General features: G+C 35.2%; 12 protein-coding genes, 1 non-coding gene and 1 pseudogene across 15 annotated transcripts; 8 read left to right on the top strand and 6 right to left on the bottom strand.

The window, feature by feature from the left end:
- The first annotated feature begins 1,748 nt into the window (after nucleotides 1-1,748).
- Nucleotides 1,749-4,554, top strand: LOC107631870 (uncharacterized). 2 transcript variants are annotated; one of them, XM_088508848.1, is made up of 8 exons: nucleotides 1,749-1,837; nucleotides 1,933-2,233; nucleotides 2,787-2,858; nucleotides 3,073-3,140; nucleotides 3,296-3,452; nucleotides 3,763-3,843; nucleotides 3,964-4,053; nucleotides 4,230-4,554. In XM_088508848.1, the coding sequence occupies exons 2-8, from the start codon at nucleotides 1,946-1,948 to the stop codon at nucleotides 4,347-4,349; spliced, it is 876 nt and encodes a 291-aa protein (XP_088364974.1). In that variant the 5' UTR covers nucleotides 1,749-1,837; nucleotides 1,933-1,945; the 3' UTR covers nucleotides 4,350-4,554. The 2 variants fall into 2 exon arrangements, with proteins under 2 accessions (XP_088364974.1, XP_088364973.1); XM_088508847.1 differs by having other exon boundaries at nucleotides 1,806-2,233; nucleotides 4,204-4,554.
- Nucleotides 4,555-22,340: 17,786 nt separating this feature from the next.
- Nucleotides 22,341-23,417, bottom strand: LOC148572615 (protein FAR-RED ELONGATED HYPOCOTYL 3-like). The gene is made up of 2 exons (XM_088506541.1): nucleotides 22,545-23,417; nucleotides 22,341-22,457 (listed from the first exon to the last, which is right to left on the bottom strand). The coding sequence occupies exons 1-2, from the start codon at nucleotides 23,415-23,417 to the stop codon at nucleotides 22,341-22,343; spliced, it is 990 nt and encodes a 329-aa protein (XP_088362667.1).
- Nucleotides 23,418-29,588: 6,171 nt separating this feature from the next.
- TRNAS-AGA (transfer RNA serine (anticodon AGA)) lies at nucleotides 29,589-29,670 on the bottom strand. The gene has a single exon. It is a non-coding gene; the product is annotated as a tRNA-Ser (tRNA).
- A 9,112-nt stretch (nucleotides 29,671-38,782) lies between these two features.
- On the top strand, nucleotides 38,783-40,795 carry LOC107631872 (zinc-finger homeodomain protein 9-like). Its single transcript, XM_016335443.3, has one exon. The coding sequence runs from the start codon at nucleotides 39,605-39,607 to the stop codon at nucleotides 40,727-40,729; it is 1,125 nt and encodes a 374-aa protein (XP_016190929.1). The 5' UTR covers nucleotides 38,783-39,604; the 3' UTR covers nucleotides 40,730-40,795.
- A 9,063-nt stretch (nucleotides 40,796-49,858) lies between these two features.
- LOC107633953 (uncharacterized) lies at nucleotides 49,859-52,264 on the top strand (annotated as a pseudogene).
- An 11,657-nt stretch (nucleotides 52,265-63,921) lies between these two features.
- On the top strand, nucleotides 63,922-67,568 carry LOC107631873 (zinc finger FYVE domain protein, putative (DUF1666)). The gene is made up of 5 exons (XM_016335444.3): nucleotides 63,922-64,379; nucleotides 64,477-65,510; nucleotides 65,945-66,358; nucleotides 66,794-67,029; nucleotides 67,140-67,568. The coding sequence occupies exons 1-5, from the start codon at nucleotides 64,192-64,194 to the stop codon at nucleotides 67,398-67,400; spliced, it is 2,133 nt and encodes a 710-aa protein (XP_016190930.1). The 5' UTR covers nucleotides 63,922-64,191; the 3' UTR covers nucleotides 67,401-67,568.
- An 8,049-nt stretch (nucleotides 67,569-75,617) lies between these two features.
- LOC107633954 (pectinesterase-like) lies at nucleotides 75,618-79,184 on the top strand. The gene is made up of 3 exons (XM_016337542.3): nucleotides 75,618-76,337; nucleotides 76,955-77,231; nucleotides 78,343-79,184. Exons 1-3 carry the CDS (start codon nucleotides 75,618-75,620, stop codon nucleotides 79,032-79,034), a joined length of 1,689 nt encoding a protein of 562 aa, XP_016193028.3. The 3' UTR covers nucleotides 79,035-79,184.
- A 3,976-nt stretch (nucleotides 79,185-83,160) lies between these two features.
- LOC148572614 (uncharacterized) lies at nucleotides 83,161-83,868 on the bottom strand. The gene has a single exon (XM_088507653.1). It carries the CDS (start codon nucleotides 83,866-83,868, stop codon nucleotides 83,161-83,163), a length of 708 nt encoding a protein of 235 aa, XP_088363779.1.
- Nucleotides 83,869-95,699: 11,831 nt separating this feature from the next.
- On the bottom strand, nucleotides 95,700-97,496 carry LOC107634779 (uncharacterized). Its single transcript, XM_016338202.3, has 3 exons — nucleotides 97,253-97,496; nucleotides 96,889-97,178; nucleotides 95,700-96,807 (listed from the first exon to the last, which is right to left on the bottom strand). The coding sequence occupies exons 1-3, from the start codon at nucleotides 97,419-97,421 to the stop codon at nucleotides 96,049-96,051; spliced, it is 1,218 nt and encodes a 405-aa protein (XP_016193688.1). The 5' UTR covers nucleotides 97,422-97,496; the 3' UTR covers nucleotides 95,700-96,048.
- A 4,305-nt stretch (nucleotides 97,497-101,801) lies between these two features.
- On the bottom strand, nucleotides 101,802-105,695 carry LOC107631874 (CAAX amino terminal protease family protein). 2 transcript variants are annotated; one of them, XR_015906943.1, is made up of 10 exons: nucleotides 105,372-105,682; nucleotides 105,179-105,286; nucleotides 105,021-105,103; nucleotides 104,641-104,774; nucleotides 103,498-103,547; nucleotides 103,278-103,370; nucleotides 103,065-103,117; nucleotides 102,624-102,715; nucleotides 102,309-102,415; nucleotides 101,802-102,154 (listed from the first exon to the last, which is right to left on the bottom strand). XR_015906943.1 is itself a non-coding variant. In XM_016335445.3 (9 exons), the coding sequence occupies exons 1-9, from the start codon at nucleotides 105,614-105,616 to the stop codon at nucleotides 102,113-102,115; spliced, it is 954 nt and encodes a 317-aa protein (XP_016190931.2). In that variant the 5' UTR covers nucleotides 105,617-105,695; the 3' UTR covers nucleotides 101,802-102,112. The 2 variants fall into 2 exon arrangements, 1 of the variants encoding a protein (XP_016190931.2); XM_016335445.3 differs by lacking the exon at nucleotides 103,065-103,117 and having other exon boundaries at nucleotides 105,372-105,695.
- Nucleotides 105,696-110,214: 4,519 nt separating this feature from the next.
- On the top strand, nucleotides 110,215-114,927 carry LOC107631875 (putative methyltransferase PMT2). The gene is made up of 7 exons (XM_016335447.3): nucleotides 110,215-110,905; nucleotides 111,683-112,334; nucleotides 112,442-112,652; nucleotides 112,817-113,111; nucleotides 113,412-113,783; nucleotides 113,919-113,996; nucleotides 114,237-114,927. Exons 2-7 carry the CDS (start codon nucleotides 111,690-111,692, stop codon nucleotides 114,466-114,468), a joined length of 1,833 nt encoding a protein of 610 aa, XP_016190933.1. The 5' UTR covers nucleotides 110,215-110,905; nucleotides 111,683-111,689; the 3' UTR covers nucleotides 114,469-114,927.
- A 2,170-nt stretch (nucleotides 114,928-117,097) lies between these two features.
- Nucleotides 117,098-118,990, top strand: LOC107634780 (protein PHYTOCHROME KINASE SUBSTRATE 1-like). Its single transcript, XM_016338203.3, has one exon. It carries the CDS (start codon nucleotides 117,392-117,394, stop codon nucleotides 118,841-118,843), a length of 1,452 nt encoding a protein of 483 aa, XP_016193689.1. The 5' UTR covers nucleotides 117,098-117,391; the 3' UTR covers nucleotides 118,844-118,990.
- A 6,976-nt stretch (nucleotides 118,991-125,966) lies between these two features.
- On the bottom strand, nucleotides 125,967-129,788 carry LOC107631876 (ARM repeat superfamily protein). Its single transcript, XM_016335448.3, has 9 exons — nucleotides 129,558-129,788; nucleotides 129,337-129,459; nucleotides 129,017-129,214; nucleotides 128,519-128,597; nucleotides 128,079-128,224; nucleotides 127,546-127,659; nucleotides 127,039-127,170; nucleotides 126,435-126,548; nucleotides 125,967-126,313 (listed from the first exon to the last, which is right to left on the bottom strand). The coding sequence occupies exons 1-9, from the start codon at nucleotides 129,609-129,611 to the stop codon at nucleotides 126,266-126,268; spliced, it is 1,008 nt and encodes a 335-aa protein (XP_016190934.1). The 5' UTR covers nucleotides 129,612-129,788; the 3' UTR covers nucleotides 125,967-126,265.
- A 10,772-nt stretch (nucleotides 129,789-140,560) lies between these two features.
- Nucleotides 140,561-141,939, top strand: LOC110269837 (uncharacterized). Its single transcript, XM_021117616.2, has 2 exons — nucleotides 140,561-141,013; nucleotides 141,144-141,939. The coding sequence occupies exons 1-2, from the start codon at nucleotides 140,585-140,587 to the stop codon at nucleotides 141,750-141,752; spliced, it is 1,038 nt and encodes a 345-aa protein (XP_020973275.1). The 5' UTR covers nucleotides 140,561-140,584; the 3' UTR covers nucleotides 141,753-141,939.
- The last annotated feature ends 2,240 nt before the right edge of the window (nucleotides 141,940-144,179 follow it).

The raw sequence follows: 144,179 nt of genomic DNA, 5'->3' as shown, positions 1-144,179 counted from the left end.
GCACGAGTATCCCTTTCCATACGTGAGTCTTGCAAATTATCATGCACAAGATCGCACCATACTTCTCCATAATTGGAATTGATTTGGCATTAATTCCAAATTCAAAAGATAAATTTTGATTTTTTACTGGGATTTGACTACCTTACACCGTTTTCTCGTTGTTATCTACAGGAAAAAGTGACGGCAAATTTTTCTCCTTCACCGTGCTTTCCTTCCCAATGCCATTGTTGTTCTCTTTCACACATTCTCTTGTGACATGCCCAAAGCAACTACATTTTTCACAAATTAAATTCAAGTGCTCATATTCTATGTCATACATATGACCATTAACTTGAATTTTTTTTATAACTGGAAGTCCCAAGTTAATTTGCACACATACTCTTGCATACTTTTCTCTCTCTGCATATTTGGTGGCTAAGTCGATGGGATCGGTTTGCCAACAGCTGACGCAATCATTTTCATGGCTCTCTCTTGATAATAGTTAATGTTTAAACCTGTGATTCTTATCCAAACCATGGTAGACCCAAAAGTGTTTTCACAAGGTCTGAATGAAGAACTCCAAGGTTTAACCGCAACATAGCTTCCAGTAATCATCCACGGTCCTCCAAGGAGAACTTTCTCTCTATCCTCCAAGAGATCAAATTTGACTAAGAAATAGCCAAAACCAACATCTAGTACCTCATATTCTCCTTTAGTTCTCCAGACGCCTTTAAGCATGTGTGTGATCGCTGTATAGCTAAAATTTTTTCCAAAGAACTTTGATCACGATGACATCTTTGTAGGGCTCTGCCAATATCTCTTTTGCTTCCTCAGTGAACGTCACACTTGGTATCTCCGAATCACCTTGCTTACCAACTACGGTAGCCATCTTATTCCCATCAAGAGAATCAGCAACCTCCAAAGCTCTCCTTGCTGAGGCACCAACAACTTTATCTCTGAACGATATCCGCTGACTTTGAGTCTTGTTACCATCTCCTTTAATCCCCTCCTTTTCACCTGATGCATGCCCTCCCTCTGCTCTCCCCCTTATTGCTTCCGCCGACATGGCCGGCTGCCTCGCTATGTGCCACCCTCAAAGACTCTCCCCCGCTCTCCCCACTCTCCATTTCAAGTTTATTTAAATTCGTTTATTTAAATAAATATTTATAATTAAAATTTATATTATATATATAATAATTTATTAACTAATAAATTAATATTTAATTTATTGAATTAAGATATTGTAAAAAATATATTGAATTTATTTATATTGTAGTTATTTTTTTTAATGATAAAATCTCTAGGTCAATCTTTATTTATGATTCACCAAATTAATGCACGTTTATACATTGACTTCATAAATTGCAATTAAAATTAGTGTTGGCACATTTTTTTTCTATAACAAATCTTGAGTTTTTAATATGCAATTACTCGTGGGTTGGAAGAAAGAAAGAGAAGCATTAAAAGGATATTTCATAGCAAAATATTAGAAAATATCTAAGAATTTCTGGAATGGGACTATGGGATTGTATCGGAAGTAGTTGGAGGTGACAGGTGTCGTGGACTAAGAAAAATAGAAGAAATAGAAGTAGTCAAGTAGAATCCAAAGGCGTGGGGCCCACCCGAAACCCGAAAGCAGGGGGAACGGGTCCTTCACGCGGCAACACAGTGGAAGCGAAATGACGAGGATACCCCTATTGGAAGGCATTTGGCCCTCCTCGCTATATACACGCCAAAATCCCCTTTCTTTCTCTCGTTTCATTAATTGCAGGTCTGTCTCAGCTCCTTTTTCGCCGCTGAGTCTCAGATTCCCTTGTTATCTCTCAGGATTCACCAAACCGATCCCCTTCCCTTCTTAGTTCCTTCCTTATCCCTTCTTTTTTAAACTTTTTTTTTTATATTTTTTTCATTTTTTAAAACTCAAAATTTAGTTTATTATTATTTGTTATTCAGTCTTTTGGGAGAAATGAGCGATCATCTGGTGCTGTACGTTGACCGGCTGGTGCGTCCCGTTGTGCCAGTCGAGCCTCTAGCTCAGCACCCGGCTCAGCCATCTCCCGAACCCGAACCGCCGCTAGATGAACCTCCGGCCGCCACGGCGGGGCCCTCCCATTCTGCTCCGAGAGCCGAGGACGAGGATGAGGACGAGGATGAGGAGGCGCCGCTGTTGCAGATGGCGGAGTGCCGCATTTGTCAGGAGGAAGACACCGTCAACAATCTCGAGTCGCCATGTGCTTGCAGCGGTAGTCTCAAGGTACATTCTTCTTTTCTTTTTTCCTCTCAATTTTATTTTAATGATTGAGGTTTAGGATGATTAAAGAATGAGGTAATTTTTTCTCCCAAAAAATGTTTGTGTTCTAATTTTCTTAATTGATAATGTATTTGACCTTATGGTAGCTCAATTTTTTGTGCACACTAAAATTGCAAGCAGCTCTTTGTTGATTATAAATGCCTATGGTGTTGTTGCTGCATCAATTTTGACGTAAATTTATGGGTTTGGGCTTTTTCTTTCCCTTTTTAAATTTTTGATGGGGAAAATGCTGCATTTCTAATGTTTCTGTTTATCCCCAAAGATGTGGACGTGCAATACTATGTGAATATTCACCAAGCTATTAGTTGGTGAAATGTTTATGATTATTTTGGGTAGATGTTTTTGTGAAAAACTATTTGTCCATCTAGCCAATTAAATGTTGATGCTGTGTGTTGAAGAATAATAATGGATGGACATCGTTGTTCATGGGTCATTGGTTTTTAGATCCTTTCTGTGTTTCTAATTCATGAATTTCTTGGAATTTTTTTTTTCTCAGTATGCTCACAGAAAGTGCGTCCAGCATTGGTGCGATGAGAAAGGAGACATTATTTGTGAGATATGTCACAAGGTATGCATCTTAGTTGTTAATGCAAGATATCCGCATGCTGTGGTAGGGGGCTTTCGCCGCTGTGTGTTGCCGGGATTTGGGGGAAAAGGGTGGAAATCTTCAGTGTGCTAACTAAACATGCTCATCATATTCATCATTGGTGTGAGGATTTATTGGATCAAAGCAAATTGAAAACTAAACTTGCTCTTTTTCCTTTTGTGTATGTCATTCCCAGCCCTATGAACCTGGTTATACTGCCCCACCACCTCGTGCACATCCTGAAGAAACTACCATTGATATAGGGTAAGCTGAAAGTTTGTATGTTTAGAATAGTCTTCATTTTATTGTGTTAGTTTTTATGTGTAAGCCTTTTATTTCAAACTCGAAATAGATATTCCCTATTTGTTTGAAATTGTTGTCCAACTACTGATTAATGACCCATGACCATTTTTTTTCAGGGGAGGTTGGACAATTTCTGGCACACCTTTGGACTTGCGGGATCCTCGTCTCTTGGCAATTGCTGAGGCGGAACGCCAATTCTTGGAAGCAGAGTATGATGGATATGCTGCTTCTAATGCCAGTGGTGCTGCATTTTGCCGTTCAGCTGCTCTTATTGTAAGGCACTAACCTTGAAGACACTTTTAAAAAGTTATTTGTGGAACTTGGTCAGAAACATATATAGTCTTCAGGCCATGCTAAAGGAGTATCAAGTTTGTAGGGTATTTGATGTTTCATATTAATTTGGAATTTTAAGTTATTTGTTTGTGTTATGATTTTTAGGGTGCTTAAACCCTGGTGCATGCATGGCGATGCATTTGTCCACCATTTACATTAAGCATATATTGACTTCATTAATATGCTTAGGCTAGTGTTGTTAGCGCTACTTGAGCATGATCTTAAGTCCAGTTCATTCTATTTGTTGCAGTTGATGGCTCTTCTACTCTTGAGGCATGCACTTTCAGTCACAGATGAAGATGCCGATGATGATCCATCCACTTTCTTCTCTGTAAGTGACTTGAGTTCCTTCTGGGCCTTTGGCTAAGTTGTAAGTAGATCATATAGTATCGATTGCTTGGCCTTCAAATGTACCGCCAAAAAAAACTAATTAAGTTGCCTTTTCTCACAGCTTTTCTTGCTTCGAGCTGCTGGGTTTCTTTTGCCTTGCTACATCATGGCTTGGGCAATCAGTATTTTGCAACGTCGGCGACAAAGACAAGTAAGTTTCAGTTTTGCTTTCCAAAAAATCTAGCTTTGATAATGAGTTTGGTATCGATGTATCCGGTTATGGCAAATGAGACAAGACTTAGTTGTTCTTGCTTTTAACTTAGTATCGACTTAATACGAGTTTGCTCAATTTTGTTCATAGTTATTTCGCGTGTTATGGTGAAACAGGAGGCTGCAGCACTGGCAGCAACTCAAGTCGCGTTCGTTTTTCAATCCGGGCAGCGTAGGGGTCTGCAGTTCGCCATTGCACCAGGACCTGCAGTGAGTACACACCAGGAACAAGTGTAGTTTGTTTGTATGCTAGTGTATGTGTACGAAATGGCGATGCGCCATGTAAAAAGATGGCTTTGTTGAAATGCCACATATAGTACTCTTGATTTTTCTCCGCCCTAATGTTAATGTACCTACCTGCATACATTCACTTTGCAAATTGCAACTTTGAGATGGTAGTTAATTTTTTTTGAATTCGAAACAGATTTATTTATTGATCTAACCTCAGCCTATTTTTAGCCCTCTGCAAAATAGATACAAGAAACTTGGGTAATCATCCCTTTAAAGATTAACCATTTTTATTGGGTGTGGTTCTCGTGCAGCTAAATTGTAAATTTATTTTAAAATAAGTTTTGAGAATTTAAAGCTCAAACTAACTATTTATAATCCTCTTCCGTGTAAAACATATCTTTGGCCGTATAGTACATGAGTTTTTAGCGATATATTTAAGACTACTGGAAAAGAAATATATTTAAGCATTTCACTTCGAGGTGGTAATAACAATAAATTTGACTTAGTAAATAGTAACTCTGGCGACGGCACATGCTAAATGGTTATATTATACCAACTAAATTATTCCTAATCATTTTATTTGCGTTATTTTTCTAATTGATTTATTTACATCAATCATTGATTATTTTATTAAAAGTTCCAAACAAATTATTTATTAATCATTGGTAGTTGTTAAAACATTATTGTGCCAAACAACTACTAATATATTATTTACTTTTTTCGGGTATGCTTGTGTCAAATTATTTAAACATACTAAGTTTTAAAAACATGATCTATGCCAAATAATTATTAGAAATATAATAGTATAATAAAACAAGTCAACGCATTCAGTTTTATTTACCCATAACTCAAAGTAGGCTCAATTCCAACTAACGAAAGATCCACCTTTGCATTCCTTGTCTGTAATGGGGCTTGTCAGCCTTGTCTAGAGTAGAATTTAGTTTTGTTTTTCTTATTCCGTTTTTGGTTTTAAGGATGAAATAGAATTTGGAATTGAGTTTTTTTTGTTGAGAAAATAGTAACTAGATGAGATGTTAACATGTGGGAGGTCCATAGACATACTTTAGGTCAAAGTTACATCTATAATTTAATTATGTATGTAATATCTATATACATATTTATTGATCTAATATTACTCAATTATTTTAAAAGTAATTAAGAAATGTAAATAAAATAAATTTTAGCTACTTTGAGCTCATTTTTTATTATATCTCAAAACTATTTTATACTATAATAGTATTGATATTGAAAGGATAGACATTAGGATTTAGAGATTTTATTGAGGTAACTGTAAATATAGGTTTGATTTGATGGATATAAATAGAACTGTGATTGCGAATCAGATTATGGTGACTCTATTAAAGTGTGTAACTGAAGGAGAAGAATTATTGATCAGGGACAAGAATTAAGAGAATCCAAGAGATAAAGAGAGACTTTCATTAATATTTCTTTTATAATTTATAATACTTCCATTTACAATATTTCTAATTATATCTATATCTAATTTTATTTATATATTAGCTCATGTGTAATGCGTTTAGGGCCATTCTTAACACTTGATAAGTCTGTAGCCTCATGAGGAAGCCCAGCCATGAAGCCTACCATAATTTACGTGCATCGTGACGTACAGAAATCATTTTCTTAATATTCCTATTTCCTACTCCAACATTGTAAACTTTTTCTTTATTGTCGTGAACATTATAACGAGCCCGCTACACACACAAGCAAAAAGGCCTTACAAGTTATCCAAGCTCCCAATCCACAAACAATCCACACGCGCAGAGAAGAGTATTGAATGGGGCGTAACATTCACGCGCTCCATTCAAACGGTACGCTTCGCGTAAACCGCACCCTTAATGGCAGACTCTTCCACTTCTTCCACTTCTCAAAGCCATTCAGAGAAAAAGCAAACGTTCCATTTTCGAGCATCATTCGATACTGAAAATATACAACTCGTCGCTAATATTCGAAAATTCCATCAACACAACATAAAACTCTCGATCAAGAATCTCCAGAGAAAACAAAGCTATCATACTCAAGGTACGTTACATTACCATTCCTGTATATTTTCCACATTTCGAAATTGAAGAACTAGGTTTTACTGTTCTTCTACGTTGTTTTACGTTTTACTGTTCTTCTTGCTCTACGTCTCATTTTACAGTTTATGATGTTCTACTTGTTCTAGGTTTTACTGTTATTCTTGGTTCTATGTTACACTATTCTTCTTAGTTCTTCTAGGGGTTACTGTTCTTGTTGTTCTAGTTCTTCTGGTAACTGATTTTTGGGGGTATATTCCGTAGTTTGGTGAGTGTATATGAGGTAATTTGTTGGGTGTATATGGCACAAATTGTTGGGTGTATATTTCTGAACTGATATACTGTAATAGTCAGCAGTTGCAACTGTTCTTATATTTGCTTGTCCATGGGTGTATATTGCTTGACCTTGTATATTGATGCATGTTTGAGTGATATCTGACTGATATATATGGGTGTATCTGAATCATATCTATGGGTGTATCTTACTGATATCTATGGGTGTATCTGACTACTGATAACTTTGGGTGTATTTTTCATTTCAGAAAAAATGGCAGCGAGAAACCAACCTGGAAGAAATGTAAGAACAAATATATGTCTTAGATGAAATCAGTTTTATATAATAGAAACATATCTGACTATAGTTTTATTTTTGTTTACAGCAAACAAAAGACCTTAAGTGTGCAACACATTTGTTAAATGATAAATTCAGAAACATGAGTGAGGAGAAGAAAACGATTGTGAGGGATTTGGGATTCGGTGGCTTGATGCACATCCCACCACTAAGGGTGCATCACCAAGTGTTAAGGGAGCTGGCTAACAACTTCAAATTAGGGGAGAACAGACTGAAAACCGGATACGGTTCTTTTAAAATAACACCAAAAAAATAGGTGATGCGCTTGGCATCAACGCAACAGGTAACTCGCTAAAAATTATAGGTGTATATTAACTGACGCTTGGGTGTATTTTAGTTGATGCTTGGGTGTATTTGAACTGATATTCATACTTTGTTGTTTTTCTTTTTGTAGCAGATCTATTTCCTCAGAAAGTCAATTATAAGAAACTTTCTGAGGACGACAAAGAAATTTTTAGAAGATTCCAGGGTAAGACCCTCAAAAGTCTTACAGATGAGATGATGGATATTGGCGTTGGTAACGAAGAGGATCGCCTAATGTTCAAGAGGATTTTCATCCTCTATATACAGATGGCGTTCCTTTTACCAACGACAATAAACAAAATCTCGCCTGTGCACTTGGTGCCAATTTTTGAGATGGACACTGTTCATACCCTGGCCCAACACTAAGGCCCAGGTCTAAACGAAAAGACCCAGTCCAAAGGATTGAGCCTCACCCCACACCGATCTTCCCCTAAAGAAGTCGGTTCTCACTATGACTTGCTCTAAAGAAGTCAGGGACGAAGATTAGCTGGCAGATAAACACTCACTCAAATGAGTAACTGCCCCTAAGATCTCCCAACCCACTTCCAGGAGCCATATCCCAACTTTCCTAAGATAAAAGGACGGTTATCCACCTTAAAAGGTAGAACTACTTCAACGGTGGTTATTGGATCACCACTATAAATACATTGACACTCCTCAGGTATCTCTAAGCCCCAATACTCTCTAGACCTACTTATGCCCTTGCTGACTTAGGCATCGGAGTGTCTTTGCAGGTATCACCCCCTTCACTCGTATTCACAAGTCAGACGGAGGCCCTGAAGACGCGAATCCGCCCGAAGGCTTCCCTCCATAGACGATTGGGCCAACCCAGCGAGTCCAACCCAATAATCTCCGGTTACCCATCGTAACATTGGCGCAATTGCCGGGGACCCGAGAGATCAACCAGTTATGACGGACAAATCACCGGAAGATGGTCATACGGCGTCTGATTCCGAGTAGAAAAACCTGGACACCGGAAACAACGACGCGAACCCAACTCCTCACCCAGAGGCCGGCGATCAACATCGAGAAGGCACCTCTGGGTTTAAAAATCCAAAGGTAAACTCTTCGGATGGACGAAGTCAGGAAAGGAAGGGCCACCCCACGCAACCGAGCTAATAGGGCTGGTCCATGGCCACCAAGGTCGTTTGGAACAGTTGGAACAGGAGTTAGAACGACAACGAGAGGAGGAGCGAAATCTCAGGGAAGAGATAGAGCGACGAAAAGAGTTAGAGGAAAAACTCTTAAAACTAGAATCTTCTCTAAGAAGTCGGAACTCCCGTGGCGGTCGAGAAGAGTTGTCCCTGGGAGGAGAAGATCCGTTTAGTGAGGACATCATGAGGGCAAAAGTTCCAAGAAACTTCAAAAGCCCTGATATGAACCTCTATGACGGAACCACAGGTCCGAAGCATCACTTAAGCACTTTCAAAAGTCGGATGTATCTGGCTGATGCTTCTGATGCAACTCGCTGCAAAGCCTTTCCGACTACCTTGTCAAAAGCGGCGATGAAGTGGTTCGACAGCCTCCCGCTGAGGTCAGTCACCAGCTTTGAAGACCTCTCGAGAAAATTCTTGATGAGGTTCTCCATCCAAAAGGATAAAGTAAAACATGCGCCGAGCCTCCTGGGAATAAAGCAGGAGGTCGGAGAACCTTTGCGGGACTATATGGAAAGGTTCAATAAGGCATGTTTAGAGATCCAGGACCTGCCCACTGAAGCTGTCATCATGGGGTTAGTGAATGGACTTAGAGAAGGTCCCTTCTCACAGTCCATATCAAAAAGGCACCCCACCTCCCTGAGCGATGTACAGGAAAGAGCAGAAAAGTACATCAACATGGAGGAAAATGCCAGACTACGAGAGCCGAGTTGGCGACCTGGGCATTCCCACTCTGCAAAAGAGAAGGAAAGAGAGCCCAAGAAGAAAGAAGAACTCGGTCTCGACAGGCCAAGGAAATATCACTCTTATACTCCTCTAAAGGTTTCCATGGTGGATGTATACAGAGAGATCTGCAACACTGAAAGGCTGCCACCTCCCAAGCCCATTAAAAATAAAAAGGGAGGAAGTCGCGGCGATTACTGTGAGTACCATAAGATCTATGGTCATTCAAAAAATGATTGCTATGACCTTAAAAATGTGATAGAAAAGCTGGCCAGAGAAGGTCGGCTTGATAGATATCTCATGGAAAGGTCGGACAATCACGGGAAGAGAAAGCGAGAAGACGGGGACAGGAGAGACCCACCACCACAAACTCCCGAGAGACATCTACATATGATCTCGGGAGGATTCGCGGGTGGAGGACTCACCAAGTCCTCTCGCAAGAGACACCTCAAGCGGGTTTACCAGGTCGGGAGTGAATCACCCGACCTCTCCACAATCTTATTCACAAAGGAGGATGGGCAAGGAATAATCCCTGGACATGATGATCCAGTGGTGATAACCCGGATCCTAGCCAACGCCCACCTCCACAGAACTCCAGTAGACCAAGGGAGTTCGGCAGATATCCTTTTCAAGCCCGCGTTCGACAAGCTAGGGCTGGATGAAAAGGAGTTAAGAGCCTACCCCGACACCTTATATGGATTAGGCGACACGCCGATAAAACCACTAGGATTTCTACCCCTCCACACGACCTTCGGAAAGGGGGAAATGTCCAAAACTCTGAGCATAGATTTTATAGTCCTCAACGTGGGGTCAGCATATAATGCCTTGATTGGCAGAGCTACCCTAAATCGACTCGGAGCGGTAGTGTCTACCCTTCACCTTTGCATGAAATTCCCGATATTTGCGGGGATAGCAACGGTGCGGGAGATCAGAAGCTAGCAAGAAAATGCTACAATGAAAGCCTGAACCTGAGAGGGAAAGGCAAGGAAGTCCACACCATAGAGCTCGATGGCACGAGAACCAAAGAAGAGCTGCGCCCCCAACCAGGAGGAAAAACTGAAGAAATACAGGTCGGTGAAGAGGAAGGAAAAAATACCAACATAGGAGCCAACCTGGAAGAAAGCTTAAAACAAAAGTTGACAAAGCTCCTAAAAGAAAATTCTGACCTCTTCGTCTGGAAAGCTTCCGACATGCCAGGGATAGACCCCGAGCTCATGTCCCACAGGCTCTCTGTACACCCAGGGTCTCGACCTGTACAGCAGCGAAGGCGTAAGCTCGGCCCAGAACGAGCTCAAGCGGTGGAAGAGCAGGTACAAGCACTCCTAGAGGCCGGCTTTATCAGAGAAGTCAAGTATCCAACATGGCTAGCAAATGTGGTGCTAGTAAAGAAACAAAACGGCAAATGGAGGATGTGCGTCGACTACACCGACCTGAATAAGGCATGTCCCAAGGACCCATATCCGCTCTCAAGCATTGATACTCTAGTGGACTCCAGCTCAGGGTATCAATACTTATCATTTATGGATGCCTACTCGGGATACAACCAGATCCCGATGTACAAGCCAGACCAGGAAAAGACATCGTTCATCACACCTAGAGCAAATTATTGCTACGTGGTCATGCCTTTTGGATTAAAAAACGCAGGGGCCACGTACCAAAGGCTTATGAACAAGGTGTTCGCTCCCCACCTCGGGCACTTAATGGAGGTCTACGTAGACGACATGCTAGTAAAAACCCGGGAAGAGGCCGACCTTTTTACGGACCTCACGCAAGTTTTCAACACCATAAGGGCGCATGGGATGAGACTAAATCCCGCAAAATACACCTTCGTGGTGGAGGCTGGAAAATTCCTAGGATTTATGCTAACCCAAAGAGGGATCGAGGCAAATCCTGACAAGTGCAAAGCTATCCTAGAAATGAAAAGCCCGACTTGCTTGAGAGAAGCCCAACAATTAAATGACCGACTTGCAGCCCTTTCCAGGTTCTTGGTAGGGTCAGCATTAAGGTCCCTTCCACTGTTCTCTCTGCTGAGAAAATGATGCCAGTTCGAGTGGACTCCAGAATGTGAAGAAGTATTCCAAGAGTTCAAAAAGTTCTTGAGCCAACCTCCAATCCTCACCCGACCTCTAGTGGGGGAAGAGCGTGTCCTATATTTGTCTGTAGCTGACAAAGCTGTCGCATCGGCCCTAATACGAGAGGATGAGGTTGGACAGCATCCAGTATATTTCACCAGCAAAGTTCTACAAGGTTCCAAACTAAGGTACCGCAAGCTAGAGAAGTTTGCGTACTCCTTAGTGATAGCCTCGCGGAGGCTAAGGCCCTACTTCCAAGCCCACACAATAAGAGTCCGGATGAACCAACCCATGAAGCAAATCCTCCAAAAGGCGGATGTTGCAGGGGGAATGGTTCAGTGGGCGATAGAGCTCTTCGAGTTCGACTTGAAGTACGAAACTCGGACAGTGGTAAAAGCCCAATGCCTCACCGACTTTATAGCGGAATATGCAGGAGATCAAGAGGAGAAGCCGACTACATAGGAACTATACGTAGATGGATCCTCAAACAAAACAGGGAGCGGTGTAGGCATAATACTAGCCAATGATGGGGGAACCCAGATAGAAGTTTTCCTCAAATTTGAATTTCTAACTTCCAACAATCAGGCAGAATATGAAGCCCTGATTACAGGATTAAAGCTAGCAGAAGAGGTCGGTGCAACCCAGGTACTGATATTTAGCGATTTCCAAGTAGTGACCTCCCAAATAAATGGAGAGTATCAGGCTAAAGACCCGAATATAAAAAGATACTTGGAAAAAAATCTGGAGCATCTCGAGCGCTTTACAGAAATCGAGATCAGACACATAACTCGAGACCTAAATAGCAGAGCAGACGCCCTCTCCAAGTTAGCCAGTACCAAACCAGGAGGGAATAATAGAAGCTTGATCCAGAAAATTCTCCAAGAACCCTCTGTGATGAAAACAGAGGAGAAGCAGGAAGTCCTTAAAGTAACCGAGTTAAACCTCAGATGGATGAACCCCTTGGTCGAATACCTAAAATTCGACATCCTCCCCAAAGAGGAAAAAGAGGCCAAGAAAATCCGGAGGGAAGCACAATACTACACTTTGGTGAAAAATACCCTCTATAAAAGAGGAATATCAACACCATTGCTAAAGTGCGTACCGACCTCAAGGACAACTGAAGTACTAGAAGAGGTTCATAATGGGATCTACGGAAACCACCTCGGAGCCAGGTCGCTAGCAAGAAAAGTAATCTGAGCTGGGTTCTATTGGCCGACTTTGCAGAAGATGCCACAGAATTTGTGAAAAGATGCCAACCATGCCAGATACACGCAAATTTTCACGTGGCTCCCCCCGAGGAGCTAATCAGTATAACTTCTCCATGGCCCTTTGCAAAATGGGGGATGGACCTGTTAGGACTTTTTCCCCAGGCCCCAGGACAAGTTAATTACTTAATTGTGGGAATAGACTACTTCACAAAGTGGATAGAAGCAGAACCATTGGCCACCATCACTGCCCAGAGAAGTCGGAGGTTCTACTAGAAAAATATCATCACAAGGTATGGGATACCTCATTCCATTACCACAGATAATGGAACCCAGTTCACCGACTCCACCTTCAGAAGCCTAGTAGCCAGTATGAAAATAAAACACCAGTTCACCTCGGTGGAGCATCCACAAGCAAATGGACAAGCGGAGGCAGCTAACAAAATCATACTGGCGGGGCTAAAGAAAAGACTACAAGATGCAAAAGGAGCTTGGGCTGATGAGCTCTCGCAAGTGCTATGGGCCTACCGGACGACGCCACAATCCACCACAGGAGAAACACCCTTCCGACTTGTCTATGGCGTAGAAGCCATTATACCAGTAGAAATCAATGAACAAAGCCCAAGGGTGATCCTCCATAATGAGGTCGGAAATGTACAGGGGCACAAAGAGGAGCTTGAATTGCTCTCCGAAGTCTGAGAGCAAGCCCAGATAAGAGAAGCAGCATTGAAACAAAGGATAACTACCAGGTACAACAAAAAAGTCATTCGAAGGAGTTTCACCCCAAACGATTTGATCTTGATCAGAAATGACATTGGAGTCAATAAATCGGGGGAAGGAAAGCTCGCTACTAATTGGAAAGAACCATACAAAGTTAGCGAGGTCTTAGGAAAATGGTATTATAAGGTGACCGACCTAAACGGCACCGAGTTAGCAAGGTCGTGGCATGCTTGTAACATGAAAAGGTACTATAGTTAAATGCGAACTCTACTCCCTGATGTACTCTTTTCCCAACTTCACGATTTTTTCCCAAAAATCAAAGGGTTTTTTCTGAAGAAGGGTTTTTAATGAGGCATCACAGTAGAGGCTAAGGGAGAATGGACTATCAAAAACCCTTAGTAGCAGCGAAAGTACCTCCCCAAATAAATAAAGATCTTTTACAATATCTCTTATAAATTCCTTCTCGTTTGTTTTTCTTTCTACGAAACGTGCCGACTTAAGCTCGACAAAGCGTGAAAATCCCATGAACCGACATAGATGGTCGTCAGGATAAAACGACAAGGTACAAGTCGGTGTAAAGAGGTTATAAAAGTTGATCGTGAAAAACTCGGAAACATTCCGACTCATAAGTCGAAATGAAAACCCGAGAAGCAAAGAAAACGCATCGCAAAAATAACCTAAGTCATAGGAACTCAATGAATAAAAAAAATTGAGTATAAGAAATACCAAAAAGAGATCGAAAAACCTAAAAACTGTCCTAAGTCCTTAAAGTTAAAAGGCTAAAAAAAAAGGACAAATAGCCAAGAAAAAGGTTTTCAAAAAGATCAAGGGGATTTTTCAAAAACCAAAATCAGAAAAGCATGCACACAATAAGACAAAGAAAGGTAACTTAAACCCTTATCCAAAAAAGGGGGTCTTTTTTGTCAACCTAAACCCTTATCCAAAAAAGGGTATTTCTACAAATATTTTGTTTACGGCCTTAAAAAGCCAAGAAATCAGCAGACCACCACAACATAAAAAGAGTTTAAAAAAAGAGGGGACCCACAAGCCGGGCCCCATATAGCCACAAATATTTTTAAAGAGTATCACCACCAGAGCCGAAGGGAGTAGTCGGATCACCACCAGAGTCAGGGAGAGTAGTCGGAGCGCCATCAGGTCCAGGGAGAGAAGTATCCATAGGAGCCGGAGAGGAGGTTCTGTGAGCCTTTGAGGAACTCGGAGCATCCTTGGAACGAGGAGGGGACTCCATTACCCTCTGCCCCCGAGTCTTCAAATCTGACTCGGTGACATATTGGGGAGAGGGAGGAGAGACTATAGCCCCGTCAATGACGACCTTGTCCGGATCCAAAGGTGAGAGATCCAGGTCGGGAGCAAGGACTCCGACCTGTTCCTTAAAGATCTTCCATGCTTCCTCGGCCCCGTCAGCAATAGAGTCCTCCAACTCGGTATAGTCACTCCGAGCCTTTAGCAAATCTTTCTTCACCACCACGAGGTCCTCAAACAAGCTCGCATAACTCTCCTACGCCTTCAGCCTCAGGCCCTCCTCCATGTTGCACCGAGCTTGCAACTTCCACTCACTCTCCTGAAGGCCATCCCTTTCCTCCTTTAATTTGGCGACCTCCTCCTTCAACGCCCTCTCATGCTCCTGATACATGAGAAGCCTCCCCTCCAACTCTTCGACCCTCAAGGTTGAACCCAGAGAGCTAAGAGGAGTCTTCTCAAACATATCAAGGAACTTTGTGCATACCCCCGCCGCCTTGATACTCTCCTGAGCCAGAATAGTGAGGTGGTTCCGAATAGAAACATCATCCATACCTATGCGGGTATGGGGATAGATGTATTTTCGAACAAATTGAGGTGCATCCACCTTTGCCTCACCTTCAAAAGAAGAGCTAGACTCCAAGGTCTTGTGCTTCTTCTTTTCTGGCTCAGGGGAGGATCGGGGAGGAGGGGACGGCTGAGAGGAGGTTGAAGAAGAAATGACAATAGGTCGGTTCGGGGTCTCCAAATTGTGAGGAAGGGGGGAGGAGAAGGAAGAGGAGCGTTAGTTACCCTGGTGCCGCTAACCCTGGCACGGGACCTTGCCTTGACCTCCTGGACTCTCTGGTAAGACTCCCTGGAATTCTTCTTCGCCATCTCTGTAAAAAAACAAATCAGTAGCCAAAGAGTAAAAAAAACAAGTCGGTAAAAACAAGTCGGAAACAAAGTGAATAAATAAAAGCTACCTAGTTGTGTCTGGACAAAGGTCGGCGACCCCTGGAGAAATTTTTTGGTATCCAGATATGGGGTCCTCCCCCACACTTCTCGAAGGAACCCCACAATGGCAGCATCCACCTCATCTAGATCATCCAAATCATATTTCTCACAGAGGGAGGCCTCCAGCCAGTACAGAGGAAAGAGAGGAAAAGAACTATCGTCTAAGAAGAAGGGGTGGTGACCCTCTACAGCTTGAACTTTGAAAAAATAATTTTTGAAGTCATGGAAGGATTCATCAAAAAGGGTGAAGATTCTCCGACCTTGTATATCTCGGAAAGACACCCATTGTTGCTTATTATTTTGCCCACTGAAGGGCTTGGTCATGTGAAAGAGGAAAAATAAAATCCTCAGGGACATCGGAAAGTCTAAAGCATGGCTAATAAACTGGTAGATTTTCAGAAAACCCCAGGAGTTGGGGTGAAGCTGGGTAGGAGCAACTCGGCAGTGGCGTAGAACGGCAACCTCAAAATCAGAAAAGGAGAGAAAAATGCCCAGGCGGGTGATCATACTCCCATACATATAAAAGAAATGAGGGGCTACTTCAGAAGTCCTCCCGAAACAAACCCGGTCTTCCGGACCCGGGACCACCAATTCATACTTCGGCTCATCCTCATCAGAGGTACAAAGTCTATGATGAGTGCAGAGGTTGGTGATAAAATCGGTGTCAACCATAGGTTCCTCCCCTAGGACCGTGACGTCAACCCACTGGGCAAGAATTTCTACAGAAGACATTGTTTCCTAAAGGTTGACAAAAACCTACAAAGGGAAAAGAAAAAGATCAAGAACAGGGTCCCTAAGGGGGCATGGAATCAAACAGAAGCCTACAAAGTCAACTCCTCTCTCTAAAAAAGTAAAATCATGCAAACAGAAGCATTTCATAAAAGAGAAGAGGAGAAAAGACTAACCTTTGTCTGGAAGTAAGGTAGAGGAAGATGAAAGCCTTCAAACAAAGAATGCCCCACGAACAGATGAGAAGATTTGAAAAACGTAGAAACGAAACAACGAAAGAGAGGAAAAGTATTTATAGACACGTTAGGGGCATAATGGTAAAAACAGAAAGTGGTCATTAATGGGTGCACCGTTACCAAGGTAATTAATACCTACGCAAACCTCTAACGGACGCGACGTTTGATTAGACGTAACTGTGAAAACCAAAAGTCACGAAAGCCACGTCGGTTCCGAACAATCACCTCGGTTCCCTCACAAGTCGGCTACGACCCCGAGTAGAATACTCGAACCCAAGTCTCAAAAGAAATTGGGCTCGAGTAGGGGCACTGTTCATACCCTGGCCCAACACTAAGGCCCAGGTCCAAACGAAAAGACCCAGTCCAAAGGATTGAGCCTCACCCCACACCGATCTTCCCCTAAAGAAGTCGGTTCTCACTATGACTTGCTCTAAAGAAGTCGGGGACGAAGATTAGCTGGCAGATAAACACTCACTCAAATGAGTAACTGCCCCTAAGATCTCTCAACCTACTTCCAAGAGTCATATCCCAACTTCCCTAAGATAAATGGACAGTTATCCACCTTAAAAGGTGGAACTACTTCAACGGTGGTTATTGGCTCACCACTATAAATACACTGACACTCCTCAGGTATCTCTAAGTCCCAATACTCTCTAGACCTGCTTACGCCCTTGCTGACTTAGGCATCGGAGTGTCTTTGCAGGTACCACCCCCCTTCACTCGTATTCACAAGTCGGACAGAGGCCCTGAAGACGCGAATCCGCCCGAAGGCTTCCCTCCACAAACGATTGGGCCAACCCAACGAGTCCAGCCCAATAGTCTCCGGTTACCCATCGTAACAGACACCATAACAGAGAGAAACTTGGGAGGGCATGTTTTGAGTTTTATCGTCAAGGGCATAACCGACTACAAGGAGAAAAAGAAAAAGGCAATTGATGGCTGCCTCTTTGCCCTGATGATAATTTATTTTCATCTTTCTAAAAATAAAGGCAAGAAGAGGGCTGAAAGACCGCCAAAACCCTGGATTTCCAACTGGAGTAAGGAGCAGTTGGACGAAAGAATGACGGCAAAAAGAGAGGAAAATATGGTAAGTGAACATAATATGTTGGGTGTATTTTATTTACCTGAATGCTGCTAACTAAAATTTCTAATATTTCAGGGGATTGTAAAGATGGCGCAAACAAGAGAGAAAATGAAAAAAAAAAATAAAAAAGAAAAAAAACAAGAAATCAAAAAAATAAAAAAGGAAGGCAAGTTCAACATCGTCTTCGAAGCAAGAAACAACTGATAGTGACAGTTCTACCTCTGAGTCTGAGACTCAAGAAGACTCAGAGGATTCACCAAGAAAACAACCCAGCAAAAAGGGAAAAAAGTAAGTACCATACTTGGGTGTATTTTCTTTATCGAGTTTGGTGTATTTTGTGGAACCATTTGGGTGTATTTTGTTTATGAAGTTGGGTGTATGTTGTATATTAAGTTGGGTGTATTTCATTTATTGTGTTGGGTGTATATTGTCCATTCAGTTGGTTGTATCATGTGCATTCATTTGGGTGTATTTTATATCTTTAGTATGTTCTAAATAATAATTGTTTGCCTTCCAGAATGGACTACAAAAAAGGAAGAAGAGTCAAGAGGATGAGGATTCTGATTCAGAATCTGAATCAACTGATGAGTAATGTTCTGAAATTATTACTCCTTTCTCTTGGCTTAATTATCAAGATTTCGTGTATTAACTGAAGTGTCTCTTATTAACTTATAGAAGCGAAGAATCATCACCGGTGAAGAAGCAAAAAAAAAGAAAAAGACACAAAGAACACCAAAAAAGTAAGCACTTCTTTGGATAATATTCTGTGATAAAATTAATTTTTTATTTCTGATTCATACTTGTTTTTTCCACCCAGAACACAATCCAAAAAGAAAAAGGTTGTTGTTGAGCATTCATCTCCTGAAGAAGATCAATCCTATGATGGGTACAGTACTTCGTAAGCTATATTACCGTCTATCATCATAATTATTTTTGTTAACATCTTCTTTTATGAATGTAGTGACAGATATGAAATAGAAAGTGAAGATCTAGATGAATTGTTAAGGAAAAACAATGAAAAATCTACTGCAGAGGGGTATGTCTTCTTGGGGTGTATATTTCAGATTTTAGTGTGTTTTCTTTGCTAATAATTGTTTCTTGTTTCGCAGGGAGAAGGAAGCTGACCTGCGATCGACAGAAGGTCGCTATGTCTCCTCTGAAACATAAGAAGCATTATTTAATAAAATCTTGTTATCATGATTTACCTGTATCATATTTTGTCTGAATAACGTGAAATCTGTTTAGAATACCGGACGTGAACTTAGGAAGTGATGATCCTTTCTCTCAAGGACACACAGAACAAAGTAGTGTAAACAGGCCGGCAGAGAGCATGTAATTTATCTTTCAACTAACCGTTACTTTTGTTCTTTTATTACCTTCTACTTCTAATTCTGTATATATTTTTTTTTAGAAAAAAAAGCCCTTTATTCTTTTATTTGAGAAAAAAAAAAGGCAAGAAAAAAAAGCAAAAACTGCAAGTATGTAAGTTCTCAAAAAACAAAGCCTGTCTTCCTTTTGAATTGTTCGGGTGTATTTTTTGACTCTCTTTGGGTGTATTTTAGGTTGAGTCTGGTTCAAGAGTCAGCCAGTGAGCCGGCTGATTCGAATATAATGGTTGTGAGGGAAGAGACACCGTCAGAAGCGCTTGCAATGTGAGTTTTTCAAGAATATTTCAACCTTATAACCTTATTATTTTCAAAGGCGTTGTTAACCTTTCATTTTTCTTCTTGTTTAGAGTTCCGATTCAAGTTTTCGTGCCAGTGTCACAAACAATCACCGTGCTGGAATTTGAAGAAACACCTGAGACAGATTTTGAACCAACCCCTCTGCTACAAATTGAAGGAACTACAAAAACGTAAGAAATAGTATTGGGTGATTATTTGTTTAGAGTTTGGGTGTATATTGAGTTACAGTTTGGGTGTATATTTGCTTACAGTTTGGGTGTATATTGTTCCTGAATAGTTTTTTTTACGCCATGATTAATTTTGTGTAACTGTGCAGCACTCCTGAACTCCCCCAACAACTTGAAGAAAGCACAGCCACACTTCCCCCAGCTCCATCTAAAATGTAAGTTCATCAGAGTAAAATCAATGTATGGGTGTATATTAGGTTACAGTTTGGGTGTATATTTGCTTACAGTTTGGGTGTATATTGTTCCTGAATAGTTTTTTTTATGTCATGATTAATTTTCTGTGCCGTGCAGCACTCCTGAACCCCCCCCCCCCAAAAAAAACTTGAAGAAAGCACACCCACGCTTCCCCCAACTCCATCTAAAAGGTAAGTTCATCAGACTAAAATCAATCTTTGCTTATCATCTGTATATTCTTACTCTTATAATACGTTATACATGATCACGCAATTATCCAGCCGAAGAAGACGCTGCTGCGCTGATGATGATGGCACGGACAGCATCGTATGTTCCTAAAATAGATCAAATGCCATCATTCAGCCTGAGCTTCATTGATTCAAGCCAAGAAGAAGCAGCAACGCAGGAGGGAGCATCAACGCAAGAGGCAGACAGGGCAAAAACTCCAGAAACTGCAAATTTGCTAGAAAAATTAGAGGATTTGGTACAAAAAATAGCAAGTAGTGCAGCGAAAGAAGAAAGTAAAAGTCCACAAATTCAAAAGGAGACTGGCGGAGAAAGTTCTGGGAAGTTTGAAACTCCTGCGGGAATAAATCAGAATACGGGTGATATGAAAGAGAAGTGCTACATCTGGGCGACGCGAGTGAAGACATACGCAGATGGCAGTACTAACGAGTTTGACAACCTGTGCACTCTGATTGCCCAAGACAAATACATTTTGAATAGAATGCACCTTGCATCGCTCCAGGCAGGAAGTTATATAGAATCTGAGGTAATATTAGAATAACATTAATATTTTAACACCAAAATTAACTGCAATGTTTATTAATGTAAATTGATTTCGGCATATATTTCTAGATTGTATCTGCCATATGCCTCATCCTCAACCAGAAAAATGATAAAAGGTTTCAAGAACAAGTATACTGTCTCCCCCTGATATTGTGGTAAGTGTTACTTCTACGATTTTTGGGTGTATTTTCTGTATTCCTTAGGGTGTATATTCTCTGATCAACGGGTCTGTTTTTGTATTCATTTGGGTGTATTTTTTACGTTCAATTGGGTGTAAGTTGTGTAGTCATTTGGATTTATTTAAAGTATTCACTTGGGTGTATTTTCAGTATTTCATTTGTTGTTTCACAATTGTTGCAGAGCATGGCCGTTTCGAAGCACCCAAACGGGGAATTCATATCACCTAAAACCAATAAAAAATTCAAGGTGGAAGACTACCCAATGTTTATTCCCTTCATAGATGGAAAAAAATTAGCTTCGCATCGATATGTGAGTTTTCATTTGTAAAATTTGTTAGTACCGTTCTTTACTTATATGCCAAATAAAATAACACACTGTTGAAATGTGACAATCCTTCAGATTTTTGCACTTGTTTGCTACTCAGGCCATTGGTGGTTATGGGTGATTTATACAACAAAGGGGAGATTTTATATACTTGACCCGCTACACAAGAAAGCTCCAAGTGATGAGAGAAAGCAGCTTAATAAATTCACTGTAAGTTGGCTCTGTGTTCTTTGTTTTAATAGATAGGTGTATTTCAATTCAATATAAGGTGTATGTATGTTTTGCTTTGGGTGTAAATATGTTCTCTTTTGGGTGTATTTCATTCGGGTGTATTACTGATTTGTTTTGTTTTTTAAGGGATATGTAATTTTAAGAATTAGAGCATATACCGACGGGGCACCTCTGAAGAAAAAGGAGAATGAGTTGGAAATTAAAGCAACATACGTTAAAATCTCAGGCCAAAAATCAAGGTATAAATTTGTGACTCTGAACATTAAACTTTCCTAAATGAGATTTGTAATTTATTTTCTTCGTTTTCAGCTATGACTGTGCTATTTACGTTATGAAGTGGCTTGAGTTAATTGAGCCCGAAAACATTAAAAGGGCGAAGTATGAATGGGATAATTGGCCACAGGTAACTGTCTTTAAAACTATATAACTCTGTATTACTTTACTGGAATTAATATTGTTGTTTAAACAGAATATACTTTTTAATTGTAGGAGGAGGTGGACCACTATAGAGTAGAATATGCTTCGCGGATACTATTCAGTGAAATGAATAAAGAGAGAGATCAAGCAATTAGAGTGAGTAATGCAATAAGACTGTCCAAGCCATCCTCAGTATTATTGAGTCCATTTTGTCAAATAAATTCTACTAATATAGAAACTGAGTAATCTAACTGCTAGCTAGTTTGTAAATTGAACAAATGCTCTAAAAATTTTCCATTTATAAACAACTTCTATTCAATAAATTTTTTTTCCATAGTTAAACTGTCTGTGCTGTTAAACTGTCTGTGCTGTATTCAAAAGCTCTGTATTACAGGTGGTAAAATATGAAGGAAAACAGCAAGGCAGATCTAAACACAAATTATAAACTTTTACATCGAACAGAAGTTTAATATACACCCAAGATTGCTTAAATATACACCCAAACTGTCTGTGCTGTATTCAAAATATATGAATTACAGGTAGTATAATATGAAGAAAAACATCAAATCAAATATACACCCATAACCTGCGATTTTTTACACCCAAAGAAAGTCGAATATACATCCTGAGATCTACCCCCCTGATGCTTTGAGCCTAAAACCCTGAACCCTAAACACTTAAAACCTAAACCCTTACCCCTAACCTGTAAACCCTAAAAACCTAAACCCTAAATATATGTATCTATATGTAGAATGTGAATCACAAGAAAATTCAGAAAAATACACCCAAAAGAACAGTGCTTTTAAACCCATATTCTGTAACTATACACCCAAAGAGTTATCCCCTGCTTCTGGTACCCTGAACTGATAATTCATAACATGTCTTTGATATTGGCTGGAATTTGAATTCACCACTGATGCAGCATCAAACAAGTTTATCTGAATATAAGAAACTCACATATTAGCTAAACTATTAACGAGAAAAATAAACTCAATCACCACAAATTTAAAGAACATTACTTTTACCTCGCTTAAAACTTTCGTTTTCTTCTTCTTTGTGGCATTTGCAATCTGTTTGTCCAACTTTGAACCTAGCCTATTTTTTGGACGTCCTCTTATTCGAATCCTTGGCGGGCTTTGAAGCTCGTTAACGGATTCCAAGTTGGCATCTTCGTGGGATAAAGAAGATGTCCGCTTCCTTTTGGCTTTTAATGATTCCATCTCAGCCATGACGTTATCGTACGCACGGTGCAGAATTGCAGTCAGCTCCTCCGATTCGGATGCAAATTTGCAAATGTTTTGCGAACGAAAAATCAATTGGTCAAACCTCTTGCTTCTTGGCTCCAACAGTGGCTCGTCGTGGCTGCTCTTGATGTGTGTGTGTCGCCTCTTTACCTTCTTGCTCCATCGTTCCAGTATATATCTCGCTGACACTTGGCTTACTTGTTCAAAGCTTAACACGCTTAGTGCGTGACGGCATAGTATCCCTCTCGACTCGAATAATAAGCATTGGCATTTTACCTCGGCTGCAACTGAGTCGTAAGTAACCACAAACTTGTTGAATATTGAGCTGGAAACTTGTTCTCCGACTTCGTATACTGAATAGCCTAGAGCGGAATTTGTTAATCTGGTGATGCAATTCGCCTTTCTTCTGAATTGCGCTTGGACTTTCCTAAACTTTTGATGAGTGTACACATCTTGAAACTGAGCTTCAATGGAGGATTTGGTTGCACACGGTATGACCGTATGAAAATCTGCAGCATCTGATTCTCTCTCTGCTTGCTCCCGGCTTCCGAGGCAATTATCGTATTGTTTGACGAACTGAATAAGCGAGCTGTTCCGGGTGATAAACTTGTTAAAAAATGAATGCATGCTCTCGCTCCTTTGTGTGCTTCTCATCCCTATCCAGAAGTGATGATCCAGATAGATAGGAACCCATATATGACGGTCTTCAGACAGATCTGCAGAATACACCCAAACACAGACTAAAAATACACCCGAAAAAAACATGCAATTTACACCTCTGCTGCAGATTTTTAACAAACATTACCTGAAAGCCACTTGTTGTCCACAAGACTAAAATTCAGCAGAAAATCATTCCAATTCCTATTGAATGAGTCTTTGCTATGAGAGTTCCAAACAACTTGGCTCATTTCTTGTTCAATATCTGCATGTCCCTTGTACCCGTTTAATTTGCTTTGTATCTTCTTCATGATGTGCCAAATACACCAACGGTGAATTGTTGTTGGCATACAGGCCTCTAAAGCCCTTTTCATTGATGCGCATTGATCGGTGAGAAACCCTTTCGGAGCGTTTTCTCCCATGCAACGAAGCCAACATTCAAATAACCATTTGAATGATTCAATTTCTTCGTTTTTCATCAAAGAGCATCCGAGAAGTGTTGACTGACCGTGGTGATTCACTCCGACAAAAGAACCACAAACCAAATTATACCTGAAACAAATTACCATAGTGCAGAATGCAAAATCATTAGGTACACCCAACAAATGCTTCGTATACACCCAAAAAACAGCCAATATACACCTCTGCGGCAGATTCATAAAAATACATTAATTTAGCATCATAAACAGGGATAGTTTGTTACCTTTTTGTATTGTAGATGGTGTCAAATGAAATAACGTCTCCGAAATACTCAAATGCAGCTCTACTTCTTGCATCGGCCCAAAAAGCCAGCTTAATCGATTGATCCTCCTCGAGTTTGAGCTCAAAAAAGAAATTCTGATTCTTCTCTTTCATTCTTAACAAATATTTCCCGAATTCCTTTGCATCTTGTTGTTCGGAAACATTCCGCACTTCCCTGGTAATGTAATTCCTCACATCCTTTTCGATAAAATTTAACTCGCGGTGACCCCCGGCAGCCGCAACAAATGATTGGTAGGTTTTGCTTGGTCTGATACCGGCCTCCTCGTTATTCTCTATTGTACGACGAATGGACATGCTTAGTTCCCTGTGTTGTTTGAGCATCTCTGTTTTACTTGGACAGTAGGGGTGTGAATGATCCAGCACAACCTTTGAAATGATCCAAGCACCGACATCCTTCAATGTGTGTATATAAATTCTTGCAGGACAGTTTAAACCGGCTGTCGGATTGGTCTTCTCGGTCGGAGATATTTTAGATTTTCATTTTCCCTCTCTGCTACATGTAATCAATTGATTCTTAATCTCGTTTCTCTTCCTATTTGTGCTCCAAACTCTTGTAGAAAAACCTGCAGCCTTGGCGTAGTTCCTGTAAAATTTTTCAGCATCTTCAAGAGTGGTAAAGGTCATTCCAACCTTCGAAACAAACTGGTCATCAACAACAGAGAGAGGCTGCAGAATACACCATGTCAAAAACTAAAAATACACCCAATCATGTCTGATATAATACACCCGAACCGCAACAACTCAACTAAAATGACAATAAAAGTCATAAACTGTAAATACACAGGCTGCAGAATACACCATGTCAAAAACTAAAAACACACACAATCATGTCTGATATAATACACCCGAACAACAACTCAGTTAAAATAACAGAAAAAGCAGTAAATTGTAAATACACCCACACTTCCCGTAAAAATACACCCAAAAAAGTTCTGATCTACACCTGATCGTCTGCTATACATTTCAGATAATTAATCAAAACTAATACATTACATTCAATCCACAGATTTATCTTCATGCATTATTTTGACAGTCAATGTTCACGAATTATTCACCTACACAATGCTATACAAATTACTGCAACAAAATTCATAGTAATCCTATGTAAATCAAACCTCGGAAACTTCGTTAAATTCAAATTCATAATCCACTTCACCTGGATTTAGCTGACAATCTGAGGTTGAATCATCCATTATCTTTAAAACGACTTCAAACTTTGATTTCAGAAAACAAAAAATCAAATAGAAAACGAAGCTGGAGTTACAGAGAGAGGAACTAACGTAAATGACGAAGAAGAAACGAGTGAGAAAGGAGGGAAAAGAACGATCGAAGAAATCAGGGGAAGTTTCGCGAGAAGAAGAACGAGCAAATCTGTGTATAACGAAAACGAAGAAGGAAACAAATCTTTTAAATTTGGTAGTTAGATAAAAGCGGGATCTCTAATATAGCGCGTGTATACAACGTAACCCTTGGAGCGCGTTTTGGATTTTATTTATTAATGAACTTGTAAACCATACAAGCTCACATTATAAAATGATTAAAATAAAATCGGAAGTAGAAGAAGATTATAATATTAAGGAAGCTGTGACATTCTGTTTGTAGGCCCAACTTTTGCCTTTTTCGTTCAAATATTCTGACCATTTATACGAGCCATCGGATTATCAACAAACTTGATCTCGCCAATTAGACAGAACAAAATAAACTCCACGCTTCAAGCTGGATTAATATTTTTTTTATTGGACTTATTGGGCTAATATTATTTATTTGGTCATGAACTGGACTAATATTCTTAACTCCTCCATAATTTTGGGCCCAAACCAAGAAATACCTTCACCCAAACACGTTTTCAAATAAGCAACTTGGATTGTTGCTTAAGCAAGTGTGGAGAGTTACAATCGGTGTTTTGTGTATGTAACAAGCCAACAACCCATTATCCAGCATCATGCTTTTAAATAAAGCTCAGATTAACCAATTCTTATTTTAATAATTACAAATGCATTAAAAACTTAAACTTAACATATTTGAATGCTCCGAAAGGTACAGAGGGACGATTGCTACTCTTATGCTTAGCCACACTATTTGATCATGTATAGAAGTTATTGGTCTTCTTCACTATAGTATTGTCCAATACGTCAAATTTTTTTAGGGACGAATATTATGAACTAAAGGGAGTATAAGAATTAAGATATAATAATGGGAGTTCTATCAATTTTAACCCTTTTCCCCCTAAAATGTGATCAAGAAGCAAAGCATTGTTCAATCTGGCAGGATCTATACCATACTTGATAGTTCATGCAACAAGATATTTGAATCTCATAAACCATGAAAAATTAGGTATGATATGGATGTTTTCGTTGCACATCCAAGATTGCTAAACTTTTCCATGGATAAAGCAAATAACTAATAAGCACCAAAATAGTTTAAAGATGAGGGGGATATGATCTGTACAAATTACAACTCAATTTTGCTTTAACTTTGCTATATTGCTCTTTTTCTCTTTTATGTGGTACTGTTGTATCTCTATTATTTTAAGACACGCTGAGCCTTATGGAGCTCACTTTGGTTCAAAACAAAATTTACAAAAGCACACTACTTTAAGACCATTCTTGAGATCTGAGAATCTAACAAAGCCAATATGTTTATATTTATATAAATTGGAAAACATATCTTATGTTACTTTGGGCAAATTTTATACAACGTTCATAAACTAAGTGACCTTCTATTGTAACATTAATATTTGTGAAAATATTCTATTTGCATAAGAAGAAAGTTAATAAATGGAGGGTATTCAATAAGTATATTAACCTTAGTATGGTACGTAATGGTACCACATGATCCAATTTTTATGACCCCACTGTATATTTTATTCTATTTGCAATTGAAGTATGTGCATAGCATTTGATAACATCTAGGGATCAGCAAAAGTATTGCAAAATATTAAGCATTAGATTTTAGACATTTTTTTTGGGTATAGAGATTTTAGACAAATTTATCAGTGCAAGTCACTAAGACTATTCAAAGGAAGAATCAAAGCATATTCTTTTACGGCATGAGGCTAATTACTACAAGACATGAAAGAAAAAAACATATCAAAAGGCAGCTTCAAACCTTATCAAGGAAAAAATATGAATAATGGAAACTGGAAAGCAACTAGTCATTTAGCTCTTGCACTTTAATTGGTATTTGCAAGTTCTTTTACAGGGAAAAAAATCTAGAAGGATAAACTATCTCAAGCAATAACAATAGCTATTTATTTTACTAGGAACGAGGCCAATCATCACCACAGTTATAATAAAGTGAAGAATTTATATTCTTTTAAACAGTTTCTAGTAACATGTGATATTCGAAGTTAAAATTATACCAAAGAATAAACTTATTATTAGAAAGCCCTTGGCAAATTAATTATAATATAAAGATTAAATTAATAGCAGTACTAACAAAGCATAAAGATAAAGATTGAGGGCAAGAAAAGGGGTAGTGGTCAATTTTGTTTGCCTGGTAGATAGCTTGGAATTCTAAAGTGAAGAGAAGGAGATATTAGAAATAGCATAAAGCAGTAGTTTGTTCCTTTTGGGGGCTGCTTCTGTTCCTCCAAATTCTATTCTTTATATGACTTGCTTGCTACTGTAGCAATCTTCTGGTTCAGGGTGGGCCCCTCATAGTTCTTGTCTCCTTGGTCATTATTCTAATTAAAAGCAACTAATCATAACTTTCCTTAATAACAAAGGAATGGTAGTTTACCATGATAACCTCACACATAACCAGTTTTCATATGCAAAGAAGAATTGTGTTTTTTGTCATGAAAAATATATACATTGTTTCCTTGTTTAACTAGGTATTGGCTAAAAAAGATATATAAGCCATATTTGTATTGAGGAGAGGCAAATGTTAATACATTCTAAAAAAATATAAGGAGTATAATATTTTTTTAAAATTTTAAAATTTAAACACTAAATTTTAAACTATAAATTTTAAATTTTAAATCTTAAATATGAAATTTTAAATTTTAAATTTTAAATTTGAACTATTAATTTAAAATATAACAAATAAAAAAATTAAAATTTGCTTAATTAACAAAGAATATAGCATTTATTATTTAGTAAAAAACATTTAAGAATCAACTAATTAAAGAGATATAAATAGTTTTTTATAAAAAAAAATATCATTTATTAAATAACCTCTTATATACGAATGAGTATAAATAGATAAAAAAATTTAGAGACTAATATTTTTATTAAAATTTGGCCAACACTTAATTATCAAAAGAAAAATAAGTAATTCTATATTATTAGATAGAATCTCACACCATTAAAAACACTAATAATGACTATAAATCACAAAATCTGCTGCCCCTAACACTCATCTAAATAGATTATGCATTATTCTATCAAACAATAGATAACATTCCTCAATATATATTCATTAGTTTATGATTATTTAGTACTTTAACATGGATAGATGCAAGCATATAAATAGTGTGATGTGGCAAGAATCCAAGTAATTGGGTTTCGCATCTTTTAGTAGACAAAAGCAGTATATGATAGTGAGTTAGGCAAATACATTTGAACAAAGATACCTGGCTTCTCAAGGGTATTTCTAACAAACCCTTTATGCAATCTTGTCAGATCTTTCAATAACAGCCTTAAAATTATAGTTTGGTTTAGTTAGTTAGTTATATATATATCAGGCTTGATAATGATTCGAGCTGAATCTAAAAATTCCAATAGGGTCCCTCCAAGTTGCCTTAAGTTTCGAATTGAGACATAACTAACAAGCTTCTATCATAATTCATAAGCAGAAAGAAGTTTCTCTCCATAGCAGAGAAAATAGAAAATGACGTTTAGTCCTTCTTCTAGAATACATATCCTTCTTGTTCTTGTTATCTGCATTATGTTGTTATCAGTTCAAACAGAGAAAGTGTTTGGTTTGAGAAGTTTAGAACTTACACGCAGACACGGCAAAGAAGATCACAGGTTTCTGCATGAGGATCAACATACTACCCTCAAGGCGAAGGCGAAGGGGAAGATGAATTCAGCAAATTCGAATGGTTTTGATCCGAATCAATGGAGCAAAAGAAGAGTGCGAAAAGGATCGGATCCTATACACAACAGGGCCTAACGCTTAAAGCAGCATCACCAAGCTAGCATACGAGGTAGTGAGAAAATAGATATCAAAATGCTCTGAATAGGTTGTTTTTTTTTTTTTTAACTTTTTTTCGATTTCAGTTGGAGAATTTTGTCAATAGAGAGAAATGTATAGTGAGCTACTAGAGAAACCATTTTACAGAGCAATTCACACCATACAACATCATGTATGCATGCTTCCTTCAATTTTTCTTGTTTGTTTTTCTTTCTTCCAATATAATATAGTTTTTTTTTTTCGGATCAGGCAGTTGGTAAAAATTAACGTGGTCGGCAGGATTCGAACCTGCGCGGGCAGAGCCCACATGATTTCTAGTCATGCCCGATAACCACTCCGGCACGACCACCACATATGCTTTAATTAATTAAATTTTTATTTTAATGTTTAAGAATGAAGATTTATCTGTATTTGGGTCAGTCCAAATGTTTGCCTCAATGATGAGTCTGTTGCTTATTTTGGGCCTTTTTTTTTTCATGAAAAGAGGCCCCATATACTAATCTACGCTGATTCCCAAAAATAAAAAATAGAAACTTCAATTAATTGATAGACTATGGTGGTTGTGTGCAGCTGTATGGGTGAATGACTAAGGTATTTAATACAATTTCCTTAGGGGAAAAAAAAAGAATCTATAAATACTTAGTTCACCTCAGTAATTTTATACTTGGGAGAAAATTATACTAAGTAATACCGAAAAAAGAAAATTCAATATCTTACAATTTTTTTTGGGTAAAGAATATCTTACAACTTTATTTTGCTACTCAAATTAGATTAATGAATGTCTATAATTTAGAGAAAAATCAAAAGAAAAAAGAACTAATCTTCATATATATGTGAAATTGATTTAGAAGGGGGGGGGGGGGGATCCATCAATTTATTTTGTAATATATATATTTGGAAGAAAAATTATTATGGATCCTGAAATTCAAAATGAAGAGTATCACAAAACAAAATATGATGTGATTATGCAAATATTCTGTACACCATAATAACCTGATAAATCTTATCCTTTTGAAAGTTAAAATCTCTTTTGTCAGAAGATATTTTGTTTTTCCCACCCTAGCTTAGCTTGATCTTATCTGCATCCGTTATATATTTGTATCAAAGTTCATAAATGCCTTTAGGTGGATGCTGATCCACCCACATTTCCAATTTAACTTTGCCTACACATTATCTCTTCACACATTATTTTAAAAAAAAATTATTTTTGAACCAAAGCAAATGGGTCTGTTAATTTTGGGTCCACGTCCCTTAAATTGTATGCATTTGACCTAAGGAATCTGGTTCTGTTTGGAGTAATTGAAAAGTGTGGTGTCTCTCTCTCTATCAAAGCAAGCTGCAAAATATAAATTGCATTTTGGGTGTGTCAGTGAGTCCTTGATGTGTAGACTTAGCAAAATACATGGTAAGGGCATGCTTCACTTAATATAACATTCAATTATTGCACAAACCCCATGTTGCTTGTCTCCTTTACCATTTTATTTATCATTTAATGTTATAACCCTAAACCATATAACTTCAACTACATCACACTCATTCCATGTTGCTTGTCTCCTGTATCCAATTTTCCCTTTAACCCCTTCATAAGCAAATATACCTAAACACTTGTAGTTGTACCCATATCTTTCTTTTTCTTCTTCTTCTTTATATAATATTTAACCCTAGCCATATAACTTTCACGGAATTAATTTCTCTAAAGTGCACAATTTGATAATAAAATGGAACTAAATATTTAAGAGCTGCTTTTTAAAAAGCTATTTAGGAACTTATATATAGAAAAGTTATCTCATAATACTATTACTTTTTATTAAATTTTTAATATAATTATTTATTATTTACGTTATTTTTTAAAAAAAAGCTTAATTAAATTGTTTATCCAAGCTGAACCTAAGTCACTTTGAAATAAACTTCTATGCATATATTAATTATCTAAAAAATAGTTAATTCTTTACCTATTCGTTCAATTTATTATTTCATTCTCTTTAGAGAAATCAAATCCAACTTCAACACAGCTTTCTCCGTCTTTTAATAACAATCCATTTATATAAAAGTGATAAAGAAAATATTAATGCATTTAAACATAGTTTATGTTTAAATATGTTAATTTTTCAACATAATTAAATAAGTTTTAGATTTATGTAAGTGTATATATGATATGTTAAAATACTGATTAGCAAACTGAAATAATACTGATATAGCAAAACGTGTTATATTAACATTTAACGTATCATAGCATCAGTAATTATGAAAAAAAATAATGACAACAATTAAAATATATATATATATATATATATATATATATATATATATATATATATATATATATATATTTTAATTTTACTATAACAAAACCAAAGACATGTCACGTGTTTTATAAGAATAAAAAATTACTTAAGTCTTTTTCAATGTATTATTTAGAACAGATAAATAATTATTTCAAATAAAAAAGAATATGTCAGTGACTAACTAATTTAAATTCTTGGTAAGCAAATATAGCTAAACACACATTGTCTTTTTTTCTGTTGGTTTTGCTTATGCATCTAAGAGAGAAACTTGCTCTTTTTGCACAAGTAACTAACATTTCAGTCCTTATCAATTCAATTATTAATGGGGCTTCTGAAAACCTGAAGATTAGAAAGGAGGAGAGGGTAACATAACTTGCACAAGTTAAGCTCTATTTTGAGAGAAACTCACTCATTGTAATGTCCGTGTCCTAGTACTTTGTGTCACTCACTTCATCCATCTGCGCATGCTTCTTTGAATCATGACAAAAAATAAAATCAAAATAAAATAAATTTGTCAGAGTATTCCTTCAATTCATTGAGAAAATGTTTTGACCTTAATACAGAGAATAAAATCGAATTCTATGCATAGCTTGGAGGTTAATTTTTTTGCATATTGAAAAAATTTTGGTGTAATACTCAATCATTAGATTTTATAGTGTTTTTTAAAATTGTGGAAACAGTATAATACGCCCCCTTATATTGTATATTTTAATTTAAAATATATAATATAAGAGGAGCATATTGTCAATATAAGGGGAGAATATTGTACTGTTCTCACAATTTTAAAAAACACCATAAAATCCAATGATTGAGAATTACAAACGTAGCTTGGAGCGCTCTCAGCCTCACACCATTAAAAAAAAAAACACTTCTCTTTGATCTTCTTAGGTGTGTGATTAGACTTCCATTAGGTAGGTAATTACTATTATCCATCTTTTCTTTTCTTTTCTTTCTTTTTGTAGTTCATTATTCAATCAAAATTAACAATACGGCTTAATTTTAAAATGTCTTATCAATTAATATAGTCACAATATTTATGTTACCGTTCACCAAATCATAATTCACAAATGCATTATCTTTGTGTTTTGGAGTCTTGTGTAGCATGCATTATACATATAGTCATATAGGAGCAGCTAAGTTTGAGCGTGATAGAAAAGATTAATTGGACTACCATCACTATGATCAAATCAAATTATTTGCATCATACCTAATGGGGTATTGGAATGTTGTTGAATGTTGATAGTAGCTAGGTATATATATTATAAGACTAAAGTGATAAATAAATCATTGAAATTTTATATTTCGAATGGATTAACTTAAAAAACTTTTTAATAAAGTCTTTTATGATAATAGATATAGATATATTATTTTTAAATTATTTCTATAATTAAAAAAATTAATTTAAATTAATTCAATTTGTCAACGTTTATTATTTTAAAAACCTTATTAATATTTTTTTAAGAATTAATTTATCTAAAAGTCTATATATAATTATATCTATATCAATCCCATGAATAATAGGGACACACATTAATATTGTTTATATACTTGCTTGGTTATTGAAGAAATTAAAACGTCGGATATTGTTTTTGCTCAAAAGAAACTAAGACTTGGCATTTGGTAATTGTCAGTTAGAATTTGATGATTAGTGTAATAATGATTGTCTTTCAGATGGCTTGCGTCAATTATGGAATTAATTATCATTTTTACCTATGAAATTTGTTAATGTCCACAAATTTACTCACGAAAAAACCAAATTCAAAACAATTATTTATGCATAGAGAGGGAGTATGGCCTCATTAGATGGCAATGGTTTTATAACACGTGGTGGAACATGAAAATTGGTTCTTTAGCAGAGAGGGTGGCCCTGGTTGCTAATGAAGATTTTGTAGTTTAGTTAATAATTATGAGTGAACTTAAGTTTCATATAAGCACGCAGCAGCTTCTTATTATTTGTCAAATTATTATGCATGCGCAAACCCGAAAAAAAAAAAAAAAGGTAGACGTCAACTGTTACCTTTCCCATCACATCAAAGTTTTGCTTCTCTTTGATGCTAAAGTTAATGGTAATAATAATTAAGTTTGACAAAAATACATAATGACCAAGAATCTCTTCGATTTAGTTAATTATAATAATGCATGATATTTTTTAATGAACCAAAAAAATGAAAAATAAAAAATATTTGCCCGCTTGAACAAATTTTAATTTAATTTCCACTTTGTCTTTTATTTTTTTTTTTATCATAAAATCTAACTCGACCGGTGGCGGAACTTGAAACAAAATTTTGAGGGGCCACATAGAAGATGATTGTCAAAATGCTTTTGATATAAATCTCATTTAAGATAAGCTCGTCTAATCTCATCTCTCTAGTTTGGGTGATATTGCCAAATTTAAAGCCGTTTTTTAAGGTCTCGTTCCAAAAAATTAAGGTCAAACTCATCATATGTAATTTTTTAAACTTTTGAAGGTTGTATCTCACTTTTTTCGTGATTCATTAAAGTAGAAGAACTACAAGTGTTAATATTATAAAAATTATATGTTCTCCTTCTTAAATATTAGCATTCCTCTTAAAAAGTGCATCAATTCTTTGATTTTTTATTATTATTTTATATAAAAATTTGAATATATATCCTGTAAAATATGTAAAGAAGAAGTTAGAAGGACAAATATTAAAATTTATAATATTTATTGAAATTTTTTTATCAATTTATACAAATACAATAATATTAATACTTATTGAATATTTTATTATTTTTTATCATATAAAAAATTAAATTAAATAAATAGTAAAATATAAAATAATATTAAATTAAATAAATAAAAAATATTTATTTTTTTATATTTGAATTTAAAAGTAAAAAGAATATTGCTTATTGAATTTATTGGGTACTTTAAGTCATAATAAAATATTTAAACCAATTGAATTATTTTTTATTTTTTGAAAAAATATTACTAATTTTTTTATAAAATGTTTGGGAAGCATGGCCCCTTGTCTGAACTAAACTCCGCCACTGAACTCAACAATGATTCATATATAAGATACCTGTAAATTAAAGATTTATTACTTTAATTTTGTTATTAGAAATATCTCCACATTTTCTTCCCGCCAAAATAGAGTGCTAGTTTTTTATTCAGGCATTTGCCTTATTAGCTTGATTATTGTCAAATAATTCTGACTATATTTACGTGTATTCTAATTACAATTATACGAAATGTATATTAAAATCAGCCACAAAAAATAATTATTAATATAAAATATATATTAAAATATAAATATATATTAAAAATAAATTAAATAATATATATTTATGTTATTTATATATAAATATATTAATAATTAATTTTTTTATATAAATATTTTTTTTATTTTAATTATTAAAAAAATAATAAATAGGTCTCTTACTTTTTGTCTTTCGGACATTTTTGTTCTTAACTATTAAAAAATATTTTTAAGTTTCTGACCATCACAAAATTTGGACGAATCAGTCCCTCCGTCCAAATGTCTCTGTCAGGGACTGATCCGTCCAAGTTTTGTGAAGGTTAGGGACTTAAAAAATATTTTTCAATGGTCAAAGACAAAAATATCCGCAGAACAAAAGGTGAGGGATCTATTTGTCATTTTTTCTAATTATTATTATAATTAGATCAGAGATCAATACAATATTATCCGTATAGTCTTTATATAACATACGTATATATTATTTATTATGCTGCTAGTTTTCCCCCACAATAATATACATTCGTGAAAATTATTATAAAATATATTATACACACTTTTTTCCCTCGTCAGTTGTCACTTAAATTGAAAATGATATGAATAATAAAGTAAAATAAAATAGTTTCGTACTGGGTAGTAAGGATTATATTGAAAGTTGAAAGTTTCTCCTTTAAAATAGTGGTGACAGTAATATTTTCTTGGCATTAATGATGTAAAAAGGGCTCCTGGTTGCAGCATAGCACGTACATTTGCCTCTGCTTCTTCACTGTGTCGGACACTGAATCATCCGTGCTATCTATCTTCTCTTCCCAAAAATACATTTTCATTTCTTACCACTGGACATAACCACCATTCACAATTACTTTCTCAATTTCACAAATTAATTATTCCTTAATTATTTATATAAATTTTGTAAAGTAATAGGCTTTAGGATTTAAAATAAATAACTGTGAAAAATATTGTTCATCACTACATCAGTTATACAGCTAAGTTTAGTTTTGTTGTTAGGGTTAGGATTATTAAACCATTTGTCACTAACTATATCAATCATTTTTATTTAGCTATGAATTTCGTTTTTCAATTGAAGATTAATTTAAGACTTTACGGTAACCATTATCGGAAAAAAGGGAGGAAAGTATTGATAATTGATAATATATATAGTTGTTGTTCTGACTTATGCCTAGGCTGCCTCTTGATGCATATATATGTCTCTCTCTGTGACCCTATCTCCAATCCAACAGGTCAAAAATTAATTTACTATAAATTTAAGTTTTATTTAAGAATTTATCTTTAGTTACTAATAAGTTATTATATATATAAAGTAAAATTTAAATCTCAACATTTACTTAAAAAAAGACTAATAAACTAATCACTAAACAACTAACCCAACTTTATTATATATATATAATATATGTCCCTATAATCATGACAAAATAGTGAAAAACATACCTGTCACAAATATGGCACACTGCACTCACCTATCAACTCAAATCATTTTCATTTTTTGAACATTGTCAAATTTAATTGTATGATTTTGGGCATGCTTGCCTTAGCTTTGAGTTTGATATATATCATTTCATTTCTGGATATGGCTGACTATTTATTCATCAATTATTTTTAATCTTATTATACGGGATCCTAAGTTCCAACCTTAGCTTGAATATCTTTTCATACACCCCCATCCAATCTTGACTGAGAAATGGTAGGTCTAGTATGAAGATTCTAAGGAGTTTGATTATTATTGGAAGGTTGGTGAAATCACCGACACAAATATGAAACATTTTAATGGTAGCCGAATTAATTAAATTGATGACGGTATGCACACAAGGATAATTAATTAAAAATCATCTTCACCATAAGATTAGTTTCACAGTAAAATCATGAAATGCCATATATACACTTAATTCAATTGTGTTCACATGATAAACATGTAAGCATATTCTTCGAATAATAATTGATAGATCAGATTTTTTCTTGTTATAGGTTGTTGTTCATTATTTGTCACATTAATTCGATCTATGAATAGAGTAACGAATTTGCAGCTACTGACCTGACATTATTTGTCATATTAGTATGTGAATTAACGTCCACATTACCAATAATAAAAGGCAAGATTAGGGTTCCAAATTAAATGCGTCGTTTGATGATATGGTTGGTACATATATAATAATTCATATTTTTCTATATTTAATTACTTAAACATTTGTGATAAGTAGTGCTTTCGTAGTATCAAAATTTATATAACAAAATTTAAAATTTTATTAGTTATTTACAAATGTTAAATAACAAGTGTAAAAATTATAAACAAAAATTAGTTTCACATTAGCAAAAATAAAAAATAAATAGTTTATAAAATGGGTGAATCATTAAAGTGGTGGCCTTCTAGAAACTTCGCTATTAGCAAGCCTGCGCTCTCGAACATAGACTCCAAATAAAACACGGACGAAAGTATTTTAAGGAGAGACTAAATATTAAATTTCGCAATAAAAAAATATTAAAATAAATTAAAGAAAAAAACTAAACTTATATATAATTTATAGAAAAAAAAAATTGAAGTTTGAGAGGGCATTGTCATTACCTCCTTTCCCTGTATGAGGAAATAAAATAAGCTAGCACAAATTATTGTTGATTAAGGAAGCAGCTTTAATTTGGTTTAAGAACTACCTGATGCTCTCATCATGAGCAGTAATCTTAATTAGCGACTAGGGTTATAGTGAATTTTATTATGAAATTATTATTAATTTGAAGCAACAAATGACCCTTCTAACAATAGAATTCTTAGAGAGGGGTGGGACAAAAGCTGAGCAAGTAAGCATTAATATTCACAAAGCAAGATAGTAATAAGGTTTTTGGTACATTTCCGAAATACAAGTCCCTTTCATGTCCACGCATATTGTCGGCCGCAACAACAAACTGAGGGAAATGCCTAACACTACTTAATACAGATCTAGATGATGATGATGATGATGATGATGATGATGATCAAGTAGCTAAGCCAAGTCCTAATTGCCACATGTCCAACACGCCTCCCACATGTTGGTCAAGATGTTGCCACCTGTCCAACACGCCCCCATGTGCTGACTTTCTACCTGCAAAATCCACCTACCTATCATTACACCAAATAATCCCATTCTTAACAAAAATACCAATATTTTTTTCATATTAAAAAAAATCAGCCTAAAAACTTTTCTCTTTTATAATTTAAAACATATATATACTAAATTGAATGAAGTTAGATTACCCTACCTTATAATATTCATGTGCCAAAAAAATAGGATCATGCTACTTGGGATAATTTCATTCCATGTTATTAAAAATGGCCAGCACATTACATTGTACACGTCTGATTCATCCCATGCTTGATAAAATTCAAAACTTAAATATATGGAAGACTGTACAAAACCAAAGTATAATGTCTGGAATCTCCATGAAAAGAATTGATAAGGTGAGTGAAGAAATGAATATATTGAGGTAAGGTTTTGTTGGGAAGGAGCAGCAAAGCGGTATGTTAGCAGAGAAAGAAACCAAATTCCAGTAGAGCCAGCTGGGCTCAAATGGTCTTTTGGTACTATGCTGTAACAAGACTTGTTATCAATTATGATGATCATAGTCCAAAGGTACACACATTTTTTATGTGACTTCTTCAAATTTCTACTAACTTATTCTTGATTTAACTATATATCCATATAATAAATTATTATTTAGTTATGAATGTGAGTAAAACATTAGCATGATAATATCATTATGGTTCAAAATTTCATAATACCCTTTTTAAAATAAATTATTTTGAAGACATTTTAAAATTTAAATAAGTTAAGTTGAAATATATTAGTATTATTATGAGGAAAAATGAATAATAGATGAATTTGCATCCAGTAAAATAGCACCACGTGGACAATGAGCACATAGATACAGGCTTTAAGACTCATCTGCAGGAGAGACACTGCCTCTTGTGTGAATCAGTGACCTCATCGAATATATTCTTGCCTAATATTTTCAGACAAATTTATTGCACTCAACTAACACATGTGATTGTAAGAGGAGCAGCAGCAGGAGCAGCAGAGAGAAACGGAAACCAAACCCAAAAAATAAGTTACACATACAGTGTAATTATTAATAAGGTGATGATGGATAATCAAGATTCAATTTTAGCACCCATGAATGACTTGATATGGCAATTGACAACAATAGTTACACAAATCTCCTATATTATCTCCACTAACCATATACTTACATACCACTCATAAAGATGTTTCCAAAACCTCAATTTAGATTTTCTCTACTTTGCATCCCAAAAGCATCATGTTTAATTGTTCTCTTTTGTTTTGTGTTCTCTTCTCAAATCATTAGTGGTTGAGATTTTGGGACCCCCCTTCTCTTTTAACAATACATGGCTGTATCCCTCTATTCCTTCATAAAACCTCAGATTTTGTCATCACTTCACTATAATAACCATCATCACCACCACCCTCCTTCTCCTTTCCCCTCCTTCCATAATCATCATTTTCCCGAAAGAAAAAACCCTTAACCCCCCTTTAGCCCTTTTTCCTGCTTTGTTTTTTTGTTTAATTTTAGTCATCTCTTTCTTCTCCCCTTTCAAGTTTCAACCCTGCAATATATTCATCCTTCATAAAATAGATTGGTTAAAAGTTTAAACCTGTAAAAAGAAAAAAAATCTAATTTTCTGTCTCTCCGTGTCTCTTCAAAAACACATTTTTTTTCTCTTTTTTATCTTTCTGTTTCTCTCTCTCTATATATATATATTCATAGCTTTTCAGACATGGACTTGACCTCAAACAATACCCACACCTTAGATTCAGATACTAAAACCCCACCACCAACCCAACCCACCAACACCAACACCCTAAAGTCACTATCTTTAACCAACGGCACACACAACAACAACCACCACCGCCACCAGTCCACCACCAGGCCTTCTCCGCCGTCCATGGCGGTTATTTCCTACAAAGAATGTCTCAAGAACCACGCCGCCAGCATAGGTGGCCATGCACTTGACGGTTGCGGCGAGTTCATGCCTTCCTCCTCCACCAACCCCACCGACCCTCGCTCCCTCAAGTGCGCCGCCTGCGGCTGCCATCGCAACTTCCACCGCCGTGACCCTCCAGAGCCTTCCAGCACCACCACCCCCACCTTTTTAAACTGCTTCTACTCCCCGTCCACCGGCACCACCACTGCACCCCCACCGGCGCCGCCGCAACCACTCCCTCATCGCGGCATGAGCCAAAGTACAAGCCCAAGCCAAAGCTCAAGCCCAAGCCAGAGCCCTAGCCCGATGTCAAGCCCTTCTTCACCGCCACCACTGTCTCACGTGCCACCACCACCACCACCATCAGCACCAGGTTCTTACCACTCCTCCGCGCCGCACATGCTCTTAGCTTTAGGCACCGCGTATTCTGCAGTTCCTTCAGATCACGAGCACCAACACCTTCACCGAAACTCCTTCAACAACAGCAACAACTTCTCCCCTGTGGTTCTCAACGCCAACAGTGGCGGCAGTAATAGTAATAGCAGTAAGAACAAGAGGTACAGAACCAAGTTCAGCCAAGAACAGAAGGAGAAGATGTACAGATTCTCTGAGAAATTAGGTTGGAGAATGAACAACAAAGGTGATGATTCTCTTGTTCAGGAGTTTTGTAATGACATTGGTGTCCCTAGAGGTGTCTTCAAGGTTTGGATGCACAATAACAAGAACACTTTCAACAAGAAGAGATCCTCTTCTTCCGAACCTCCTCTTCCTCCTCCTGCTGCTGCTGGAAACAACCACATCAATGATCATGATCAGAAAATCAATGCTACTGCTGCTGCTGATGGTAGTAATAATAATAAGAATGGAGATATCAATAATGTTGTTTCTCATGTTCCTATCAATGCCTTGTCATCTTAATCTTCTTATCTCTCTGCCGAGAAAAACTTAATTAGCATTTATTATCATTTTTGTTTACTACTAGTACTCCTTCCCCTCTTTCTTTCTCTTTTCTCTTCTTAATGTGGCTAAGGCTATAGGAGAATATAATCCACTTAATTATTATTACTATTATCATTATGTCATAATGTTTATTTTGCTGTTCATAGTCTAAGAAATTAAATATAGATGAATTTCTTCAGCTGCATAGTGATGGTGGTGGTGGAGGTGGTAGATAGGGTAATTTTGAAACATTAGTACAGTAGTGTAATAATGAATTTCATCTACTACTGATTTGCTTGAAGCATGCACCTCCCAAAATGCCCATACCGCTTTGTCCAACACAAAGGCTTTATCAATTTTTGTCTTTATTCATTTATGGGGATCTGCTACTTTTGCAAACAGATAATGCTTCTGCCTTCTTCACTTTCTTCCTCACGCGTTTGCTGCATCAGGTATAAGTATAACTCTAACCTCTTCATTATTATTAATAACTCTTAATTTTGTTTTTATCATGCGCGTTACTCTTTCTCTCCCATTAATCATATGGAAAATGACATTAACCCCATGTCATTTAATTTGGTCGTCTCTTCTTATCTTAGTTTTATTCTTGAAAGCGTTAGTGCCATTTTGTTTGTATACGAAAGGAACAACCATTATCCTATTTTCCAAAAATAAAATAAAAACGGGGGAAGGAGAATAACGACATTGCCGAAAATAATATTAAAGGAAATGTCTAAAATTAGCTTATATAACATAATATTTATTATTAAAATAATTAATAAAATAATTTTATAATATTTGAGTTGATTTTTTATTATTTTTTAAATATTACTGTTCATCCGTATGGATCATTATTATTATTGATGTTTTTATTTTAATTTTTTTTTCTGTCTATGCTTAGAAGGCAAGCAGCATGCTTCGACTAATTAATTAATTAATGGAATTTGGAAAGTAACGGACGAAGTGCTGAAAACTAAATCTGCCACCTTTCCATATCGGGTTGGTTCAATGATGCGGCAAGATTTGTTTGTTTCCTTTTGTTTTTAAAATTTAATTAGATTGTTAGAATTAGATAAAGATTATGTCATTTTTTAAAGGCAAAGATCACATAATTTATTAATATCTGTCATTGAATTCTAGATAACCTAATTAAGCAAATTGCGTTGCAACTTTGAAGTGTTAATTAATTAATAGAATCTTCAAGAGAAAAAAAACTCAGAAATCCTTTTTATTCAAACACAAATTATTACGTTTATCATGAGTTCGGAAAATTGATTAGGTGCCAACTCATTGCTTTTTAATCAGCAATAATGATATCCCCTACAAGATAATCGATAAAGCTACTTATATTAGTCTTTAATTAATAATTGATGAATTCAGTTGTAAGTTTGATATGGTTAAAAAATTGTGATTATGCCAGTAAAACTGCCACGGGGTATCCTCTCTTTTAAATTTTTGTGCAGTTTTATTATATTATATTATATTAATATATATTTTTAAATGTTGCGTCACTCAATTAATTTTACTTTTAAGGTTGGTATAAGATAACAGTTTTCCAGAGAATGGACCACTGAAGAATTAATGCTATTTTTCGTAGCTTTGTCTCTGTTAGTGGACCTAGTTATCTTTTACTTTTCTTTTGAATTTCCTTCTCTGTTATTCTTATTCTTTGTTTTTTTTTTTTTAAATTAAATTGGGACCAGATCTTTGATTTTGTTCTGTTTTGTATATATGAATTTAGCCCATCTCAATGTCATAAAAACATAAGCTTCAGCCCAAAGAACAATGGCTCTCTAAAGTGGATTCACATTGGAAAACGAAATGGGTGATGAGATATTTTTAGGTGTCATCCTTGATTTTACTTCTTGTTTATCAGTTATAAAATTCAACACAAAAATAAATTATAAAAAGTAATATTACAATAGAAACATTTGATAACAACAAAAATTTCACTGAAAGTAGTCAGATTTTGATTTATCTAACATTCATTAATTGAATTAATAAATATTTAAATAAAACAAGTTTTATTCTTTTTTTTTTCTTTAATATTACAACTTTAATATTATATGAAAGGTAACGTAAAGGCAAACTAAGTAAAAATGTGGCCATTTTCATGTTAATGGGAAGTTAAATACTAACTAATCAAAGCTCACGTGCAACAAAAAGTATAAATTACGACTTGGTTGTTAAATATTTTAACAAACAAAATGAAATGTTTTTATCTGATTAATAATATAAAATTAGGTGGTACTTGAAATGAAAAGGGAAGGAAAACAATAAGTTAATGCCGTACTATAATTATTGAGAGTAGTAAAACAACATTTTGGTGGTGTAGGCCTAGTAGTTTGGTCAAAGCTTAGATCAGGTAAGAGTGGTAGATGTAGAAAAGGGGATAAACACCTCTGCCCTCTACTCTAGACATAAAACACTGATTTTTATTATAATTTTGTCCTTTTAAAAACTCTATTTTTTACTCTTATCACTTTCACTGCCAGCAACTTCCTCCTTATTAGGGATAAAGTTGGTTCTAAATTATAATTGAGTTTATATCTTTTTATTAGTGTTTTAACAACTAAATAAATTGTATTATGTATATATTTGTATTTGAGTCTTCATTGTTTTTTGACATGAACAAACACAATCTAAGTTGCAGTGTACTGATTTCGCCAGCACAACACAAAAAACTGCACTATTAATGGACTAATCTCACTTTAATTTGGAAAACTATAGACAAGTTTTGATCTAACATCCTAACTTAATACCTCTGCACGGTAATAAAGAATTAATTCTCAAATATCCAAACCTGACAGTCCAAGTACATCAGTGCAGAACTTGCAAGAAATTTTATCTGATTTCAATTGCAAGCATTCATGGATCTGTTCCTCTAACCGAGCAAGTCTTCAACATGCATAATCAGCATGAACAACATAGTCCAAGGCACCTGATATACAAAATATCATTGAATAAGAATTGATTTTAGAATGAATTATTCATCACAATGTAGCTAGCAAACAAGGACAAACAATTCAAAACACTTCACATTAGATGGTAGATAGACACGAGTTGACAATGACAATGCAAATATACTCGCATTTGATGAAAAGTGAGAAAGAAGAGGAACGAAGTTGAAAGAAGAACGAAGTTGAAAGTGGTTACGACATAATCTAATTCTAAAGCTTGTGTGTGCTAAAACAAAAAGCTTTTAATTACCTTTTCATTCATATAAAAGTTCCATAAGTATTCTATCATCTTTTCTTCTTCGTAATTCCCAGCAAAGACAGCATCCCTACAGTGTTTGAGATATGTTGACAAGTCTGTCAATAAAATATTGGGTGTTAGCGTCGAAATAAGAGGAAACTAGAATATAAACTCATGAACATTGGCTCATAAAAAAGTTTGATTTTAGTAAATAAAAAGCACCTTGGGTATCTGCAAGATCATTATATATTGCTTGAAGGTGTTGGAAAAGTCCTCAAGTGTCAAATCCATTTTCATGTTCATGTTGTTACATTTTGTTTTTATCCAAATCTTCTTCACTAGAATTAGAACTATCACGGGAGGAGAAACAACCTAAACACTGAGTGTATAACATCATAAGGCCAATCCTTTGGTCCTATTGTTAAGATAGCAATCATTAAAGATCAACTTTAAGCTTAATGAATGCCAAATTGAGTTGTGACTAATCAAACACAAGATGCTAGGGTGATTACATTTTTAGCTAACTTAATATCAAGTTTCACTGAACTTCACCAAAAATTAACAAAAAGCATTTATCAAGACCAATACACAATGAAATAAACCAAATGTTGGAAATCATGTTCAATCTTGACCTTATATATAGAAATTGATTAGTATTTTTACCCGTAATAATATTACGGAAATATAAATTTTTTAAAATTATGCTCCACTTTGTTCTAATAATATAGATTATGTATAGCACAAAAAGATTTATAAAATCAAACTACTTTTACAAAAAAAAGTAGTAGGTTGACAAAAGTCTATGACTAAAAAGACCAAGGTATCTGTAGATAAAAAATCAAATAATAAGATTTTTAGTTATTATTTTTATATGAAAAAGTCTAATTTTTTTATTAATAATTAATTTTAACATTCGTTATTTAAAATTTAAAACAATTTAACTTGTATACTTTTACATTTAATTAGGTGTTAACTGTTAAGTCTGTTGTACACATAGAAATAATTAATTTTTATACTTGCTATTTAAAAATAATATTTTTCTCTCTATGTATATAAAATTATAATTAGATATTAACATAAAAAAATTATCCTGATAGTTATAAAATTAATTCAAAATTAATTTTTTTAAAACAATTAAATCTTGATTCTAACTTTTAATTATAACATTAGTATTCTCTCCAAATTATATGTAATAAATATTTGAAAGAAGAGAAATGAAAATATAGATTAAAATAATAAGGAGTGAAAATTTAAAACTAATTAAAAAACTAAAAAATTATGTATATAATAACAATAATAATAATATTTTTATTTAAATTATATTATTTTGTTAATTTTGTTTTCCGTAGAAGAGAAAAATAGAAAAAAATAGAGAATGAGAGAAAAGAAAGAAAAAGATAAAGATGAAGAATAAGAGTGAGAGTGAGAGTTTGTTAATTTTGGAAGAAAAAAATTTATTTTAATTGTAAAAAAATATCGGATGACATATTTTGATTTGTCAAATTACTAATATAAAATATAAATTATATATAGAGTAAAAACAGTAGAGAGAAATAGAAAAATAGAGAGATGTAGATGAGAGAATTTAGGAAGGGAGTTTATTAATTTAAAAAAAAAATATTTCTTCTTAATTTTAATAAGAGAGTGTCATGTGACGCATTTGATTATTAAATTAGATAGTAATATATGATATATAATATAGGTATATTTTAATTTCAATTTTAATATTTCAATTTTAATTTTAATACAATTAAAGAATGTCATGTTGCACATTTTGATTGTCAAATTAGTAATTAGTCATTGATATTGATAATGATATATAAAATGGATAGAGTGGTTGAAAGAATGAGAGAAATAGAGAAAGGAATAGGGAAGAAGGGAGAACTCTTTAATTTTGGAAAAAAATATTTGATTTCAATTGCAATGAGGGAGTGACATATGGCTCATTTTGGTTGTAAAATTAGTAAAGACGAAGGAAGAATTCTTTAATTTTGGAGGGAAAGATTTCATTTCAATTACAATGAAATAGTGACATGTGACACATTTTGATTGTAAAATTAGTGAGAGAGGAAAATTCTTTAATTTTGGAGGAAAAGATTTGATTCCAATTACAATAAAAGAGTGACATGTGACACATTTTGATTGTAAAATTAGAGATATATATGATAGTGTTTGATGGAGAGACTGAAAGACTAGGATTGAGAGACAGAGACTAAGAGAAATAAATCTCAGTATTCTGTTTGGTGCAAAGTGGGAGATAGAAATTAAAACAAGAATGAAATTCTAATTTAATTTGTACAAAAGGTTAAATTGGAATTAATTAATTAAAATGAGGGTATTTTAGGTATAAAATGTTATTAAAATTTTAGTCTCTGTTTCTAAAAATTTCAGTCTCCTATGTCCTCACTCTTTAAAAGTATTGAAATACTAAAATTTTAGGGACAGAGACAAATTTTAATATCAATCTCTGAGACAATAAATATAATACTAAATCTCAATCTCTCGGTCTCTATCATAATATTTCAAAATAAACGCTACCTAATAGATGAGCACATTCAGGAGTAGACCACACAGGAAAAGATCCTGCAGTGTTTGTGACTTTGTGAACATATATGAAAAATCACGAGCCATTAAGTTGGCAAATAGCCTAACACCTATGGTGCACAAGTACAGCTACCTTAAACTTCTTAAATTTGTGACTAAATGATTTTATCAAATTGTAATATTTAAAATTGCATGTGCAGAAGTTAAAATAAATAACTAAAGATTGGTGCAATACAACAAAAGAGGCGTAAAGATACAAAATAGAAGCGAAGATTGATACTTGAGAGTGTTAGGACCTTCTTCATACTGCATTTCAGAGTCATGGATAACTTGATCAGCCCAATCATCATTGAAGACACCAGTTCTAAATGGGCTGCATCCACCCGCAAATCAAAAGAGTTCATACAGGAAGACGTAAAACTTAAACACTGAACTAATGGAGGCCCAATATGACATATTCGAACTTCTGGACATTTTCTGTCCAATACAAAAGGGGCTCAAAGCCCAATGTCTAATTACAAACAATTGAACTTACTTTTTAGATGATTCATTCTTTTTAAAAAATTTATTCGAGTTCAACATTGGCCTATTAGATTGGTAAAAAATACTTTTTATTATCATTTCTATTTTTTCTCTTTAGATTTTTATAAAAAAAATTAAACTATTTTTTAAATAAAACTTTAAAAATATAAAATATTGGAAACAGTCTCTCTAGAATTTGACATCTTTCCTTAAGTATAAATAGTCAAAATTAAATATTAAAATTATACTTATTATATATAGAGATTAATGATTAATAAATATTTGTCAAAATAGAAAGATAAAATTTAGACATTAGATTCTAACTTAAATGAGATTCACAAAAAATAAAATTGACAACAAAATAATGAACAAGAGAGTATAAAATTTATCTCAGTACCTCATTAATCACTACTATTAAATAGTAAGAATTTACACTTAATATAATATGATTATTGTTCCGTTGGCGAAAGTCTTATTAAGTTATAGTAACTCTTTAAACCAGTGAGCTACTTTTGTTGAAAGAGTTATACGTCGGCCTGAGTTGAACATTGTGGGTAAAAACACCTACAAAAGATACTCCGATATTCAAGTCAAAATCAAATCTTAATAATGAGAGAAAAAAAATAAACAAGTGAGTCAGAGAATGTGAATGTATATTTTTTTACGCTGCTCTCCCTCCTTTTAAAGAGTGAGGCCATTATGTTGGACTCGTATCCAGTCGATATTCTCAATAGGTTTCGCCTTTATCGCCGTGTTGATTTTGAGATTTCACCGTTATGTTATTTGTTACTTGATTTGTAGCTTACGTGTCCAAACTTATAACACTTCATAGTTGAGATATCTGTACATATAATAATTCCCAATGTTGACCTGTTATTAAAAAGAAGGAAAGAGGTTGAACGTTTTTGTTATTTGTATACCTCGGCCAAGTGTTGGAGTTTCCAAGTCCCCAAGCTCGAGCTGGTTCTGCTAGTGAATATGAAAAAGCAATTTGTTCATTTAATTTTAATGTATAAAAATGAGACCTAATTTCACGCACCCATTATGACTTAATGGACGTGATATTTGGCACGAGTTTCGATGGATCCCTGTATGTTAGATCAAATAACTCTTATAGAAGTATTGGATGGACGGTTTTGACGAAAAACGTATGGGTATGCAACCGTTTATTGATCTATTTTGTGTCTTAAAAATTATTATTTTTTTCAAGTGAATTTTTGTGGAAGTTTGGAAGGAAAAGAGTTTAACCCCCTTTTTCTGCAAAAATGAGTAAAAAATATTAGTTTGTCCTTTCTTCGTTTACCTTCTTCTTTGGTCTTGTGTGCGTGACTTGGTATTTGGTCAATGAAAAAGGAAAAAGTTAAGGTGGATGAGGGTGATTCTTGTTATTAGGTGGACGAGAATGTGAAGAATCAGGTTTTTCGTTTTAACGATGTTGAGTCGGTGAATGTGCTTGGTTCAGGGATGTGGGTCAGGGAGGGGAGTGAAATTAAAATAGAAGTGTTGTCGTGTGGGGAGAGTGATTGTGTGTGTGAGAAGTTGAGTGACTGGCCTTATTTTTATTTGTATAATTGTTTGCTTACGGAACTAGGTTTCAGGCTTTCATTTTCTAACTTCCAATGTGCTCTGTTGTTTTGGTTGAACTGTGCTCCAATACAGTTACATCCGAATTCTTGGAACTTTGTTAGGGCCTTCGAGATTTTGATAGAGTTATTAGGACAACCTCCATCTCTGAGATTTTTTTTTTGTTATTTCAAGCAAAAGGGGTTAGGAGAGACTTGTGAGTGAACTTAAATAGTCACTCTGGTAGATCAATAGTTGCGTTGTATAAATCATTGTTTAAAGACTTTAAAGTAATGTTTATGAAAATTAGAAGTGTTTTGAATTAATTCCCGTTTTATTTGAACGAGTTTGTGGAAGAAAGTTCCCTTTTCTTGGTTCTTGCACATGAAATTCAACACACAAATGTAAAGTGAATATTATTACTCCGAAAAAATTTAAAGCTAGCCTTTCGAAAATGATGTTATATGAACTAGGACAATCCACTATTAAGTACTGAATATCGACAGTTTTTTATTGGGCGCTTTTCCTATTGTAGTCTTTAGCCAAATATATTCGAGCACCGGAATTCTTTCTCTAAAAAATCCAACCAGTTCTCTAGAAGAGGGTTGTTAGCCTTATCACACAATTGTATTTTCTGAAAGGTTGAATAAAATAAGACATCGGTAGTATTACCTGAATCTAATAAGACCTTTCTTACCAACAAGTCACTAGTCTGAACGGATATTACCACCGAGTCGTCAAGATTTAAACTTTGTGAGTAGAAATCAGATTGTGTAAAAATGATAGCTGTTATTGCCATGTCTTTCGTTGCTAGATGAGTTGTTCTTTTTTCATGATGAGAAAATAAAAGTAAACAAATTGTTATGGATCCGGCCCACGGATCCACGACCCAGGATCAAACCCAAATTCGGTTGCCCGGGTCCGACCCGCCTCGCTCCTCTAAGAAGGCCCAAAATCGGCCCTCTAAGGACTCCCAACCGACTTTTGAATTCAAACGTCTCCCTTATCTTAGCCAAACAAGATAAGATAAGATAGCTACCATTACCTATAAATAGAGGACTCAGGTCCCTCCAGGTATTCATTCATTCCTCACATCTTACACCTCTCAGATCCATTCTGACTTGAGCGTCGGAGTGTCTTTGCAGGTACCTCCCCCCATTGCTCCAGTCGAACGACCCAGCATCTGCCTCAACCCGCAAGTTCCCGATCCATCCCTCAACCCGTACCAGAGACATCTTGTACATTGGCGTCGTCTGTGGGGACAACGCCGGTTGAGTCGGAATGACGGATGGACTGGAAGAGCATTCCATCAGTCACCAGGACGACTCCAGAACACGGAACCCTACCCCAGAACACCAAGAAACCATACTTCACGGAAGGATAGCTAGCGCCGTCCATAACAAAGAAGACGCCACTATCATCACAAAAACCCGAAATCCCGAGATACCGGAAAACAGGTCAGCCGAAATAATCTAAGAACTCTGCCACCGAGTCCAGGAACTCGAAGGCCGGATTGCCACCAAGGAAAAACACAGCATCAGAGACGGAAGTCACGCGACCTCCAGATTCAGATCCCGCCACGGCAGGTCGCCAGAACGGCGACACGCCAAAAGACATGATAGAAGCACCTCGTGCAACCAAAAACACGACTGGTCACCAGAACGGCAACACAGCAAAAAATACGACCGCAGTATCTCCCGCGACCCCGTTCACACGGATGAGGACCGACGACACCGAGAAACCAAGCGCACGAGAAACGACCACACAATAATGGGAGCTACTCCCTTCACAGAAAGGATCTTAAAAGCAAAACTCCCCAAAGATTTTGATAAACCCACCGACATGAAGTATGACGGGACCAAAGATCCCCAAGAACATCTAACGGCCTTCGAAGCCAGAATGAACCTAGAAGGGGCAGCCGACGCAGACCGGTTCAGAGCTTTTCTGGTAACCCTAGCTGGGCCGGCAATCAAATGGTTCAACGCCCTCCCAAACGGATCCATAACCAGCTTCCACGACATCTCGCGAAAGTTCATGGCCCAATTTATAACTAGAATCACTAAAGCTAAACACCCCATCAGCCTACTAGGGGTCACACAGAAACAAGACGAATCCACAAGGAAATACCTCGACCGCTTCAATGATGAATGCCTAACAGTCGACGAACTCACGGATTCCGTCGCAAGCCTCTGTTTAACCAACGGGCTCATGAACGAAGATTTTCGCAAATACCTCACTACCAAACCAATTTGGACCATGCACGAGATCCAGAACGTCGCCAGAGATTACATCAACGACGAGGAGGTTAGCCAGGTCATCGCCGCCAATAAACGACAACACGGCAATGCCCAACACGGCAACATGGCGCCCCGACACAACCCACCACCCAGAGAAAATCAGAGGGACCACCCTAAACCAACATGCACGAACCAACCGCCCAGAATCAGCAAGTTCTCTAATTACACACCCTTAACAGCCCCAATTACCGAGATATACCACCAGATAGCGGATCGAGGTATTATCCCAAAAGCCCGGTAACTCAAAGAAAGAACGGGCGGCAACAAAACCCTTTACTGCGACTACCACTGAGGTTACGGGCACAGGACACAAGACTGTTTCGACCTTAAAGACGCCCTCGAACAAGCCATAAGAGACGGCAAGCTCCCAGAGTTCACCAAAATCATCAGAGAACCAAAACGCGCGATAGTGGACAGGTCGCCAGAAAGAGAAGGACGCAACCTGAGAACACAAAAACAACCCCCCAGGGAAAGTCCGGAAGACGACCCAACCATAATAGTAAACGTCATCACAGGCAAAGACATGTCAGGCAAGTCGAAATCAACACTGAAAAAAGACCTCAAAGTCCTGGCCGTCAGAGACCATGCTCCAACCACCACGGCCGACAAAATGATAACTTTCCTACCCGAGGACTGCCAGCACGACACCTCCGCCGAAGACGCACCTTTCGTCATCTCAGCGAGAATTAGAACGGGACTAGTTCGACGAATACTGGTGGACACCGGCGCAGATTCCAACATCCTTTTCCGAGGAGCCTTCGACAAGCTCGGATTCTGCAACGAAAATCTCCAAACACACCGCAACGGTGTCACGGGACTTGGGGACAACTTTCTCAAACCGGACGGCTCCATCACCCTCCTCCTCACCATAGGAACAGGCAACCAAAGGATGACAATTCTATCCAAATTTGTGGTCCTAAAAGATTCGACCGCCTACAACGTCATCCTCGGAAGAAAAACAATCAATGATTTCTCTGCCATCATCTTCACCAAATACCTCCTTATGAAATTCATAACGGAAGACGGCTCCGTCGAGACTATCCACGGAGACCGAGAAGTCGCGGCAGAATGCGACAACACCAGCCTGGCCTTACAGAAAAAGTCACGCGACGCGGCTGGAATATTCCTAGCCGACCTGGACGCCCGACAAGACGGCCAACCTAGGCCAGAACCAGAAGGCGACATGGAAAAACTACAAGTAGAGCGAACCAAAGACGAATACACCTTTATCAATAGGAACCTCCCATACGACCTTAAAGAAGACCTCTCCCAATTCCTAAAACAAAACAGAGACTTGTTCGCTTTTACACCAGCCGACATGCCTGGGATTGACCCCGACTTAATGTCTCACCGGTTAGCCATGGACCCCAACGCCAAACCCGTAGCATAGAGGAGACAAAAAATGTCGTCAGACTAGGCAGCCAAGGTCAAAAGACAAGTAAAAGCCCTACTCAAAGCAAACTTCATCAGAGAACTACCCTACACGACGTGGTTAGCAAACGTCGTGCTAGTAAAAAAGGCCAACGGGAAATGGCGAATGTGCGTCGACTACACGGACCTCAACAAAGCCTGTTCAAAAGACGCCTTTTCCCTGCCAAACATAGACGGATTGGTAGACGCCGCGTCCGGCCACCGATACCTTAGGTTCATGGACGTATAGTCCGGCTACAATCAAATACCCATGCACCGACCCGACGAGGAAAAAACAGCATTCATCACCCCCGATGGAACGCACTGCTACACAGTCATGCCTTTCGGCCTAAAGAACGCCGGAGCCACCTACCAAAGACTAGTCAACAAGATATTCCATAATCTCTCCGGGTCCAGATTAGAAGTCTACATAGACGACATGTTCGCCAAAACTGAATCAGGCGAGCAACTCATCAGCGACCTCAGACTCATAATGAACACCCTACGAAAGCATCGAATGCGACTCAACTCAACAAAATGCGCCTTCAGAATGGAGGCAGGAAAGTTCCTCGGCTTCATGATCATGCAACGCGGAGTCGAAGCTAACCCGGAGAAATGTCGTGCCATCCTCGATATGACAAACCCAAAAAACCTTCACGACATCCAAAAGCTCACCGGCCGGCTCACGGCGTTATCCCGTTTCCTCGGAGCATCAGCACAAAAAGCAATCCCCTTATTCAAACTGATGAAGAAAGGAGCCCCCTTCAGATGGGAAGCAAAATGCGAGGAAGCATTCCAACACTTTAAAAGAGTTCTAGCGGAACCACCAGTTCTCGCCAAGCCTCAAACAGGGGAGACCCTCTACTTATACCTCTCCATAACGGAAGAGGTACTCGCAGCAGCACTCATCCGCGAAAACGAGAAAAAAGAACAAAAGCCCATATACTTCATAAGCAAGGTCCTACAAGACACAGAAACTTGCTACTCACGCCTAGAAAAGCTAGCCTTCGCGCTCCTCACGGCCTCCCGGCGCTTACGACAATATTTTCAGGCGCAACCCGTAACAGTCCGAACCGACCAAGCGGTCAAACAGGTATTACAAAAGCCCGACCTAGCAGGAAGAATGCTAGCATGGTCCATCGAGCTGTCCCAGTTCCAAATCAAGTTCGAGCCCCAAAACGCAATCAAAGCACAAGCCATGGCCGACTTCATCGCCGAGATGATTCCGGGAAACCACACTCCCAAGTCATGGAAGCTGCACGTCGATGGCTCATCAAACGTCACCTCCGGAGGTGCCGGGGTCATACTCGAAAGCCAAAACGGGATCGTAATCGAACAGTCAGTACGATACGAATTTCCAGTTTCTAATAATCAAGCGGAATATGAGGCTCTCCTGGTAGGCCTAGCCCTAGCCAAGGACGTCGGAGCAAAAGTCCTGGAAGTAAGCACCGATTCACAGGTAGTCAGCTCCCAAATCAACGGAGACTACCAAACGCAAGACCCTTTACTCCAACAATACCTCGCCAAGGTGAACGAACTGAAAGAAGGATTCAACCACATCACCATACGACACGTCTCTAGAGAACAAAATACCAGAGCAGATCTCCTCTCCAAGCTAGCCAGCACCAAACCAGGACACGGCAATAAATTGCTAATTCAGGAAGTCATTAAATCACCGTCCATATCCACAACGGCTAACGCTTACCTGACACTCTCCAGCCGAGGATCATGGACCTACCCTATCCTACAATAACTCCTCGATGGAACACTACCTGAAGACCCCAAAGAGGAAAAACGGACAAAAAGAGAAGCCGCCAACTACACGGTTGTTGCAGGACAACTATACAAACGCGGATTCTCGCAACCTCTGCTCAAATGCGTCGAACCCAGGGACACGGATTACATACTCCGCGAAATCCACGAAGGTTGTTGCGGCCACCACATCAGAGGTAAAACGCTCGTGCAGAAAGTCATCCGGGCCGGCTACTTCTGGCCCACGGTTATCCGGGACTCCATGCAGTTAGTAAAAAACTGTGATAAATGCCAAAGGCACGCCAACATCCACAAAGTTGCCCCGCACCAGCTCAGCATCATATCGACAGAGCGGCCATTTGACACCTGGGAGATCGACCTTGTCGGACCCTTTCCTACGGCATCCGGTCAACTCCGATATCTCATCATCGCCATAGATTATTACACTAAGTGGATCGAGGCCGAGCCCCTGGCTTCCATCACGGCAACCCAATGCCGAAAATTCCTCTGGCGACATATCATCACCCGATTCGGGATCCCCGAGATCGTCATCTCAGACAACGGAACCCAATTTTCTGATAAAAAATTCAGAGAATTTCTAGAAGGACTACGTATATCCCACCGTTTTAGCTCGGTAGAACACCCCCAAAACAAACGGACAGGTGGAATCCGCGAACAAAATAATCGTCAAAGGACTCAAGAAGCGGCTCGACGAAGCCAAAGGACTATGGGCCGACGAACTCGGATCAGTCCTATGGTCATACCGAACAACACCCCAAACGATCACAGGGGAAACACCTTTCCGATTAACGTACAGTGTGGAGGCCGTCATCCCTGTGGAGATAGGAGACCCAAGCCCCAGAAAAACGGTCGGAGGCAACGACGAGGAAGCAGAACGAGACCTCATCGACGAAGAAAGAAGCATAGCTCATGTCAGAGAGCTAGCCCTAAAACAAAGAATCAACTTAAGGTACAACCACGGCGTCATCAAACGAGAATTCGCACCCGACGACCTCATCCTACGACGTAATGACATCGAAGCCCCGACCCCAGGGGAAGGGAAACTCACCCCCAATTGAGAAGGACCATACAGAATCAAAGCCACAATCGGAAAGACAAACATGAACAAAAAAAGTAACAAGCCACACACCAATATACGTCCGACAGCCCATAGGATCCCCCATAACGTCTCGAGGATTTAACGGACGCTCCCTGAACAAATGCCACAGGACATTGGCGATGTCCTTATCCTTCGAAGACAAACCATCATAGGTGACCTTAGTCAAAACTGACGGCCCGGCAAAGAAATTCTAATAGGTCGGGAACCGGCGCTCGCCCTCTAACGACAACCAAAATGGATGATGCCCCTGGACGAGGCGCACCTTAAAGTACTCTCTCTTAAAACCGTGAAAAGAATCTTCAAACAAACCAAAAATGCGACGATGAGGCTGAGCCCGGAACGACATATAACCTTTCTTATGCTTCCCCTCTTTAGGCGGAAGAGTACATAAGAAAAGAAAAAGGAAGACAGGAAAAGAAACCGGAAGATCAAGGTACTGACACACAAGTTCAAAAGACCGAACGGCTGCCCAGCTATTCGAGTGAAGCTGAGACGGCGCCACGGAACACCGACTCAGCAGATCCTGAACAAACGCCAAAAAAGGAAGCCGCACGCCGAGTCGAGTAAACATCGATTCGTAAACCCACATCCAGTCCGGAACAGTGGGCGAATCGAGGTTCAAATAACAAACGCGCTCATCGGCGTCCGGAAGGGCAAGCTCATACTGCCGCTCCATATCGCCACCACCACAAATCGCCCCTTGATCACGGAGGCGTTGAAGATCGGCCTCCGTCATCTGCGACGGAACGCCCCACACATCGCTAGTCACCCAAGTATAGCGAGCAGAGACACCCCTGGAAGGGGCTATCGGAGTACCCACACCCTCACTCCTCCGCCGATGCATACCTAAAACAGGGAGGAGCACCACCATCAGCCTATTAACCCTACGCAGAAGCAAGGAAGACAACCAAAAACCTACTACCACTACCAGCCCAACACAGCGGTGCTCAACCCCTTTTACCACCACCCAAAGCACAAAACGCAGTACAAAAGAAAAATGGCAGAACAATGCATGGCAAATATAAAACAACGAAACATCACAAGAGTAAAAACAAGGAAGAACAGAGGAAAACCAACCTGATAATGCAGAAAACAAGCCTAGAAAATGAAGATGAGAAGCAGAAACTCAACTCCAGAAACGCAACAAAGAGAAGGAGATTTTTTCAGATAAGAGAAATGAAAGGAGAGTGAAATGAACGAGGAAAGTAAGAAGGAAGGCCAAAACGGTTTCAAAAGGGGGGCAGAAAGACGTAAATAGCCCTGAGCAATAAAATGGCACACAAGAGCAATAGAGGAAAAACACCCACAAACGTCCCCTCACAATAAATGCCCCTTGGAAAAAGAAACCAATAAAGTACGCATCGAAAAACGCAACAGGCACATTGGATACAGAAGAGTCGCGTCAGACCAAAAACGGCCAGGCGAAACTTCGCCACGACCTTAAAGACCAGGGCCGATACGTCGACCTCCCCTCAAAAGGAATCAAACGACCGAAAAGAACCGAAGACCTTAGCTCACGGTCGAGACCACATCTTCCAAACGACAAACCGACCTAACTCGCATCTCCCAGTAACAAACCGACCCAGCTCACGGTCGAAAACTACATCTCCCAGCGACAGACCGACTTCACTCGCTCTCCCGCTGCGGGGGCAATTGTTACGGATCCGGCCCACAGATCCACGACCCAGGATCAAATCCAAATTCGGTTGCCCGGGTCCAACCCGCCTCGCTCCTCTAAGAAGGCCCGAAACCGGCCCTCTAAGGACTCCCAACCGACTTTCGAATTCAAACGTCTCCCTTATCTTAGCCAAACAAGAAAAGATAAGATAGCTACCGTTACCTATAAATAGAGGACTCAGGTCCCTCCAGGTATTCATTCATTCCTCACATCATACACCTCTCAGATCCATTCTGACTTGAGCGTCGGAGTGTCTTTGCAGGTACCTCCCCCCACTGCTCCAGTCGAACGACCCGGCATTCACCTCAACCCGCAAGTTTTCGATCCATCCTTCAATCCGTACCAGAGTCATCTTGTACACAAATAAATCAAAAGATGTGAATATATATATATTTTTTTACGTTACTCTTTCTTCTTTTAAAGAGTGAAAAGTCGTCCTGTTAGATTCATATCCAATTGATATTCTCGCTTTTGTTGTGGTGTTAGTTTTGTAATTTTACCGTTATATTATTTGTTACTTGATTTGTGACTTATGTGTCCAAACATATGGTATTTCGTGGCCGAAATATGGCGTACATATCAATTATGATCCAGTATATCTTCATTTTTTAGTTGTGAAGATTTATTATTGATGAGTTTGGAAAACTCTAAACCAAATTAATGATGATCAAACATTATTAACAGCAAAATTATTAAGCTAATTATGATTAATATGCTAATTAAAATAATTTTGTTGTGCAGGTTAATATTGGGCCGAAATAATAAGAAAGGATCTTAAGCCCAATAAAATAAATTTCAGCCTCATGTAATTCTTGTTAAATGTTGTTTTGGCTGAAATGGTTTTATCAATTGGGCCAAGAATAAGTTTTAAGCCCATGTTTGCTTCCTACACTTGATCCGTTACAAATTTCATCAGGAAAGCAAATGTTAACCATGTGGGCCAACTATTAATTTCAACATTACAAAGCCCAAAATCTATTAAGTAACACTTGGTGTTTACCTTGATCCGAAACCAAAAGAAAAGAGAAAGCAAAGTGCTTCCAACGGACATCACATGCTTAACTTGTAATGGAATTCAAATTTTATCAAGAAAGGTTAATGCAGTCCTTGGAAATATGAAAGAGAAAAAGTCAAGTGATTTGATGGCAATCAATAGTAGCTTACACGCTACTTCACAAGCTTGGAGAAATGCACCTAATTAATTTATCTTTCATAACTCTCATAGCTTTGCTTTTCTCTTTCTTCTTTCTTTCTATTTGCTTCTCTTCTTTCTTCGGTCCTTAACCAGAGAACCATGGAAACTACACCAAGCTACTATCACCGAAAAGAAGGAGTTGCATGCATCAAGACCATCAAGCTAATGATGGCAAGAAAACATACTAAAATAAAAAAGAGCTGTGGCTAAGATACTTACCAAAAGTGGTCAGATTTGGTGAGGTTATCTTGAGCTTTGCATGCTCAAAAAGGAAGAAGAAGATCTCGGCCAGCAAGGGAGATTCTTGAAGCATGGCTTGTCTTTGATTCTGCTCAACCACCACAGGGAGTAGCTAGAGTGGCGAAGTGATGGTTGAAGGCAGAGATTGAAGCAGATGAAGTCATCATCATCATGAAGCATCAAGGGCCAGAATTCCATCTTGGAGAGCAAGCCAAGGATGGAGAGCTCGGATTGATGAAGGGTGATGATCAAGAAAGGACTAGAGGTAATTGCATGTTGGTTAATGCATGGTTATCTCTTCTCTCTCTTTGTGGCCGAACCGGTTTTGTTGAAGGAGGAAGAAGTTGGTTCGGTTTTGGCTTCAATAAGTGGAGGCTCCCCTCTTCTATATTAAGGGTGGACAGCCACTGTTTGAAGCAAGGAGAAAAATTGAGAGTGCAAGGCACAGAGTTCTCAGAGCTACCTGAGCTAACAGTTTTCTCTTCTCCTTCAATGTATTCTGTTTTGTATTTTTCTGTTTAATTTTGTCATGTCTTGAGTCTCATGGTAAAAGGCAAACAGTGAGGTTTGTAATGAAAAAGCCATAGAGCGGAAAAAGGCAGAGAGTGCAAAATTAAAAGAAAAAGCCATAGATGTCTTAGAGTTCCTTTGTTCATCTATGTTGTGTTTCATGATTCTGTGGGAATCCCCTTGTAAGTTGGGTTAGCACTTTACAAGTTGTAATCAGATTGATTATAGTGAAATTTCATCATGTTTGTGATGGAGACTGGATGTAGGCTGCACTGCACTTAGCAGCTGAACCAGGATATATCTGGGTGCAATTTTCTTCTCTCCTACTTCATTTCTGTTCTCTACTGCACAGGAGCAAAAACTAAAAAAATTCTCGTGGCAAGTGACGAGCAAAAACAAAAATTCTCGTGTCCAGAGACGAGCTAAAACAGAAAAGTCTCCTCTGAGTTCAGCAAGTGTAATTTTTTGAAAAGGGGGCTAAGATTCAACCCCCTTCTCTTAGCCACTGAAACCATCAATTATGATTTTAAACCACATCACATGAATGAAGCTTTTCACCGAAAACATCATTTGATCTTCATTGCTACTTTCTTATAATAGGTCTTAGTTTTCTTAATCACGCGTAAGACTTGACTAAAAAACTGCGATTCCTTAGTTTGATCAAAGAACATGTAACATTATCTTTCCAATTTTTAATAAGTGTTTGTTACGGTGTCTAAAAAATATTGTTTATTTATTAAATAAATTAAATAATTAATTTTAAATTTAAAAATATAAAAATAAAAAAAATTAATATTTTAAAATTATTATAAAAAATAATTTAAACAAAAACTAAATAACAAACAAAAAATTCCATAAAATTGACCTTTCCAATATGCATATGAAGCTCCCTCTAGATTCTAGAAGATACATGGAAAAAAAAAAAAAATAATCGGATTCTAATGTTTTTTTACCAACGTGTTCGTCCCAAAACTCCCAATTGATTTTGTGAGTAACTGTCCCTTTAATACCTTTAATACGTGAAGGGTTTAGATCATATTAGCTCTCTTGTCTTGGGGTTCACTATGTAATGTAGGGTATGGATTTGACACCCTTTGAGACCCACCTATGTTGCACTATATATAGTATAGGAAAACATTTTAAGTACACCAGGAATACCGGTACTCCAATTGTTTTAATCGTTGATTTGAATTATAAAAAATATATATAATATATATTAATTAAAATCAATAGTTAAAACAACTGGTGCACTAATACTCCCGGGTACACTTGAAATGTTTCCTATTATATATATACTGTAAAGTATAAAAATATTGTATGAATGAATAATAATATAGGCATTCGAAAATGTGGTTCGAATTCATATACCATGTAGTGCAATGACGTCAATAATTTGGCCATGTGGCTAAATTAAACAAAGAAATTGTAAATTGGATTTGGACGTCAAATAACTTTTTATCATCTATGACTTAAGTATAATATAGTAACCAACTAATTCTTTTCAAACATTTATTTGTATATACTTAAAATTAGTTATTAAAATTAATTATTATATATATATATATAATTTAATATATTTTTAATGTATATTTTATATTAAATTAATTTTAATTATTAATTTTAATATACATCTAATAGTTAAATTCTTTTAATGACTTGCTAATTATACATGGCTAGTATGGTGTGTTAGTTTTATCGTATGAAAGTGCAAAAACCTAACACTGAATATGATATGCTAAAACTAAATATACACTCAAGAGCTAGAATAATATATTAATTTACAACATTCTTAACTCGACCGTATACATTTTTTTAATTAAGAATAAGAGTGTGTGCTTTCTTTTTGGTAAACTAAAAAGTGTATGCTTAATAATTTGATGTAAAATATAATATTAAATATTCACGTTATTTTTACGTAAAATTAATAGTTAGAATTTATTTAGTTATTAAATTATTATTTAATAAATTTTAATTATAATTTTATATAAAAATAATTATATATAAATTTTTATTTAAAAAATATTAGATAGTTACTATTTTTTATATTTATTTTATATTTGAACTAATATTAATCAATTTTTATTTTATTTATTGAAAATATTAATTTTTTAATTTTCTTAAAATAAAAATATTATTTAAATATTAAAATTAATTATTATATATTTATATATAAAAATATATATTATTTAATTTATTTTTAATATATATTTTATATTAATAATTAATTTTAGTGACTAATTTTAATATAGATTAATGTATGATTGTTGTCAAAATTATTATTAAAGCCATAGACATATATGTATGATATGGTTATGGTAGGAAAATGACATGCACTACCACCTGCCAGAAAACCGTCCAAACTTTAGATAGACGAGGAAATAAATAAATAAATAAATTAAAGACGGCATCCGCTCGCATATTATAGCGTCAGCAACTTTTGTGATTTATAGTCATTAATAATGGTTTTAATGGTGTGAAATTTTATCTAATGACTCACTTTTTTTTGTTGATTACATGCTGCCAGAATTTAACAAAGTTACTAACTTCTAGACTTTTTCTTTATTTAAATCATGGCATGTGTTGCCAATAAAGCCTAATAAAACAGCTCCAAACTCGTTCGGTATCGCCCCATTTACTCCAATACTCCATGGCAGTATGGAGGTAGTAGGTGCTTCTGGTTTTTAGTTACAGATATTGACTTTGAGTTCTAATAAGATGAAAAAGAGAAAACACTAGTGCTGTATTCTATGAATAATGTGCTTAGCAGCCTAATATTGTAGTATATATGTAAAGTTGGATTTTTCTCCTTCAATTTTTAAATTATACGGAAAATAATGTGCTTACCACTCGCAAATTTTCTTAAGTTTATTTTAAAGTATGTCCCTTATAACAGAAATAAAGAAAATATGGTCAATATTTTAAAAATAATAGAAACATAAACTTTCATTTATTTAATATTTTTTTTTTTTTTACAAGAATCTGTTAAAACTATTAATCATTTTTACATAAAAATTCTTGCTTGAAGGCCTTATTTGACATCAACAAAATCGAGCAAAATAAATAGGAATCCTAATAATAATAATAATGTAGTTGAACTGTAGGTTGTATATTATTATATTAATTATATTATATGTACACTAAAATTAATCACTAAAATTAATTATCAGTATAAAATATATATTAAAATATAAATATATATTAAAAATAAATTAAAATATATCTATATTTATATACAAATATATTAATAGCTGATTTTAGGGACTAATTTATATATATACGTGGAACGAACTTTGTCATTAAGGTTTTATTTAATTTAATTTCTTTTGGTGATGTTGTCACGCCACAAAGAGCTGTTTCCTTTTAACAAGTGTAATGTTACATCTTCTGCGTAATAGCCCCACGGTTGCAATTGATTGTGAACAAATTGAATATGATAATTGCCCATATTATTAACGTTGATAAACTGATTTTCCCTTTCGTGTATAAGTAAAGTAAGTTGCAATAATAATGCGATCATTAGTAAAAAAATGTAAAATATTTTGTTAACAAATATCTAAAATTCCTAAACTCTAAATTCATTTTAAGAGTAGTTGTTAGGAAGATAAAAGTAAAAGTTATTTATAAAAAAAAAATAAGATATTGAAATTTGTGAATTTCCAATGATATTAAAACTCTAATATCATCTTTAGTAGGAAAAATGCTATTGATATTTAAAAAATGATAAATTAATCCTTCACATAAAAAAAAAACATATTTAACTCATTTTTTACAAACTCTATAAATGCATGAGTTGTTAAAAAAACCAATACAAGATATATTTTTTAAATATTAAATGATGATAATTTTTTTACTTCACTCTGTGTAGTGAGAGATGAGATTTAAGATAAAAAAATAAAAATCAAATACCTAAACACGTCCTATACTGCACTATTAGGTCTTGGTTTACAATAGAAAAGTAGACAACATACTTGTCATTGTTAATAAATTTTTCAGCTAACTTTTTGCATCTATACAGAGACGCTGCTAGATTCCAAGATTCATTGTTAATGAAATTATTGTCTTCTATGACATGAATAGGGCCAAGTCTTGTACTATATTGCTCTGCTCCATGCACACAATAAGGTGCCTAAATTAATTTGTGTTTTGTTGCGTTGCGTGCCTAGGTTTGAAACATCAAGGCTCCATAGACATTTAATTTTGCTGCTCTTCTCTTGGCTAACAATAATGGCAAAAGATGGCTACTGAGAACCTATGGTCCTTCTTGTAAGCTTTGCACTCATGTCAAGTAAGTCATTAAATTAACCTTCTAATATATCGTTTCATTTCTCCTATAAATTTTGTGATTGAGTAAATTTGATGAGTTGGGGTCCTTACGGTGCCAAGAATTAAGCAAAACTTTTAGGATATATCTTTGCATTAACATGTGATAATAAAATCTAGGTATATATGTGAGAGTAACAAATTAAAGTTCTTAGGTGGAGGCAAATAGAAGAAATTCATTCAATTCTAGCTAGTTGATTGGATCACTGAGAGAAAATTGTGATAAAATAGTTCCTACTTTTGCATTGCATTTATATTTGGTCTATAAAGTCTAAAGTGTTTGGTAACAAGGTCAACAAATATTTCAGGACTATTTTCCTTTTAATGAAATTAAACCAGACAAAAAGTGTGTGAGCATATGCCATTGAATAACATTATTTTTTTTGTTATCTACTTTAATTCATCATGCAATGATTTCTTGTTGCAGGTGGAAAGATTTCAGATTTGATGTGTTTATCATTTTAAAGAGAGAAATATCTAGTTGCAAATCGGTTTTGATGCACACAGCCAAAAATAAAATGAAATTCCTATCTAAATAAATAATTTGAGTGGGGGAAAGTTTCGGAATTTGATTCTAGAACTAACACCTGACCGTTTCAATTTTCAACCAAATAAAGAAGAAAAACATTTTGACCCAAGGAATCCAAAGGGCACCGACTAAGTCCAAACGAAGAAAACATAAAATAAAAAAAAAAGATATTACCAAGGCACAAAAATCCGGCAAAAACCGTACTTAACATACCCCATGGCCATGACACGTGTCAACCACATAGAATACCAAAGTACCATCATTAATTAACACTCTTATACAAACTATCAACCGTTCGTACCGAGAAACCGAATTGACCAAATCAAATTAAATTAACTTCATCATACGTTGCTTTCTTTCCTTGAAACAAACTATACGGCACTGCACAACTCACCCTATTATGCTATGCCCTCTTAGATATTATTCTGCCATTTGATTGATTTTGTTCTAAACTGGTGGAGGGAGAGAGAGTTCACTTGCTAGCTCATCATGAATCTTTTCTACTACTTCAATCTTTTTCAAAATACTGGTGTCTCGTTAACTTGGTTTCAAGTTTACGAAAAATGTTAAAACCAAGGGAAACTCTTCAAGAGTGGTTGATGGGTGCCAAGAACTTTGCTATGCTCAAAAAATGCATTGATTCAACCTCAATTGTGCATGGAAATATGATTTGGGCTTTGGCTTCTCTCTGGGATTTTTTCTGCAACCATGTGCTTTCTTCCTTGGTCTTCATGCTCAGATACATATTCAGGTTTCATCAATTTTATTAGCAGCGTTCTTGGTATCTAGCTTAGCTCCTTTTTTATTTGAAAATAAATAAGAAAGAGGAATTTTTTATTTTCTCTCAGGTTTGAGATTGAAGAAAGGAAAATAGAGCATGCTGGTGAAACTAAGAAGAATGAATCTGAAGATTATGAGATTGATGAGTTTGCAGAAAAGCTTGTTAATTTGATGTTTCCGAGTGGCGAAGAAAGAGAAGACGAAACAGAGTGCTCTGTTTCCGTGGAAGCTACTACTTTTGTGTCTGATGTTCATAGCGACAAAAAAAGCGCAGAAACAGATGAACAGTGCTATGCCTTGAAGGAGAAAGATCCTGAAACCGGTGGAGTTTGTGAGGAAAGTGAAGGAGAAAAAGAAGGATCTGATTCTGCGGAAGCTGAAGCTGTTTCTTATGTTGATGGAGATGTTAAGAAAATAAGTGAGAGTGAAACAGAGTACTCTGTTTCCAAGGTTCATGAATATGGTGACTCTGTTACAAGTACAACCACAAGCAAGTATGAATTCATGGCAAGAAGAGATATCAGTGTTTTCGAACAAGAACCAACCGTCTTGACCTTTAGTTTCCGCGAGTTTTATGGCGATCCAACTGCTTCCGCTCTTTCTTCTGTTGATGCATTTGCTCGAGAACAAGAAGAAGAAGAATATTTTCAGGAACAGATAACTTCTTCCACTTCCGATTCACTCCTTGATGATTCTCTTCAAGGTTCAGAAGAAACCTTGGTAGAAGATAATTTAGATGAACCAGATTTAGAAGAAGACTACGACGAAGAAGATGATGACTTGGAATGGGAAGAAGATGACGATGAAGACGAGGACGACGATGATGACGAGGACGATGAGTTGTTGCAACAACTGAAAATGGAAATGCGGATTGCAAAACAAGGAGGACTTGCCACTATTTTAGAAGAGGAAGAGGAAGAGGAAAAACAAGAAAAAACTGAATCTCCATCAAAAGCTATTGAAGATCTAAAACCATTGAAGATAGAAGACAAGAAGGTAGAATACAAGGATCACATTCTGCAAATTCAGAAGGTTTACAAGAGCTATGCAGAGAAGATGCGCAAACTCGATGTCTTGAATGACCAAACCATGCATGCAATAGGTGAGATTATAGCTTTAAATTAATCTTTATTTAATTTCTGAATCTCTGTTTGTTTGTCACATATAATCTTTAATTTTGTGTTCTTTTCAGATTATTAGGCCATAGTATTTTTGCTTCTTGTATGTTGTTTAATTTAATCTATCAAAGTCACAGAAAATGACAAGTCTACGTCATAAGTTTTCAATGCCATTCTCTCATTACCGTTCTTTTCATAGGCCTACTTTGAACATTTGCTACGTTAAAATACCATTGCAGATTCTATATTGTTAACGTGAAACATTCAATAATTAAGAAATTTCCTAAGTCCTACCTTTCACATATTACTTTTCAGCTTTTGACATAGTCTACAAAGAAAAAAACTAATTCCATAAACATTAATCTTGTTTTATCTTTGTCATTATTAACAAAATTACATACTTTGCCGTTAATTATAGGTCTTCTTCAGCTAAAAGACCCTCCAAAGCTATTTATAATGGCAAAATCTACTGTCAAAGGTGGCAAGGCTCTTGTATCTCATAATTTGTGGCCACGCAAAGCAGAGAAGCAAACATCGGACCCCATGTTGAAGTTTGTTCAAGAACTTCATAGAGACTTGGAATTGGTGTATGTTGGTCAAGTTTGTCTCACTTGGGAAATCCTTTGTTGGCAGCACAACAAAGCTAAAGAGCTTCAACAGCATGATTCTCCATGGCCTCACAGGTATAATCTAGTTGCTGGTGAGTTTCAGCTCTTTCAAGTCCTCGTGGAAAGGTTCCTAGAGAATGAACCATTTCAAGGCCCTAGGATCCAGAACTACGTCAAGAACCGATGCGTCGTTCGCAACCTTCTCCATGTTCCAGCCATTAAAGGTGAACAAAACACACTAACTAGTATAAACTCTGTTTAACCAACTTGGGTTGGTCTAATAGTTAGTTTATTAGTCTGCTTAAACAAGTGTCGGGGATTTGAATCTCTTCTTATACATACAGCAATCTACTGGCCAGCGACAAATTTTAAATGGAGCTCCAATTTGCAACGGATTAAGCTTTAACCTGTCAATATCATAGAAAACTAATAAGTATAAACTCTATTTGGTAATTGTCTCGTGACAGAAATAGACAAAATGTACCACTTTCATGGAATAAAATTTGTCTATTTTACTGTCCACCCAAAAACTGAAAATAGGAATTCAAAAACAAACTTTCATGTCGTGTTCTGTATAGTTAGTCACAATGTCTATATTTTCTGCCTTGTGATTCTTATTAGCCATAGTCTTAATTCTAATAATTCTGATTCCTGCGCAGATGATAATAGGAAGGACAAGAAAATAACCAAGTGGGGTGAAGAAGAGGATGCAATTGCAAGTGGAAAGTTACTGGAGATCATCAAGGAATCCATGCAGGTTTTCTGGGAGTTTGTTCGAGCAGACAAAGATTACGAGAATGTGATACCTAAAGTTTCCAAGAAAAGAATTGGAAATGATGTTAGTGATCCAGAAATTTCAGATCTTCTTGTGGACATTAGAGCTCAATTGCAAAAGGTTTCTTTTCCTTATGCCCTAGCAATATTTTTCTAACTATTTAACATTGCTCCATATTTAAATTAAGCCGAGAGAATATCACATGAGAAACTATATTATTGTTGTTGCAGAAGGAGAAGAAGCTCAAGGACATAGTGAGAAGTGGGAGTTGCATAGTGAGGAAGTTCCAGAAGAACAAAAATGAGGATCAAATTCAAGTGGATCATGAGCAGTTTCTAGCTCAAACAGGGTTGAGATTGATTTCTAGGGTGGTGAACATGAAAAGATTGAGAAAAGATCAGTTAGAATGGTGTAGTGAAAAACTAAATAGGATCAAATTTGTTGGTACAAAGATTCAAGTTGAGCCTTATTTTCTGCTTTTTCCATGCTGATTGGGCCAATTTCTTTTTCTACTCACATGTATCTAGAGATCTACTATTTGTGTAGAAAGTGGACTCATGTACTTAATATATTTCCTATTGTATATATGCAGAGTATAGGCTTCTTGTTCATACATTAATTTTGACTACTAATTGGAATGTTAGACCAATTTTTTGACATCATATTTGTTCTTGTTTTTGTAGACAATATTAGAAAGAAGGACCCTCGCTAGCATTATACGTGTGTATAAATAGACCTCTCGTATAAATAATGTAACAACCGATATCTATAATAATAATTTAGAAAAACAGAATATAGATGAAAAGAGAAATAGACTAAAATGATCTTCTTTTAATACTGTATGATTGAAATACAATGGCTGAAATAGAGAGTCAGTCTCCCTTCTAAGTTTATTCTCAATTTTTACTAATTTTTTTTTAAATCTATTTTCAATTTTCACTATTTTTTATCCCTCTACTGCTGTTCCTTATATTTTCTTCCTACTCTCTCTCCAAATCATGTGAGATCACCTCTACTTCTTACGCACGATCCTCACCCTCTATAACATGTAGGTAGTTAGTTACGAAATTATTCTCATGGTCACTTCTTTTCATTTTGCCCTCAATTCTATTCCTCCTCCTAAAGGATAGTGGCTAAATTTTTCATGCTTTAGGGTCAGAATTAGAAGCTTCTATTGATTCAGGGTGTGTAACAATATCCCCTCTTTGAAGATTCACCTTGTCCTCAAGATAGAAAGATGGGAATACTTCCTGAATTTTCTTTGTCAGCTTCCATGAAACCTGAAAATCAGGCAGATCTTTTCATTGTACTAAAATTTCAAGCTGTCTAGCATCATTCACCCGCACAACTTTAATGCTCTCTGGCTCCACCTGCATCTTTTACCCATCACTCAAAGCTGCTGGCAATGGCTGGCTGCCATGGTTGATTTTAGGCTCTTTCTCAACAATGAGAGATGAAAAATAAGATGCTCCAGTGAACTTTTCGGTAGCTGTAGTTTATAGACTACTTTCTCAATCCTGTCCAAAATCACAAATGGACTGAAATATCTAGCACTAAGCTTCTGGTTGCTTTTCTTGGCCAAAGACTTTAACCTATACAACTGAATTTTCAAGAAAACCTTATCACCCACCACAAATTCGACTTCCTTCCTCTTCTTGTCCGCATACTATTTCATGCATCCTTGAGCTCGATCTAATTGATACTTCAGTTCATCTAATATCTGATTTCTCTCCTCCATTAACACCTTTACCGCTTCCACTATAGCTTCCCCTCCTCCCCGCAACAAATCTGGGGCTTCTCTCCCATAAAGTGCCTTGAATGGAGTCATTTTAATTGACCCATGATGATTGGTATTGTACCAATACTCAACCCAATTAGGCCATTTGTGCTACTGTTGCGGTTTCGTCCCTGCAAAACACCTCAAATAGGTCTACACATTTATTGACCACCTCACTTTGTCCGTCCGTTTCTGAGTGATACGCCGAGCTCATCTTGAGAGAGGTACCCGTTGCCTTGAACACTTCAGACCAGAAAGCACTCATGAAGAGATGGTCCCTATCTGAAACAATGGATGTTAGAAAACCATGGAGAGTGACAACTTCATTAATAAAAATCTTAGCCACCTCCTTGGCTGAAAAAGGGTGAGAAAGGGCAAAGAAGTGACTGTACTTTGTCATCCTGTCCACCACCACCATTATAGTATCCTTCCCTCCCGCCTTTGGCAGACCTCTAATGAAACCCACGGTCACATCGGACCATACATTCTCTGGTATAAGCAGTGGCTGAAGTAGTCCCGCAGGGGACAATGTTAAATGTTTATTTCTTTGGCACGTGTAGCACTGCTTGACATAATCTATGATCATACGCTTCATACCCTCCCAAAAGACAACTCCAGCAATCCTATTAAGGGTGTGAAAATAACCCGAATGTCCCCTGTTTTGGAATCATGAAACTCCTTCAAGATCCTTGGAATCCATTTAGAATTCCTTGGAATTACTAACCTCCCCATATTTAGCAGCCTCCCCTTTTTTAATTCATAACTAGCAGGGATCTCCTCCTCTTGTAACAACCTTTGAATAATGGATCGGAACTTCTCATTCTTCTGCACTTCCTCCTCTAATTTTTTTCACTCCTCCACTGTCACCACTGATAGAGAAGAGAGCTAGAATTTTTTGAAAAGGGCATCAGCCACTTTATTCTCACTTCTCTCCTTATATCGTTTCTCAAAATCATATCCTAAGAGCTTATCCATCCACTTCTGGTGTTCTTCACCTCCAATCCTCTGATCTAGTAAGAACTTGAGGCTTTTTTTTATCTGTATAAACTACAAAATGCTGCCCCAACAAATAATGCCTCCATTGCTGGATTGCTAGCACAATTGCCATCAGTTCTCGTTCATAAACTAATTTCCCTTCAGCTCTCTCTGATAATTTCAAGCTCGTATAGGCAAATGATCTCCCTTCCTGCATCAGTACAGCCCTTAAGCCTCTCCCCAAAGCATTAGTTTCTAAGGCAAATGGCTTTGAGAATGAAGGGACAGCCAAGACAGGTACAGTTGTCATGGGTCGCTTCAGTTCCTCGAAAGTCCGCCGAGCTTCCTCACCCCATTTAAAGTTGTTCTTCTTCAATAGTTGTGTGAGTGGCCATGCAATTCTACCATAATTCTTGATGAACCTTCTATAATAACCAGTTAAGCCAAGAAACCCTCTCAAACTCTTAAGGTCCTTAGGCAGGGACCAATCTATCATGTCTCTCACCTTCATGGGGTCTGCCTCCACTCCCTTGGCCGAAATAATGTGACCCAGATACTCCACTTTCTCCTTAGCAAAGTGGCATTTCTTTTTGTTCAAATGCAACTTGTGCTCCTTTAGTAACTCAAATACAATAGACAAGTGCACACAATGTTCATTCCAATTCGAACTATACACAAGAATATCATCAAAGAATACCAGTATACACTTCCTTAAAAAGGGCCTAAGTACCCGATTCATCAAGGCCTGGAAGGTCGAAAGAGCGTTAGTGAGTCCAAATGGCATGATTAGAAATTCGTAATGACCCTTGGGTGTTCGAAATGCTATCTTGTGTATGTCTTCCTCCTTCATCCTTATCTAATGGTAGCCTGACTTTAGGTCCAACTTAGTGAACACCTTCACATCACCTAACTCATATAGTAGTTCATGAATTATTGGGATTGGAAACTTATCAGCCACGGTGTTTTTGTTCAGTGCCTGTAATCAATACAAAATTGCCACCCCCATCATTTTTCTTGACTAGAATAAATGGGCTCGAGAATGGGCTGGTGCTGGGTCTAATGACACTGGCGTGCAGCGTCTCCGCAACGATCTTCTTTATTTCATCCTCTTGGTAATGTGGGTATCGATAGGATCTAATGTAGGGAATTACAACCCCTTCCTTGAGTACAATTGCATGGTCTCTCTCGCATTTTGTAGGCAGGCCTTTTGGGCTCTGAAATAAATAATCAAATTGCAGCAGTAGGTTTTGAACTGGCTCGGGCTCCTCTATTTCACCAACTTCACAACTTGCAACAAACAACGGTGCCACCAAATACCTTTCCTCTTTCCCCTTTGAGCGACCGCAGAGTAGCTTTCTATGATGCTCGCTGTCGTGACAACGTTGGATCACCATGTATCCGCAGCTTCTTCTCCTCTTCCTTATAACATAGCACCATCTCATTGTAGTCACTCTAGAATTTCCCTAAGCTGGCCAGCCACCCCAACCCCAAAACTACCTCGGAACTCCCTAATTTTGTAACGAAATAAGCTTGGTTAATGGTGGCACCTTGGATGTACAGTGAAACGCCGATCACACCTCTTTTACCATGTTCGAAGGTTCCATTCCCCAATTCTACTCTAAATTGGCAACCCCAATCTTTCCACTACTTGGGTTGCAATGAAGTTTGTTGATGCCCCTAGGACCACTAAAACCACCACTTCTTGGCCCATTATCTCCCCTCTCACTTTAAAAGTCCTATGAGTAGTCAGAGCCCAAAATCTATAAGATGAAAGCTGTAATTCAAGCATTTTGGGCTCCTCCTCTTTTAGTGCCAGACCCATTTCCTCCTCTTCAGCTATAACTCCCTCTTCTTTCTCAACCAACATGATGTGAAACTGCTTCATTTGGTAGATATGATCCTGCCTCTGCTTCTCTCCACACTTGAAGCAAAGCCCCTTTCTTTGCCTCTCAGTCCATTCCTCTTGGGATAACCTTCTAGGCACATTACTCTTTGACCCAGTTGATCCCACACTGCTGTTGGCTCCAGTTTTGTTTTGGGCTGAATTAGTGTGGCCCAATTCTGAATTTGGCTCCTTGCAAACTGATTCCACCTTTGGGTCGGGTTTCACCTCCTTGGAATCCTCCTGGACTCAACCTGACCCAGTTGAAGCTCCGCCCCATGTCCGAGCTACTCATGCAGGTAGTCATCTCCATCCTTCTCCCTCCTACGAACATCCTTGTGTCACGCCAAGTTTCATGACGCTTTTATATGGCCACTTCTCGGTCCATGAGTTCTTGGAGACTCTCAAATTCTGAAATCGCTAAATTCGCCTAGGAGTGAGCACAGGTCGATTTGGTTCGGGTTCAAGGTGAAATTAGAATCGAACCGATCAAAATATAATTGGTTCGATTTTGTATTTTTTTGTGTATGTACCCGAATCAAACCAAACCGATTAAGAACGAATTGGTTCGGTTCGGATAATTGGGTACCCGATGACTTTAAAATTCATAAAAAAACCAAATCTTATCTTAAAAATTCAACAAATACAATAAACATGTAACATCAATATAAATAATCTAAACATGTTAAACACCAAATACATTAAAAACTAAACTCATTAAAATTCAAACATATTAATAGTGAATAATCTCACTAAAAGCCACTAAAAACCATATATATATTTTTATTTTTTTATTTAATTAATATATGATTGGATTCACGGGTTGGTTCAGATTCCGCACCCCCAAAACCGATACCTGAACCAATTACTAACAAAGGCTATTGGTTTGGTTCGGGTTGGACCCGATTACCTGTTGGTTCCAAAACCAATTTAGTTGGTTCAGTTCGGATTCAGACAGGTAATCGGGTACCCGCTACCCGTGCTCACCCCTAAATCCGCCCTTATCTCCCTTTTTAATCCATTCATAAAGATACACATCAGAGTATCGTGACCTAGATTCCTCTAAGTTTGAGTTGCCAATTCAAAGTCGCGCCGGTATTGGCTGACTGTCGTCATCTGCTTCACTTCCAGCACGGGTGCCATGGGGTTCGCTACCATCTCTGGTTGAAATCTCTTCAGGAGATCCTACTTCAATCGCAACCATGTCAGGAAGGGGGTTTGCTCCTCCCACCACTCCAGCCATGTGAGAGCCTCACCACTAAACGCAAGCATCACATAATCAAGCTTTTCTCCTGGCGCAATTTAAACCATCCGAAAATACCTTTTCTTCTTTACCAGCTAACCACACACATCCTTACTTTCAAAGCTTGGGAGTTCTAGCTTGCAGTACACCTCCACTCGTGGAGGTAGCGGATTCTCGTCTCTCCTCTCCGCCGATGCTTCCTCGTGGTCTCCTCGATTCTTATTATCGTATGGTTGCTCCCCTCCGGCGTTCGCCTCTCCCTTCTTCCTTACTTGGCGCGCCAGATCTTCCAATATCTTCAAAATCAACTCTGTATTTCTGGTCTGTTCCTCCTGTACCACATCCATACGAAATTCTAACTGATCCATTCTCGATTCCATCGTGGCAACGTGCGTGGAGACCATACACAGCATACTCGCAAATCGTTACTCTGATACCAGTTGTAACAACCGGTATCTGCAATGACAATTTAGAAAAACAAAATATTTGCGGAAAGTAGAGTAGACTATAATGATCTTCCCTCAGTACTGTATGATTGATAGAAATAGCAACTGATGAAAAGAAATACAATGGCTGAAATAGTGAGTCAGTCTCTCCCTAAGCCTGTTCTCAATTCTTACTATTTTCTTATCCTTTCCTCTACTCTACTGTTCCTTATATTCCCTTCCTACTCTCTCTCCAAATCATGTGAGATCACCCCTGCCTCTTGCGCATGACCCTCACCCTCCGTGACATGCAGGTAATTAGTTACGGAATTATTCCCATTGTCACTTCTTTCCATTTTGCCCTCAATATTATTCCTCCTCCCATAATCAAAGAGTAGTGGCTAAATTTTTCTTGCTTTAGGGTCAAAATTAAAAATTTCTATTAATTCAGGATGTGTAACAGAAAATAATGTAACCGTTCAATACTAATTAAAATTCTAATCAGCCTTTTAATATCACTAACAGACACAATGTGGTTATCAAATCAAAATTTGGTACTCACAAACCTAAAGTTTTCATCAGTAAAATTAAGACCTTAGATTTGGTAAAAAAAAAATAAAAAGAGAAGACGAAGAATAGATTTTATTTTATGTTTTTAAATTCAATTTTTTTAAAAAAATTATTTGGACCATACAACCTTAAAACCAAGGTTGTGAGAATCGAACCGGTCAATAAACCGGTGAAGTCACTGGTTCAATGATTCACTGGTTCGATTGGAGTTCAATCAGGGTTCAAACGGTTTAATTAAATATTAAATAAAATTATTAAAAAACTTAAAATATTGAAGCAGCAAACATATTCAAAAGCAGCAAAACATATTCGTCTTGCAAGTTATAATATAATAACTTATCAGGTTTAATGAAGCAGCAAACAAAAATCATGAAGCAGCAAACATATTCATCATGAAGCAGCAAACATATTCAGAAGCAGCAAAACATATTCAAAATCATGAATAAATAACCTCAGAAAATCAAAAACAAAAATCATGAAGCAGCAAAATAAATCGAAATCGGTAAAAAATCAAGCACAGAACTCATAATCAAAACTCAGAAGGCAGTAAGTTCAAGCATATAACTTATAATCAGAACGAACTCATAATCAGAACTCAGAAGGCAGCAAGTTCAGAAGGAGGCGAGATCAAAAAATAAAAATCAAGAAGCATAGAACTCATAAATCATAATCAGAACTCAGAAGGCAGCAAGTTCAAGCATAGAACTTTAGAAGCAGGCGAGCTCATAAATCATAATCAGAACCCAGAAGGCAGCAAATAAATCAAGAACAGAGTCTTACTGGCGGCGAGTAAGGACTCGGTGTTGGCGACGCCCCAACGAGTAGGCGAGCTCGGTGAGAAGCAGGACGCGGTGGTGGTTGCGGCCCTCAACGTCGTCGCTGCTGTAGATGGCTGTGGGTGGCTCGGTGGTGAACTGCTTGCTTGGGTAATTTCTGGAATCTGGAGCTTGGTGGGTGAATGCACTAGAAAGGGGAAACTGATTAGGGTTACCGGGTTACGCGCATGATTTCTTCTTTTTCTTTTTTTTTTTTTAAAAAAAAAGCCAAAACAACGTCGTTTAGCATCTTAGATTGCAAACCATAAAACCGTCAAAAAACTGGACGATTCTCCCAGTTTACCGGTTAACTGCCGGTTCGACTGTTTTTTGCCAGACGGTTTTCAACGTTACCCGGATCGGTTAGGTGACCGATTCCCGATTTTTCCGATTGAACCGGTCGGTCCGATTCGGCTTTTAGAACCATGCTTAAAACTCATAGTCCAATTCAATACATGAAATATAATTAAAATAAATTAAGAAATAAATCCGATTAACATTTGATACAATGGAAAACATACCATGTGAAACACTTCAGCCAAAAACTTCATTTAAGTAAGTGGCGGCCAAAAAGAAATCATTGATCCCACACTATCTTTAATAACAAGATGCGTGTATATATATGTTTAATACACAAGGTGTAGAAATAAATCAACTATGTAATGCACCAAGCAATAGTCCCCGAAGCAATTTGAACAAGTGAATATAGTCCTTAAAGTTTCAAAACTTATAAATAAAATAATGTAATCCGTTCCAAGGGAATATTTCAATACATGCACAATTATATATCAAATTAATGACTGTTCATATGAATATATTCCAAGAGCATTAACTAAATATTTTCTCGTTGATTCATTGGAATAATATTGACTAACTTCGCGGTAGCCACACATATCAACCTTAAGTAACCAAATTAAATTTATTCCATGTAGTTGACTTCCTATAACTAATTAATGTCCCCATTATATTCACTCATTATATAAAGAGGTCCAAAACTTTATATCCCATGCTATATCCAACAATGGCTTTGAAGAACATGCATTCCTCTTTTCTTACCCTCTTTGTTGTAATGCTTTCTTTCTTTCCCTCTTTATCCATGGCTAAACATTATTATTACAACAATGTTCCACCAGCAACATTTTGTGACACCACAGAAGACCCTGCTTATTGCAAAACCCTGCTTGCAAACCAATACGGCAACGGTTATGACTACGGTCGAATTTGCGTCCAAAAATCAGTGTCACAATCACACAGCTTCTTGAATTTAATGGAGTCATATCTCCAGGATGGATCATCGTACGATCAAAACACGATTCGAGCCCTCCAAGATTGTAGATTTCTCGCTGAACTAAACTTGGATTTCTTGTACAACACACAAGAGACGGTTAATAAATCCAGCAATGTTCTTCAATCTTCACATGCTGAAGACATTGTGACACAGCTCAGTGCTACTTTGACGAACCAACAAACATGTCTGGATGGTCTTCAAACCACAGCTTCCGATGAAAGAGTGAAGAGTTATCTATCTTCAATGCTCTCTAATGATACCAAGCTCCATAGCATGTCCTTGTGTTTGTTCATGAGGGGTTGGGCTCCTGAGAAGAAAATCAAACATTCATGGAAACAAAATGGTCGTTTACCGTATAAGATGCCGAAACGAGTACGTGACATGTATGATTCGGGTAGAGGCCACCATGGAAACCACGGCCGCCACCACCACCTGAGGAAACTGCTTCAGACGGTGAGTATGTAGTAGCAGCTTTTATCATGCTCAATATTTCATTATTTTTACTTACCATATATATAAGATGCCCAAACTATGATACGTGACATGTTTTGATTGTGATGATCATTTTGCAATATGGAAATTGCACCATAACATATATCTATCTTTATTTAATAAAAAATATTCTATACATATTAAAAAAAATTTATTTTAATATATATTTTATATTCTAATATAAATTTTATAAGATGAAAATTACATAGTTGATATATTTATACATGTGTGGAAACTAAGGTGCAATCGACTTCACGTGAGAGAGCCATTAAATGATTTAAATAATTTAACTAAATTTTCATCTAATTGCTCTCAGGTATCAACTTCACGTGAAGTCACCTGAATTTTCACCTTATACATAATGATTGATTTTACATGGAATTGCTTTGGCTACTGCAACATACCATAAAATTAGAAACTGCAATTTAAAATCCTAGCTTTCATTAAATAGTTCTGACTTAAACTTGTTAAATATGTGACTATTTCTTTTTAAGAAACTTATCGTATTTGACTTGTAGTGTCGTATTACTATTATACCCTTATATTCAATATCCAACAATTGTATTTGTGCGTGATAGGAAAGCGTAAATGTAAGGGACATGGTGGTTGTTAGCAAGGACGGAAGCGGAAACTTCACCACTATCAACGCAGCCATAGCTGCGGCGCCAAATAACACGGCTTCCAGTGATGGCTACTTCCTTGTTTTCATCAAGAAAGGTGTGTATGAAGAGTATGTGTCTATTGCGAAGAACAAGAAGCACTTGATGCTAGTTGGAGATGGAATCAATCGGACAATTATCACCGGCGATCGCAATGTTGTCGATGGCTCTACAACGTTCAACTCAGCAACTTTTGGTAAGCAAAAACAATTTATTCTGAACTTGAACAGCAATCCACTATTATTGGAATTCAGAAATAATTATAGATCTATGCATATGTACCAAGCCATGCAATGCATATTACACTGACGATACCTTTATTTGCATCATACGCATATTTAGTTCACAACTCACTAAAATAATATGATAGATGAAAGAGAATATATATATATATATATATATTACTTCGGTCTAGTTATTTTCATGTGGAATTTATTTATTATTAAAATTATTAAATAATTTAATATATAATTATTTTTAATTATTAATTTTATATAAAAATAATTATAAATAAATTTTTATTTAAAAATATAAATATTTAAAAGAAAGTTTTGCACAAAATTTTTGTGATCAATAATTTAATAAAAATCTTAATTTTTATTCTAATTGATATATATTAAAGTGATTAACTAATTTTAATTGAGTTTATTATAGAGGTGAGCACGGATAGTGGGTACTCGATTACCCGTCCGAATTCGAACCGAATTAATTAAATTAGTTCTAAAATTAACGGGTAATCGGATCCAAACCGATAATTTTTGTTAGTGATTAGTTCGGATATCGGTTTTGGAGGTGCAAAACCCAAACTAACCCGCAAACTCAATTATATATTAATTAAATAAAAAAATAAAAAAATATATATGAGTTTTTTATTAGACCATGATTATTCATTATTAATATGTTTGGATTTTAATGAGTTTAGTTTTTAATGTATTTGGTGTTTAATATGTTTGGATTATTTCTATTGATGTTACATGTTTATTGTACTTGTTGAATTTTTAAGATAAAAATTTGGTTTTTTTTATAAATTTTAAAGTCGTCGGGTACCCACCAATTATCCGAACCGAACCAATCCATTCTTAATCGATTTGGTTTGGTTCGAATACATGTACAAAAAAATACAAATCCAAACTAAACTGAACCAATTACACTTTGATCGATTCGATTTTAATTATTTTACCATAAACTTAAACCAAATCCGTGCTCACCGTAGTTTATTATCTATTACTAATGAAAAATATTTAGGTAACATATTATATGAGTAGATATGGAGTAAATTTAAAGAGATGTGGTCTATAATTTTGCAGCTGTGGTGGGACAAGGTTTTGTAGCAGTGAACATAACATTCCAAAACACAGCAGGGCCAAGCAAGCACCAAGCAGTTGCCCTTAGAAGCGGAGCTGACTTATCAGCCTTTTACATGTGCAGCTTCGAGGGCTACCAAGACACACTCTACGCCCATTCCATGCGTCAATTCTACAGCGACTGCCACATTTATGGCACCGTTGATTTTATTTTCGGTAACGCCGCCGTAGTCTTCCAAAATTGCAACATCTTCCCCCGCCTCCCTATGACCGGCCAGTTCAACTCAATTACCGCCCAAGGCAGAACCGATCCCAACCAAAATACCGGAATCTCCATACACAACGCAACGATTCGACCCGCTGACGATTTGGCCCCTCGCGTTGGTGTTGTGAAAACGTACCTTGGTAGGCCTTGGAAGCAATACTCGAGGACGGTTTTCATGGAATCCTTTATGGATGGTTTTGTTGATCCTGCTGGCTGGCATGATTGGAGTGGAAGTTTTGCGCTGAATACTTTGTATTACGCGGAGCATAAGAATGCGGGAACTGGTTCAAGCACTGCAAGTCGAGTTTCGTGGCCTGGTTATCATGTTATTGGGGAAATGGATGCGGCTAATTTCACTGTGTCTAATTTCTTGCAGGGGGATAGCTGGTTGCCTCAAACGGGTGTTCCATTCTTGAATGGGTTAATATAATACTAATATGCATGCTTGCTTTCTTCACCTTAAATATATTCTTACTTTTATTTGGTGTATACATGTTTCTCAATTGTACTTATTTATTGCTATTGTATGTGACATAAAAGTTTATATTAAGCCAAGTTAATATATAACAGTTAATAAATATTTCTTTTATGTCATCTTTTAATTGTGCCGGTGTGGTTGATCATAAACTATGAGTCTACGACTAATGTTATATATTCAAGTTTTTTTATGAATTAAGTTTAACTAAGTTAAATAATAAGATTTTAAATAATATTAATTATAACCAATTTGATTAGATTTTGTTAACAAAAAGATTTAAATGTATAGTATTATTTACAAAATTAATGTAATACTAATATATTAATATTGGTCATTAGTAAATTTTTTTTTTTCGGATTTGATTGGTAAAATTATTTAGAGAAAAGGACAAATAGGTCATTGATCTATTGATCCGTGGATATTTAAGTTCTCGAAAATTTGAAAATATATTTAAGTCCTTGATGTTTTTAAAATTTGGACTTATCGATCCCTCATATTCACTTGAATCTGTCAACCCAACAAAAAAATCAAATGTAACTCCCGTTATATTGACTTGGTTGATACAAATGTATATGTAAGAGGGTTTTTAAAATGGGAGAAATTAGAGTCAGGGATCGATGTGTCCAAATTTTAAAGAGATCAGAACCTTAAATGTATTTTTAAATTATTAGAGATTTAAATATCCACAAAACCAAAATTTCAAGGATTGATTTGTTCTTTTATCAATTATTCAAGTGTTTAAAACAGTAGCTTTTACAACTTACAAAAAATATAGAAGACCAATAAGAAGCTTTTTTTTTGGGTTTTGTGTCGGGGCTAAACTGTCCAAAAAGAAGAGACTAAATACAAACTAAACGGGGTATAGAGACCTCTTGTTCATCATTAGCTTTTACAAGCAAGACAATCAACACATCTATTGCCTTCTCTATAAATATTTACAAAACAAATTTTTCAATTTTTCCGTCTCCAAATATTAATGTTTTTAATCAGGGTATTTGGGTATCTGTTGAGATCTTTTTGCTCATTAAAAGTTAAAATTACTACTTGTGAGTCACATTCTACCACCAATTTTCTGATTCCCATAGTCCAGGCTATCTCCAAGCCTTTAGCAACTCCCCACAACTTAGCCTTATATGCTGAACAATGCCCAATAAAGTAGGAAAACTCACCAATCCATTTTTCCCTTCCATCCCTTAAGAGTCCACCACAGCCTGCTCTCCCCGTTCCCCTTTCCATGGTCCCATCCAAATTCAAGGTAATCCAATCAATAAGGGGAGGGTTTCATCTAATGGCTATTTCTTCTCTTCGATGAGCTTGCATTATTCTTCTTCTCCTCTTGAAAGTTTCTCGACATGTCTCTACTCTTTTCAAAATCTCCATGTGTGTCTCCGGCGGTCTTTGGTAACTAGTCTCATGCACCTCCCGATTTCGCCATCTCCAGAAGTTCCAGCAAGCAATATTGAACATATCTATCCAGTTCACATTTTGGTTTTCTCCCAGGTTGTTGTTAAAGTTTATGTGAATCCATTCCTGAAGGTTGTTGGTTCCGAAGAAAATCTGAGCATTTTCTGATTTTATTAGGTTCATCCAAGCTCTGGACACTTTCGGACAATTACGGAGAGCAAGAACAATATCTTCAATTTGCCCATTGCAGATCTGGCAGCTCTCCAGTCCCCCAAACATCCTGGCTTTTCTCTGGTTAGTAAGGATTCTGCCGTGCATGACTTGCCACATGAAAGTCTTGGCCTTTTGTGGGCCTTCCCATTTCCATAGCTTGCTCCAGTTATTCTATTCTGGTTTTGACCAATTTTCCAAAGCTTTGTAGGTTGCTCCCACCATGAAATTTCCATCCTCGGAGTGTCTCCAACCTATTCTGTCATCTCCATGTTTCTCTGCAGGTGGGAGGGTGGCTGTTATCTTGTGTACAACTTCTTCAAGTAGAAATCTCCTCACTTTATTATTATTCTAGTTTCCTTCATTGTCTGTCCATTTCCATACAGTACTTTCAAGATCAGTAATATTCTGCATTGTTTCACTTAACAGGTTTGCAGTCCCTTCGACCCAAGGATCAAGCCAAAAATTTGTAGACAAGCCATTTCCTATAATGCAGATGGTATTCTCCTTGTATGTTGGCCATAATTTGACCAATTCCTTTCAAAGAGGTGAGTTTGAGCTTCTTGCTACTGGTTGAGCTATATGAATATTACCATTGCAATATTTATAAGATATGACTTTTGAGCAGAGAGTATTAGGTCTTTCTCTGAGTTGCCATAGAATTTTCAATAGGAAGGCATCATTCATTAATTTTAGTTTTCTTAGACCAAGGCATCCATCATGTTTAGGAGCACAAAGTGTCTTCCAGTTGATATGGTGCATCCTTCTTTGATTCTCATTATCATCCCAGATGAAGTCTCTTTGTAGTTTTTCAATTTCAAAGCTTACAACCCTTAGGATTCTTCCATGTTGCATCTCAAAATTGACACTTAGGCTTATGACAGATTGCGCAAGAGTAATTCTACCAGCTAGAGATAGGCATTTACTTTTCCAACCCTTTAACTTGTTTTGAACTCTCTCAATGATTGTTTTGAAATTGTCTTTTCCTCTTCTGTTGTTGTTTATGAGTGCTCCAAGGTAACATCCTAGGGCATTGCTTTCTTTGAACTCGGATCTTATCAGAATTTCATTATTTGTTTGGGCTGTGACATTTTTTGAGAAACACTATAGATGATTTAGCTTGGTTGACCTTTATGCCTGCCGCCTGATGAAAGAGTCTCAAAATCTCCTTAATATTACTGATTTGCTGGGGGAAAGCCTCCGTAAAAAGCAACAAATCATCTGCGAACATCAAATGTGAAACTTCCGGTCCGTCTCTTCCCACTCTAATGGGATTCCAATTTCCGTTTCCTACTTCTTGTTCTATGTATTGGGATAATTTATCCATATATATCACAAAAAGATAGGGCGCAATTGAATATCCTTGTCGAACTCCCCCTGGTAGGGGAGAAGCTACGCAGTTTGTTTCCATTCCAAAGAACCTTGTAGCTCACTGATCTTACTCCATTCATGATGATGTTTATCAATTTTGTTGGCAGATTAAATTCCAGTAGTCTTTGGTTGATGAAGTCCCAGCTGATTCCATCATAAGCCTTTTCAAAGTCAATTTTAATTTCCATATAGCCTTTTTTTCCTCTCATCTTTCTCATCGAGTGCATAATCTCTTTAGCTATCATTATGTTGCCTTGTATGTTTCTTCCTATAATGAAGCTGGATTGGTAAGGGGAGATCCTATCATTTAGTATTGGTTTTAATCTTTGAACTATGATCTTGGTGAGGATCTTGTACTGAACGTTGCAGATCAGAGAGCTATCAGTCTAAATTGAGATATGGATTTCGGATGTTGATTTTTTGGAATGAGGGCCAACAAAGTAAAATTGGATTCTTTGATTAGGCCCGGGTTGTTCCAGCAGCTTCTGATGTGTTCACACGTCTTCTTTCGTAGTAGGCTCCAATTATTTTTATAGAATATAGATGGAAAACCATCTTCTCCTGGTGCTTTTAGGGAGCCTATACTTTGAAGTGCATCCTTGATTACCTGATCTATAGGGGTAGTTTCCAAGATCCTGTAGGTAGATGGTTCCAAATTAGGTAGTGATATGTTAGATAAATCAAAGGAACATTATTTACCTCTTCTTTGTAGAGCTTTATGAAATATTCTTCAATGTGTTTTTTCAATTGTGTTTCCTCCTCAATCCAATGTCCCTGTTGGTCTCTTAATTTCAGGATTTTGTTTTTTCTTCTTCTGATAATAGTCTTGATGTGATAAAATTTTGTATTTTTATCTCTTTCTGTGATCCACTGTTCTCTAGATTTTTGAAGCCAAAATATTTCCTCCTTATCGAGTATCTCATTCAGCTCCCTTTGAAGGGAGGATTCAAGTTGTTCCAAGAAGGGGTTGTTTCCGTAGGAATGGTGCTTCTAAATTCCTGCCAGTCTATTCAAGATTCTTCTTTTCTTTCTTAATATATTACCAAAGACTTCTTTATTTCATTTTATTAGCCCCTCCCGAATATTGTTCAGGCTACATTTTCTCGTCCCAGTGTTGCTGTAGGATGTTCTCATAGTCTGGGTGGGTAGACCACATAAGTTTGAATATGAACGGTCTATCTCCTCTTCTATTGCTTTCTCCTCCGTTTGATATGAGCAAGGGGTGGTGGTCCAAATTAATCCTAGGAAGGACTTGGACCGTAGCATTCTGATAGGTTAAGTTCCACTTTGAATTAGCCAACGCTCTATCAACTCTTTTTAGTACTTTGTCTTGTCCTTCACGCTTTGGTCCTCTCCATGTGAATCGTGTCCCAACAAAACCGAGGTCAATAAGACCACAATGATTAATCCATTCCTTAAATTTTCTACAAGCTCTGTTATTTGTATCACCCCCTCCTTTCTTTTCGATTGGATCCTTGATCTCATTAAAGTCCCCAGTGAGCAACCACGCCTTGTCTAATCTATTTGCAATATTTTGGAGGAGGGGCCAAAGGGATCTGCAATTCTGAGCTTGAAGGCTCGCATAAACAGCAGTAAGATAACACTCCTCTTTGTACGGAGCCTCAATTTTGGTGTGAATGTATTGAGAGTGAGATTCCAGCTTAGTTATCTTCAAGTTGTCATTGTTCCAACGAATCCATATACCCCCTGCGAAACCCTGTGCTTCTTCTATAATGAAGTGATTGAATCCCAAATTTCTAATGGCATTTCTAGCGTTATCTCCACTTATTCTGGTTTCCATGAGCACAACTATTTGAACCTTGTATTGTTTAAGTAACTCTTTGAGAGTGCGTCTAAAAGTGCACCTCTAACGTTCCAGGATAGGATAAACATATTCATGGGGTGTTTATTGTAGTTGCATGTCTAAATCTCCATTGTCTTTGGGCTCACTAATAGTTGGTGTTTCAAAGTCCATACCTTCTATTAGGTTTTCAATCTCTTTTTGCATCTCTATCTCCATGCTATCCTCCTGGTTTCGATCTGATTTTTCTGGATCTGGAGGTCTCCTTTTTTCCATAAAATTCTGATTTAATTCTGTGCATTATACCTCCTCTAGTTCAGTGCTTTGTGTGTCATCATTTGTCTCATTCCAGTTTTCTCTGTGTGTTTCCTCTATTGGTCCTTCTTGGTTGTGGCTGGAGGTCTTTCCTTGTGTAATCTTAATTGCTTTATGTGATCCTATTACTTTCCCTTTGCTCTGTGCTGTTTGTTTAGGTAAGTTCTGAGTGAGAGTCCTGTTATTGTTGTTTTCCTTTAGTTTTTTCTAGTTCTGTTGCATTTGGTTTTTCCCCATGTTTTTCTGTGGGGTTACTTTGTGTGTAGTTTGCTTGTTAGTATCTCTTTCTTCCTCCCTTTGTTGTAGTTCTTCCTCTTCTTGTTGGGTGTCCTCTACTTCTAGCACCTTGAATCTGGATGAATTTTCATTTTTCTTCTCCTTTTCTGCTGCTTTGCTTGTGCCTTCACCGTTTTTGTTTCCTTCCTCTTTTGGCTCTCTCCTAGATATTCTTTATTTTTGGATAATCATCCATGGACCAAAGTTGTTGCTGGTGTGTTGTATTGTTTCTTTGTCCTTCTCTTTGCTTCTTGCTTCCTCTTCCTTTGCATCCATTCCATGAGTGTTTTGTCCTTCAGCTTGTTGCATGCTTGTTTCTTTATAGCTCTCGTCTCTCACCTGTATGTGCTGCCCTCTTTCTGAGTCTATCTCTTTTCCTATGTGCTACTATGGCTGACTTTAGATTGTTTATGGCACTTCCAGGAAATTAGATTTGTCCCTAGATATACACAGTAGCCAGTGATAAACCGCCGGTCATCGAGATCACTTGCCCAATCTGCATCAGCAAAATCCAGGAGTCTAAAATCAGTACACTTTGAAAAGATAATCCCATCACTTACTGTCCCTTTCAAATACCGCAAGATCCTCTTCACTGCTTTCCAGTGATTAAGAGTGGGGTTGTGCATAAATTGTGAAACTCTATTCACAGAAAACGTAAGATTAGGCCTTGTCATAGTCAAATATTGGAGATCCCCTAATATAGAACGATAAAGCTTTGGATCAGAGCAAGGTTCAGAATCATTTGTATAAAGTTTCAAATTCCCAACCATGGGAGTAGGCAAGGCATTTGCCTTTTCCATGTTGGCCTTTTTCAAAATTTCCATTGCATATTTCCTTTGAGATAGGTGTACACGTCCTCCCTGCAAATAAGAAAATTCTATGCTAAGGACAAAATTTAAATTACCAAGATCTTTAAAGGAAAAAATTGTATTGAGTTGCTTAATTAATAGATCAATTTCATTAGCATCATTTCCAGTGACAACAATGTCATCGACATATACTAACATGTATACGACTGATTTGGTATTTTTCCTTACAAACAGGGAAATATCGGATCGAGTACTTTCAAACCCAAACTTTGTCAATGTTTCTTTCAAAGTTAAGTACCATGCCCGTGGTGCCTGTTTCAAGCCATAAAGGGCCCTATTCAACTTGCATACCAGGTTAGTATTGCTGTCCTCATAACCTTCTGGTTGAATCATAAAAATCTATTCCATTAAAATTTTATTTAAGAAAGCATTATTAAAATCAAACTAACGTAGAACCCATCCTTGTGTGATGGCTAGAGTAAGCACAACACGAACAGAAGAAGGTCTTATCACACGACTATATATCTACTCATAGTTTATGCCTTCGGTTTGATGAAAACCTTTGGCAACAAGACGAGCTTTATAACGAACAACCTCACCATTTGTGTTTCGTTTAATGGCAAAAACCCACTTGCTCCCTACTATAGTAGTTGCATTCGGTGGGAGAGTCACAAGACATCAAGTATTGCATTGCCTTAGTGCTTTAAGCTCAGCATCCATAGCCTCCTTCCAGTGAGGGGTTTGGATAGCTTAAGTAGCAGTTTTAGGTACTTGTTGTTTAAGATAAATATCAATATGTGTAATATAGGCCTTTGGCTTGTGTATACCCGCCTTTAATCTTGTTACCATATTGTGTGTATTGGTGGTTGGATGAGGAACTTGACTTGGAGGGGGATCAAGTCCCTGACCAGTGCCCTCACTATGCATAGAGACATTAGTCTCTAAAATTGGATTAGGGGTAATACTAGTGTCCTGCAAACTAGTAGGTGTAGGTGATTGCAAATTTGTAGTTGTTCCACCAGTTTGAGTTTGATTTGAGAACGAGTTACTTGTCATGGTAGTATTTGGTGACTTTAATGGAGAGGGTAAGCTGTAATAAGCATCAGTAATATAGCTAGGAACTGATTCAGTGTTAGTCATGTGAGCAGAAGAATTTTGAAACAAATCATGATAAGGAAAACTCAACTCATCAAAGATCACATGGCGAGACATATAAACTTTTCCAGACTTACTCATACATTTATATCCATGAAATTTAGTGTCATAGCCTAAAAATAAACATTTCTCAGAGCGATATTCAAGTTTATGCTTATTGTATGGTCGAATAAATGAAAAACAAGTGCACCCAAACACCTTTAACGCACCATAATCTGGTTTTCGATTATGCAATCTTTCAAACGGTGACATAAAATCAAGAATAACAGTAGGTAGTCTATTCATTATATGAACAGCAGTAGCAAAAGCATCTTCCCAAAATTGCATGGGAAGATATGCTGTTGCCAATAATAAAAGACCAATCTCAACTACACTTCTATGCCTTCTCTCTACACTACCCTGCTGTTGATGCGTATATGGACATGAGAGTCTATGTCTAATACCATTATCAGTTAAAAAGGTAGTGAAGGCAGCAGATACAAATTCTCTTCCTTTATCTGTTTGCAAAGATTTTAATTTATGTCCAGTCATCGTCTCCATTTGATTTTTAAAGTTCTGAAGGGCATTAAGAGCTTGGGACTTATTAGTCAACAAGTAAATACATGTATATTTAGTACACACATCTACAAAACTAATGTAATATTTCATACCATTTCTAGATGCAATAGGGGATGGTCCCCATATGTCAGCAAAGATTAACTCTAGAGTATAATTATATGTAGTATTAGAATCACTAAAAGGTAAAGCATGAATCTTAGAAATAGAGTAGATTATACAAATTTTAGAATGAGGTGATTTTGTAGGTAAAGGAATATCACATTGTTTAAGAACACGAAAGAGATTATTCATTGAAGTGTGGCCCAATCATTTGTGCCAAATTTCTACATCATGAACACTTGTACAAGTTGCTCTTAAAGTAGCATTATGATTCCTAAAACTATGCTTAGAATTGTTTGAATTACAATGAAAATTTATAGAAGAAGAAAATTTTGTAGCAGCAGTATGAGAGTTATTATGCAATTGGGTTTCAGATAGAGAAACTAATTTTGGCACATAAAGATCATCAAATGTATAGATGCCATTCTTAGTGATTCCCTAAAGAAGAGGGACCCGAGTTACCTGATCACGAATGGTACAATGATAAAGCCAAAATTCAAAGAAAACACCATTTTCTTGAACAAATTTCAAAACACTGACTAAGTTTTGTGTGATTGTTAGAACATATAATAAATTTGTCAATTTAAAACTAAGATTGTTATTTTTATTAACAAGAAAAGAGGAACCAAATTTATGAATAGAAATACCTGCACCATTACCTACAAAAAGTTGCTCATGATCAAGATTGCTTGGAGAATGAGAGAGCAAATTATTGGGATTGGCAGTGACATGATGAGATGCTCCTGAGTCAGTATACCAGGATGAGTCTCCAATGGAGGATGTTGTAGACATATATGCTTGTGGCTGATGGAATGAGGCAGATAGTGATAGAGGGCATGTATTGGAAAAGGGAAATTGTGGTGGAGGAGTAGGACGTGCTGGGTTTGGTTGGAACTGCTAATCAAAGCGATGGTAGCAGCTCCATGCTGCATGACCTACCCTGCCACAAATTTGGCAGTTTGTTCTTGGAGGTTGCCATGAGCTCCGACCACCCCTTTGGGATCTACTGTCACCACGACCTCGTCTTGCACCCATTCCTCTAGTTGGTGACGGGAAGAAAGCTTATGTGAAGTTTGTCATGGGAATTGATGAGGATGAAGTCTTGAATCTATCAAGCATATCATCATATGCTTGAAGAAAGGATTCTGCCTCACTGACAGAGAAAGTGCTCAATCTTGACATGATAGAAGTTATGTAACCACTATGATCCTCAGGCAATCCATCAGTAATAGCTTGGATATGATCATCATCATCCAGTTGATACCCAATAGCAGAAAGGGAGTCAACTAGCTTTTGAATTTTGGAGAGATAATCATGAACTGTACCTGTTTTCTTGACACATTTTAATTGGGATTTCAAGCTTTGAATTCTTGTCTTGGATGTTGAGGAGAAGTAGGTAATGATGGTAGTCCATGCATCATGAACAATCTTGTTCTTGTATGATGTAGTCATTAAAGCCATGAGTCATGTGGTAAGGGAGAGATCATCTTGCTTTCAGATCTTGAATGCTTCAATTTCTTGTAGCAGATCTGTTGAAGTATTTTTTGCAGAATCAGATTTGGTAGTTGCATCAACTTTTGATGCTGCTGCAGACGGAGACTTCGTCACAGGTTCAAATCTACTAGGAGCATTAGCCCAATCAAGATGAGTCTTCATTGAAAGACTCTGAATTGTGAGCCATGCTTGATGGCGCCATGTGTTGAAATTGGTGTCATCAAGCTTTTCAGCTATGGGAATGAGAGGTTGTTTTGTTAAGGATGAAGTATAAATGAAAAAGGCCATGATCAAGAACTTGATCTTGAGGCTCTTGATACCATATGAGAGTTTCAGTAAGAGAAATAAAATTAGAAGAAAAAATACTTTTAAAATTGTATTAAAAAGTGTGTTTACAAGAAGAATTTTTTCTACTATATATAATAGCAGGGGTCACACCACACACTTATTATATCAAGTGTAGCTAATAGCTACCCTTTTTCAGTTACAACACTAACACGTTGGTTGGTGGTCGACCGGAGTATGTTCCGGCCTCCCTAAATCAATCATGAGACTAGGTAGAAAGAGGAACGAGCAGAAATTGTATGGAGAGAAAGCTAACTGTCACATTTCTGTACATGCCCAATAAAAAGCTTTTTGCAACTACCGAAATGAGTCTTTTTTTTTTTGTTCAACTTTTGAAATATTTTTTAGACCAATAGTTACAACCTGCGAATTGTGTTTGCATCAGTAGATGTCTTTTTTCCGCAAAAGCAAGTCCATGTAGTATTTCACCTAACTAGCTTTTTTAGTGGAAAACACCAAAAATTCTGTGAACTACTCGACTATGTCAATAATGGGCCAGCATTGTGCTTGATTTGAATCAGGAGTTTCTCCCGAACAGCCCATAGGGATTAAGCTGCCCTAAATTGTCAGCTTCTTATCAATTCTAGGCGCAAGAACTGATGATGACCAAATTAATAAAAAAGAAAGATCATTACCCAAAAAAAAAAAAAAAATATATATATATATATATATATATATATGTTGTAATTTTGTTTTAGTATTTTAATCCTTTTGGAAATTTTGTGTTTTGTTTTGTTTAATTTTTATTTAATTTAAGGTGTTTGCTTCGGTACAGTAATAAATTCATATGTACCGATACAATAAAAATGTGAATAAATAATAAAACGACGCATGAATTATATTATTTACGTAAGCATTTATTTGTTTTAAAAAATATATATAATATCAATATTTTTACTAAAATACTCTTATAATTTAATAAAAATAAAAGATATTTTTTATTTAATTTAAGAAAAAAATTTAAATATCCTTTAAACAAAAACTATTCATTTAAATTAATTAAATTTTAAAAATCAACTAACTTTCGGCTTATAATTTTAAATTTTAAATTATTTAAAAAATAAAAACACATTTAATTATTCATCAACACTAAAAAAATTACTTCAATCTTATTGATGCTATTTATAAATTTTAATCTCTGAAAAACTAAAAAAAAAAGAGTTTTATCTTTCTGGATTTTCTCACCTCACCTTCAAGAACGTCTTTCTCACTTTCAATTCTCATACTCAAACTCTCTCTTCTTTCTCATTGCCACTAGCCCTCTAGAGTCTCTCTCAGTCTCACTCGAGTCTCGTCTCCTTCATACTCACCGGCGTCTTGTCGTTCGTCTCATCTCATCGCCAACGTTTAAACGTCTCGCGGGCTTCCCTGGAATCCTCATCGCGGGCGACAAAAGCAATTCGTCGAGTCGTCGTCGCTCGTCGTCTTCTGGTTTCGAGTCCTCGCCGTCGCTGAGGATCGTGGACCATCGTGGGTCGTCGCTTGCTTTGTCGTTCGTCGTCTTTTGGTTTCGGGTTCTCGCTGTCACCGAGTCGCCATTGGTGAGTTCATGCATCATCGCTTTCCCTGTTTTTCCTTTTCTAGATTTTCCTTCTTTTTGTATTTTGAGAAGTTGTTGAATTGCTAATCAATTAATTTGCCTTGTTACTGTAAATCGTGAATGAAATAGAATTTGCTGAATTTGTTACTGTAAGCTTTGTTGCTGAAAATATCACTAAGCTAATTTTTTGGTTGATCAAAATCAGGCACGGACGCATGCTTATGAATGGGGGCACTTGCCCCCAGTGTCATTTGATATTTTAAACTAATATATATATGCTCTAATTTTAAATTTTAAATGACTTCACTACAAATAAATTAAGCCCAATTATTAAAAGTCCAAGTCCATTTTATTTTTTTATGATTTTGACTATTAGTTAACCTAATTAAATTTAGTCTTCTTCTGTTTTTAAATTCCAGCCGTCACTCATTTATTCTCTTAAACCATTTTCTTAGTTTCATATTTTCAACCTTTTTTTTTTATTTCTTGTCTAGTGGTCATCTTCTCTTCATCAAAAGGTAAATTTTAAATTCTCTATGACTCTATGTATCTTTCAATTTCATTGTTTCTCTTTTTGATATTTTCAATTGCAAATTTTAATTCAAACAATTATAATTTAGGTATTAATCTATTTTTTTATTCTCTTCATGAATTTATATATTTTATTTTATTCTCAATTTAATTATCCTTATTATTTATTTGTTTATCTTTCGTTCTATTCTATTATATGTAATTATATTGCATATAAATTTTTAAAGTGAATTGATCAATTTACTAATTTAGAATATATATTTTTATTTTTAAAAATAGTAATAGAAAAATATTTCAAAAGAAAGCTACCATTAGAATCTGAAATCACTCCATTAGTTTCTTCTAATAATATGTACTTTTATATTTTTAAATTTAAATTAATATATATTTTGATAGTAATGTGTATTATTTTTGCCTCCCTAATATAAATTTTCTGAGTCCGTCAGTGATCAAAAGCATCCCCGAGTTGAATTTGTTGCTGATTTTAATCATATGATTGTCTAAATTTTAATCACTTTTTTTTCTTTAGTTCAATGTATTTACTCTTTGGTGAATCCTTTGAAAGTTTGTGTATTAATGAGTTAGAGGAGAAACTAATATTTTTGTTTAATCCAGTGATTTGTTTAAAAAGAAAGAGATTTCGCTGTTGAGCAATCTGCAAGGGTGATTGATGCATAATGTATGCTTAGCAAGCCTTTGTCTAGAAATACAAGGAAAAGCTACCATCTGTTTTTATCAGTCAACGGTTAGAGCCCCTTACGGCCATTCCCTTGCCTTTTTGAGAGCGAGTCGCTTTATGCGAACTGGAAATGGTTCAAGTTTGAAAAATAATGGTTTCACCAAGACAGTGATGGAATAATTCACTAAGAGAAGCTCAAGTGAGAGAACTTGACAGTGCATGGATCACTCAATTCCAACAGGGGCGGGGCATGCCATTTTAGAAGGAAACCATCAAGAGCCTCCAGTGGAAATTGGATGAAGTCATTGTTGTGACTTCTGATAAATTCTTTGCATGAAGGGCACAAGCCATAAAAAATCTGCCTTAGTTTCCTGTTTTGTTGTGGATTCTTTTTCCTCGGACTTATGGTCTTTCTTCTATGCATCTGTCTTCTCTTCAACACTCAACTTCTCAAGAAATGCATTGGGAGCACACTAAGCTACTTGCTAATTGTTAAAGTTATAGAAACAGCAAGACAAAAATTCGTTTTCATTCAATGTTATATTGTCCTTTTTTTCCTCCTTTTTCTTCATATAATTGGGTACATTTTGCAATAAAAGGCATTTGTTTATTCCATTGTCTCGGGTGTTTTCAATCGGAAAGCAAAATTTGCACATTGTATTTGAAAATGAAAATGCTTAGAATAGTTGATCATCTTAGCATGGTTCGGTTTTTAACAAGGAAAATTAATTGATTAGTAATTCAACAATTTCTCAAAATACAGGAAGAAGAAAAATCGGAAAAGGGAGAACAGGAGAAGCGATGATGCATGGACTCATCAACGGCGACTCGGTGATGGTGTGAACCCGAAACTAGAAGACGACGAGTGACGATGACCCGACGAGTTGCTTCTGTCGCCTGCGATGAGGATTCCAGGGAGGCCGCGAGGTTCAGCGATGAGAACAGACGAACGACGAGACGCCAGCGAGTGTGAAGGAGACGAGACTCGAGTGAGACCGAGAGAGAAGAGAGAGTTTGAAACTGAGAATTGAAAGTGAGAGAGGCGTTCTTGAAGGTGAGGTAAGAAAATCTAAAAAGATGAAGTTCTTTTTTTTTTAGTTTTCCAGAGATTAGGGTTTATGAATAGCATCGATAAGATTGAAGTAATTTTTTTAGTGTTGATGAACAATTAAATGTGTTTTTAACTTTTTATTTTTTAAATGATTTAAAATTTAAAATTATAAGATGAAAGTTAGTTGATTTTTAAAATTTGATTAATTTAAATGAATAGTTTTTGTTTAAAGGATATTTAGGTCTTTTTTTAATTAAATAACAAATATTTTTTATTTTTATTAAATTATAAAAATATTTTAGTAAAAGTATTGATATTATATATTTTAAAAAAAATAAATATTGATCTGGATAATATAATCCACGTGTCGTTTTATTATTTGTCCACAATTTTATCGTATCGATATATATGAATTTATCATTGTATCGAAGCAAACGCCTTAATTTAAATGGTGAACCATTTTAATTCTTAAATTTAAAAATTAATTCTTTTGTTTCTAAAATGATAAGCTGAGCCACATTATAATTATTAGTTCTTGATTCTTTCTTTTTCTTCTTTTCATTTCCATATCTTTGGTGTTTTTGGTTGATATGTTGCCTTGCACTTCTGCTCCTACGTGATTTCCAAGGGACTAAACCAAAGTAAGTTTACTCAAAATAAGTCTCTATATAAGTTTTTTTGGTATATAAATTTAATACAAATTGATTAAAATTCAACAAAAATAACTTTCAATTTAGATTGCGTGTAAATATGAGCTTCTCCAACTCTTGAATAGCGCAAATAGTTCTTCTCCCTCAATCAAAACCGCAACGCTCAAAATTCAAACAAGAATTAAAATTTCTCAAAAACGTCGCAAAAAGTTAAAGAAGTTGCGAAGCTAAATTCGAAAAGAATTATGAGAAAATGAAATAAGAATATGAAGAAGAAGCAGCAGCAGAGGATGAGTAGGAGAAAGAGGAAGAGCTTTAAATTATGCAGAGCTTATCGTCACACATACACCAAAAATTTTTAAACAATACACTTAAATATCTTCGTGTTACACCAAAATTTGCTGCAAATACAGAAAAATATTCTCTAATGCTGCATTTTTTTCTTCTTCTTTTTTTCTTATTTTTTTCTTTTTTTTTAGTTGAATGAATGTAAGTTTATCATCTTCCAAGTAAATTTGTAGCATTATGTGTTTCTTCTTCTTCTTTATTTGATTTTTTTATTTTTATTCTTGTTAAGAGAGTAAAACAAAAAGAAACTTGAGAAGGTAAATAAAAAAAAAAGATGAATAAGAAAAAAAAAAGAAGATGATAATGATGATGATGAAAAAGAAGAAGTAGCAGAAGATGAGGAGGAGGGAGAGGAAGAATTTTGAATTATGCAGAACTTATCAGTACACATACACCAAAAATTCTTAAACAATACACTTAAATATCTTCATGTTACACCCAAATTTGCTGCAAATACAAAAAAATATTTCCTCTAATGCTGCATTTTTTTCCTTCTTCTTTTTTTCCTTATTTCTTTCTTTCTTTTAGTTGAATGAATATAAGTTCACCCTATTCCAAGTAAATTTGTAGCATTATGTGTTTCTTCTCCTTCTTTGTTTGATTTTTTGTCTTTATTCTTGTTAAGAGAGTAAAACAAGAAGAAACTTGAGAAGGTAAAACAAAAAGAAAAAGATGAATAAGAAAAAAAAGATGATGATGAAAAGGAAAAAGAAGAAATAGCAGAAGATGAGGAGGAGGGAGAGAAAGAATTTTGAATTATGCAAAACTTATCAGTACACATACACTGAAAATTCTTAAACATTACACTTAAATATCTTCGTGTTACACCCAAATTTGTTGCAAATATAGAAAAATATTTTCTCTAATAATACTACATTTTTTTCTTCTTCTTCTTTTCCTTATTTATTTTTTTCTTTTAGTTGAATGAATGTAAGTTCATTCTTTTCCAAGTAATTTTGCAGTATTATGTGTTTTTTCTTCTTCTTTGTTTGATTTTTTTGTTTTTATTCTTGTTAAGAGAGTAAAACAAGAAGAAACTTGAGAAGGTAAAACAAAAAAAAGATGAATAAGAAAAAAAAAAGACGATGATGATGATGAAAAAGAAGAAGAAGAAGCAGCAGAAGATGAGGAGGAGGGAGAAGAAGAGTTTTGAATTATGCAAAATTTATCAGCACACATACACTAAAAATTCTTAAACAATACACTGAAATATCTTCATGTTACACTCAAATTTGCTGCAAATACAGAAAAATATTTTTTTTAATGCAGAACTCTTACATTACATTCAATTCAAACCATCAACGACGAACAACAATTTTCACAAACAAAAACAACATTATTCACCTACAGAATCATAAACTACTAACAAAAACATTAACTAGAATCGAACCACATCTCAACCACTTGATTGGATTCAAAACAATAATCAACTTTGTTCTGGTTCAATTGACAATCTGAACTTGAATTATTCATTATTTTTAATAACGAGATAACTGTTCAAAACTGATTTTAGAGTTTGAGTTCAAAAATATAGAGAGCGATAGAAGAGAAACGCAGAGAACGGAGAGATAGAAGAGAATGTAGATTGAAAACGTTGAGAAAATTCGAAAATGAAAACAAAATCTTTTTAAAAAAGACAGTTATATATTCGCACGTTGATTGAAAAGTTAGTTAGATTAAGAGGCGTGTGAGGTAAATTAAGGTAAAATAACTTGCATAGACTTATATGAAAAAATAACTTGTATATGGGATAAAACTGATATAATATAGGCCAATTCTATGGTGCTAGTGACCTGGTGCCTAAATTTTGCCTAACTTTCTTTTTGTAATAAATTTTAAATTTTTAAAAATTATTTATTTTTATATCTTTTAAATTAAATATTAATTTTTAACTCTTTTTAATAAATAAGCACCATATTTTAGGCACTAAAGCATTTACCTATATAATATATATGGGTTTCTCCAAGCATTTTGCCTTAGCTGGTGCGTCTTAATTTCAATTTGTTTTTCAAAATTATATTCCACAAACATTCAAGTTGACATTTTATCCCTATTTAGAATACAAAACCCTAAACTCTACTACCACGGCAAAAAGGAACTGTAAACTCCTAACAAAAGATTCTACATGCTAAGATAAAATGAACATAAATCTAAGTTTAAAAAAAAGTCAGAGATATCTAGTAGAGTCTCAGCTAGTCCTACCTAATTATTAGAAGCTATAAAAACAATGGCTTCTAATTTTGACTAATTAAACTGGATTAAGTATAAATATAATACTTTGGTTGTGGAATAATAATGCTAATTAATTAAGTAAGTAAAGAAGGCACATATCACAAGGGACAAGAAGTATCCCAAAGCATATTTGACTTCCATGCATCCCCAATGTTCATGAATGGGAACCCAACAATGGATCCAACTTTCTCCAACTCTTGTTCTTCACCGCCAGCAGACACGTTGTTGTTGTTGATGCCAATGTTGTTGTTGTTGTTCCCTTGATGCATCTGACGCAGTAATGGTATTGTTGGGTAGTGCTCCTGCATTCCACCACCGAAGCTACTTGTGATTGTTGTTGCTGTTGCTGCTGTACCCTCTTGGGATGAGGACGACGATGATGTCTTTCCAGCAAAATCTCCAAGAACAGAAGATGACATGTTCAGCAACAATGAAGAAAAATCCATAGTAGGTTTTGCACTATTAGAGGATGTTTCAAGTGGAGTAGTAGTAGAAGAGGGTATTAAACAGTCGTTGCTTATAAGATCTCCATTTGAAATAATGGGTGGTAACTGATGATGATGATGATCAAAGTGTTTGTAAAGCAATGGATTAATATTAATGAAGGGTGGTTTATAAGATGATGCAACATCTTGGATTTGTGTGTCACTAGTGTAGTTAGTGCAAAACTGGGTCATGAAGCTAGTTTTCTTTGCCATCATTGTTGGCATGTTGGATGAACAAAAGTGGAATATGTGATCTGTATCATTGGTAGTGGTGGTTGGTGTTTCAGGTAAGGTAGAAACCCAAGAGTGAGAGAGTGCTCTTTGAGCTGTAGCATTTGTTTTCTTGAATATTCTGCAGATTGCCCAAGAGTCCTGCATGTTGAAATTGAAGTTAGGTAGAAAGTGTGAGATGGATCTTGTTAAGAAGGGTTTGAGAGAGTAATAAATACTGACATTAGGAGGAATAGTGGTCTTGTCGGATGAAGAGTCAGCAAGAGAAGGGAGCCTAAACTCATGCATCATCCAATCAGTTTTAACACCTTTGGCAGCTCTGCCTTTGTAGAAGACCAAAGATTTCTTGAGTCCAATGCACTTTGAACCCTCTGAGGAGTATATAGGCCTGTCAGTCCCTGTGGCTTTCCAGAACCCAGCTCCAGTTACCCTATTTGGCCTTGCACTGTTCCTGTATTTTCTGTCTCTTGGACAGTAGAAATACCACTCTTTCTCTCCTGTACCTGCCACTTCTACACATACAGTACTTTTTTAATTAATTGCCTTATCATTAAGTTCATTCAGATCATAGCCACTATATACTTACTTGGAAGATCCCAAGGATCATATTTATAGATATCAAGTTGCTTGATGAGCTCAATGGACAGAGGCATTTGCTGAATCTTTCTCTTAAGGTAGAACCCCACAAGCTCCTCATCAGTTGGGTGGAACCTGAAACCTGGTAACATGATCTCATCAAGCTTCTCACCTTCCATCTCCTCAAGAAAGAGTAGAGAGTTGAAAGAGGTGGATATATAGAAGAAGCAAGCTGGTAATAATCAAGAAATGAAAACCCTAATAATGAAGAGATAGATAGATAGAGAGAGAACACAGTTGAAGTAGTGAAGTGATTATATGCTTCCTGAGAAGGGATCTTGTACCCGAAGGTTCAGCCGTCTTTTGTGGTGACTCTTAAAGGAGCGTGTGTTTTGCGAGGATCGCGTTGCTATGAAGCTCTTAAAAAGAGAACAACTACCAACTTAATTAGAAATCAAACCCAATTAAGTCGCATTAGTTTCATCATTAAGTACCACTATTCATTCACACTTTCAACTTAATTAAAGAGCTGTGTGTTATTTGTCTATGACCCAAAAGCTGGAATCTCCATACACCACCAAACTAGCAGCATCTGGGGATTGCGATCTTACCATATTTAATTAATTTAACAATCTTGTTTTTACACTAAAAACATTGGTGTTTATTTAGACACACATAAACTTTATTGTTTATAAAAAATACTATATATACATAAAAAAAATTAATTATTATATATTAGCTAGACACAAATAAATTTTATTGTTTATATTTAGTGTATACTTAATATGGTTGATTATTTATTATTATTAAATTTGACAAGTTTCATTGTATATAGGTATGGATTAAGTTTTTTTCCGTACTTTACAATTAGAAAAAGCGTATAGTAGATACTAATTCTAAGATTAATATGCATAATTAATAACATTTTTGGTAAGTAACATATTGTAATGACATGAAAGTTTTGAGCCTATCCGCTAGAGGCCAAGACAAAGCAAAGTTCCAAGGAAAAATAATAAAATTATGTATGAGGGTCTGAAACTTTGAAATATCATTTGGAAACGTGGACCTGAACCTGATTCCAAAACAAAGCTCCAATATATAATTCAACATCGAATTCCAGTTAGACTAACTTTGGATTATATTATTGGTTTTAAGGCTTCTCAGAATCCGAAAATCCCGTTTCTATTCCATTCCCCAGAGCTTCTATTCCACTGGGTTTGTCAGGTCGAAACAGTTTAATAATAAGCATTACATGTTTTTGTTTAATGTCAAATTTTAGATAACAACAAGAGATAGAATCGGACTTGTGATCAAAATCTAATGTGCTTGAGTAGGGGACCGCTTTTACTATATATATATTTTACCAACATTTTCATTTTTATATTCATCTAAATCAACATTTGTTTATTGCCACCAATGTATCTCTATCAATTTCAGAGTTAGCTGAAATTTATGACTACTGCAATATATGATGCTTCTGACTTCGGGGTTATTATTTGACCTTCTTAATTTTCACTCAATCTATCTTTTCAATGGCCAGAAGGCTACTTAATTCTTCGCTTTCATACTCAGACTTATAACTTAGCTTCTTCTAGTCATAAATTTTTATACACTTTATAATCATTTTGTCATTCTTCTATGGCCAAAGGAAAATTCTCCACCATTTTTTTCTTCTCTTTATCATCAAAATTCGAACACTAGTTTAGGGTTTCGCCGTTTAGGTGATGTACTTGTTGGTGTAATCTTTTATTTTTAATAATGCTAGTGACTTTCTACATAGCAGTTATGGTTTAGGTAATCTTGTTTGAATTTTAACTTGTGTTTTCACTTTTCATAAATCATAGGCTTTGAACTAGACTAATAATATGTAGCAGTTAGAAATTAAATAGTTTGAGACATGATCCAATAGGATTATCACGGGTCCATTCCAAGGTGTATGTATAATTGTATATGGATAAGATCATCAGGTTTTAAGCAACATATTAGAAAGATGAACTTTGACCAAAAAAATCTTTAGGGTTAGGTTGTTTATAAGAACAGGATATTGAGACAGGATCTTGACGCATAAAATTGTGTTTAATAGATTGAACATAGGTAGGTAGAGATAGTGCATGTCTTTAAAGATATTAAATTAGTGTATTTTGTGTTTATCTTAATAAAAAGAATAAAAAACACTAATAAATAACACAATTTTTTTATTTTTTATTTTATTATTTTTGTTAATTTTTTATAATTATATTTTTTTTGCAAATTTTTTAAATGAAAAAAATAAAAATAAATTAAATTTTTATAATTTATTTTATTTTATCATCAAACAAAATATAAGAATATTAAATTTTATATTTCTATTTTTTATGTTGTATTTTTAATATCTTATTTTATTCTGTTCTAAAAAAGAAACGCAACTTAGATTCCAACAAATAAAAAAAGAGGAAGTATAGGGAGTCAATGGAATATCTGTACAATGTGTACAATAAAAGTTTAGAGATGTCCAATTTAGTATTAGAGATATAACTATTAGTGTTATATTTTTCTATCAACTTAAACTTTTGGAGTGAGTAGTTTCATGACATGTTATTAGAACTTTAGATCTAAAAGGAATCCTAAAATCAGCTTAAATTTTTGGGATGAGTGATTTTATGATATAAAATGCTCTAGTACTCGAATGATTATTCTAAATACTATGAGTAATGTTCATTTTTTAACTCAGAGTGAAATTCATAAGGAAAATCATAGATTACAAAAGAGCCTCAAATTATTTGACATGACGAACTTTAAAAAATGTCTTTAGGAACTTGTTATTTGACAGGGGCGTTGTGGTAATAGCACACGTGAAAGGCAATTTCCTCTAGGCTTTGGGAATACAAAATAATTATGGGATTTCTCAATTTCTCAATTTCATTCATGGCCTCCCACTAACTTTAATAGTACTAATAACATCATAGATTTTGACACATTTTGTAACATATTTTACACCAAAGTTTGCCAAATATGTCTAGTGGTTGGATGGCAAGTGCCATACGACTAATTAATGGGAAAGGTTCACCGAGTCAAGTGGCAAACTTGGGACTCCAAATTCAGTGAAGGTCCCAAAAATCTAACCCTCGGTTGGAACCACCTTTTGTCTGTTCCTTGACCTAGGGTTTGCATCCCAAGCGTGTAACCAAAGTTTAAAACCGAGTCAAACCCTCCAAACACAACCATTTAAGCCTCTTTTTGCGTGAAACATATCAACCCTCTAAATACGAGAACGAGTATTCTCAGTTTCTCACTCCTATTTTTATAATGTTATTTAATTTTTTTATAAAATTTATACAATATATACAACAACAAATAGTCAACAATGCAAATTTATCCCACTAAATTTATATAAATATATAATTTTTAAAATTATATGTAAAATGAGACCAGAAAAAAAAATAGTAGCATTATCATTTTCTTTAAAGTAAATGTTATATTCGAATATATTATTAGTCATTTAATCTTTAGCGGTTGAAATATTCTAAATGGAAGTCAAATTCCATCTTATAATTTTAAGTGCATACATAATAAATTTTTATCATATTATCAAAAAGAATGGTATAAGTGATAAAAGTTCGAAATATATTTAAAAAAAGACAATTATTATAAAAAAAATTAAAGCACTCGGTAAAATTATTTATTTTGTGAAATTTTGTTAATATAATTTTAACAAGTGAGATTTTTTAAAACAAAACATAAGGTTTTAAGACATACGTGAATATTTATGAAATGACTTATTTAATAATTAATTTTTTGTATGTACATAATATTTTTAAAAAATTTATTTATTTGATTCAAGTATAATTTAAACAATTATTGTTTAAAGAGCATTGGACAATTTTTTTTTTTATACTTTCTTTTTTCAGAATACATTAATATTTCGATTAATATTTTGCAATATTTTTATTATTTAACAAGGATCTAAAACTATTCAAAGTTCAAACATCTCATACAAAAAAATAAGGCCAAAACACAATCACTCTAATAAACAGAACTTATATATTTACTATATTAGTCCACCAATGGATGCATCATACATATTATAAACTTTAATAAATAGCTACCAACAAAAAAGGGTGATTCTCTTGTAGCTTCAGGGTAGAGAGGAAGTTCCACCTTGTCAAAGGAAAAGAAGCTGACCCGTTCCTCCGTGGCTAAGCCAATCTTCAAAGGAAGGCCACCACATTGTTTCTCAAGAGCTTCCGTTTTTGCTCTAGATGGTGGATCTCCCCTAACAGAAATGCACACATTATATGACAAATTCAATTGATTTTCCAAATCAGATAACAGAAAAAAAAGTTGGGGAAGAAAATTGGGAGTTGAAGAAAATTTTGTTGTGTTTATTAATAATCCATAAGGATCAAACAAACTAATGTAATACTTGTATCAGACAAACTAGTATATAATTGTATAACTTTAAGTAGCATGCATTTATTTCTCTTTATAATGCATATTAATTAATTAATTAATTAATATTTTTATGTAAAATATACTTAGTAGATGTATGCAAAAGTGAGTGTATAGTGTATAGCCAGAATTTCTCGAGTTTGAGGAAATATATACATATATAGCTGAGCTTATCCACTAGCACCTCTTGCGTTCATAAACAGTTGGGAATTTATCATGCACGTTTCAATTCAAATGTTTCGAGCTTGAGATCTCCAAGATAACACGAACCCTTCTTAATAAAAAACTTGTACAAAAGTACGTACATTTTCTACTTCTTCAATGCTTGAAACCAGAAAGTTTTACTTGTATTCCACAGCATAGTTATACAAAGAAATGGATATATATTATTCTGTGTACTGCACATGCTCCACATCTATGAAAAGGAGAGAAACTGTTCCTGTCAACTTGTCTGCAACAATTCTTTGATATCATACCCTTGAAGCTACATACACAAACATTAGAAGACGCATTCTTAGCACTCAGAAAAAAAGAAGATTGCAGTCTTCCAGAGACTCATAGGATTTGCATAAAGGCATATACATTGTAATCAACACACATTAAAGAAACTTATCCATAAGAGTGAGAAAAATATATACCAGCAAAAAAGTAAGAAGTAATATAACTCCTGAGTTCCAGAAAGCATGGATGGTGATGGGAGTGAGAAGGTTGCGAGTTTGAGCATATGAAATCCCCAAAGCAGCCCCTGCATATGTCACAAATATAAGTTATCTTCATCAGTGTACATGAAAGAACTATTGTAGCTTTTAAGAGAAAAAATAAGGTTTCTTTTACGGGTTAAAATTTTTCTTCCTAGTTAGGTAAACATTCTGTGTATTCATTTTCTACACAAAAATTATGTAGAATCTTGTTGGCATTTCTGAAGTCCACGTTTCCTTGTATGTGCAGAATACCTAGAACAAACAACTGCGGAAATTCCCCAGGAGTGAGATGGGCAAGGGCAAAGACAGCAGCACTAATGATGATGGCAACCGGTGTAGGAACCCTGCATTGAAATCATACGTACATGAGGGAAATTTTCCCACTAATGCTCAATAGTCAACAGCCTAGCCAAACAACAGGACTGAGGTTACCCTCTTTAATTTTGTCTCCGTACATAGATCAACTAACTATATATTTTACTATGAATTCAAACTCAGTTGTATGCCTTTTATCAAGTAGAGCATTCTTTAATCTTCACAAGGTAAAAGTTTCCCAGGTATGCCACTATCAAGTCAAATAGAGCTAGTTGAAATTGATTATAGAACCACTATTGATATTTCAAGTCCAAATACATTGATCGTTAGAAACATATCAGGAAGCAGAAATTCATAATGGAAACTTCACCACACAACCTGAGTCAATTTCTCCTTCAGGAAAAGATAAGCCAACTACAGCATCACAAAAGCTGCACATACATCAGGCTCCTCTATTCAATTATCTATGCAGTTAGTGTCTAATGCAAAGGAAGTGTCTTGCTTGAAAGTCAAGCTGCAGTTTCTTTAATCAATATTTCATTTTAGTCTATGTTAAATATGTGAACAAGAAGGAATTAAAGAAAACAGTACCACTTAGTCATGGAGGCCATTAAAAAGCCTCGAAATAGTGTCTCCTCAAGTACAGGTGCAAGAACACCAGTGATGCCCACCAAGCATGCAGTGCTACAGAAAAGGTTAAACGTAATTGTAACTTGAGACTCATGGATGCAGAACCGATATACAAGCTTTGATGTTCTTTTTTCCAAGGGTTGATATAAGAAAACTTTGAGTTTGAATATCTCATAAGTACCTGACATTTGAAGATCCAATCAACGGGAGTAATTTTACAAGAGCATCAGTCTGAAAGGAAATTTATAGAAGCTAATAAGATATCTCCAAGAGATCAAAGCACATAAAAGTTAACACCAATACTTTAAATGAGTCATTAACAGAACAGAAGTACTAGTTCTACAAAGGCACAAATTTGTATATAATATAAATAAGGAGGAATATATGAAATATAAGTTTAACAAGCAAGCACAAATTCTACATTCGAGGTGAAAATAGGTACAATACCACAAATCATATATTAGAAGCATCTTGGACCCATGATTAAAATGATTGGAAACAGAGGAGGATGCCATATATTTGAAGCAATGTGGATGAAAGAGAATTGTATCATTTCAAGCATTATTTGACTAAAACATACCAATCAAGCTTAAGGAAAAATTTTACCACACAACTATAAAACCCAAAAGGTTGTATTGGTTTAGGGTTTATAGGAATTTGGGCAATAAACTAACAAGAAAATGTACTTAATGTTGCAAAGATGAATCTGTTACATTGGGTGAGTGGAAACATTTGACAATATAAGATTAGTATTTAGTGCATTTGGGAGAAAGTCGTGCCTATCATGGAAAAGGAGGTAGAATCTTGTCTATGTGATATGGGAATGTAGAAAGAAGTGCACAGAAACTCTGATAAAGAGAGAAGATCGATCAGATGGAGAGGAATCCAATGGCTGAATATAGAAGGAGAGCTAAAAAGAAAATCATAGGTGAAACTATTAAAATAGACTAAGATTTTATTGATTTGAATGTAGATTGTAAACATAAATGATGATAAGACAATACAGTGTTGCCTGATCCATGTAATTAACTTCACTTAATTGGACAAGACTTATCCGTCATTGTTGTAGTTCTAATATGGTACATTACGATGGTTAATTCACACTCATCCTTCGGTTAAGGAAAGCTGATCTGCCTCTAGTTAGCTAGGAGGATCCATATGATGGCAATATACAACCAAAATTATGAAATTAACCCTAAATTCAGTGGATTGATTATTTATGCTATTTGAGTGGAAGCCCTAACTAGCCTCCTCAGAGTGCAACAGATAGAAACTAACATACAACAGCATCTGCCTGTGAAATTCCTAAAAGAAAATTGTTAACCTCTCTTTGTGGGGGTTCTCCATTAAAGAATGAGACAGCTACTCCTGTCAATGCAATGGAAGCTATGGCACCTACAAGTCCGATTCCCGCCCACAAAAGCCAACCCTTTTGAAGACTGAAAGGGTCCCTCAAATCTGAAACAAGTTTTTATTTTTATCATGGAATGGGAAATAAGCATAGGTGTATAACATTATAACTTTTCAAGGTAAGCAAACTGCTAACTAAACACCTCAGTAAGACAAGCTTTAGAACAAAAACGTGGATTCTAGAACAACATTTAGCTGTGGAAACAAGTGACTATGAAGTATGAACTTAATTGAAGTGACAAATGTTAACCTTAGAAACCTTGATATAATTGAAGGGTTGTTAACTGATCATACCATATTTGAAGAAGTCTTGAGGGAGTGGCTGGAAATTGCTGGCAATGGCATATATAATTCCGAGTACAACAGCAGTTGTGATGCTGCCAAAAATAATTAACTCAGAACCAAAGTTATAATAGCAATAAGTGAAAGGTAGGTATTTGGTATTAGCATACCCCTGATCTAAAAAGAGTAACTCTGCTTTCTCATCCATACTAAGCACCTCAGGTCGAATTCCCAGATATGGAAGAGCTGTGGCCTCAACCAAACCTGTCAAAACAAAACTGGCTGGGAATAAATTAGTGGATTAAAATTAAAAACCTATTATTAGGATGTGGTTAGTTCCACGATAAGGTTTTGAAAACACACCCTAATCCACAAGCGAGAGAGGTTAGTGTAACGGTTTGCCATTCCCAAGGTACCTCCCATCGGCTGAGAAGAGGCCAATTGGTATCGGGTTTGTTAGGTGCGTTGAAGAAGCAAACAGAATGAAGACCCCGTGGAGTAGGTGGAGAAGTGAAAGTGAAAGGGCGCCGATGAGTGTTGAGGCTGAGAAGTGAAGGGGAATGGAAGAGGGAGGAAGAGAGAGAAGAAGAAACTGCCACCGAAAGCATTGTGCGGAGTGCGGATAAGAGGATCAACTGGAACGCAACTCCAACACCAAAACACTTCACTACCGTTTTTGTCTTCCAAAATTCACTTTTTTTATCTCTTTTTTTAGTGTCTTACACAATCTTCTAATCCTATGATTATTTTAACAATAATACAAAAGATAGTTATTCTTAGTAATTAAATATATAAATTTAATTTAATATATTATTTTTATAAAATAATTTTATTATATAATTTTATATTAATAAAAATAATTATTTTTTATATTAATTATGTAAATAATTATTAAAAAAATAAATATAATTATATAATTATATAAAATATTTTATATTATTAATATATTAAAATTAAATTTTAAATATATAAAATTATTTTACATCATCAATTAATTAAAATTAATTTTTTTTATAAAATCTTTCCTCATATTTTTATTTTTAAAAATTATAGAATCAATTATTTTTATGTTTTAAATAAAAATACATATAGTAATTACTTTCTTATAAAATATAATAATTATTTATTAATAATAATATATAATTTGTGATTAAATTAAAATATTTATAGTATAATTTTATTTTTTAAAAGATTTTTTAAATAATATTAATGATTAAATTTGTAGACATTTTCATGGTTCATGATTAAAAGTTTTAAATTTTTTTATTCTTATAATAAAATTAATTTGAACAAGTACAATTTAACATGAGATAAAATTTATTCTTAAAATATCTTTTTTATTATCATAGTAAAAAATAACTATTATAAAATATTTTTTTGTTAAAAGTTACTTAAAAGTGTTTTATATTTTACTATCATATTTATCCTTAGAATTAAAGTAATATGACTAATATATTAAAATTTATCAATATATTTTTATTTATTATTGAGTTATAAATAGCTATATTTATACTTAGAAATGATTTCATATTTTTTTGTTAATTTAATACATATTAAAATTGTTGAATATAAGATGAATGTACAATATCTTATCACAATGATGAGAGATTTATTAGTCTAAAGTAATTTATAAATTTTTTTTCTATTTTAAGATAGATAATAAAAATATTGTTAAGAGAAGATCTAATCTAATTTATATTTACTCTTTTATGTATAAGCACTATTGTACATAATTACTTAAGTAAGTCAAAAATACGAAGAAGAAGATACACAATAATTTTTATCGATGTTATTTTATTATTCAATCCCTCAAATTAGAAATAAAATTAAGCATTCATCAATGCTATTTCATTATTCAATCTCCCAAATTAAAAATAAAATTAAACACGTAAAAAATATAATTTAAACATTTAAAATACTCAACATGTAAATAATTATGATAAATTAACTTGTATGGAATAAAAATAATAAAATTTATAATATAAATTTATAAAAACTTAAATAAAGAGGAACAAAATAAAAGAAATAAAATAGATATATTACAATAACAAATAATAATATTTTATAATTTATAAAAAACAAAAGATTAGAATAATATATCATAGCAGAAAAAAGTATTAACAAATGAAAGAACAATTGATAAATACTGAAATTCTCTTCTAGCATATATAATTTTTTATAATAAATAAATAATGAGATATAAAAATAAATAAAATAAAAAAATAAAATTATGTTTTTTATGAAATTGAAAAAATATTTATGATTATATAATTGATAGGAGCATATAATTATTACACAATAAATTATAGGAAACTGTTAATAGAAATATTATATTTGATATTAAAATAAAAAATATATAAACAATGAATAAAAATTTAAAATTTAAAATTAAAATATTTAACATCATGGAAAAAATGAAAGAGAATTTTGTATAAATAATAACGCAAATATTAACGTGACAATAAATTGAATCAAATAATATATAATTAAATTAATTAAATAATTGATATAATAAATTAATTATAATTATTTGATTCAATAAAATATAAAATAAATAAAAAATATCTTATAAATATATCATGTAAAAATTATAACATTTAAAAAATTATTAATCAAAATACATAAGATAAAAAAAATATAAATTAAAAAAATCAATTCATTTATTTTAGTCAAGTGAAATAATTAATATAATTGATTAGTTATAATTAATATGGTAAAAAATATTAAATAATTTAATATTTATCTCAATCTAATCAAATAAATAATTAAGTATGATATTTTTAAAAATTATTAATCAAAATATATAAGTCAAACAAAATGAATAAATTAAAACAAAATTAATTTATTTATTCCAATTAAATAAAATATTAATAATTTAAAATTTATTTCAATCAAATTAAATAAATAAATAAATAATACATTTAAAAGAGTCAAATAAAACAATAAAAATATTTTTAGAAGCATGCGACATTAATTATATTATTAATTAAAAAATATAATTTTAGTAATATATAACAAATTAAAATAAATTAAATCCTGTAATTATGATAACATTATATCTTTTAATATTATTAAATTACATAAATAAATACGCCATAATTATAGAAAGAGAATAATACTATAAGAAGAGTTTTAAATGTATCGAGAACATCGGTGTTTCAGTTATTTTAACCGTTGATTTGAATTATAAGAAATATATATAATATATATTAATTGAAATCAACGGTTAAAATAATTAGAACATTGTTATTCTTGGTACACTTAAAATTTTTCCAATACTATATAACCAATAAATATTATCATTTTTTTTGGAACACTAATGATATGAAATAAGAAATAAACAAGAAGATAAAGATTCAAACTGAATGAAAAGATATATTAAAATTGAAATAGAAATAAAAATGATAGATTGAAATTGAATACAAAGAGAATCACTATACTTTCTACCCAATTTCTTGACGCAAACTCCTCAACCTAACTTGTCAACGCCATAGTTTGAAAATTGATTCGAAGGGACTCCTCAATCTTCTACTCAATTCATCGATGTAACAAGAGAGGGACTCCTCAACCTCAATTGTCCACACCATGGTTTCATCACGAAACCAAAAAGGGATTTTAAAACCTCTAAAAATTCTATGCTGCTACTACAATAGCTAAAGAAGTATTTATAACCTCTTATTAGGTTAAAACAAAGAAAAACCCTAAAACCCATAAACATAAGGCTCAATCTAGTAATTAAATAAACAAAAATAAAAATACATTAAATTAAAATATTCTAAAAATATAAACTAATATCTTATAAATAACACTTGAACTTTTCATATCACGAACATTTGAAGCACGTATCAACTAAGCTAACAAAAAATAGCCCAAGATTTGGAACAAATCCGATTCATTCACTCTTCACCTAAAATTATATAGAAAAATAACATAACAACACACTTTGTGATTGTTGTTTTGTCTTCACATCTAAATATTATTATTATCACTTCTATCTGCAGTTCCGCTCCGCACCATGTTTCCAGTGTCCTCCCTGTCGGTATCCTAAGCCAATGAAGGTTTGTTTGTTTTTTTTTTTCTAAAAAAAATTAAAATGAATCTATCAAGTATCAACTTTTTCAAAAATTCTATTATCAAAATGTCATTTTTGAAAAATTAGTTATCCAAATACTATTTTTTTGGGTTACGGTGGTAACTAATTTGTTATTTTATCACTAATTCTATAGTGATTATAATATTATAAAAAATTTAAATATTTTAAATTACATAAAATTTGAAAATGTCAAATATATATCTTTAAAGAATGAGATTATCTCAATCATAGGATGTCTATCAGTCTATTATTTCATCTTCATATTTCAAAGTCATACACACACAGAAGGATAATCTTTAGTTGTGTATTAAATTAATCAGTTAATTAATAAATGGCATCCCCAATATCAATAAAAATGTTCAAACAAACAGAGCCTTTCAACCTCTTGAGCTAAAATCAAAACTTAAAAAACATGCACAGCTTGAGCTCATATATATTTAATAAAAATATTTAAATAAAGAGATCAATAAAATGAAAACATAAAAAATTTAGTCACTAAACTTTTTATTATTATGAATATTTTAATCCAAAAGTCATTAAAATATTAGTGTTTAATAACTTTAAAAAACTTGACAACTAAGACAAATTGACTTTGATGAGTTTGGAAAACACAATTCTAAGGCGGTGGAGTAAACGCGTGCACATTAAATTAATCTTATACATGAAAAATCTATGTTGGCCCAATATAATAAAGAAAACTGAAGGGACTTGAAGTACATGAGCCCTACCTCCATTTCACAATCATCATCTATACTTAATTATACATCCTGATGTGAGACTTTGATATTTTATAAGAAAAATTATCGCTGAATTTTTATATTATATTAAAATTAAGTAGACTTAATTCAATTACAAAAATTAATTTTAAAAATAAAGATTGTCTCGTAATTATAATAATACTATCAAATTAAATTTTTAATAAGTCACCAAAAAAAAAATTAAATTTTTAATAGATGCAAAATTTATAATATCCTTTTTCCTGCTGAATATTTTCCGTTCCATAAAATGATCCACGTTAGGTCAATCAACAGGGATTAGGGTTTTCCTACTTTTACGCAAAATAAATTAAATTTTCTTTTATTTATTAATGAAGGTTTATTAGGCTATTGACATAATAACGAGAGGGGTGTGTTAAAATTTCAAGAACCTGAATTATTAAGGTGAAAAAAACACGTTTTTGTGAGAACAATTTGACCTAGGTATATATAACCAAAGAAAAGAAAAGAAAAGAAAAGAAAAGAAAAGAAAAGATCTGGAGTAATATTGTAATCCTGAATTAGCAAGGACAGATAGGTATACTGCAATTTTAACAAGAATAACAGAAAATAGAGGATAGAGGGGGAATTCGTTAAACACAACTTCTTTTTCTGTTTATTCAAAATTCTAATTGTAATTCTAATTCATTCATATACTAATCATATCGTATCATAGTCATACTCATACCAATCACTGTAAATCTGGAAAAAGCGTAAACAGTGTGGTTCAGTGGCAGAACACACAGATTAACATAGCTGTTTCCCGTTATTTTCCCACTTTTTCTTTCTCTCCTTCCTATTTATTGTGATTAAGTCCCAAAGCTACTTGCTTTTATACCTACAATTGACTAGAGTCTCTCACTCATTCTCCAACCGGATCTACAACACATTACACTGTGGTGTGCAGCCACGCACAGAAATCATTGCTGGGTTGCTCAGAAATAAATATCAGATAATAAAGTTCCCAAATTTTCAGTATCTCTTCCAATACTTGTTCTTGGGGTATCGCAGATCCTTCCACCATTGCTGAACCCATTATTATATGATCGGTAAGAGATCTCGACTTTCCATTCCCATCATTAAATTCTCTTCCTTTCTTATTATTCTTCTTATGTTTTCCGTTTCTCCCAAAATTTCCCCTTCCTTCCTGGTATCTAAAGTTTAGTTTTTTATGTGCTTTCAGTTGCTTTTGTGTAATTAGCTTTCGTGGGTATTCATTACAGCTCTGAATTTGGCTCCTTTTTGCAATATTGCATGCTTTCTTCATAAGTGGGTGTTCAAAGTTTTGTTTGGTTCTCTTCGATTACTATCTCAGTTTGTATTTTTTTTTTTTTTTTTTTTGCATACTTCATTTTCTAAATCCTAAAGAAGATTAAAGTTTGTGTTGTTTTGGGTGGTATAGAAGAAGTATTCTAACTTTTCTTGACATAGAACTTACTTAAGCTCTACACTGTTGAGTAGATCTGAAGCTAGCTTCACCTTATCTATTTTTGACAAATATGTGTTGCAAACTAACTAATGATTGCTCCTTATGACGGTGGTTGAGACTAACTTGTCATGATTTGTCAGTTATGAAAATTTTATTATATTCGATGTATGCTATAGATTATTGCAGGTGATTGGTGTTGATCATTGATAAGGAGTTGGATAGATATTAAAATATTGATATTTTTGGAACTTGCTATTCTTTAGCTATGTTCATTGGAGCAAGTGTCTGGATTTGGACTTATCAGGTTTTCTACATCTTGAGTAGATGTAGTGGTACATAGTCTTGAGAATTCGACATCACATTTCTTAGTTCTGAATTGGAAAGTGATCATTTTCAGGTTCTACATGGCGAAACCAAGTTCAGCTGATGGCAGGACTAGAAGCACTGTGCAGATCTTTATAGTAGTTGGTCTCTGCTGTTTCTTCTATATATTGGGCGCGTGGCAGAGAAGCGGTTTTGGAAAGGGCGATAGCATAGCATTGCAGATTACCAAGAGTAATACAGAATGTGAGATAGTACCAAATTTAAGTTTTGACTCCCACCATAGTGGAGAAGTTAGCAAACTTGATGAAGCTGATTCGAAACCTAAGGTGTTTCAACCATGCAAAGCAAAATATACTGATTATACCCCCTGCCAAGATCAACGGCGAGCGATGACCTTCCCTAGAGAGAACATGATCTATCGAGAGAGACATTGCCCACGTGAAGAAGAGAAGCTGCATTGTTTGATTCCAGCACCCAAGGGGTATGTTACCCCGTTTCCATGGCCAAAGAGTCGTGATTATGTTCCATATGCAAATGCTCCCTACAAGAGTCTTACAGTTGAGAAGGCTATTCAGAATTGGATCCAATATGAGGGAAATGTGTTCAGATTCCCTGGTGGTGGAACCCAGTTTCCCCAAGGCGCTGATAAATATATTGATCAACTTGCATCTGTGATACCTATAGCTAATGGGACAGTGAGGACTGCGCTAGATACTGGTTGTGGGGTATGTTTATCATTGGCACCTCCTTTGCCATTATTACACACAAAATTTGGATACATTTTTTATATTTGTTTTAACTTTGAATTCTTACTTTGGGTTTCTTTGCTCAGGTTGCAAGTTGGGGTGCGTATCTTTGGAGCAGAAATGTTATTGCCATGTCATTTGCACCAAGGGATTCTCATGAAGCACAAGTTCAATTTGCTCTTGAAAGGGGTGTACCTGCTGTAATTGGTGTTTTGGGAACCATAAAGTTGCCTTATCCATCTCGAGCCTTTGACATGGCTCACTGTTCTCGCTGTTTGATTCCTTGGGGAGCAAATGGTGAGAACTTCACGATTAACACTATCATCTTGTCTATGAATTAGTTCATACAGAATTGAAACACAATTTCCAAACTATTGTGATCATGCTTTTTTTTTTTTTAATTTGACAATTTATATTGTTACTTGCGACAGCAGCAGTTTAAAGTTGCATTATGTTTACAGGTGGAATATATATGATGGAAGTTGATCGAGTCCTAAGGCCTGGCGGTTACTGGGTGCTTTCGGGCCCTCCAATCAATTACAGGGTTAATTACAAAGCCTGGCAGAGACCAAAGGAGGACCTTGAGGATGAACAAAACAAGATTGAAGAGATTGCTAAGAAACTTTGCTGGGTGAAGAGGTCTGAGAGGGCTGAGATTGCTGTTTGGCAAAAGACTATGGATTCTGAGTCATGTCGACGCAAACAAGAAGATGCTGGTGTAAATTTTTGTGAATCTTCAGATGCTGATGATGTCTGGTATGTTCTGTTTATTTGTAGTTTGCAGTTTAATAATGCAATATTAGTATCCCTTGTAGTATTTCTACTATCCATTAAATCTCGGCTTGATTATGTCTTCTTCATGTATAACCACGGAAATGCTTGAAAATATTCTGAGAACTGCTGACCTTGTTAATTTTCAAATTTGTCATTAGCGATTACCTCATATATCAAATATTTCTGGAGTAAATCCAGAATATTGTTAACAAATACATTGCTTAACTTTGTTTAGGAAGAACTGGTTTGCTAACGTGGAATGCCTTTATTTTGTTGCTTTAGGTACAAGAAAATGGAGGCCTGCGTTACCCCAAGTCCTAAAGTTTCAGCTGGAGATCTTAAACCATTTCCGAGCAGGTTATATGCCATTCCCCCTAGAATTGCTAGTGGCTTGGTACCTGGAGTTTCTTCTGAGACATACCAAGATGATAACCAAAAGTGGAAAAAACATGTAAATGCCTACAAGAAAATTAATAGACTGTTGGATACCGGAAGATATCGAAACATTATGGATATGAATGCTGGGTTGGGTAGTTTTGCTGCAGCTATTCAATCTCCCAAGTTATGGGTCATGAACGTTGTGCCTACCACAGCTGAGAAAAGTACCCTGGGGGTCATATATGAGCGCGGCTTGATTGGCATTTATCATGATTGGTATCGCTTTCTAGCTTCTTTCTCGGGTTATATTTATGGCATCTTTTCGTTTAATGTTGAAATATATGATGTAGCTGTGCGAATCTTAAACTATTAGTTGGATTCCTTATTTATGTTTGTATTTTTCAAATTCAGGTGTGAAGCCTTTTCAACATATCCAAGGACATATGATCTCATTCATGCCAATGGCCTCTTTAGTCTGTACAAGGATAAGTAAGTGTTTGTTTGGTCAAACCACTATTCAACTAATTATCTAATTCAATTCTAAATCCTCTCCTGCATCTTCTTATCTTGCAATTATAGTTTTCCTTATATGACCTTCAAAGATGACTCTTGATCATAAGGTTCAAAAAACAGAGTTTTCTGAATGTTTTGATCAATTACTTGGTTCTGAATTTTCCTCTTTTTGCGTCCATTCGTAAGCCTCAAGCATATGTGTTTGATGAAATGCAGATGTAATGCAGAAGACATTCTTCTGGAGATGGACCGGATCTTGCGGCCGGAAGGCGCCGTCATATTCCGCGATGAAGTCGATACCTTAATAAAGGTAAAGAAAATAGTTGCAGGAATGAGATGGGATACCAAAATGGTTGACCATGAAGATGGACCTCTTGTTCCTGAGAAGATACTAATTGCTGTAAAGCAGTATTGGGTTGTTGATGGAAATTCCACTTCTACACAATAATCACTGAAGACCAAGTTAAATTACAAGCGTGCCCTTAGGCTTCCAGCACCTTTCTGTTTGAACTGAAGCCTTTGACAGTGGCTTTGTTATGAAGAAGCTAAAAGGGACTATTAGAAGAGTTATATGCACAATTGTCACTTAGCTAAGATTTCATATGCAGTGAATTTATCAAGGAAGCTGAAGTTCAATGTTTATGCTCCCTGGAATCTAGGAAATTTTTTGGTAGAAGTTGCTTATCTTGTACAATGTTACATTAAAAAAACAAAGATGCTGTCTTCTTTTAATTTAATAGTTTTGTCGTTATTATATGTTTGGGAAAAAAAAGGTTACATTTGTCTTGGAACTTTAGCTTGATGCAGTGTATTAGACTATTAGTGATAAATTTTCTTCATTAAGTTGCTATTGGTGCAAGGTTACAAAACTTACAGTAAAATAATATAATAATACTCTCAAGTCGAATTATGATTTTGTTTTTATGTTATATTCAGAGGTATGAATTGACCACTGAAATCTAATCTTTGCTTAAATCTTAAATGTCTAGTCCAGATTCAGTGGTTATACGGCGTGCAACGCGATTTGCTTTCTTTCTTGTTTGTTAATTTTCATTAAAAATATCTAGATATTTTAGATACAGTTCATATCTAACTAATATGGTTCATGTGAAAATTATATTTTATGTTGATCCATGTATAAATACATACGGATATCTTAGTTATGATTGAAAATGATGTTAACTAACAAATAAATGTACATTATTACATCTAACTCGTTAGAATTGCAACTATGACATGACCATTACGGAGACCTAATTTGTTTAGATATCGGATGAGTGTTAATTGAATTCATTTAGTATCCGCAAGCATAGCCTTTTTCTAATAATGCAGAGTGAATATCATCCCGACTTCTCATAATTTTTTTTAAGAATTACGAGATATTTAATAAAAATAATACTTATTTTACTTCTTGATATTTAATTTTGTGAAACAAGTATCAATGATCTCTCTCCAAAATATACTTATGTGACACGTTAATCACTAATATATTTTTTATTTAATTTTTATAAGTAAAAATAATTTAAAAATTACTAATATTTTTTTTATTTTACACAATAAATTTAATCAATATATTTGAAAAGATAATAAAAACATAAAAAATAACTAAACGACTCTAACAATTATTTTTAAAAGATAACGAGACTCTATATAAAAATTTATCAATCTTGACTCTTAACGAATAAATTAACAATTAACATATTATGTAGGTTAATTTTATTAATATAAAAAAAAATATTGACAAAAAATTAATTAATCTCACAGAAATAAATATCAAGAATTAAAAAAATATTTTTTTATTAAGCACCTGATTGGTTTTTCAAGGTAATTATCAAGAATCGTTTAAAGTTTTTTTTTTTTTCAATAATGTATGGTTTGGTTTAGTTGAAATGTCAATTGGTGGCAAGGCATCAGCGGCATTGAAGGTGCCTGCTTTTGTTTTTACTGTCTCAAGTGTCAATTTTGGGTGGACATCATATCACTGAATGAAATAAACGAGGTAGGACATTCATGTCACGGATTGAGATCTTGTGGTCTTGCCACTACAAATAACAAAATAAAAAAAAATAATAAATGTGTAAGGTCTTGCATCCTCAAACTTTGTCCATATTCTAAAATTAAACCAGCATCCTCATAACACAACATTACAATTGCATTAGCTTCATTCCAGTAATACCAACTGGTTCCATTGTGTCCCTTCCCTTCACTGTACAGCACAGTTATCTAACTAGCATTCTTTGATTAATTTGGTCTACTTTAAGGTGGAAATATATATATATATATATATATATATATATATATATATATATATATATATATATATATATATATATATATATATATATCAATTTTTTAAGACGTGGTAAACTAGAATGGAGCATTCATTTGGTTAATTATAATCCAACCAACCAAGAAAAAAGGGTAGAGAGCCATGTTTTAAAGTGATAGCGATGGGACTACTCACAAATCATCTCAATGCAAAGTGGATATGGAACACATTCCTCTCTAGTATCTATCATCCTTTCTCCTGAAAAGGGACCAATCATGGAGAGCTTCACCTATAACAAATTTAGAGCTCCTAACTTTGGCAGCTCAAGTTTTTATCATATTTAACTTTTCAACACCATTTGATGAACTCCTGATCTTAACATATGCAATTCAAATTCTTTAGGTGAAAATTCACGTACGATTTTTTTCACCTGAAGTTAATAGTTGAAAACCGTTAAATTATTTGATATATTGGACTAAATTATCATTTAATAGTTTTTAACTATTAACTTCGCATGAAGATAACTGCAAGTGAGTTTCTACCGGTCCTTATTAAACTACTTCTAGTGACTTAGTTTGAAATAAAGTAGCAGAGTCTACTTATACTTGCAGTGAATATTCTTAAATCAAACATAATATTACCTCTTGTAAAATATACATGTGGTTCACACCATAAAAAAAGAAACGGTACTTATCTAAATTCAAGAAAGTTTTGTGATGAAAAGCTACCGGTAAGTGTCAATTAAGCTACAAGCACAATGTCCCTACCTACTTTAGATTTTGCAAAATCTGCTAAAGCCTACATATAGAGCTACTCTAAACACCCATGGAGCCATTGAAGATTGAACCCTTCCTTTTTAAGTTCCATAGTGCAACCATTTTCTTCTCCACTATCTTCCTTTGCACCCCTTTTTTTTAAAAACTTTTCTTTCTTTTTCCCACACCACTCACAAAATCAGCTCTTCTACTTTTCCCCAGTATTGCAGGGTCTTTGTCTTCATCATTTTTATTTACTTTCCCCTCTAATTCTTTGTTCTTCATCATTTTTCTCTTTTTGTCACTTAACAACTTTGATTTGATTTCCTTCAAATAATTCTATAACAATGGTTAGTACCATATCATCCACTTCTAAGACCACCCTCTATAATACTAAGTTGCAAAACTTCAACTCTGATGATGCAATTTTCTCTCCACACTTAAACAAGAACCAAGGAACAAGCCAAAAACTTAGTCCCTATATCAGAAGGGATTCATTTCAGCACCACCATGGTGAAAAGAAGAAGGAGGAAGACGGCGAAATCGGAGTATTCGGTGCAGAAAAATACTTCAATGAAGGTGAGGTTGATTCCTCATCAGTAGCTTCTTCAAGCATAGCTACTTCAAAGTACTTGCACCAACACAAAGATCACCATCAAATAGCTCAAGAATCTTATGGAACTCCGAGTATTCGCTCTGAATCAACATGTAACAGCCAAAGTGCACTCTTACACAGTGCTATGATGATGAGGAACTCTCAAAGGAACAACAAGAACAAGAACATGAACAACAACAACAACAACAAGGCACTGGCAAAGAGTTTTCTTGCTGGTATTGGCATCAAATGTTCTTGTTCCGACAAGAATTCTGTTGAGATCAATGATCATGCAGGCGAAATCAGCTTCAGCAAAACCGCTATCTATGATGTTTATCTTGGAAAAACAGTACCAAGAAAGATCTTAAATTCTGGTGCAGATTCTGATACTCATTCACCTAAAATCTCAAAGCCAGTTGAGAAGTTCATTGGTGTTGGATTGAACAAAGATTTCCCATTTTCACCTGTGAGTTCTTCTTCTGGTTTGGGAAATCATTTTGTGAAAATGCAAATCCAATCATCACAAGCACAAGAAGAAGGAAAAGAAGAAGAAGAAGAAGAAGAGGAGCCAAGAAAATCACTTGCAGTGTTTGGTTCTCCAATTCTGAGTCACAAGAGCAAGTCCTCAAGCTTTGACAAAAAACTAAGAATCCCAAAAAGAATGGAAGATATTATTGATCATCACAAGCATAATCATTTGGGTGCTAATTCAGGTTCAAACTTCAATGATGCTGCAAGCGATGCAAGCTCAGATCTGTTCGAGATTGAAAGCATCAAAGGCAATAATTCATTTCTTGCAAGACAAGCAACATCAAGGTGTGGAAGCCCCACAGGCTATGCACCAAGTGAAGCAAGCATAGAATGGAGTGTGGTCACTGCAAGCGCCGCCGTGATGTCGGATTGCGACGAGCAGATGTCTGAGGTAACTGTAAGGAGTCCAATAAGAGTGCCGGTGGCAGCATCATCTTCACAGAGGCGGCGCAGCCACGGCATGCTTTTGGGTGGCTGCAAGAGCCATAAAGCAGTTAGAGTTGCCGGTGATGCTTTCATAACATATGAGAAGCCAAATAGTCCACAAAGTCGCCACCATAGAATCAGTAATAGCTCCTCTCACTCTCAGCTTGCAAGGTTTCAAAAAGAGTCATCAAAGGTTGCAAGGCATGCATATGCTGCAACTCCACCCTCACAACTACTATACAAATAGATCTTCTTTGAAATTCATCCTCAGTCTTGTCTATTTCTTCCTGCAATATATAAATATTATTTAGTCTTCTTGTTATTGTTATTATCTGTAAGAGTATTTGCAGTTTCTGATTAAAAGTTGATGGAAATAATGGATGCTTTTTAGTTATGCATTTTGTCTCATACAAAACAAAAATGTGATATGAAGAAAGTTGGCATGGCAATAAAGTGCCCTGCTAATGATCCTTTTACAAAATCAAGTGGGTTGAATAATTAAGAAGAAGAAAGAACATGTTATTTTTTAATAATAAATACTGATTGCAAACTTAAAAAATAAAATTGTAATAGCTCCAATAACATATGTACAACCAAAGTTTGTTGTTAGGCATTTTGGGAATTTTTTTTTTTGTTGGATCTCGTTTTCATGTTTAATGTAGTTTCTTTTGAGGACCACCAGAATTTTAAAAATTGAACCTTCCAAATTTATGATTACATATTGCATATCCAACCAACTTAGAGGACAAAAGTGAATAATAATAAGGTGGAGCATCCTTCAAATAATTTCTCAATTATATTATTTACATTTTACAACTAGTTTCTTTTTCTCTTATGCAATGGATGCAACCATGCATGCAAACCATCAATCATCACGATATACAGTTGTTGGTTTTAAGTTGGGGTCAGCAATTACATTATCCTGCAATTAAGTTATGATTATGCATGATAGGCACTAAACATTAGCCTCATCACTCGTAGAGAGAAATATATAAAATACGAAATGACAATAATTCACTTTTATAATTAATCAAAATTTATAAATGATTATATTCACATTTATAATTAAATTTGGTTATTTAATATATTTTTAGTAATTTTTTACTTTATTTATTAGAAATAAAGTAAACGCCATGTTAAAATATAATCGTATAAAAAACTAATCTTCAGTTCCATTATTCCTACAAGATGGATATATAATGACTAAATTTTTAAAGTGGTCTCTGAAATTGACATTGTGAATTGTTTTTGAGATTTTAATTGTATTAATTATGTTTTTGAGATTGAAAAAATTGTACTATATTAGTTCCTAATCCATTTTCCGTTAACGACGCGCTGACATGACTTGATGACATGGACCTTTGGTGACACATCTCACCTCATGGTTTGGACACGTGTAACGGTATAATGACGTGTCAGATTATACCACGTGTCACAATATTATTTATTCACGTGTCATTCACTATATCATTATTACATATGCACTAAATTAGTCTCTTACTTTGTATCAAATTACTCATTTTAGTCCCTGAAATTAAATGTTGTGTACCAAATTAGTCCATTCATTAGTTTTTTCTCATTTTTTTTGTAAAATTAAAATTCTCAATATTTTTGAACACACTAATTTTAATTTTATCTTTTAACAAGTTATTTAAATACAAGTACTTTTATAAAATGTATTTAATTTTAGTTTTAATTATACAACTTTTTTTCTACAATATTTTATTAAAAGAATTATATGAAATATTGATATTGATTTAGTAAAAAGTGTAAGATAAGGGTATAATAATATTTCTTAATATAAATTTTTTAATATTTAACATCTTAATAAATATTTTAAGAATACTTGATAAGACACTTGTTAACTAATATAAAGGAAAAATTATTCTAAAGGACCGTTAGGAAGATTTAATTATTAAAAAGGATATTTAATACTAAAATTATTAAAAAAGATTAAATTTTTTTATAATATTTAAAAACAACTAAATCTTTTTATAAAGAGACAAATATATCTTTGATTTTTTTATAATCTTTATATTGATAAATTTTATTTCTCTTAAAATTTTAATAATTTTTATTAATTATTTATTTTTTACTTTTGTGATCTTTATCCAACAAGAAAAAAAAGACAAAAGATCATAAAAGTAAATAAATAAATAAATAAATAATAAAAACTATTAAAATTTTAGAAAAAAATTATTAATATAAAAATTATAAAAAATAAATAAAAAATAAGTAAAGATATATTTGTCTCTTTATAAAAATATTTGGTCATTCTTCTTAAATATTATAAAAAAAAATTGGTCTTTCTTAATAATTTTGGTATTAAAGGTCTTTTTTAATAATTAAATTTTTCTAACCGTCCTTTAGAATAATTTTTTTAATATAAATTCATTATTTCCATCCGTTTTAAGAATGTCTGATTCCCCATATAATTGACTTCTCACTAAATTAATAAGATAGATTTATACTGTCAATTATAATAATTCAATCTATAACTTAGCTAGGCCACTTTTTTATATATTACACTATTAATTAATATAAACACTTATTGTAATAATGGCCTGTTAAAACAGATATAAATAAACACAAGAGACAATAATAAAATTTTGGATTTAGCTAATATGTACTCTAATGATACAAGTTAAAATTTATTAATTAAAAAATTTATTATAAAAAATTGTAAAATAAAAAATATAATTAAAATAGTGTGTAAAAAAAATATTGAGAATTTTAAATTTACAAAAAAAATGAGAAAACATTGATAAAGAGACTAATTTGGTGCACGACATTCAATTTCAGGGACTAAAATGAATCATTTGATGCAAAATAAGGGACTAATTTAGTGCATATGTAATGATGACATAGTTGATAATATTTGGACAAATAACATTGTGACACGTGGTATAATCCGACACGTGACAAAATAGTATTGTGACACGTGGCATAACTATCCACGTCAGCATGTCACATGTCGCTGTTCGATACGTCATTATACTGTTACACGTGATCAAATCATAAGATGACACGTATCATTAAAGGTCCACGTCATTAAACTACGTCAGCGTGTCGTTAACGAAAAATGAATTAAAAATTAATATAGTACATTTTTTTAATTTCAAAAACGTAATTGGTATAATTAAAATTTCAAAAATAATTTTAATACACAACGTCAATGTAAAAAACCACTTTAGAGATTTAATCGATATATAATCCTCTAGTTGACTTTTATTATGAGAGCAAACTTTTGTCTCAATGAAATGGATGTAAATTTTGTGTGTTTAGCAATACATTTTTACCTGCTATTTCCACAAATATTCGTACAATTAAATATTTATTAGCATTTCTGACCTCTATTTTAAACTATAACTCTATAATTACAATCTATCAATTTTATTTATATAAAAATTAATACTAAAATTATTTTATATTTAATTAATGACATATATATTCTTTAAAATTTTGTCACGTCGCCAACATATATTAGTATATAAATGTAATTCTATTATATATTTTTTTCAACTTTAATATTAATTCTTATACTGATTTTCATAATAATTAATAAATTAACCCTTATAATTAAAATTTTCTTTTAAAAATAATAAATGTCTTCTTCGTTATTTGATTCATATTTTTATAACAGTTCTCACAATAATTAACAAAGTTCTCTTATATAAACTATCATATATGTTGGATCTAAAATTGTAAACTAAAGCATATTCAATCATTTTTAGAGATACAATGAAATAATTTGGTTATTTATTTGTTTTTACAATGGTACTTTTTTAAAATAATTTATAGATAGGAGATGAGTATATTAGATTGTTTCGAAAAATAAAAACCAATGAGTAGTTTAATTATACTATAGTTGAAAGACATCAAGCTACTATTATATAGTTTATTTGACAGGAAAAGAAATACTTTTAAATTTTAGACTATTACAATCAATTTTATGTCTAATAATTCAATATTTTTTTTGCATTCACTTTAATAATGTTATAAAACACACAAATAACTATAATAATGTTAGATAAAATTACAACATTTATTTTTAAATTGATTTAAGTTAAGATAATTCTTCAATGTTATTTCATTTTATTTTATTTTAATATTTATATTGTAATCCTATCTAATGAAAACAATGCATTTTATTTATATTTATCGAAATAGTTGATAATATAGATATATAAAATTTTAATTTTTGAAACATAAATTAATAAAAATAACTTTAAATATTATACATAACTACTTTGCATAAAATCTTAAAATGTTTATGACTATATTTCATGTAATTAAACTTTTATAATTTCAAAAAATATACTTTTCAAAAATAATTTAGTACTCGTATTCATATTTATATATTTAAAATTATTTTTATAAAATTTATTAATCACTTTTATTATTTATTTAAATCTGCAGAACGCACGGATCTCAACCTAGATAAGTTTAAACTCTGATAAGATCATCAAGTCACATATTAGGGGGGGAAAAAAGCGTTACACGTGACATTTTTAACATTGTACCAATGATAGATAATAGGAAGAGTATATATTATTAGTGATGAGGTGGTTGATGAGACAACTGTCCATGAGAGAACCTTAGCTTAGCTTGGGAGGCCTCATCAAAGGCTCAAAGGGGGATAGAATAAATGGAATGTCTTACAGCGACATTCAACTAGCAATAGTGACACCTAACATGAGCACCAAGGAATTAAGCCTTCCACATTCAATTCTATCTGCACCACCTATTTAACATAAGGTGGTCCATTTTAGCCAATGAAAATTAAATATTTATTGCGCCATAGTCAATAATAGACTTGATATGTACCAGATTTGGAGTACACATTGGGAGGCTAAGATTGGTTGATGGTGTTAAAATTAGTATAATGTTTTGTGTATTATTATTGAATATTTGACCGAAGGACATTATGGCAATAATTATTTAAGCTCTCTCTGATGATTTGGCTCTGGAAGCCTTTCGTGGTGCTACATTGGCCTCTGAACTATTAAGAACTTGGAAATACCGGCAAGAAATTAAATGTGCGGGGTCGTATATTAATATTATACTGTGTATTCATAATATCTTTATTTTAGTATGGGCCAAGAAAATAATAATCAAGGTATATTTGTTCCATTGTTATTACTTATTAGAAGATGAATGGGACCTTTTTCCCCTGTTTAAAATTCTAACCACATATACTTGCCCTAGGGTATACTTGCTATTAATGGAGGGTTTTGGATTATTGATTTAGATGGGTGGCATAATATATAATCTATTTATTATATATTATAATTGGACAACTAAAATATATTATGTGTTCCGTTTTAATTGTAATTAAAAAAAAAATATTTTCCTCCAACATTAAGATAGTGTTTGGTGGAGAGATAGAGACAAAAAGACTGAAATTGAGAGACAGAGACTAAGAGATAGAAATTGAAATAAATATCAGTATTCTGCTTGATGCAAAATGAAAGATAAAAATTGAAATAAGAATGAAATTCTAATTTAATTTGCACAAAGAGTAAAATTGGAATTAATTAATTGAAATGGGGGTATTTTAGGTATAAAATGTTATTAAAATTTCAGTCTCCATCTCTAAAAATTTTAGGCTGTGTTTGGTTTATGTATGGGTAAAGACATAGACACAAATACACAAATATTAAAGACATATACATAAGAGACACAAAATTTTTACTTTGTTTGGTAACTATGCACAAGACATAACATAAATTGTAAATATCAATATTATCCTTATTTCTCCAAAAAAAATCACCACAGTCACTACTAATAAGGATAAAAGTGGAAAAACTTATGTCTTAACTTTTGTGTCTTAGTGTCTCAATAAAATAGCAGTACACAAATTTTATGTATTTGTATACCAATGTGTACTACCGTGTCTTTGCTTATTTTAGGCAGTGTTTGGTTGTTGTCTCAAAAAAATAGAGACATAGACACAAAGACACAAATACACATGAACACAAAGATACACAAATTTTATAACATGTTTGGTGATAATACACAAGACACATGTATTTAATTCAAAAGTTCATTTTATCCCCAAACTAAAACAACTCAAGTGTTAAAGATAAAGGACAATGATTAGAATTTTAAAAAATAATCAGGGATAGAATTGAAAAAATCTGTGTCTCATGGGTTGTGTCTTAGTGTCACAGCTTGAAAAAGATACACTAAATACATGTCTTTTATGTGCATCTGTGTATAACCGTGTCTTTTAAAATTTTATGTCTCAGCAAACAAACGGTGTATACGTACCACCGTGTCCATGTCTCTGATGGACATGGACATTAACCAAACGGAGCCTAAATGTATTTGAAAACCAAACATGAAATATGGGTGTGAGTGTGTCACCGTGTCTCAAAATTTGGTGGACACACCCACTAAACAAATACTACATTAGTTCTATGTGTCTCTATTTTTTGGAGGTATTGAAATACTGAAAATTTAGAAACAGAAATAAAAATTTAAATACCAATCTCTAAACTAATAAACATAATACTGAATCTCAATCTCTTAATCTCTGTCTCAATACCTCAAAACAAGTGCTACCGTAGTTAACTATCCTCTCCAACTTTCCAAAAAATTTTCAAATGTCAACCGACATCTCTATTGCACCCTATATATAGGTGCAATCGTGCTTATCTCGAGTGCTGAGGTAGAGAAATTCTTCAACCACATCACCCGAGTTGTTTTTTATTATATCTTAGGTGCACCCAAAATTTGTTAAAAAAATGCACATTATTTATCTGTGATATATCATTTGAGATCTGGCATTAATTAGCGCAGAAATTCAATATCCGAAATGTGATATTCCCATAAATAAAATATTTAATTAATTTAAATAAAAAATCATTATTATCTGTCCTTTTAACATTTTTATTATTTTTGTTTTTTATATTTTGACATAAGATGATGAAATTTAAATCTACAACCTGATACATTCTACTCGTTCCTTATAGTTTTAAACAGTTATGTTGATGCATTTCTTGGTTGTAATGTTCCTTTTAGAAAACTATTATATCAATCACCATAATATTATATGCTGTAAAATGTTAATAGAAAAGTTGGGTTAAATTGATTGTCCATTATAAAACATTTTATATTCCTCGTCATATTTATATTAACTTGGACAATATGAATGTAAATTTCGTTCACGGTCAAGCTTATTATTATTATCTCAAAGATTCAACTTTAATAAATTTATCAGTGTAAACAAAATTTAACTAGGTCACACAAGGGAAAAAAAACTTATATGACTAGATGATAGTATAAATTTTTATATCAAAATAAACCCCTTTTTTAAAATGAACTTTTTTCTCTTGGAAATAAGTCAACTTAATCTATAAATCAAGTTTATAAAGAACCGTCGAACTCAACTAGCATAAATATATACTAACATGAAGTCTAGAGTGACTAGACTAAAATTCTGAACTACCAAAAAATTTCTCATCTTTGAAACCCCCGGGGCGGGGGTTTCTCTATTTTTTTTATTTCAATCAGTAAATATAAATCAGATGATTTTACATTTTTGGGAGAGGTAATTCTAACAATGAAATGATTAACTCTGACTTGGCATGACCTTGATAACTAGTGCATGTTTCTCACGGAGAAGTTCTGGTGTCAACTGAATGAATAATTGTATATGGAGTAACTACTTTGTGGTCTCACCAGATGTTTCTTCTCCACTGCTGTGAATCAACTGAACAATAAACAGAAACAAACATTAAGATATTCTGACAATTGAAATTGAAGTTAAAAACTTATAGTAGAAGATGGAGTAGAGGTTCAAGAAGACAATAAGGATGAATATGGTGTTTTACCAAGGAACCCAGTTGCTCATATGCTTCCATCACTTTCGGATCTTCCTCGTCTTCATAACCTACTTGTACTATTCTAGGTCCATTAACAGACCAAAAGGCTCTTCGGCCTGCATCCTGCAAAACAATGACAACATAATTCCGACATGTCTAGGAAAGCAATATATCTAGAATGGCGAATCATACTATTCTAACAACCGTGTTTGGGAACTAACACTCAATGTGTAACTAAATCATTATAGAAAATAGGTGTTAGGTTATACTCAAGCCAAACAATAGTATTCATTTCTCTAAGAAAATGTAACATCTAAAACACCCATCCCATCCCAACCCATGATAAGTTCTTATAGTAACTAAAAGTAGTTTGTATATATATATATATATATATATATATATATATATATATAATTAAAAAAAATTGTTTATTTTCCACATTGCTGCTTCATATTAGCAAACAATGATGAAGTTACTCTTTTCTGCCAACTTCCCCCACAAAGTTTCACTGTTTTGATGACAATAATTTTCTTGGATAGACTTGGAAAATGGAAACAAACATAGAACATATGGAGAAAAAATGGAAGAAAATTTTCCATATATATATATATACCTGCAATGAGATCAAGTATATGGCTTCCAAAGCTTGAGTACGAATTTCCGGATCAGTAACTGGCTCACGTTCAATCGAGAGAGCAGTCCCAAGTTCAAGTGGCATTTTTGATCGATCTTCCTCATTGTAGATCTACATAAAAACTACTCTATCAATGCAAGAGTCATGAAAAAAAAATGGGTTCTAATAAATGATGGTGCATAATCTGATTGCTATAAGTCCCAAGATAAAAAAATAAACAATTCATTTTAACATTCAGCACACGTATGCCATTCACAAATCACAACGAGGTCAGACAACAGACATGCTACTCATGCTGTACAGTGTACAGTGAACTACAGATATACATGAGAATTCAAATTACTGCCATATTGAGAAAGGAAATGGCTTAGTTCATAGCATTGTGCAGTTAAAACAATTTTGGAGGTGGTGGAAGGAGTGCTACTCCTAAATAAGCAGAGGAATATAATAATACTTTGACAACATAAAAGGTAGAAAGCATGTAACCTTGTTGCCAGCTACTGGAAGAAGTAATGCTGGCCAAAGAAACTCCGATACCAGAAGCAAATTTTGTAGTTGATTCTCAGCTTCAAAGCAACAATTGCGTATTGTTCCAGAGACCTACAGGAAATCAAACGTTGTACCAAATGTGTTACTGACTGAGCAAAGCTACAGCTCTAAACTTGACTATAAAAGTGCTGCTCATCTTGGCTTCTATTTTTTTTTTTTAATATAAATTTAAAAGTAAAGGCCAAAAAGTTGCTTCCTTTACCTGGAAACCTTAACTCACAAGTCCAATAAGCAAATTCAACACAAACAAAACAAGAATCCTTTACACATAATATACTCAGTCTAAAGAATACTGTCTTAAGGACACAAAACGTTGTTAGTTATGGCAGGTCCAAGTTCAAAACTTATATTGAAATTTTTTGAATATCATATAACATGTCATTACCCACAATAGAATTAAAAAGACACAATGCTAACATCGCCTAAGGCAGGGAAACAGAAAACATTCATGGTGCCATTATTATCCATACCCCTTTCTTTCTCAATGAGCTGTTTGAATCAAATTGTCTGATTATCTGCTTCAAGAGTCCCCGTTTTGGGTCAAGGAGAAGCTGCCTTCCTGCCTGCTGCTTTGAGATGTTGACAAGTATTGAAGCAACATGTTCAAAAGGATCGTCTGGCAAATGTTGAGGGAAACTTACACTCAATGAATATGATACTTGGTGAATGTTCTAAAGGATCATATGAAAGGCATAAAAATCTACGAAAATAAAAAGGCCAAGTTTTCTAGTACTGTCAAACTGTTGGACAGCCAATTATATGTTTCTATTGAGTCATTGTTATTTATTTATATCAAAAGAAAATCCACAAAGAAATACTTCTAGAACAATTGCCTGATCAAGTCATTGCATTAATTAATATTGCCTCAAACGTTTTATACGTAGAACGTGCAATAACCAGAAGGACGCACCATGATTTTCATGTGTCGTTCTACAAAATGATCTCACTAGCTTCATAACATACAAGCCATGTACCTTGTCATCTTCAATCTGACAGACCAGGGGAGAATAATCAATTCACGAGTCTACAAAACAAGCAAGAGGAAAAGAAAATGCAGTTTCTCTTTCCCCAACATATATAACAAATAACATGACACCTACACTCTGTAAATTTGTTAATGTCGTCAAACTAGAACACCTCTGCTTTTGCAATCATATAATACTCAATTTCTCAATACATACTTACATGTAATATAACACTATCCTCAATTTTGTTCCTCTCAAATTTCAATTAACCAGTATTTTTCTAGGTTAACCGGATTCAAGTCACCCTTAGAAGTTACAAATGAGAATGACCGGAACATATGCTTGGTGCAGACACAATGACAGATATGCTCGTTTTATATTAACTTATCCTGCATTCAATAAAATTTTGCAATCAAATTCTTTCTCTAAAAAAATAACAATACCTGAAGCAAGGAAGCAGAACCAGCATCAAGTTGAGTAAGATTCACCAAAAGCATCACAAGCAAACGAGAGATACTCGATTCTGGCTTGTACAAAACCTCCATAGCAGTTTTGACCATTCCACTCCGCACCATGTCCGCCGCAAGATTCGAATCTTGCGATAGATTCACCAGAGCTTCAGCCGCGGGTTCCGAAACCTCCTGAAAACGAGACACACAAACACCGGGTAACCGCATCAAAACCTCAACTCGAGTGAACGCAACTATTGCCGTTTGCACAAAAAAAAAAAAAAAAGCAAAAACGACATGCTTGTATCAGTGACCTTGGGAGCGTTTAGGAGTCGTGACAGGGAAGGCAAGACGGTGTTTGCGTATCTTGCGAGTGAGTGCATCCCTTCATCAGAACCGGTTAGTCCCCGAACTATGTCGACGGCGGCCTTTGTTAACTAAGAAGAGCAGCGAAACGACGACGGAGGATTATTCGATTATACGACATAAAAATGAGCATAAACGACTTTGGAAAGAATGAAGCTAGGGATTTTACTTGCGGCGATGGAGAAGATAGGAAGGAGACGAGTTCTTCCAGCTCCGTCGGCATTCTTCTTGTTCTCTTGTCACACTCTGACTCTGCTGTACTCCACAAAGCTGATTGCGGCGGCTCTTGGTGCTACTGCCACCACCCTTTTAGAACTTTCTGGATACGACGCCGTTCTCCTCTCGTAGACTTTTTCTGCTTCAAATAAAAGTGGAAAGTGAGAATCTATTGCTTTTTTTTTTCTTTTAAAAAATGATAACATAAATTATTCTTTCTCTTTTCGAATTTTTTTAATTTGAGTGGAATTAGAATTTTTTATTTTAATAAATTAAATAAATATTTTATTTATTGAAATAAATAATTTTAAAATTTATTACGAAAATACGTTATCTATCTTTATCTCGTTTAAAACTTTAAATGAGATAATTGTTTTAAATGAGATAATTTTTAATGTACTTCATTTACAATATTTTTTTAATTTCTATATATCTTTAAAAATAATAATTATTAATAATTTAAATTTGACCAAAATCCTTAAAAATAGAATATTTCAAATAACAGAGAAGATAGACGGTTTTATATAATAAGAAAGATGAGCGGTTTTAAAAATAGTGGTTAATTTACTAGTTCGCTTAAACAAGTGTGAGATTGGGAAATATCGTGGAAAACAAAAAAAAAAGGTAATTAACAGTGGACAATAATAAACGTGTTAAATGTTAATAATGTTCTATTTTTAAAATCATCCATATTTTCTATTGTATAAAACCGTTCATCTTTTCCATTATTTAAAATGTTTTATTTTTGAGAGTTTGGTCCAATTTAAATTATTAATATTTATTATTATTTTAAAAAAATATTTTTTTTATATTTACCGTTGTTACGATGGGTAACCGGAGATTGTTGGGCTGGACTCGTGAGGTGGCCCAATCGTCTGAGGAAGGAAGCCTTCGAGCGGGTCTGCGTCTTGGGGGCCTCCGTCCGACTTGTGAGTATGAACGAATGGGGGTGGTACCTGCAAAGACACTCCGATGCCTAAGTCAGCAAGGGTGTGAGCAGGGCTAGAGAGTATTGGAACTTAGAGATACCTGAGACGTGTCAGTGTATTTATAGTGGTAAACCAATAACCACCGTTGAAGTAGTGCCACTTTTTAAGGGGAATAACCGTCCCTTTATCTTAGGGTGGTTGAGATACGGCTCTTGGAAGTGGTTAGAGAGATTCTAGGGGCAGTTATCCTCTTGAGGGAGGGTTTATCTGTCAGCTGATCCTCGTACCGACTTCTTTAGAGCAAGTCGTGAAGATAACCGACTTCGTGGCATCTGGTTTGTGTAGTGTGAGGCTCAACCCCTTTGGGTTGGGCCCTTTTATTTGGATCCTGGGCCTTAGCATTGGGCCAGGGTATGAACAGTGCCCCTACTCGAGCCCAATTTCTTTTAAGATTTTGGGTTCGAGTATTCTACTCGGGGATGTAGCCGACTTGGGAGGGAACCGACATGTTTGTTTGGAACCGACGTGACTTTCGTGACTTTTGATTTTTCACAGTTACGCCTAATCAAACGTCGCGTCTGTTAAAGGTTCGCGTAGGTATTGATTACCTTGGTAACGGTGCACCCATTAATGACTGCCCGTTTTTACCATTATGCCCCTAACGTGTTTATAAATACTTTCCCTCTCTTTCATTGTTTCGTTTCTGCGATTTTTCAAATTTCCTCTCCACCTGTTCGTGAAGCATTCTTGCGTTTGAAGGCTTTCATTTCCTCCAACCTTTTTCAGATAAAAGTTAGATTTTTCTTCTTCTCCTTTTGCAACATGCTTACTGTTTGCATGCTTTTATTTTGCAGATGGATAGGTTGATTCGTAGGTTTCTGTTTGATTCCGTACTTCCCCTTAGAGACCATGTTTTTTTATTTTCTTTTCTTTTTCCTTTGTAGGTTTTACCAAAACCCTTTTTAAAAGAAATAAAATGTCTTCTATTGAAAGTCTTGCTCAGTGGGTCGATGTTACGGTCCTGGGGGAGGAACCTTTGGTTGACACTGATTTTCTTACTGATCTTCGCACTCGCCACCGGCTCTGCACCTCTGATGAGGATGAGCCGAAGTATGAACTACTTGCCCCGGGTCCAGAAGACCGGGTCTGCTTTGGGAGGGCTTCGGAGGCAGTCCCTCATTTCTTTTTTATGTATGAGAGCATGCTTACCCGCCTGGGCGTTTTCCTTCCTTTTTCTGACTTTGAGATGGATATTTTACGCCACTGCCGTGTTGCACCTACCCAACTTCATCCCAATTCCTGGGGTTTTTGAAAATTTATCAATTTGTCAGCCATGCTTTAGACTTTCCGACTTCCTTGAGGATTTTCTTTTTTCTCTTCCATATGACTAAGCCCTTTAGTGGGCAAAATAATAAACAACAATGGGTGTCCTTCCGGGCTATACAAGGTCGGAGGGTCTTCACCCTTTTTGATGAATCTTTTCATGACTTCAAAAATTATTTTTTCAAAGTGGAAGCCCCATATCTGGATACTAAAAAATTTCTCCAAGGGTCTCCGACCTTTTTCCAAACACAATTAAGTAGCTTTTATTTGTTTTCTTAGATTTTCGACTTGTCTGACTGTCTTTTTCCGACTTGTCTGACCTCTTGGCTACTACTTGTTTTTACAGAGATGGCGAGGAGGAATTCGAATGAGTCTTACCAGAGGGTCCAGGAGGCTAGGGCAAGGTCCCGGGCCAGGACTGGTGGTGTCAGGTCAGCTATCCCTCCCCCTCCTCCTCCTCGAAATTTGGGGACTCCTTCTGAACCTATTGTTATCTCTTCTTCTGCTCCTTCTCAGCCGTCCCCTCCCCCCCGATCCTCCCCTGAGCCTGAAAGGAAGAAGCGCAAGGCTTTAGAGCCTAGTTCTTCTTTCGAGGGTGAAGCCAAGGTGGATGCCCCTGAATTTATCCGGAAGTACATCTATCCTCATGCCCGTATAGGCTTGGATGATGTTTCTATCTGGAACCACCTCACTATTATGGCTCAAGAGAGTATCAGGGCGGCGGCGGTGTGCACCAAATTTCTTGATATTTTCGAGAAGACTCCTCTTAGCTCTCTTGGTTCGTCCTCGAGGGCTAAAGAGTTGGAGGAGAGACTTCTTTTATATCAAAAGCATGAGAAAAAGTTGAAGGAGGAGGTCGCCAAACTAGAGGAGGAGAGGAAGGATCTCCAGGAGAGGGAGAGCAAGTTGCAGGCCCAGTGCAACATGGAGGTCAGTTTAAGGCTGAAGGCGCAGGAGAGTTATTCAAGCCTTTTTGAGGACCTTGTGGTTGTAAAAAAAGATCTGCTGAATGCTCGGACTGCCTACACCGAGTTGGAGGACTCTATTGCCGAGGGATCTGAAGAGGCCTGGAGGATTTTTAAGGAGCAAGTCGGAGTCATTGCTCTTGGCTTGGATCTCTCTCCTTTAGATCCTGACAAGGTCGTCATTGATGGTGCTATAGTGACTCCTCCTGCCCCCCAAGTTGTTTCTGAGTCCAACTTGAAGACTCGGGGGCAGAGGATTATTGAGTCCCCTCCTCGCTCAAAGGATGCTCCGAGCTCTTCCAAGGTTCCTCCGACTTCCTCTCCGTCTCCTATGGATGCCTCTCTCCCTGGTCCTGACGCTGCTCCGACTATTCTTCCTAGTTCTGGTGGTGATCCATCTACTCCTCTGAAAAAATAAATTTATTGGCTATATGGGGGCCCGGCCTGTGGGTCCCCCTTTTTTAAACTCTTTTATATTTGTTTGTTGGTGGTTGTGGTGACTAAACAATTTTCTCTGGCCTTTTAAGGCCGTAAACAAAAAAATATTTATAAATACCCTTTTTTGGACAAGGGTTTTAGTTTTTAAAGAAATACCCTTTTTGGATAAGGGTTTTAAAGAAATACCCTTTTTGGATAAGGGTTTTAGTTACCTTTTGCATGTGCATGCTTTTCTGTTTGTAGTTTTTTGAAAAACCCTCTTTTTGATCTTTTTAGTTTTGGAAACCTTTTTCCTGGCTGTCTGTCCTTTTGGGTTCCTCTTCGCTTTAAGGACAGCTTTTAAGCTTTTTCCTAGGTTTTTCGATCTCTTTTTGATTATTCTTTATACTCAACTTTGTTTTGAGCTTCTATGACTTAGGTTATTTTTGCGACGCGTTTTCTTTTCTACTCGGTTTTGTATTTCGACTTATAAGTCGGCATATCCCCGAGTTTCTCACGATCAACTTTTATAATCTCTTTACACCGACTTGTACCTCGTCGTTTTATCCTGACGACCATCTAGGTCGGTTCATGGGAATTTCACGTTTTGTCGAGCTTAAGTCGGCGCGTTTTGTAGGAAAAAAAAATAAACGAGAAGGAATTTATAAGAGATATTGTAAAAGATCTTTATTTATTTGGGGGGGGGGTACCTTACTGCTACTAAGGGCTTTTGACAGCCTATTTTCCCTTAGCCTCTACTATGATGCCTCGTTAAAAACCCTTCTCCAGAAAAAACCCTTTAACTTTCGGGAAAAAATCGTGAAGTTGGGAAAAGAGTACATCAGTGAGTAGAGTTCGCTTTTAACTGTAGTACCTTTTCCAAGCATGCCACGATCTTGGTAACTCGGCGCCGCTTAGGTCGGTCACCCTATAATAACCTTTTCCTAAGACCTCGCTGACTTTGTAGGGTCCTTTCCAGTTGGCAGCGAGTTTTCCTTCCCCCGACTTGTTGACTCCTATGTCGTTTTTTATTAAGACCAGATCGCTTAGTGCAAAACTTCTTTGAATGACTTTCTTGTTGTATCTGGTAGCCATCCTTTGCTTCAGCGCTGCTTCTCTTATCTGGGCTTGTTCTCGGACTTCGGGGAGCAATTCTAGCTCCTCTTTGTGCCCCTGTATATTTCTGATTTCATCATGGAGAATCACCCTTGGGCTTTGCTCGCTGATTTCTACTGGTATCATAGCTTCTATCCCATAGACAAGTCGGAAGGGCGTTTCTCCAGTGGCAGATTGGGGCGTTGTTCTGTAAGCCCATAACACTTGTGGGAGCTCCTCAGCCCAGGCTCCTTTTGCATCTTGTAGCCTTTTCTTTAATCCTACCAGTATGACTTTGTTGGCTACCTCGGCTTGTCCATTTGCTTGCGGGTGCTCCACCGAGGTGAACTGGTGTTTAATCTTCATACTGGCCACCAGACTTCTGAAGGTAGAGTCAGTGAATTGGGTTCCATTGTCTGTAGTGATGGAATATGGTATCCCATATCTTGTGATGATATTCTTGTAGAGGAACCTCCGACTTCTTTGGGCTGTGATGGTAGCCAATGGCTCTGCTTCTATCCACTTTGTGAAATAGTCTATTCCCACGATCAAGTATTTAACTTGTCCTGGCGCTTGGGGAAAGGGACCTAACAAATCCATTCCCCATTTTGCGAAGGGCCACGGAGAAGTTATACTGATGAGTTCCTCGGGGGGAGCCACGTGGAAGTTTGCATGCATTTGGCATGGTTGACATTTTTTCACAAATTCTGTGGCATCTTTCTGCAAGGTCGGCCAATAGAATCCAGCTCGGATTACTTTCTTGGCAAGCGACCTGGCTCCGAGATGATTTCCGCAGATCCCGCTGTGGACCTCCTCTAATACCTCGGTGGTTCTCGAGGTCGGTACGCACTTTAATAATGGTGTTGATATTCTTCTTCTGTAGAGAATATTTTTCACCAGAGTGTAGTGTTGTGCTTCCCTCCGGATTCTCTTAGCCTCTTTTTCCTCTTTGGGGAGGATGTCGAATTTCATGTATTCGACCAAGGGGTTCATCCATCCGAGGTTTAGTCCGGTTACCTCAAGGACCACTTGCGTTTCTGCCGTTTTTACCACAGATGGTTCCTGGAGAGTTTCCTGGATCAGGCTTCTGTTATTCCCTCCTGGCTTGGTACTTGCTAACTTGGATAGGGCGTCTGCTCTGCTATTTAGATTCCGAGTTATATGTTTGATCTCGGTTTCCGCAAAGCGCCCAAGATGCTCCAGAGTTTTTTCCAAGTACATCTTCATATTTGGGTCTTTTGCCTGATACTCTCCACTTATCTGGGAGGTCACTACTTGGGAGTCGCTATATACCATCACTTTTGTAGCACCGACTTCTTCTGCCAACTTCAACCCGGCAATTAAGGCTTCATATTCTGACTGGTTATTTGAGGCTGGGAATTCAAATTTGAGGGAAACCTCTATTTGGGTTCCCCTTTCGTCCATTAATATTATGCCTGCACCGCTCCCTGTCTTATTCGAGGATCCATCTACATAGAGTTTCCATATCGTTGGTTTTTCCTCTTGATCTCCTGCGTATTCTGCTACGAAGTCGGTGAGGCATTGGGCTTTAATTGCTGTCCGAGTTTCGTACTTCAAGTCGAACTCGGAGAGCTCTATTGCCCATTGAACCATTCTCCCTGCAACATCCGTCTTTTGGAGGATTTGCTTCATGGGTTGGTTCGTGCGGACTCTTATTGTGTGAGCTTGGAAGTAAGGCCGTAGCCTTCGTGAGGCTACTACTAAGGAGTAGGCAAACTTCTCTAGTTTGTGGTACCTTAGTTCAAGGCCTTGTAGAACTTTGCTGATGAAATATACTGGGTGCTGACTGACCTCATCTTCTCTTATCAGGACTGACGCGACAGCCCTGTCTGCTACAGATAAGTATAGGACGAGGTCTTCCCCAGCTATAGGTCGGGTCAAAATTGGCGGTTGACTCAAGAATCTTTTGAATTCCTGGAATGCCTCTTCGCATTCAGGAGTCCACTCGAACTGACATCCCTTTCTTAATAAGGAGAATAGTGGAAGGGATTTTAGTGCTGATCCTGCCAAGAATCTGGAGAGAGCTGCAAGTCGGCCGTTTAGCTGCTGGACCTCTTTTAAGCAAGTCGGGCTTTTCATTTCTAGGATAGCTCTACACTTATCGGGATTCGCTTCGATCCCTCTTTGCGTCAGCATAAACCCTAGAAATTTTCCAGCTTCCACCGCGAAGGTACACTTTGCAGGATTTAGTCTCATCCCGTGTGACCTTATGGTGTCAAATACTTACGAGAGGTCTGCTAAGAGGTCGGCCTCTTTTTCGGTTTTTACCAGCATGTCGTCTACATAAACTTCCATTAGTCTCCCAAGGTGGGGAGCGAACACCTTATTCATCAGCCTCTGATATGTGGCCCCTGCATTTTTCAATCCAAATGGCATGACCACATAGCAGAAGTTAGCTCTGGGCGTGATGAATGATGTCTTCTCCTGGTCTGGCTCATGCATCGGGATTTGGTTATATCCCGAGTAGGCATCCATGAATGACAAGTATTGATACCCCGAGCGAGAGTCTACAAGGGTGTCAATGCTTGGAAGTGGATAAGGGTCCTTAGGACATGCCTTATTTAGGTCGGTGTAGTCGACACACATTCTCCATTTGCCATTTTGCTTTTTGACTAGCACTACATTGGCTAGCCATGTTGGATATTTAACTTCTCTGATGAAGCCGGCTTCTAGAAGTGCCTGCACTTGCTCTTCCACTACTAGAGCTCGTTCTGGGCCAAGCTTACGCCTTCTCTGTTGCACAGGTCGGGACCCTGGGTATACCGAGAGTTTGTGGGACATGAGCTCAGGGGCTATTCCGGGCATGTCAGAGGCTTTCCAGGCAAAGAGGTCGGAATTGTCTCTTAGGAGTTTAGTCAACCTTTGCTTTAGGGTTTCCCCTAGGTTGGCTCCTATGTTGGTGTTTTTTCCTTCCTCTTCGCCGACTTGTATTTCCTCAGTTTTTCCTCCCGGCTGTGGTCGCAGCTCTTTTCGGGCCCTTGCACCTCCGAGCTCTATGGTGTCAGGTTCAGGCTTTCGTTATAGCATTTTCTTGCCAGCTTCTGATCTCCCATCACCGTTGCTATTCCCGCTGAGGTTGGGAATTTCATGCAAAGGTGGGGAGTGGATACCACCACTCCGAGTCGATTAAGGGTAGCTCTGCCGATTAAAGCATTATATGCTGACCCTACGTCGATGACTATGAAGTCTACACTCAGAGTCTTGGATTTTTTCCCTTTTCCAAAAGTGGTGTGGAGGGGCAAAAATCCCAGTAGTTTTATCGGCGTGTCGCCTAGTCCGTACAAGGTGTCGGGGTAGGCTCTTAATTCTTTCTCATCCAACCCTAGTTTGTCAAAAACGGGCTTGAAAAGGATGTCTGCTGAGCTTCCTTGGTCTACTAGGGTTCTATGGAGATGGGCATTGGCTAGGATCATAGTAATTACCACTGGGTCATCATGCCCAAGGATTATTCCTTGCCCATCTTCTCTTGTCAATGAAATGGTGGGAAGGTCGGATGACTCTCCTCCGACCTGGTAGACTCGCTTGAGATGTCTTTTGCGAGAGGACTTGGTGAGTCCCCCTCCCGCGAATCCTCATGAGATCATATGGATATGTCTCTCCGGGGTCTGCGGTGGTGGGTCTCTTCTATCCATTTCGTCTCGCTTTCTCTTCCCATGACCGTCCGACCTTTCTATGAGATATCTGTCGAGCCGACCTTCTCTAGCCAGCTTTTCTATCACATTTTTAAGGTCGTAACAGTCATTTGTCGAGTGACCATATATTTTATGGTACTCATAGTAGTCGCTGCGACTCCCCCCTTTTTTATTTTTAATAGGTCTGGGAGGAGGCAGTCTTTCGGTATTGCAAATCTCTCTGTATACATTCACTATGGAAACCTTTAGAGGAGTATAAGAGTGATATTTTCTTGGTCTATCGAGACCGATTTTTTCCTTCTTTTTGGGTTCCCTCTCCCTCTCTTTTGTTGAGGGGAGATGCCCAGGTCGCCAACTCAAATCTCTCAGCCTAGCATTCTCCTCCATGTTGATGTACTTTTCAGCTCTTTTCTGTACATCACTTAAGGAGGTGGGGTGTCTTTTTGATATGGATTGTGAGAAGGGACCTTCTCTAAGCCCATTGACTAACCCCATTATGACTGCCTCGGTGGGCAGGTCTTGGATTTCCAAACATGCTTTGTTGAACTTTTTCATATAGGCTCGTAAGGATTCTCCGACCTCCTGCTTTATCCCAGGAGGCTTGGCGCATGTTTTACTTTGTCTTTCTGGATAGAGAACCTCATCAAGAACTTCCTTGAGAGGTCTTCAAAACTGGTGACCGACCTCGGGGGGAGGCTGTCGAACCAGTTCATCGCCGCTTTCGACAAGGTTGTCGGGAAAGCTTTGCATCGTAGCATCAGAAGCATCAGTCAGATACATCCGACTTTTAAAGTTGCTTAAATGATGCTTCGGATCTGTGGTTCCGTCATAGAGGTCCATATCGGGGCTTTTAAAGTTTCTTGGAACTTTTGCCCTCATTATGTCCTCACTAAAAGGATCCTCCCCTCCTGGGGGCGACTCTTCTCTGTCGTCACGGGAGTTCCGACCTTTGAGGGAGGATTCTAACTTTAAGAGTTTCTTCTCTAACTCTTTTCGTCGATCCATCTCCTCTCTTAAGTGCTTTTCTATCTCCCTTTGTCGCTCCCGTTCCTGTTCTAGCTGTTCCAAGCGACTTTGGTGGACATGGACTAATCCCATAAGTTCAGTTGCGTGGGACTGTCCGTCCTTCTCCGAATCGCACCCTTCTGAGGAATTCACCTTCGAAGTTTTGACTCCGGAGGTACCCTCTCTGTGTTGATCGTTGGTTCCCTGGTGGAGGGTTAGGTCCACGTCATTATTTCCGGTGTCCAGATTCTCTTGTTCGGAATCTGTCTCCACATGACCCTCCTCAGGGGATCTGTCCGCCATCACTGGTTGATCTCTCGGGTCCCCGGCAATGGCGCCAATGTTACGATGGGTAACCGGAGATTGTTGGGCTGGACTCGTGGGGTTGGCCCAATCGTCTGAGGAAGGAAGCCTTCGAGCAGGTCTGCATCTTGGGGGCCTCCGTCCGACTTGTGAGTATGAAAGAATGGGGGTGGTACCTGCAAAGACACTCCGATGCCTAAGTCAGCAAGGGTGTGAGCAGGGCTAGAGAGTATTGGAACTTAGAGATACCTGAGAGGTGTCAGTGTATTTATAGTGGTGAACCAATAACCACCGTTGAAGTAGTGCCACTTTTTAAGGGGAATAACCGTTCCTTTATCTTAGGGTGGTTGAGATACGGCTCTTGGAAGTGGTTAGAGAGATTCTAGGGGCAGTTATCCTTTTGAGGGAGGGTTTATCTGCCAGCTGATCCTCGTACCGACTTCTTTAGAGCAAGTCGTGAAGATAACCGACTTTGTGGCATCTGGTTTGTGTAGTGTGAGGCTCAACCCCTTTGGGTTGGGCCCTTTTATTTGGATCCTGGGCCTTAGCATTGGACCAGGGTATGAACAACCGTGAAAATGAGATATATGAAAATTAAAAAAATACACATATCTCGTTTACGGCAAAATATATTAAAATTTATCTTGTTTACCTTATAAACAAGATAAGGAAAGATAACAAATTTTCGTAATAAATTTTAAAATTATTTATTTCAATAAATAAAATATTTATTTAATTTATTAAAATAAAAAATTCTTAGAATTACTGTATTATTTTTCATTTATCTATTTAACTCTTCATTATTTTTTCTAAAAAGTTTAATTTTCTCAAATACCTTATTTAACTGTTCATTATTATTTTAATACATTTTCTTTTATTTTCATATATATTTTTGGTTTATAATAAGACCAAACTATTAAAAGAGAAATATCCATGTTATTAATTGATTTCATCAAGTAAATATTAGAAAGAAGAATTGAATAGCAATAGTTGAATTAATTTTAACATATCATTAAGCAAATACTTATATAATTAACAAATTATTATAAATGCAGACAGTAGTCTTTAACTTTGAACCAATCAAATTTATTAGCAAAATCTTATTTTAATTTTTATAATTAATTATGTTCTAAACTGAATCTAAATTAGTAAAATATTTAATTTTAGTTTTAACGAAGTAAGAAACAGAAACCAAAAGGAAAGCGAAGCCCTAGCTAGTAGGTAGATATATATATTGCACATTAATCGGTGAAGAAAAGCAAAGTTGATCCTACGCTAAGCAAAGCAAAAATGTCAAAGGGAGCAAGAGGCCAATACTGGACAGATGCAGAAAAGTTAAAAGCTGTGTTCGAAGTTTTCATGATTGATCGCATATCGCTGCTTCTCACCATACTGGTTGGCAGGGCTACTTGCGATGATGTCAGCACATGTACATCCCCCAACTACTGGTACCTTTCTCTCATCACCGCCTTAGCTGCCACACCGGCTTTCTGCTTGTTACCGTTCCCCTATAGGATTATTGTGTCGCCGTGGAGCGAGAGAATCTTGTTCTTGCTGGAGCGCCTGTTGGTCTTATTCAGCCTTGCTTCGGCTCCCAGGGGATCTCCCTTTTTTATTTACAGTTTCATCTTGTCTCTGTTTTCTCTCTGCGTTGCTGGGGCCTACTTCGTCTTCTACCTCGACCAACTTTCTCTTCTCACTTGGATTATCAATATGTTTGTAAGTATCATATATGATTTTATTTGTTTAATTTGATGATTTGTTTTGTTTTAACTTTCCAGGATTTAAACTCAATACGATTTGTTCCATGTATCAATTGAATTAAAATGACTATCTATATTTTTGGTAGGATTACAATGAAATCAAATTTCTTGAAATTTGCAAAGGTCTTGGCAAAAATATCGGGAAAATAGCGTCAAGAACCGCTGAAAACTGTATTCGTGAAATTCGCAAAATTCTTATAGTAGAATATAATAATAGCGAAGGAGAAGTTATTAGGAAGAATTTGTGGCAATTCTTCTTTTCCTCTCTCAGCATAGGAAGAGACCATGAAGAAGAAGAAGAAGAAGAAGAAGAAGAAGAAGAAGGAGAAGGAGAAGAAGAAGAAGGAGGAGAAGGAGAAGAAGAAGGAGAAGAAGAAGGAGGAGAAGAAAATAACAAGAGCGACAACAGAAAAATGGGTACTAACAAAGACGAGGACGAGGTCAACATGATGAAGAAAGAAGAATGTATCAAGTGTTGTGAATATGAGGCAAGAATGGTGATGAATGATAAATGGTGGAGAGATATGATGGTAGATACGATTATTGAAACAAAGAAAAAGCAAGAAGAAGAGCGAAGAAAGTGGGAGGAAGAAAAGGCTCAACTTGTTGGGAAACTCTCAGCAGCAATAGCAACGGCTGAACTCTATCGAAACCTATTGCATGATGGTATGGCTGATTTATGGAAAACCACTTAATTAGCTCAAGTTATTCAAACGAATAAAGTACATTTTATTTATTTATTAATTTTAAGTTGTCATTATTATTTTGCGAATTTATGCATCAGTATGAGTTTTTTCCCCTTCAATATGGTATTTGTTATGTTCTAATTTGCATGCATTTGTTTAGACTACGGTGGTTTCGAAAATTGAATGAGAATCTTTTTAAAATATTTGTTATTTCCTGTAGAATGTTTTAGTGTTTTACAACTCCCATCAATTATTTAGTACTAAGGAGTTTCTTAACTGAATTTAGTTGAACGCACCAAATCTTTTTAAAATGAGACTATTTATATGGGATTGTATCTAGAGACGAATCATATATCTAGTGGAACCAAATTCTAATCAACGTTAAATATATTTTAGAAGTGACGAAACTTGCTAACAAACATCTCAAAAGTCAAAAGATTTTATTTATCTATAAAGAAGCCATTTGATAAAAATGTTAAAAATGTCTACTTTTAAAGTTATTTTTTAAAAGTTAAAATTTAACACATATAATTAATTAAACTGTATTATTTTATTAAAATTAAATCGGATAAATTAATTTATCTAAAAAATTAATAAATTTAATTTTAACCCGGTATAAATTAATATCTATTTATAAAAAATGATTATAATATTTTTATGATAAAAAATGACTAAAATACTTCTATTATATATATATATATATATATAGTAAAGTATCGTTTTTGTCCCCAACGTTTGGGGTAAGTCCTATTTGTGTCCCTAACGTTTAAATCGTCCTATTTGTATCCTTAACGTTTACAAAAGTGATTCAATGTTATCCTACTATCAATTATACTAACAAATCAGATTATATTTTTCAATTATTCTCACTTGGATGTATTCATTCTCAATTAGGTCTCACTTGGATGTGTTCGATTTTAATATTATACCCATTATTTGTGTTTAGATTCAATTATGTCCCTAAAAAAGTGAATTATGTAAATGTTGTAGGAATTAGTTTCAACATTTGATGAGTTATTTTTCGGAGTAGATCATCGATTCTATCACAGACATTTGTATTATAACTTCAAGAAGAGATTTTTAAAACTCAAACTAAAGCGCTCATGATGTGTAATTGACGGCAGGATAACATTGAATCACTTATACAAACGTTAGGGATACAAATAGATGATTTAAACGTTAGGGACACAAATAGGATTTACTCCAAACGTTGGGGACAAAAATGATACTTTACTATATATATATATATTAATTTTAAAAATTCTAAATCCTAACCCTATGATAACAGAGAAAAAAATTAGAATTTAAGATTTTTAAAATTAATATATATAATTAATATATATAATAAAAGTATTTTAGTTATTCTTTATAATAAGAGTATTGTAGTCATTTTTATAAAAAATAATATTAATTTAGACTATTTTAAAATTTAATTTATTATTTTTTAGTTAATTTAATTTGTCTAATTTAATTTTGATAAAAATAATATGATTTAATCAATTATATGTGTTAAATTTTAATTATAAAAGAATACTTTTTAAAAAAAAAATTAAACCTCTTTTACCAGAGTGGCCCTATTTATAATACCACCACAGTCACACAGGTAGAATTGGACCAGATGATTTTTTACTTGACCAAATATTTATCCCTGCGCTATGATATATTGATTTTCCTAAGTCTGGAGTCATACAGCACTAACTTGATAAAATTTTTATTGTTTAAAAGTAATTTATAAAAGCTTATTTTTAAAAGATAATTTTTTATATGTGTAAGCAACAATAATATATTTAATAAAATAATTTTTAAAATTTAAAATATTATAATAAATATAAATATAAGAATTAAATTTATAAATTAATTAATATATGAGAGTATATTATATTTTTTTCTTTTGATAAGTATAAATTAATTTTTAAAAATATTCTTATTTTTTAAAAGCTATAAGCACATATTTTATTTACAAATACAAATGAACAATTTATACTTTTCAAAAATATAAGTACTTTTTTTTTTAAATTTTACTAAATTAAGTCTGAGATATATTCAACAAACAACTATTTTAAAAAATAAAAATTGTAAAAATAATAATTTTTTACTTTTTCTTATTTTTTTATAAAATTCTAAAAATAAAAATAAAAATACAAACTAAACAGAGATAAAGTCATATAACATGAATTTTAACCCCTTTTTTTTCCCTCCTCCTTCTTTAAATTTACCTAATAAATCTAACTTAAACGCGCGCATGCAGTCTATATCCTGAATTGCCGAGGATATACAAGAAAGCCAAAGCCCTATTTATCTTATCTTGTTCAGATCAGATAATGAATAAATAGACCCTAACAGTAGTTTCTCCTCATTCATATAATTTTGTGAAAGAATTTAAGTGGCAATAATTAATGGCAACAAAAGAAGAAAGGTTGTTAATGGCGGAATTTA

Source organism: Arachis ipaensis, chromosome B3, assembly GCF_059453495.1.
Source record: "Arachis ipaensis isolate K30076 ecotype BB chromosome B3, ASM5945349v1, whole genome shotgun sequence".
Classification (NCBI taxonomy): Eukaryota; Viridiplantae; Streptophyta; class Magnoliopsida; order Fabales; family Fabaceae; genus Arachis; species Arachis ipaensis.
This window is presented reverse-complemented; position numbering and strand designations above follow the sequence as displayed.

Bases quoted from the DNA above. Each gene is read 5' to 3' on its own strand.
- LOC107631870 (XM_088508848.1), top strand. From the start codon at position 1,946: ATGAGCGATCATCTGGTGCTGTACGTTGACCGGCTGGTGCGTCCCGTT. The intron at 2,234-2,786 runs GTACATTCTTCT...TTTTTTTCTCAG, and splicing joins CTTGCAGCGGTAGTCTCAAG to TATGCTCACAGAAAGTGCGT. The intron at 3,453-3,762 runs GTAAGGCACTAA...TATTTGTTGCAG, and splicing joins GCCGTTCAGCTGCTCTTATT to TTGATGGCTCTTCTACTCTT.
- LOC148572615 (XM_088506541.1), bottom strand. From the start codon at position 23,417: ATGAGAAGCACACAAAGGAGCGAGAGCATGCATTCATTTTTTAACAAG. The intron at 22,458-22,544 runs GTAAAAGTAATG...TCTTATATTCAG, and splicing joins AAACGAAAGTTTTAAGCGAG to ATAAACTTGTTTGATGCTGC.
- LOC107631872 (XM_016335443.3), top strand. From the start codon at position 39,605: ATGGACTTGACCTCAAACAATACCCACACCTTAGATTCAGATACTAAA.
- LOC107631873 (XM_016335444.3), top strand. From the start codon at position 64,192: ATGTTAAAACCAAGGGAAACTCTTCAAGAGTGGTTGATGGGTGCCAAG. The intron at 64,380-64,476 runs GTTTCATCAATT...ATTTTCTCTCAG, and splicing joins ATGCTCAGATACATATTCAG to GTTTGAGATTGAAGAAAGGA. The intron at 67,030-67,139 runs GTTTCTTTTCCT...TTGTTGTTGCAG, and splicing joins TTAGAGCTCAATTGCAAAAG to AAGGAGAAGAAGCTCAAGGA.
- LOC107633954 (XM_016337542.3), top strand. From the start codon at position 75,618: ATGGCTTTGAAGAACATGCATTCCTCTTTTCTTACCCTCTTTGTTGTA. The intron at 76,338-76,954 runs GTGAGTATGTAG...TGTGCGTGATAG, and splicing joins TGAGGAAACTGCTTCAGACG to GAAAGCGTAAATGTAAGGGA. The intron at 77,232-78,342 runs GTAAGCAAAAAC...ATAATTTTGCAG, and splicing joins GTTCAACTCAGCAACTTTTG to CTGTGGTGGGACAAGGTTTT.
- LOC148572614 (XM_088507653.1), bottom strand. From the start codon at position 83,868: ATGGAAACCAGAATAAGTGGAGATAACGCTAGAAATGCCATTAGAAAT.
- LOC107634779 (XM_016338202.3), bottom strand. From the start codon at position 97,421: ATGGAAGGTGAGAAGCTTGATGAGATCATGTTACCAGGTTTCAGGTTC. The intron at 97,179-97,252 runs GTAAGTATATAG...CTGTATGTGTAG, and splicing joins TGATCCTTGGGATCTTCCAA to AAGTGGCAGGTACAGGAGAG. The intron at 96,808-96,888 runs GTCAGTATTTAT...TTCAACATGCAG, and splicing joins AGACCACTATTCCTCCTAAT to GACTCTTGGGCAATCTGCAG.
- LOC107631874 (XM_016335445.3), bottom strand. From the start codon at position 105,616: ATGCTTTCGGTGGCAGTTTCTTCTTCTCTCTCTTCCTCCCTCTTCCAT. The intron at 103,371-103,497 runs GTACTTATGAGA...CCTTTTCTGTAG, and splicing joins ATTGGATCTTCAAATGTCAG to CACTGCATGCTTGGTGGGCA. The intron at 102,716-103,277 runs GTACTGTTTTCT...ATTTCAATGCAG, and splicing joins ATGGCCTCCATGACTAAGTG to GGTTCCTACACCGGTTGCCA.
- LOC107631875 (XM_016335447.3), top strand. From the start codon at position 111,690: ATGGCGAAACCAAGTTCAGCTGATGGCAGGACTAGAAGCACTGTGCAG. The intron at 113,112-113,411 runs GTATGTTCTGTT...TTGTTGCTTTAG, and splicing joins TCAGATGCTGATGATGTCTG to GTACAAGAAAATGGAGGCCT. The intron at 113,784-113,918 runs GTATCGCTTTCT...TTTCAAATTCAG, and splicing joins ATTGGCATTTATCATGATTG to GTGTGAAGCCTTTTCAACAT.
- LOC107634780 (XM_016338203.3), top strand. From the start codon at position 117,392: ATGGTTAGTACCATATCATCCACTTCTAAGACCACCCTCTATAATACT.
- LOC107631876 (XM_016335448.3), bottom strand. From the start codon at position 129,611: ATGCCGACGGAGCTGGAAGAACTCGTCTCCTTCCTATCTTCTCCATCG. The intron at 127,660-128,078 runs GTATGGATAATA...GATTTCCTGTAG, and splicing joins GCTCATTGAGAAAGAAAGGG to GTCTCTGGAACAATACGCAA. The intron at 126,549-127,038 runs GTATATATATAT...ATTGTTTTGCAG, and splicing joins TATACTTGATCTCATTGCAG to GATGCAGGCCGAAGAGCCTT.
- LOC110269837 (XM_021117616.2), top strand. From the start codon at position 140,585: ATGTCAAAGGGAGCAAGAGGCCAATACTGGACAGATGCAGAAAAGTTA. The intron at 141,014-141,143 runs GTAAGTATCATA...TATTTTTGGTAG, and splicing joins CTTGGATTATCAATATGTTT to GATTACAATGAAATCAAATT.